General features: G+C 37.4%; 7 protein-coding genes across 14 annotated transcripts; 2 read left to right on the forward strand and 5 right to left on the reverse strand.

Moving 5' to 3' along the window:
* Nucleotides 1-6,245: 6,245 nt before the first annotated feature.
* Nucleotides 6,246-21,979, reverse strand: LOC121864610 (RING finger protein 145-like). Of its 2 annotated transcripts, none has more exons than XM_042363698.1 (5): nucleotides 21,853-21,979; nucleotides 18,939-19,109; nucleotides 18,129-18,304; nucleotides 13,686-13,844; nucleotides 6,246-8,890 (listed from the first exon to the last, which is right to left on the reverse strand). In XM_042363698.1, exons 1-5 carry the CDS (start codon nucleotides 21,881-21,883, stop codon nucleotides 7,199-7,201), a joined length of 2,229 nt encoding a protein of 742 aa, XP_042219632.1. In that variant the 5' UTR covers nucleotides 21,884-21,979; the 3' UTR covers nucleotides 6,246-7,198. The 2 variants fall into 2 exon arrangements, with proteins under 2 accessions (XP_042219632.1, XP_042219631.1); XM_042363697.1 differs by having other exon boundaries at nucleotides 21,847-21,972.
* A 7,443-nt stretch (nucleotides 21,980-29,422) lies between these two features.
* Nucleotides 29,423-55,909, reverse strand: LOC121864612 (UBX domain-containing protein 7-like). Of its 3 annotated transcripts, none has more exons than XM_042363700.1 (8): nucleotides 55,442-55,909; nucleotides 51,192-51,346; nucleotides 49,528-49,675; nucleotides 44,072-44,253; nucleotides 43,628-43,774; nucleotides 38,425-38,637; nucleotides 33,999-34,463; nucleotides 29,423-29,766 (listed from the first exon to the last, which is right to left on the reverse strand). In XM_042363700.1, the coding sequence occupies exons 1-8, from the start codon at nucleotides 55,503-55,505 to the stop codon at nucleotides 29,608-29,610; spliced, it is 1,533 nt and encodes a 510-aa protein (XP_042219634.1). In that variant the 5' UTR covers nucleotides 55,506-55,909; the 3' UTR covers nucleotides 29,423-29,607. The 3 variants fall into 3 exon arrangements, with proteins under 3 accessions (XP_042219634.1, XP_042219633.1, XP_042219635.1); XM_042363699.1 differs by lacking the exon at nucleotides 55,442-55,909 and adding an exon at nucleotides 55,226-55,371; XM_042363701.1 differs by lacking the exon at nucleotides 55,442-55,909 and adding an exon at nucleotides 55,209-55,369.
* A 4,826-nt stretch (nucleotides 55,910-60,735) lies between these two features.
* LOC121864613 (EEF1A lysine methyltransferase 2-like) lies at nucleotides 60,736-78,685 on the reverse strand. The gene is made up of 5 exons (XM_042363703.1): nucleotides 78,266-78,685; nucleotides 76,165-76,348; nucleotides 67,911-68,015; nucleotides 65,002-65,230; nucleotides 60,736-61,571 (listed from the first exon to the last, which is right to left on the reverse strand). Exons 1-5 carry the CDS (start codon nucleotides 78,316-78,318, stop codon nucleotides 61,471-61,473), a joined length of 672 nt encoding a protein of 223 aa, XP_042219637.1. The 5' UTR covers nucleotides 78,319-78,685; the 3' UTR covers nucleotides 60,736-61,470.
* A 290-nt stretch (nucleotides 78,686-78,975) lies between these two features.
* Nucleotides 78,976-88,216, forward strand: LOC121864614 (2-iminobutanoate/2-iminopropanoate deaminase-like). Its single transcript, XM_042363704.1, has 5 exons — nucleotides 78,976-79,145; nucleotides 80,142-80,302; nucleotides 83,387-83,455; nucleotides 86,324-86,379; nucleotides 87,616-88,216. The coding sequence occupies exons 1-5, from the start codon at nucleotides 79,078-79,080 to the stop codon at nucleotides 87,670-87,672; spliced, it is 411 nt and encodes a 136-aa protein (XP_042219638.1). The 5' UTR covers nucleotides 78,976-79,077; the 3' UTR covers nucleotides 87,673-88,216.
* Nucleotides 88,217-90,252: 2,036 nt separating this feature from the next.
* LOC121864616 (ADP-ribose glycohydrolase ARH3-like) lies at nucleotides 90,253-109,428 on the reverse strand. Of its 3 annotated transcripts, none has more exons than XM_042363709.1 (9): nucleotides 109,405-109,428; nucleotides 105,817-105,984; nucleotides 105,303-105,402; nucleotides 104,343-104,491; nucleotides 101,455-101,582; nucleotides 97,672-97,784; nucleotides 94,255-94,450; nucleotides 91,966-92,056; nucleotides 90,253-90,911 (listed from the first exon to the last, which is right to left on the reverse strand). In XM_042363709.1, exons 2-9 carry the CDS (start codon nucleotides 105,980-105,982, stop codon nucleotides 90,787-90,789), a joined length of 1,068 nt encoding a protein of 355 aa, XP_042219643.1. In that variant the 5' UTR covers nucleotides 105,983-105,984; nucleotides 109,405-109,428; the 3' UTR covers nucleotides 90,253-90,786. The 3 variants fall into 3 exon arrangements, with proteins under 3 accessions (XP_042219643.1, XP_042219642.1, XP_042219644.1); XM_042363708.1 differs by lacking the exon at nucleotides 109,405-109,428 and adding an exon at nucleotides 108,709-108,799; XM_042363710.1 differs by lacking the exon at nucleotides 109,405-109,428 and adding an exon at nucleotides 108,319-108,366.
* Nucleotides 108,916-111,773, forward strand: LOC121864615 (E3 ubiquitin-protein ligase E3D-like). 3 transcript variants are annotated; one of them, XM_042363707.1, is made up of 2 exons: nucleotides 108,916-108,956; nucleotides 110,525-111,773. In XM_042363707.1, exon 2 carries the CDS (start codon nucleotides 110,547-110,549, stop codon nucleotides 111,744-111,746), a length of 1,200 nt encoding a protein of 399 aa, XP_042219641.1. In that variant the 5' UTR covers nucleotides 108,916-108,956; nucleotides 110,525-110,546; the 3' UTR covers nucleotides 111,747-111,773. The 3 variants fall into 3 exon arrangements, with proteins under 3 accessions (XP_042219641.1, XP_042219639.1, XP_042219640.1); XM_042363705.1 differs by lacking the exon at nucleotides 108,916-108,956 and adding an exon at nucleotides 108,963-109,659; XM_042363706.1 differs by lacking the exon at nucleotides 108,916-108,956 and adding an exon at nucleotides 108,966-109,175.
* Nucleotides 111,774-114,799: 3,026 nt separating this feature from the next.
* On the reverse strand, nucleotides 114,800-143,336 carry LOC121864617 (N(G),N(G)-dimethylarginine dimethylaminohydrolase 1-like). Its single transcript, XM_042363712.1, has 7 exons — nucleotides 142,981-143,336; nucleotides 140,430-140,603; nucleotides 139,538-139,640; nucleotides 137,665-137,762; nucleotides 133,453-133,548; nucleotides 129,981-130,109; nucleotides 114,800-129,345 (listed from the first exon to the last, which is right to left on the reverse strand). Exons 1-7 carry the CDS (start codon nucleotides 143,119-143,121, stop codon nucleotides 129,214-129,216), a joined length of 873 nt encoding a protein of 290 aa, XP_042219646.1. The 5' UTR covers nucleotides 143,122-143,336; the 3' UTR covers nucleotides 114,800-129,213.
* Between the last annotated feature and the right edge of the window lie 843 nt (nucleotides 143,337-144,179).

Genomic DNA, 144,179 nt, shown 5'->3' on the forward strand with positions numbered 1-144,179 from the left:
AAGCGCACTAAACTGTTACTTGTGAGAATTTACAGATGGTTGAAGTTAAACGGGGAGCAGTACAAAATGTTTTGCCAAGAACTTAAACCCGAATTCAGAATGGTAGTTTGAGCTCGGCTCAGGCGTGCAAATCGGCATTTCTCGATCCGGCTTGAACCCTAGATCGGGTAATCTGTTGCATTTTCTTAAATTACGAGCAAGGATTTGAATACTGAAATTCCAGCCAATCACATTTCAGTTTCACCATTATGACAATCAATCACCATCGACAACATGGCTGCATTGTTATATTATAACAAAGAAATTCACAGAGGAAGAACTATTACATACAAAATGTAGATATAATCTGGGACAGGTGTCAATATTTATAACCAAAGCAAGATGAATCAATGCAGGGTGTAGTAACCTGGCTAGGTTCGGTTCGGTTTCTTTCTGTTCTTTTAACCTCACATAAGTTATTTCCCCTAATTAGTAATGTTAAGAAAAGACTTTCCTTTATTAATACATTAAAATCAAAATGCACTCAGCATTGATTCATATTGAAAATACTGTACATCAAAATAGTTTTCCTATAGAAGAATGCTCAAATTAAAGATGTGTCAGCATTCTTATTACATTTATCCGCTTGATCCTCATAGACCCTAATCATGAAAGTGTTGTAACACATTATCATAACTCATTCAGTAACCAGAATATTTCTTACCTGAAAACTATTCATTGCAAAGAATCTCAAAGCAATAATCAGCTGATGAACAGAAGGTACAGGTGAACCATAGCCAACAGGTCTGTCAAGTAGATGCTCCATATCGGAAAATATCAAGGAAATCTCCCTTGCTGAACCTATATCGTTGTCTGAAATGCGTGTCATCTTAAAAATGTATAGGATTCTGCCGATCTACCATCAGTCTTCTCTCTACAAAATTTCCAGTTTGACGATATCTTCGAAAACTGCGCTCTCTGTCCAAATTCATGTTGACTTGCTATCTTGAATAACGGATCGACCTCTAAATCTGCCTCAAAGCTGGATTAACGCGAGGATCGACAATTCCAATCTCAAACCCGGTTTGAATCTTTGTGTTGGCTTAAGTCAGTGTTCTGAATACCAACAATCTTCAATCGTCGCTCGATCCTTGGTTTAAACCTTCAGGGTTTCAAACCAGCGTTCTGAATCTGGGCCCAAAAGACTACAGTATAAGGTTAAGTTAGATTCAAGTTGAGTTAGGTTTATGTTGAGTTTGGTTCATATAGGTTAAGTTAAGACAGATTTAGGTTAAGATTGAGTAAGGTTAAGCTAGGTTCAGGTTGAGTAAGGTTAAGCTAGGCTCAGGTTGAGTAAGGTTAAGCTAGGTTCGGGTTGAGTAAGGTTAAGCTAGGTTCAGGTTGAGTAAGGTTAAGCTAGGTTCAGGTTGAGTAAGGTTAAGCTAGGTTCAGGTTGAGCAAGGTTAAGCTAGGTTCAGGTTGAGCAAGGTTAAGCTAGGTTCACACTGAGTTAAAAGGAAACAGAATTAGCAACTACTGCATGTTCTTAACACTGTGACTTACTATATCCAATGGCTCTTCATTATATCACTAACCCACATAAGAACTGGAAGGATTCTAAGTAATACGAATACAATATAAAGTTTAAACATCAAACCCATATATAAATTGTAACACACATTCTTTTCCACCTTTAAATGTGGACTTGATTTACAAACCTTCACATAAGATACTTGACTTTTAAAAAACATAATATAATCTCTGAGACACAATTGCTATGTAATACCCATACAGTACAGTAATATGTATGATTTTGACAACATCACCGAATGTAGTTCACAACACGAGACATTATTATTGAAAAAAATATTTACCCTCTTACTAGAAACACTGAATCATTTACCACTCTCAATACAGGTACATTAAAATCATTACAATACATCGCAAACGGTGTTTTTCGATACAATACAACCTACAGTACTTGTAACCTGAATATCTGTGTGTAACTAAAATTTATATCCTAATTTTCTGGATCAAACAGAAATGATCCCATTCTTGCTAAGTTTCCCTGCAAGCCATCTTACTCTGGATCACTGAGCTGAACTAACAAAATTGCCAATATACAGTATATTTACTTGAGTAATCAGTGGTCAAGTCCCTCAGAATGATTTTCTGAAGGGAACACTGTAAGGTAGTTTAATTTCAACTAATACAGGCAGTTAAAAAATCTTCATTCATGAATATACTGTATTTACAACTGGAGATACATACTAAACCTAATCCAAACATGGTGGTCACAACACAAACAGTATACACTGCATATTGACACTTATTTATACCCTAACCAAACTTCACTAAGGAGCTGCCCTTGATGAGCAACTGAAGTTTATTGACTTTGGGAACAAAAGGTAAAAGATAAAAATAATCTTCGGGGATGTTTGTGGGATTCTCCTCTCAGATATACTGTACAGTTTCTTCTGTAGCTTGAGTGTGGCCCAAAAGAAGAATAAATTGCAGTAAATTCTTAAAAACTTAATGAATTTATACCAATATACAGTACTGTATTTATGGCAATTAAGGATAATAAACATTTCTCAGGATAAATAAGATCTTGACTTTCCTAAAATTATCAGAATGACAATTAATACTACTAGAGCAATAACTCCTAGTTCACTGACTGTGTCATCACTGACATTCCAAGGTGTGGAAATGAGCAGGATCTGAAATGCTTTCAAAGATTCTACATTAATACCCACTTTAACTCAAACATAAATTTATATGAAATTTAACTGATGCTATAAATTATAATCACACATGGTACTAGCTAGAATCTTACAGGGAACTTCACTATACTCAACCAAGTTACAGTCTGCCAGGTTTCTAATACTGAACAGGGATGGAGTGAATACAAGAGTTCAGTACGTATTCGAATACGAATACAGTACAGTACAGTACGTATACAGTACTTCTAATTTCTAAGAATACAAATATGAATACAATACTGTAGTAATATCTCCATTAACCAGAATCCCTCAACACTGAAACTCTCCAATAGCCGGAACTGAAATTTGCTCGTAATTTTTCTAGAAAATTCCCTGAATTCCGGGTTTGGGAACAAATTCAGAGGTTGAAAATTAAAAAAAAAAAAAATCTGGAAAATCTGCCCAAATTTTTATTTCTGGGTCTGGGAGCAAAAGTTGATTATGAAATAATGCGCAATTACCGGAAAGTCTGAAAAAATTGCGAGAAATATCACCCCAAACCTTGTTGCTTAGGGCCTGGGGACAAGGCTTATTAATACTACTGTAGTACCCTTCATACAGTATACAGTAAAACACTTATTTTTACCTTATTATTCGGCTTGTCATTTAAGGATATCATATTGGAAACGTCTCATAGAGAATTTATTCAAGATCATTAGGTATCAAATTCATCTCTAACAAAATTTAAGTTTATAATGAATGCTAAAGGTGACAGGATCTGCTGGTGAGTACAATATATACAGTAGTACCTGTATACTGTACATTATTATGTTTACAGTATGAACAATGTTGTACTTGTACTGTACAGTGGTGATTGCGTAAATAACTATGGCTCCTACGAGCTTGGAACATACCACATTCCATGCTTTAACACAAAGTTCTATTCATGCCCATATCATTTAGATCTTTTGTTTTTTAAATATATTTATTTAACCAAACTTTTAGATGGAGTATTCAGGATTATTTTGATAAAAAAATATGATATGTCTAACGAAATTACAACTGATTTTATTGACTCCGATATCAAGATTTCTTCCTCTTTTTTTCTATAAAAGAATGGAATTCCCATCATTATATCACATCAAAATATTTCGTTTAAGGATATCTTATGGAAATGTCTCGAAGAGAATTTATTACGGATCATTATGGTATTAAATTCATCTCCCTATCACAACTGCCCACACTTGAATGAGGAAATGGGGGTTGAAGAATGACTGCACGACCCTCCCCCTTACCTTACACCCCAAAAAGGTACAACTCCCCCACTCTCAGCCCACATTACGCACGCACGCACGCACGCACGCACGCACGCACACACGCACCTGAGATCCCTACCCCGAGAATTTCTGTTCCACACCACAACCGCATCCAGCCCATACGTGCACGAACTGATCACTATAAGAACAGCCCAGTCCCAACCATTATAAAAATTATCAATAACTTGTAATAAACCAGTGTATTCACTCCCAGTAAACACGACTCCTTGCACTGTCACTATGTTGAAATGAACTGTAGTTTGAGCTTTTCCCCATCTAGTTATTATATATCTTATTTGTATCACTTAAGTTACTTGTATATTATTTGTAATTCGAAACCCATTCCCCAAATATGTAACTGCATATTTTCAGCCTTCTGGCTGCCAAGCTCTTTCAATAAACCGTTAATTATTATTATTATATTATTATTATTATTATTATTATTATTATTATTATTAATATTATTATTACACACACACCCCCAACATCTGTCCATCTGTGCAAGGTGTCTAGATTAAACACTTGGAAACTTTTCCCAGTAAGCTGAAAATATTCCAGGGATAAGGAATTTTTCCCAGTTTGAGAAACTTGTTTGGCTCGCCAGAAATCTCTCATCCCCGGAAGTGTTCTGCACTAATTGTTCCGGCTAACGGGGACATAACTGTACAACAGTGTCATTCCAATGCGAATATGAATACTTTATGAAAATATTCATAAATGCATTCATGGGTACTATTGGTTAAAAAACTAACTTTTTATTTCTATAAGTATGGTATGTACTGGTAGATGACTTTAAAATTGGTATTCAATACAGAATAGTATATCAAACCTATCCATTGTAAGAGCTCTATATAAGTCTTGGAGAAAAATTTGTTTATGTAACTTTATGAGCCAAGAGAAACTTTAAAGTCTACGTGCCTTCCCACTGACGGCAAAACACAAAATGTTGTTCTCACCATTAAGTTCTAGACAAGCTGCACAGGCAGTGTTGCTGTCATTTACCAATTAAAAAATAATAATTAAATGTACAGTACAACAGTAATACAGTATATGTTTGGCACACAAAATAATAATTTTCTTTCCAATTGTCTATAATAATGAATACAGCGGACCCTCCATTAACGAGTGGTTCAATTTACAAGATTTCAGTTAACGAGTTACCTCCTCAAGGACTTTCAGTTCTATTAACGAGCACAAATTCTATTAATATCAGCCTTACGAGAAACACATTTTGGTGCGTGCACCAGCTGATCGACTCGTCTGCCAATAATCGGTTCTATGTTTACCTTTGTTTCCAGTGGAGTAAACATCAAGAAAGTTGTGCTCATGAACATTTTTGCATTTTTACATTAAAATTATTGGTCATTCTGAAATTTAGGTAACATATTGATAATATATAGTGCAGTGTTGGTTTGAATACAACAAATCTGGAATTAGTTAAATAAATTGTTTTGAAATTAAAATTTTATTGGCGAAATTATCAAGCATGAGTCCGAAGAAATCTCGAGACGATTTCAATTCAAGTAAAACAAGAAATTATTAAGAAATACGAAGAAGGCATTAAAACCAATACACTCTGTAAAGAATATGGCATGTTGTCATCGACTGTGTCTACACTCAGCTGTTTGTGCTGCCGCTATGTAAACAAAGCTGCAGGGAATTCTACATACACACCTCAAATTAAGTGTTAAAAGACTTTGTTTTTTATTTATTATTGTACTGTATGCTGTACAATACAGTACTGTATTTTGTTTATATTTAATGTTTTGTTAATTCTATTGCTGGTATACAGTATACCTTGCAAGTACTTTTTAATTCATTTTAAGGAATTCTGTGAGTTGGAACCAATTACCCAATATCCCATTGAAATAATAGATTCAGTTAATGAGTGACTCTGTGGAACCAATTGTGCTCGTTAATGGAGGGATCACTGTATATACATGTACATATAACTTGAAAATGGAGTTAGAAATTATTGTTCAAAGAATAACTTTAACTTTAAGCTATAATATGGCATTACAGTGGGGTATGCTATAACGAATCTAATTGGTTCTAGAACCTTGTTCGTTATAGCATTCGTTCGTTATAGGATTAATCCGTTCCAGGCCCCCAAATACAATCACTTAACACTGAAAAATATAATATAAAATTGTAAAAAAGTGCATAAATATGCATCTAAACCCCTGAAATAAAGAATATCATTAATACTTGTAATAAAAAAACAATAAATTAGCAAAAAAAAAAATTAAATAATGTTCGTTGTAGGAGTTTCGTTCGTTATAGCATTCTCAATTTTATAGGTAAAACGGTTCGTTATAGGAATATTCGTAGTAGGATCCGTTCGTTATAGCATACCCCACTGTACATATGCATTCATCTCACACGATTCAAACGCATCACCAGTAGCCTACTCACCAAAGCGATGACCGTTGAGAGTTGTATGATATTTACCAACGGTTTGTTTAAATTTCTAATTTAAATGTATGATATATACCGGTAGCTTATCGGGTGACTCGGGTCACGGATTTAATAAGCCGAATGTACAGTCACTCAAAAATTTTTATATACAAAATTGTGTTGAAAAAATATGACACGGACAATGGAGTTCGGCAACCCTGCCGAGACCACCAGGAGTTGCAGTGTTCATTCTGAAATTCACCCCCCCTAGTAGATATAGTTTTTTGAGTGACTGTACATCCAAAAAACTCTCTCTCTCTCTGATACAAAGTAAATTCAGCAGCCAAGTGTATGGTTATTTCTATCAAGAAAATAATTATTATTCTTCAGATTATCCTACAAATATGAATACTTTGCCCGAGGATTCGAATAGGAATGCAAATACTTGGATTTCTAAGAATAATGCATTCGAATACAAATACCGAATACAGGTACTCCATCCCTGATACTGAAACCAGATTCTCAAAAGTTTCAAATGGTAATTCTTGCCATATGGTAGTCTCACAGCAGTAGCAGTATCATTATGGCTATTATCTCTATAGCAAGTGTTAAAGGAGGCAGCGGGATGCATACACATATCTCCATATTTATCTTAAACATTTCAAGTACAACCCTTTGAAAATTCAGACCTTAATGTATTAACATGTTCGATACTTCACTTAACATTACAGTACTCATCATCTGTACACATGACTATAAGACATTCGAGCTATTACAGGATACCTGCTTTATACTAAAACTTGACTAATACGTGTTCCCTCTACCTCCATCCATCTCTATTAGCTGTTCATTCAACATGGCCTCCCCTTCTTGTTCATCATCATCATCATCATCATCATCATCATCATCATCGTCATCATCAGTATTTAGAAGACTTAAATCATCATTTTCCCCATCATCAGGCAATGGAATGTTAGCACCCAGTTCTGTCTCTATAGATTCGGGTGGTGGTTGAAGGGCATCAGAGGAGTCAGGCTTGGCATTCCCAGTAATATCTGTATCCTTGAGAGTAATTGGAGCATGACACATGGGACATTTATCTTGCACGTAGAGCCACTTGCGTAGGCAGGGACCATGAAACAGGTGATTACAGTGAGTAGTTCTGGCTGAAGTCATTTCTGCATAACAAATGGCACAAACATCATTATGGGCTTCCAACTGTTCCTGGGAAGCTTCGGGTAGAGCCGATATCTTTTTGGCTGCCTCTAATCTTAGCAAAAAACTCTTCCACCCTTGTTGAAGACGTTGCCAAACATTAAAGTAACAGTGAATAAGCAATACAACTGCATTGATCCATGACCACTGGCCTGTTATAGACTCCTTGACTCCAGCACCTACAACAAACACAGCCACAATAAACTCAAAAACCCTTGTAGTTGCTCTAGTGTAATAAACCAAGTCATCTAAGCCTGGCCAAGGTTGAGCACAAACAGCATCCCATGTAAGTAGTATATAAGTGGCTAAGAGACCTAATACTTGTACAGAAGTCATGATGCTTGTAGATACAACAAGAAGCAACCAAAAGTCTTGCTCAAATATGAGAGTGAACATATATACCATGTACAATGGAAGCAGCAGCAAAAGTAAGCACGCAGTCACTGCCCGAGCGTGCCGAGATATGGATGCCACACCCTGAGCACTGAGGGCCAGAACTACTGGCTCAACAATTTCATACATACTCTGGACCAATGAGGATACAACAATTAGCAATATTATGGATAAAACTGCCAAACGCTCAGGCATAGCCATGTTTAATAGTGAAGTCTGTACAGCCAGGAGAGCCATGGTGACTCCCTCCGTCCAGCCGGAGTGTACCAGGTCATCCGGCAGTGGTGCAGCTCCGGGACCGGCCGTGTATGTTCTAGTGATAGACAAAATAATCCGTGAAGCATAAGAGACTGCCACACACGTGCCAGCCAACATAAGTGGTGTGTAACATACCTCAGCAGCGCTCTGCACTACTACCAAGTACCACATCTCACTCTGTGTTGTGCTTCCCATTGATGGTGTGCTGGCAGTCCCTACTGATGCCCCTTGACCAGTTACTGCTGAAGCTACACCAGCCATAGCACCACCAGATGATGTGATAACTGTCCCAGGCTTAGAAGCTACAGCTGTGTTATGAGAAGGCAAATAATGGTTGTACAGCTGTGTAGTAAAAAGCATCAACCAGAATATAAGTAACTGTATAGGAACAAATAGTCGACTCCAGAGCGTAATTATGACCCCCAGAGGCCCATACAGTTCAATCATCTCCATCAGAGTACCATATATGTGCTTCAAGAACCTGAACACATGAGGAACACACAGGAATATATACTGTACAGTCAAGAATATAACAAAACAAGAGGCAAAGTTGTGTGTCAAGTGAAGCTCCGTCACTGGGAAGCCAGCTAGCCGGGCAAACACAGGCACAAGATACACAAGCAGCAGGATCTGAAATGAAGACAAAACATATTTACAATATCTATTAATGAGAACAGAACAACAGCAAATCTCTCCAAAGCAAAATTAAATATTCCCTTTGTTACACTTCAAGGTAAATAACTTGTGGCAGGTGTAGTCAGCCACAGTATTTGGACAGTACTGTAACTGGTTTACACACAAATGGTTATACAAAACACATGTCACAATACTATTCTTAGTACAGGTAATCCCCGATTTAAGAAGGTTTGGTTTATGAAAATCTGACATTACAAAAAAAAAAATTTTGCCTCATGATTCGATTTATGAATGAAAAATCTAAAATTACACCCAAAAAATTAACCAGTTTCATATTTTTTTGTACATAATAATGAAAATATGCTAAAATAAGGCAGTTTTTGCTACCAGTATGATTACTTTACTAACTTACTTCACTATTCTCTAAAACTCACATTGTTATCAAGTCTACAAATAAACTTTCAGTGTGTCATCATTCTCCTACAATCACCAGATAAGTTACTCCTCAAACTCTCATAAGACAACTACAGGTAGACTCACCTACCATCAACTCAGTCAGTTGCCTCATTGTCCTCTTTCTTTTCATTTACTCTCATGTAATATGTGGCAAATTAGTTAAAGAATATTATTCTTTGTTTTTAATTTTATATGATAATTGTGTACAATAAAGGTGTTGAGTTATAAGGGAAAGTGCAAAATTTGGGAATGAAAAAAGCCAGCAGGGGTGGATACTGCCAGCAATGCTCGAGTGTGTGTAAATGTAGCGTCATCTAACTGACAGCAGTATTCGAAAAAAAAAAGCAGCAGGAATTTAGGATGATGCAATAACTCATCAGGGGTTCAGCATAGGATTTCTTTTTCATAGAGAAAGTATCTCCAATATAATTATAGAATGGAAATCAATACAGGAATACCTTGCTATTCGCAACCCCACTTATCTGCAATTGATATTTTAGCACCCCTATTCTATATTCACAAAGCATATCCCGCTTATTTGCAAATAAAATATTATGATACCCTACAGTAATATTACAAAACAGGCGGGCTAGCCGCAGCTCTCATATTCTGATGTAAGGCCTACTTAACAAGAGCATATTTTCTGGGCACATGGACCTAAGCGGTCTAAAAATTAATGAAGTTGAATTGCACCGTTCACACGGAGCACACATGTGAAAATTCACACACAGGAGACGCTCACCACACGCTTGTACCTGTACAGTACTTCCAAATAATGGCATGAAAAAATATGCCAAGCATTCTGAATTCTTCATATGGCAATGGTAAATGCTACTTTAAATGTTTACACTCTAAATTTACAAATGCCGTGTACACACATACTCGGTGTTCTCTTGTAATGTATTTATGTTGTTGTAGTTATTTTATTGCATTATATGGAGTGTACCTGTATACAAAAAAAATATGTTGCTACTGTATTAAATAAGAAATATGAAGAGCAAAGTCAGTCAGTCAGTCAGTCAGTGTGTGTGTGTGTGTGTGTGTGTGTGTGTGTGTGTGTGTGTGTGTGTGTGTGTGTGTGTGTGTGTGTGTGTGTGTGTGTGTGTGTGTGTGTGTGTGCATGTGTGTGTGTGTGCATGTGTGTGTGTGTGCATGTGTGTGTGTGTGTGTGTGTCAGGTCACCAATTAGATGTACCTATAGCTACATCCCCCTACCAGGTGAAGCTGTGTAATACAGTACATGTAATTATTTTTCAACTCATAATTTTGAACAGATAAACAGTATGCATTTTCATCTCATTTTTTTTTACTCTGTTACATGCACACACAAATGTTCATACAGAATGTGTGAAAAAAATAAAAATAAAAAAAGATTACCATCAGGTGAAAAACAAAGAGAACAAACATTTCTTATGTCTGCGGTAGTTCGTGTGCGATCAAGGGAAGGGGAGGAGGGGAGCTGTGTCGGGGTGAGGTAGTGGTGACGGGAGTGTGGTGGTGGTGTGAGGTAGTGGTGGCAGGCAAGGCCACATTAACAATGGTGCCGAAAGAGCCCGGGCCGGGGGCCCTTGGACTTTGTCAATATTTGTTATAAAAAAAAAAAAATAATGCAAATTTTGAAGCCCATTACATTGTAGCATAAAATAGTAAATATTTTTATGGTTTGGTAATAAAAGCCAAAACAATCACAGTTACTTTGTGATGAATTTATATTGATAACGGGAAAAAAGTTTTGTCAACTGTTTGCATAGACTCAGACTGCAAAATACTACTCCCAATGTCTAGATTCTACACTTCGCTGTAACACAGAGCTCCATTCACGAGGCGCCTCGCACACCCATATCATATAGATTTATAGATTTTTTGTTTCTCTTATTGGAAACATGTTGTGGAGAATTTATTCAGGATTTATTATGGTATTTCATCTCTCCAACACAATTACAACAGATGCTGTGAATAAAACTTTATCCAGTTTTTTTTTAGCCGTAAATATTTTCACTCCTACCCGCAGTCTAGAAATTATGGGCGAGTGTTTGTTGGTGCAAGATGAGCTGCATACTTTAGAGTCAAGATGAGAAGAGTAGTTTAGACTCTTGAAAACTTTCCCCAACACCCAGAAACATTCTGGAGATGTGAGTTAGTGCCTGTCTGTGCAAGACACGTAATTTAGACTCTTGGAAACTTTTCCCAATACCCGTAAAAATTACGGGGATGTGGGATTTTCCGTGTTTGAAAGTCGTCTCGTTACCCAGAAATCTCTCATGCCCAGAAGAACTCTGCACCAATTGTTCTGGCTAACGGAGATATCATTGTATAATTTTTATTAATCCTCACATTTACTGGTACTGTACTACAGTACTGTATACAAGCGACCTTGGTCCCTAATTGCCTTGGATAATGAGGAGTGTACATTGAAAAATATGTGATGAAAGCTGCCAACTGGGAACGCATCCCCTTACCCCCTATTTAAATTAATCCTTATGGGGAAAATTTACCCAATACAGTATTTGCAAATTCGTTGTTCACAATGACTTCAGGAATGCATTCCTTGCGATAACCGGGGTATTCCTGAATATTACTACAGTAATAGATTTATTATACATGTTGGCATCCGGCTACTTGTAAATTCAGGTATAAGATTATTATTGTAGATAGATAGATACAAGTAATAGAAGCTCCAAAAGTTGCTGGTAGCGAAAGTCAGAGCGGGGAAGATGACAGAAGATGAAGCAGGGGGTTAGGAAGGGTATTGTAGTGGGAGAGATAGAGCCATGGCTTTACACGACTGCGTTATATTTGATTTACTAGCGCAGAGCGCACAAATTTTTCTTTTTGTCTGTGTTGGGTGTGTGATCCTCGGGTCACCACTCCTCCGGATTGTGTTAGATACAAGTAATAGAAGCTCCAACAACTATCTCTGAATACGAATTCGCAACTTTTCGATTTACAACAGGTACCTACTTACTGCGAGGTGTACAGGGACCAAGGGGGCTAGGAAGAGTGTCCAAACAAATTTCCGCCGGCCCGGGAATCGAACCCGTGACATCTTGCTTGTGAAGCAAGAGCGGTACCGCTCTACCACCGGCGCCCCATTATTGTAGTATACTGTACTGTACTGCATATAAGTACGGGAGTCAATGAGACCACAGTATATGATCTCATTTACAAAAGGATTTTCAGGAATGGAACCTTTTCATAAATCGAGGAATGCCCGCAATTACAGAGGAAATTTATATAAAAGTACTGTATACGCACGCACATGTGCGTGCACATACACACAATTTACATCTTCCTAATCTTTTGGTCAGAGGATAAAAATCTATTTATAAAAATTTATAAGCCAGTAATAAGAAGTACTGTACAGTGATCCCTTGATTAACGAACGGTTCAATTAACAAAATTTCGGTTTACGAATTAGCTCCCATAAGGATTTTCAGTTCCATTAACAAACAAAACTTTGATTAGCGACAGCCTTACGAGAAACGCTCTTTGTTGTGCGCATCAGCTGATCAGCTAGTCTGCCAATACAGTAATTGGTAGAGTAAATATCAAGAAAGTTGTACTCTTGAATATTTTTGCATTTTTTTATATTAATATTATTAGTCATTCTGAAATTTAGTTAACATATTGATAATATATATACAGTACAGGGAACATTTTTGTGTGCCCTTCAGCTGATCGAATCACCCACCAACTCTTCGCAGTTTAACTTTGTTTACAGTGGAGTGAACATCGAGTTTGTTGGTCTCTTGAACATTTTTGCATTTTTACATTAAAATTATTGGTCATTCTGAAATTTAGTTAACATATTGATAATATACAGTGCAGAAATTATTATGAAACATGAAGAAGGCATTAGACCAACACACTCTGTAAAGAATATGACATGTCATCATCGACTGCCTCAACAATCAGCGGTTTGATATGTAAACAAAGCTGCCAGGAATACGACAAACACCTCAAAGTAAGTTAAAATACAGTATTCTATTGTTTTTTATTTATTATTGTACAGTATAATATATAGTACAGTAACGTATTTAGTTTATATTTAATGATTTATTAATTCTATTACTGGTATACAGTACTTTGTATGTATACTTTTTCTGTGAGTTGGAACCAATTACTCAATATCCCATTGAAATATTAGATTCAGTTAATGAATTTTCGGTTAACAACCGAATCTGTGGAACCAATTGTGTTCGTTAATGGATGGACCACTGTACTATAGAGGGCAGGTTTTATCTCCAACAATACTATCCATCAATAAAAGCAATCTCACAACATACTGTCAACAGGTGAACATCTACACTATCATTTGTAGCAGCCATCTTACCTTATCCTTGTTACACTCTAAGTCCAGGAAGAATGTTACAAACGTGGCCACCAGTGTGTGAAATACAATCGCTGCAACTTGTTGTCTCAGGTACAGTGTTTCCATATCATTATGAGGGTCAAACAAGGACTTCTGCAGCATCAGCATATTTGAGAATCCCTAAAAAGTTCATTAATTTATAAAGTAAGAGGAACATGGAAACAACCAACACCCAGACAGTAATAATCTTAAGAAAGAAAAAAACACACAGGACTTCATCAAATAGCTTGGCTAATTTGAACTGCTCAAAAAGTATAGCAAAGGCTGTAATTCCTATTCTCATTGAAGATGTCATTATTTTTCTATAACTCATCATTTCTACTACAGAATTAATATCGTACACAAACTATACTTTAAGTCCTGCGCAAAAATTTTCTGTGCCACAAATGATACAGTACAGTATATGGATAAACATATACAGTATTACCCCAGCCAGAATATAATTTACACTGCTGGAATTCTTACAATATGATGATCATTTTGAATATAAACATCATGGATTTTGCATTAGACATACAAATTTTAGATCTAATGTAATAATTTGGTTTACACAAAGCAAATAATTTATCTTTTGTGCAAAATATATGAAGTTTACATTCAAAATATTCCCTGACCTGCAAGGAATCCAGAAATGTCAATTATATTATCCTAACTTTAGTCGGAGGTATTATTTATTACTATACGTTAAAATCTAGTGTTTTCACCCAAACATTTCTCAGAGAGGTAGGAGCCAGTGAGCTGGGAAGACGGGGGGGGAGGGGAAGGGGGAGTTGGAGTCCATTATCTGAATGGACATTAACCTGGCGACTGTATTTCTCTTAAATATTAATTGTGTGTTCATACCATCATAAAATTAAGATGTTATTTTTACTACAACATAGGTATTGTGTCGGAAAAAGTGGAGTTTGGGGGTCGGGCCAATCTCTATTGGAATTAATCCCATATGTTCTGTTGTTCACTTTACGCGGTTTTCACTTTCCGCGGTACCCTGTGGGTTCAATTGACCGGTAAATCGGGGTACTACTATATATACTTTATCAAAATATAAGTCATCAAAAAATCTTCCCCTTGACTAAAAAATTTAAAACTACTAAATTTAAGAGCCATAAATGACTATGTACAGTAGTGTGGATCCTGAAGCCCAAGTTAGTGACTGGCTCTTGTACCAATGTGATTTGATGTGTGTGGAGGTGGGGTATTACTTTCTTAAGGCGGCAGAACACTGGACACTTTCCTCCGAACATGGTCCGGCCAGCAAAACAAAAAGATGTTTTGCGTCACACTGGCAGGTTTTGTTGGCACGTCTGCCCAATGCAACAAAACAACAATAAAGCATCAAGATGAGGTTCGCCATGGATCCCATTAATACAGTTGAGGCCTTCATGATAGTGCTATAGTTCTTCAATTGCTGAAGCAAGTGAGGCATCTGCAAATGCTAATAGAAGACAGTGGATGCATAGTGAAGTTTTTTAAAAGTAGTGGCAGCTGGCTGGTCAAAGAAGACCCTGAATAATGATTTAATAATACTAAAGAAGTTTTAAAGTGAAAATTAAATAGAAATATGTCACTGTTTACGTGTTACATTTTAAATTATTATTGCTTCATGATTTATTTCAATTTTTACTTGAAATTATATAAGCTCATTTGAGCACTAATTTGGCCAGCAAAGATCCCCACCAAACAGTTGTCCATTTCTAGCAAAAGCCGAAATCTTGCTGCTTGTTGGGCGTTTAGGCCAACGGCTAACAAAACGAGTAACATGTTTGGAGGAAAGTGCCCAATGCGCCACCACCTTTAGCCTAACTTTTTTTCTTTTCTCTTTTTTTAACGGGAAACAGCCCACCCGCGCACAGGTCATCAACCCACAACGGGGCCTAGGGGACAACAAAATAAGAGTAAAAAGAAATTAAAAATAGAAAAGAAAAAGATTATATAAATCTACACCACAAAAATGCTGGTAAATCAGCTTTTTAAATTGAGACATTGTATGAGTATGGAAACACAGAAGAAGGCAGAGCATTCCACAGTTTGGCTGTGTGAGGAAACAAGGATGTACTATAACGGGTTATTCTAGTGTACCCGACAACCACAGAGAAACTGTGGGCAACGCTGGCAAGATGAGTGTTACAAGCCCACGGCCTTGCCGGCAGTACACAGGATGCCTAATCCACAAAACATTGCCCGTTAAAGTATCTGTAAAAGAGAGAGAGTGAAGCAACATTGCAGCGAAGAGAAAGGGAAGAGAGATTATCAACTAGAGGAGAGTCAATAAGACGAAATGCCTTTGATTCCACCCTATCTAACAGTTGGACAGAAGAAAAGCCACCCCAGATATGAGAGCAGTACTCCAAGTTAGGGCGAATGAATCCCTTATAAACTTGAAGCAACTGCTCAGGAGTGAAGTAGCTACGGCATCTGTACAGCATTCCCAGCTTTCGGGAGGCAGCTTTAGCAATGTGTGGCTTCCATGACATATTAGAGGAAATGGTGAGGCCTAGCAAATCTATTTTAGAACTTGGCAGAATGATTGCATCCTGAAATGTGATTGGTGGGACATCTTATATTAATTCTGCTCTCATACATTTTTTACAGTCCAGTACAGTACAGGTATAAAGATTTTTTTAAAAGTCAACAAAGCATATGTATACAAATTTCTTTCACTCAAAATTCCCCAACCAAATATTGTATAGCTTTTGATAGGGTAAACACAATAAACTTCCATGTCTTGGAAAAAAATAGGCATTAATGAAGGAGATTTTAGAATTTAAAAAAAAATCTTTAGCAATGTTAGTAAAAAATGAACTTATAAATACAGTACTGTACTAGGTTCAAATTTTGACATGTAATAAGACACGGATGTGTTCTATTTCCAGCATTGTAAAATATATATAGTGTACAGGGGGAGTATTTAAAATATTTAATGAGAGAAATTCTATTCTCAGTAACAATGAAGGAATAAAAGTTAATGATAAAGTAATATCAATTATATATTAAGCAGATGATAATTCTCTATCACGGACAGTGAAGAGGCATTACAAAAACTGATGAACAAACTAGTGGAAAAGGGTGAAGAATATGGGTTCAAAGTTAATGCTGTAAAGACAAAAATAATGGATATTTCCAAATAAATCCTAAAATAAAATCTATGGTAAACAAAGGGAGACTGAAATAAGTGGAAAATTTTGTGTACGTATTTGTGAAGTAAAATTAGCTGTGATGGTAGATTGGGAGAGAAATCAAAACAAGAATAGGTCAAGCATAAACAGTAATTAATAATATACATGACCTAATAAACAAGGATATTACCTTCAATTTGAGAAAAAAGTTGTTGAAATGCTATATAAGGTCAGGATTGATGTATGGGTCAAAAGCGTGGACACTTCCAGCAGACACCAGAAAGAGGTTAGACGTAATTGGCTTTTGAAATGTGGTGTTATAAGTAAATGATAACAATAAATTACACAAACAGGAAACAAAGCGAAAAGTACTAAGATTGCCAAAAACTTCAAGAGAAATACTTTAAATTTATGGAACAAAGAAAATGAGACACTTTGGTCACGTTGGAAAAATTAAATTAAAAACTGGGTCCCCAAAAAGATGTTAAATCTTGAAGAAATGGTAAAAAAAAAAAAAGAGCCTAGTGGAGGATTGTGGTTGCCAACCCTGAGATATAAGGATGGCACTTTGATTGAGTGACATCATATGAAAATATACTTTTAAGCCTATAATGTATATGTAAAAGTAGGAGTCAATATAATTATGTCACAGCATTAACTCAGGACAATTTTTAATGTAAAAGCAGTGAGGGTGTGAGAGTACTGTGAACACGGCAACCAGAACTACGAGACGGCTGCCTAATTAAAGCTTTCCTGTGCTCACCATGGCTGCTCATCAATTTATCACACTCATTCTGAAATACTGTAAGAAAAGCCTTCAGCCTCAACACCTTTACTATAATGGAGTAGTTTGGGTTTACTGTTATATTCAAGGGCTGAGAGACAGAAATTTGAAGCCATAAATACTTCCCATTCTTTCCCAATATTATCAGCTTTAATGTCTGTAGGTCCACCATCTCCAGTTAGACAACCCTTGGTGAAAACATGAGTTTATTGTAGGTTTGGAACAGAGTAAAAAATATGGATTGAAATAATAAAAAAAATCTGCTTGGGTAGAGGTAATAAAAATACCTTGAAAGTCATATACAGTACTGGACTGAATTAAATTTCAATTTAAAAGGAAATGATTTACTGTATTTGAGTTTGTTTGTAAAGTCACAAACCAAACATCAAAAGCTAAAGTAGAAAGTGTACAACACAAAATGTAATTGACAGATGGCTGTAAGACCACAAGCATTCTTACACAGTACACCCTGTTGGGGGTATATAAAAAATAATGGTACAGTACCTGGAAACTGACAGTACCATAATCTGGCCACTGATTCACCAGATGCTTTTCACCTTCAATATAATAATTGGAGAAAGTATCGGCTGCAGCCAGGACAGCGATGGTGAGGTAATGCATGTATAAACTGACTAGTTGTTCTAGGGGTAACAACAGCACCAATACACCCTGGATCACCGCTGTGGAAGACAACAACACGTCAAAACTTTCCCCTTATGGAGGACGGGAAAGGTAGGGATGGCCATAGCCACTATATAACCTGCCAAAGTGAATATCTGTGGGACCTCATGAAGATTAGGAGCCCAGCTTATTTAACCTAATGATTAAATACCCTAATGCTAAATGGGGGGTTTAGGTTAGATAAAGTTAAGATTATGTTAGGTTACGTTAGCATTAGGGTGTTCAATTATCAGGTGATACAAATGGGAGCTCCTTGTCCTCTCTTCATGATATCCCATTTATAAGTCAATCACCACCAAAGGAAGTGAAATGACAATTAAACTGATAAATTCCTAACAGCTGTTCTTATAATTATGACAAAATACACATTACAACAGCAAATATATTTAATGCAGGGACATCCTACCTACCAAAACTGATCTGGTAATTACAATGACAGGACAAAACTCTTCCCTGTTTAGTATACAGTACAGTACAGTACAGTACAGTACTGTATGTATTTTAAAATGTCATTAACAGTCTGTACAATACTTTATCTTCCTTTACATTCAAAGTGAAGTATGTGTGTAATTTTCACATGGCTTGAGTGATGAACAAAGTACTGTTCTGTACTATACTACAAACTTGACTCACCAAATATTGCAAACCCAGACGATACAACGTCCGCCCAAGCCAAGGATCGAGGAATACAGTTGCGAATATCATTTTGATACCAATAATCGAGAATAAAATAGCCGGGGACTCTCAAGATTACAGTCGCTATGGCCTCAAACTGTTCACCCTTCAGCTTCCATCCTCGAGCCCCTGAAACACAAGGTATAGAATCACTATAGTATTACCTAAAAGTACAATGCATAGATGTATAAAAAACCAAAACATATACACTGTATCAGCATTATCATCTGTAATATAATAAGAACATTTCACCAATAGCCTTATTATACTACTGCCACTTTAATCATGAACCAGATCATGAAGATGAACGAAGATTATTTCATCCATGTTTTAATTTGTACAGTAGTTTCCAAATCTGGAACCTGTTGATACATTTTTTTTCTACCTGTGCCACTGCCCATGTGCCTCTGGTGCTCTGATGAAAAAAGCAAACCATCACTTAACTTTGTCTGACTTTAACAGGAACAAAAGATTCAGCTTTGTCAACTGCACCTAAACTCAAATATTATTGACTATAGTACAGTGATATCTCCGTTAGCCGGAACAATTTGTCCAGAGCACTTACAGGAATGAGAGATTTCCGGGTAACGAGACAGCCCTCTCAAAGCAGGAAAAAAATTCCTCATCCCCGGAATTTTACGAGTAATGAATTTTTTTTTCGGAAGTTGCAGAATGATGCATTATTTCATCTCTCAAAGCCAGAAATAAATCCCTAATCCCTGGAATTTTCCTGGTAACGGAAATATGTTCTCGTAAGTTCCAGAATGATGCATTACAGTAAATACAGGTACTGTACTTCACTTTAAAAAGTTTCAAAATAACGATTCATAACAATAACGAGTCTTAACGACAGTAATGAAAAGCCTGGTATGCCAACCAACCTAAATATCTTTGCTCACTTCATACCTGACTGTAACCTAACCATCGACAGTGACTTGTGATTTACCTCTGTATTATTTTTTACTTTTATCTTCTTCGCCACTGATCGGCTCATTAGCCGCTTGGGTGATCGGTCATGTCTCTGTTACACACTGTTGGCAAATACTAGACATGCACTGTCTCCTGAAAATATCTGAACCTGCTCCAGTGTTGGTCAAGTCTGGTCTTGAAAGAGCTCACACTCGGTGCCGTCACAACACTCTCTGGCAGGTTGTTCTAAGAGTTCACAACTTTCACTCCGGAAATGTTAGCCCTCACATTTTTCTGGACTTGCGGCTTCTTCAACCTTGAGTTGTGACCCCTTGTGGGGCAAGCGTTCACCAGCTCCAAGTAAGGACACTCAACTGAAATGTGCCCTTTGAGGGATTAGGGTCATCTCATACCCAACTCACGAGATAACTCATACCCAAGATTACTTGCAGCCAATTCAAGAGATAATCCATACCTATTAGTATATGTACCCTTCGCAAGTAGCTGCTGTCACAGCATTATTATTGCTTATTACGAACTATTCAGGGCCGGATTAAGGGAGGGGCACAGGCGGCAAATGCCCCGGGCCCCCTCAGACGGCAATGAAGGTTAAATTTGTATTTAACACGATGATTTACACTAGAAATACCTATTTTCAAAATTCAGCTGTGGGCAGAGATCACTGGGCCTAAGTCACCAAGGACCGACTTCACTGGCACCCTCTCAACTACTGCTTATTTCCAACAGCAAAGAAGGTCACATTTGCATTTAACATGATGATTTACACAATAAAAACCCATTTTCAAAAGTCAATTAGGTGGTGGCAACTTCTAAATTTTGACCCCATGAACTTCAGTTCATTGTGAACATACAACCCAAGGTCCTTTTTTGCGGTCCGAATAATTACCCAAATGTACCCAAATGTAGCCGCAATGAAGTCAAATAATGGTCCTACATGAATAAGTCGGGTTACCAATCACTTCTCGACTAGTATTTGGTGTCACACAGTCACAAAAAATTGGAAAACTTACTTTAATCTGAGTTAATACATCGCGCGCATGAACCGAGGGAGCGAGGAATTACCCAAATGTAGTCGCAATGAAGTCAAATGATGGTCGTGCAAGCGTAAATCGGGCTGTGAATCACTTCTTGATTATTATTTGGTGTCATAGTCACAAAAAATTGGTAAACTTAATTTAATCTGAGTTGTGTGGTGTTAGGATAGGTTATGTTAGATTAGGTACATGCACTTGATCTATTAACTCAGATTAAATTAAGTTTACCAATTTTTTGTGACTTCGTGACACCAAATACTAGTCGAGGTTAGGTTAGGTTAGATTAGGTTTGGTACATGCACTCGATCTATTAACTCAAATTAAATTACGTTTTCCAATTTTTTTTTACTTTGTGACACCAAATACTAGTCGAGAAGTGATTGGTAACCCGATTTATTCATGTAGGACCATTATTTGACTTCATTGCGGCTACATTTGGGTAATTAGTCGGACCCCCTTTTTTGCGTTCGGTCTCAATTTATGCAGTTTTTTAGTCTAGCTGGAACATATGATATGCCTCCTTACCATTGGTACGTCCTAAGTGCATCCTCTTACACTACATGACACTGAATCTTAGCAGCCATTTCTTTGACCATTCTTGAAGCTCACAGGATAAGGAATTAACGTACTATCATTTTGCACTGGCCTAAATGTCCCTTCTGTTTCATTTTCAGATACTATTGTAATGCTGTAGGACAGTTATAAGATGAATAAAGCCTCGTTAGTTTCTGGCTCACTCTATTTCATTACAAAGTCGTAAATAATTACCCAACTAAGACCATCCGTCTATCACCTACACTTAATTACTACCGTAGACAAATTCCACAATCATATACATCAACTGAGGTACAACTACCATTTATATTCATCTTATATGAATGATAAAGTAATCATTGACTCACATTTACCTCTTATACGCCGACGAATACTGTAGTCCATGATGAATCATTAAAAGTGAGTGTTACCCCATCACTGTGACCACCCATGACACTACACCAGATGGAGTCAGTCACGCCATAAAACAAAACATGGATAAAAACAATAATCTTATAAATTCGTCATTTAAGTTCATATTAGTTCATCGTATACATAGATAGTGAGAGCATGCAAAAACTCGTGAATATAATCACTCAATAAAACTGTTATAAGTTTAATTCCACTCGGATCCCAGTGCAAACACCAAAAGGGAAAAAAAAAACGTTTAGAATCTACCATTAACACAGAGTTACAAGTTTTCTAAATTCAAGAAATTTTATTAAAAAAAGTTCGCCTCTGAACAATCGTGTTATTTGCGTAATTGCCATTGTACTCGTTTTTACCTTGCTCCTCTGCTTATTTGCATTTAGACATCATAAGAAAACATCAGTAAATATTTCATAAATCTATTACTATTGTTACGTATGTTTTCGAGCACACATTAAAGCATGTACTATAATGATACGGAGTCAGTATCAGTATTATTGACCGATTCATGAGGGTCTCTCAGGCTCTCGTGACGCCAAGGAAAACAGCACCAATGTGCTATGACGTCCCTGCATGTTGTTGTCACGCAAACGTTTGAGTTTGATTGGGTAAAATAATGTTTAATTCCTGGGATCACGTGAAGAATCGTAACTCCAGAGTTTGGCAGAATGACAATTTTTCAGGTGGGACAACCTAGGGTGGCGGTTCTTCAGGTGGCAAAACCTGGGGTGACCATTCTACAGGTGGGATCAGGACCTTCCACGGACCAAGGTGGTCAATTTTCAGGTGAACCTCACCTCACCTTGGTGAAGCCAGAACATTGATACATTTGACTATGCAGGATAAGAAGAAGAGGGCTCGCAAATATATAGTCATAATCATCGTTTACTTTTATCCTCTTCACAGATTGGCTCGTTAGCCGCTTGGGCGAGCGGTCACGTCTCTGTTACGCACTGTTGGCAAGTACTGGCTCCTGATTGTATCTGAACCTGCTCCAGTGCTTGTCAAAACTGGTCTTGAAAGAGCTCACACTCGGTGCTTTTTCTTTTTCTTTTATTCTCTTCACCACTGATCGGCTCGTTAGCTGCTTGGGCGATCGGTCACACCTCAATTAGGTCGCCCCTTGCCCGTCTGTAGTGTAAGTTAGGCAAGTTCAGGCGCTCCAATCTCTCGGGGTAGTTGAGGTGCTGAAGTGCAGGCACCAGTCTGGTGGCCCTCCTTTGAACATTTTCAACCAACTGACAGTCCCTAGCATATCTCGGGGACCAGATGGGGAAGCACTTCACTCTTGAAGATTGTTACGAGGGACATAATAATTTAGTTGCCTGATTCACCTTCTCTCAATGGCCTGAGAACTTCAGCTTGTTGTCAACATACACACCCAGGTCCTTTTCACATTCAGTCTCAATAAATACAGTTTCTTCGTCCGTTGGGACATATGAAACGCCTCCTTACTGCTGGTATGCCTCTTACACTTCGTGACATTGAATCTTAGCAGCCCTTTATTCAACCATTCTTGAAGCTCACAGAGATCCTTCTGCAGCTCTTCACAGTCTGCTTGGTTCTTAATTTCCCAGTCCACAATGGCATGCAATACATTTCAGACTGTCATCCTACCACTGTTGTGATGGTGTAGCATACTGTATGTGGCCAGTTGTCAAGTTTGTCTATTTTCTCTTTGTTAGGCTCACATACATACGTACATGTAGGAGATCTCGTACTAAGGATGGAGGTGAGGGACCCAAATCCAGTTCGTAAGTCAGAATGGTCATAAGTCCGACATAGATATAAAAAAAAAAAAAAAAAAAAACTACAATGAAATACAGTACAGTGAAAGTAATAAATAATGAGGAATGGATACAGTGTGACTGAGCACTTACCTTTAATGTAGTCAGCTGAATGCACATGGGGCCCACATAATTTTCTAATTATACATGGAGACGACATTAACTGGAAGAAGCAGAGGAGGAGACAGGGCTGGGTGGGTCATCAATGTCGCTTTCTTCAGACAGGTTTATGTACTGTGGAAACTTGCTGGTTGAAGGTATTGGATCATCTTGAGGGAGTGAAGAGGCAGCACTGGTGGGGTGTGAGGAGACAGCACTGGGGGACTTCTTAAATTAGAAGTCCAATTTAGACTGAACAGTTTGTTTTTTCTTTTCATCCAAGTGCATCTTGGATCATTCTGTCAACTTTGGCATAATGCTCATAATTTTGATCCTTGCCATCAAACATTTGCATTCCTTTATTAATTGTAGCAAATGCCTCTGCCATTTGCTTCACTGAAAACTTTTTGGGGGGAGTGGAGGTCCTTCTTGTACATTTAGACTGGCTTCTTCCTCTGCATCTTTGTGTGCTTCCAGTTCGATGAGATCTTCGTTACTGAGCTCTTCTGCTACACTTCAACCAACTGTTCAACATCTTCATTATAAATTTCTAACTCCAGCTGTTTACCTAACATTCCCCCCCAACAGAAGTGTAATTCTGTCCTTGAATGCCTCGAATCCTGGCATTGTTTTCGCCTCTTTGTGGATGTATGTCCGCTCAGGCATGCACTTCCACAATAATCCAGTCTCATCCACATTGAATATTTGCTCAGGCAAATAATTCCCTTCCACAATCACATGATCTAACTCCTCCTTAAAAGCTTTGGCAGCACCAACATCAGCACTAGCTACCCCTCCACTCAGCTTAACATTGTGTAGACTGTAGCATTTTTTAAATCTATTAAACCACCCATGACTTGCTGTAAAGGTTTGCTCACATTCCTCTCCTGTCTGCTCCTTCAGACTTTGGAACAGGCTTCTTGCTTTAGCCTGTAAGGTTAGAAGGCTTAAGGGTACACGCTTCTGTTTCTGGTCTTCTATCCATATCACCAATAATTTTTCCATATGGTGAATAGGACCTTGTCTTTTCTTTGAAATTTTAGTTCCCTTTATAGGTGTTGTTCCTTTCACGACATCACGAATACGTTCCTTGTCTGTAAAAACATGATTACAGTGGTGTAGGCAAGCATCGCTGACATACACCGTACATCTACGAAATAACAGCTTACTCACTTCACGACGTCCTCACCTCAAGAGTGGCGGAATGAACGAGGCGAATGCAGACTGATGTCACTTCATAGGTGCACGGCATATGACTTGACTCTTGCCTACACCCATGCTGCTGCTCCTCCACCTCACTTACCACACCTATTACTACTGGTTTTATTACAGCTACTACAGAGCAGCTGTTATACAGCAATGACACCAGGGCTCTCATAGAACTGTTACATAAGCTTAAGTGTGCAGGGAAACTATGTAATGTATGGGTTACTTTATGCAAACAGTGTAATTAAAATGTTTATTATACAAGTACATTCATTACAAATCAAGTTGATAGAATACATGGAAATGCAAAATGAACAAAATAGTACTAATAAGTGTGGAAAGCATTCGCTCATGACTGTTGGTGACACAGTGTCTCAGGTTTGTTTATATTCTGTGAGCGCAATAATAGGTTAAGATAAAGTAGAAACTATTTTACATAAACTGATATTTATACTGATAGTATAGTCACGGATATACTGAAAACAAAATGAAGGAATGTGTATGATAAACGTCCGTGTTATATTTTTGACGTACAGTACCACCTATAGTCATTTTCCCTACCAACATTTTCAACAAAGTCTCCCACTCCCCCAAATTGAACCCCTGCCCCTCATTTCTATGTTGATTTATGACCCTGGCTGAAAGAGATGTTGAGTGAAACACTGAGTTCAATACTCTGTTAGTATTCTTCTGATGAGCACTTGCTGTGTTTTGTCCAAGGCCAAACCCACAACCAAGGGCAGATGCATCATTGCCTAGTTCAGCTTGCCTCAGTATTTCTTATTTTGTTTTTAATGTTAAAACAGTCCTCTTTCACTTCAGCAATGCATAAATAGTGAGGTTAGGAGATGAAATAGAAAGTGATTTTGACAACATTGCACTCGTCAACAGTATTGGCAATTCCACTACAAGATGAGGTGAGAGTTATGTAGGTCCACATTAAACAATGGACACTGAGTGAGGGAGCATGTGAGTTTTCTTGTGTGGCCATTCACTTTCCACATGGCCTCACACACACATACAGAGGGAGTCTTCACACACTTAAACTGGTCACATGTGCTTTGCATCTCCAACCCATTCAGCCAGCCACATGATGGTAAACTTTTCTCTCACAAATATAGAAAGTGGTAGAAATAGGGTCTTTGCACAACACCAAAATTGTATTAAGTCAAGTCACATAAAACAAACGACAAACTGTATTTCAAATAATTATTTGTATGGTTCATCGAAACAGGTTAGTAAATTTGCATTTATTTTATTTAAAAAAAAGTGTCTTGTATTTTACAAAAATAAAATGAACCTTTCTTAGACACAAGGATATACTGTAATCTGAATTTAATAGCCTCATGTAAAATAATTTAGGAAGGTATAAATAACTTTCTCAGCTAGTGATGTGGTTCTTCATGTTTTCTTTTTCTTTTAACTTTTTTAAAGTAAAATACAGTACAGTACTTATGGTAGGTGTTTTCATAGATAAGGAGGCCAACTGTGATTCTCAGTGGTTACATTTTTCTCAGCAATTTTTTTTTTACTGTTGATACAGTGGACAGGAAATTTTTCATTGTATGATTTCAGGATAAAGGAGGAAAAATCTTTAGGACAAAGAAAAACACGCACGCACGCATGCACACACACACACACACTACATCCTTGACCACTGAAGGGTCAAGACATACCTGGCACTCCTCTGGGAGCAGCCAGGTCAACTGATAAGTTGGCCCATACCAACTCCCTCCCCTGAACCCTCCTCCCCACCGGAATATCAACAAGTTCTCGCCAGAAGTTACAATTTCATTTAGGAAAGGAATGGAACCAGTGTTGAACAGAGGTGAACAGTGCTTAAGTCAGTGAGAACAACTCAACAGTAACAGCCTCACACAGTGAGGTCCCAGGTACCCAGTGATAACTGCCCGTGAGACCCAACAACAACCAGCGATGTGTTAATCCGTCTACGATAGGAAGGCCTGGGACCACACCTCACTCATATAACACCATCTGTGAGGGAATTACTACATCACGTGATGCCCCTCATAACACCATCTGTGAGGGAGTTACTACACCACGTCAGGTCCCTCATAACACCATCTGTGAGGGAATTACTACACCACATGAGGTCCCTCATAACACCATCTATGAGGGAACTACTACACCACGTGAGGTCCCTCCTAACACCATCTGGGAAGGAACTACTACACCACGTGTTTGCTGTTCAACACCTACATTAATCTGTATGTTCCTTTAACTTTCTCTAATGAAGGCTTTTGTTAAATCACCAATGTATGTAATAAGTCATTTCCAATGTATATTTTCAGCCTTCGGGCTGCAGAACTTTTTCAATAAACCGTTAATTATTATTATTATTATTAAATAATCACGAAAATATACTCATTACTTTGAGCCCCAAAATTTAGTTGTTGCCATTACTCTAGACAAAAAAAAAGGTGTGACATGAAATGACACCATTAAGAGAGATTTTCCTCTCTGTCTTCAAGTTGAATCTTATTCAGTGTACATGAAAATGAATGATAACAAACCAGCTTTGAATACTGTGTGTCTTTAGGTGTATCCCAGCATAATTTTTATTTTTTTAAAAGAGCTTCATTTCAAGTTCCTGTTGTAATGTTTGGAACACGTCATGATATTACAACTGCCTCGGAAGTTCTTTAACCCTTTCAAGCGAGTTTTCTCAGATCTTGTGTGCCCCCTGGAATGGCATTTTGGAGGAAATATAAAATAAGAAAGTTTAAGTAGATTTATTATGCTAGGCAGCCATCCTGAGTACCATATAACATGTTGCTCACCCACAGTTTATTTTAACAAAGGGTCTTAATCTTTTCTCCAAGCTCATCTTCCAGATTAGTTTCTTTGCCTTATTTCTAAGTTTGGTATTACTACAGACAAAACAGCCTCTGTGAGACCATGGATGATGAGCTGGATTTGTAAGTGCTTGGCAGTGAGTAAGTGAGGGTTAAGTGGGCAGAGCCAGGAATGAGAGAGAAAATCATATCAACTCCATCATATCAAATACTAAATATGGAGAAGAATATGATCATATACTTCTCCGGAGACAATACCAGTCTAGAGTATAGAAAAGTTAAGATTGGTTAACTGAGGATGTGAGAGTTTGGGATTTGGAAAATTCTCCTGTCAGAAAAACCCAAGTCCTAATGCTGGCCCACCTTGTTCCCATCTAAGAAATCTGACAATACAACTTTTCACATATCCGTTGAGACATTGTTACATAACTATTTGACAAATTTCATAACCGAATGACAGACAGAACACACATCGAATGACAATCTAAACTAACTGTTCGTTCATGCAAACGGAAGTGATTGACATAAGTTATGAAGTTGACAGACGTGAACAATAAACCGACAGTCTACATATAGTTTGAGAATGTAATAATTGGAGAATGCCATACCACCAACAGTTATTTTAGATTGTCATTCGATATGTGTTCTGTCTGTCATTCGGTTATGAAATTTGTCAAATACTGTAGTTATGTAACAATGTCTCAGCGGATATGTGAAAAGGTGTACTGTACTCGTGAAAGGGTTAAAACTACAGTCATAAATCCCCGCAAAAAATATATTTATAAATACTAACTTAATAATAAGTGAATTCATTAATCTCTTCAAAGATATATCTCCAGTGCCAATCTCAGGTATGACTTGTTGAAAAAATTTCAGTATTTGCCCAAAATACAAAAATGATTCAGATCATAAATACTTTCTTATGAATACTTTAGATACCAATTACTTTTATCTTGATTCAAACAATAATTCTCTCCATAAGCACACCTTGAGTACCAATACTATTTGTACCTGAAAATTAAAGAAAAATCCATAGAGCAGTTTTTTAAATATGACTCATCTCTCCTTCTACAGCTACCTACCACTACAGTACTGCACCAGTAATACAACAAAACAGATCTCCATACTGCTCTTAAGATTTTATCTAAGAGCTAATAAAATTTAAACTAAAACTGATGGTTCCTACTTTACAGATCACCAAAGAAAATTATTGGAATTAATCTGATGGAAAATACTGGGTGTTCAATAAGTAACACAGCTGACAGAACCATACACTATGTTTTAAATATATTAACATAACCCATTGTTTTTGTCTCAGTTATAATGAAGAGCAAGAATAGTGTTTACAGCTAAACAGAACTCTCATGATGGAGAGTTCCATCATGGTTATTCTAGTCCAAGGATTGTGTTACTCACCAAACACCCTAATATAACACCAATCCAAAGAATACAGCCCATTGCTCTTCCATTACTATATTGTACACTCCAGTTATCTTGACAGTGTTATGCCTTTACTCATCACGATCATTGTGTCAACTTTATTACTGTACTTGATTACAATACTATTACTACTCGCTTAAATGAATTACAGTTTACATCTTTTTTAAATCTTAAAAAATGATGCTCATTCATTGAACATCTTGAGTGAAATATTTCAACAAAGTACCATGTGGAAATTTTGAAACATACAGTATCACCATTTGGCCCCCTAATTTAGAGAATGGCCCACTTACTTAAACGATGGCAGTATATAAGAGTCTTGGAAAGTTGAGGATAGTCCAATTCACATAGGTTATCTGGCCTGGATAAATACTGTCTCTTGTGGAAATAACCCTGCTTCTTTTAAAGTTAAACTAAAGTCCAAGTAAGAAACTTCACGCCGGGGGAAATTTGTAACCAACTCGTATTGGTCATTGCTGTAGCCTTTACTGCCAACATACTTCACCAGAGCCTGTAAAGAGAAAACCACCTTGACATTCTAGCAAGTAATGATTGAAGGAGAGTAATATGTTATTAATGGGTGATGGGGTGTAACATGTTATTAATGGGTGATGGGGTGTAACATGTTATTAATGGGTGATGGGGTGTAACATGTTATTAATGGGTGATAGGGTGTAACATGTTATTAATGGGTGATGGGGTGTAACATGTTATTAATGGGTGATGGGGTGTAACATGTTATTAATGGGTGATCTCCCATTTTCTCCGTCACCTTGAACGCCATTCTCTTTTGTCGGGTCACCAGTATGGCTTTCGCCAGGCGAGATCTACTGGTGATCTACTCTCCTACTGCACCCATCTTTTGTCATCCTCTCTTAGGGATTATGGGGAAATTTTCGTAGTGGCCCTCGACATCTCCAAAGCATTTGACAGGGTATGGCACAAGTCTTCAATTTCATATGGAGAACCATCATTATGGGTGTAAACACTAATGAAAGCAATGCAGTCTCATACGTGCTTTGGCCATGCACAATCTGATTCACTTTTTTCTTTACCATCAGTGGTTACTGCTGCTGTACATTAAATATTAAAAATTAAAACATACAGTATAGTCTGGATTTACGCGGTTTTTGTTTACGCGTTTGGTCATTTACGGGGTGCCTTGCCAGAATGAAATGTTTTAATTACGAGGTAAATTTCATCATTTACGCGGGAAGCGGCGCGGACAGGGTGCGCACAAGGTAGCCCAGTCATCAAAACATTACCGAGTTCTTCACCCGCCACCCACCACAGCCGGCCCAAGTCAGTGATAGTGAGGGTATGGACTTTGAGGGGTTTGACAAAGAGGCCCTGCAAGCATCTGTGGTGGATAGTGATACAATTGATACAAGTGATACAGGTGAAGGCCAATAATCTGCCCTCTGCCTCGGAACCAACCCCCATCCCCGTGTGCCCAGCCATCTTTTCTACTAACGTAAGTGTTAAAAAACCTAATATTATTGATATTTCTCTTAAATATTAATTGTGTGTGCATACCATCATAAAATTAAGATGTTATTTTTACTACAACGTACGTATTGTGTCGGAAAAAGTGGAGTTTGAGGGTCGGCCCAGTCTCTATTTCAATTAATCCCATATGTTCTGTTATTTCGTTTACACGTTTCTGGTTTTACACGGACCTCCACAGGTTCAATTGACTGCGCAAATGCAGACTATACTGTATATTTTTTACATTAATTTTACTGCAGCAACAACCATAGTCTTATTTTCTTCAGTTTCAGACAGATAACTGTCATCAAGGGTGTAAACACTGAAGACAACAATGGTGCCCCGTCTCCTTTTGTAACCATATTATTATTGATTTATATTGCATATGGAGCACTTATAAACATTATTTAAAGAATATAATTTTAATTTTTTATTATTTTTTTTGTGGGGGGGGGGGTAAAAAGCCACACAAAAGATATGAAAAGGTCCACACTAGGGAATGCATCTCATTACTATTGCTTTATCTTAATGGTAATTAATGATTCACCTTACACTGCAATATTGGAGGACACATTACTGTCATTATTCGAGGCTTTACTGTACGCATAGTATTCACTCGAAATTACGAGTTGAAAAATATTTTATACCTTATGATAAATTTTTCCCCACTTTCTATATGTAAGATTGAGTCTTGATAAAATCACACAGGGAAAGGGGAAACAATGGAGAACCTTAGCTTTCGTCTTTATTCAAGACATCTTCAGAGGCAACTGAATTACAAAGACTAAGAGAGGCTTAACATGACTAGTTATGTCGCCCGTTCTTATAAGCTCTTCCTATGTTTGCGTTGTGTTGGTGTGTGGATTAGTGGATGTCATGATTTTGGCCTGACCTCATGTTTTGTAAGGTCACCCTGTGTACATAAGCCTATCTCAGTCTTTGTAATTCATTTGTCTCTGACGACGTCTTGAATAAAGACGAAAGCTAAGGTGCAACATTGTTTCCCTTTTCCCTGTGTGATTTTATCAAGATTTATCTTATCCATGATTCCATTGTGGATCTACATGAAGTAAGATTGAGTGTGTAACAAAGTAAATAAAATGAAGAAAATTACGTTCCTGTATATCTCCTTGAAATTACGAGTTGAAAAATAACCATAACATAGCAAATGGCTCACAGGTGGGGAATGGTTGGAAATACTGTACGTATCCTCGCCTGGCACGGAATTTTAATTTATTTATTTACTTATTTACTTATTGAGTTTTAAGGGGAATAGCCCACCCGGGTACAGGTCATCGACCGATAACAGGGCCTGGGGGCAAAAAAATAACACAAAAAAATATTAAAAGTAAAAGTAATAATACTAATAATAATAATAATAATAGTAAAATAGAGGAGAAAACTGTTAATCTACACCACAGAGATGGCAGAAAACCATTTTTTTTTTAAGTGAGACAGATTGTATGAATATGGAAACACAGAAGGCAGAGCATTCCACAGTTTGGCTGTGTGAGGAAAGAAGGATGCACTATAATGAGTTATTCTAGTGCAGCGGTTCTTAACCGTGGGCAGGGGGAACCCAGAGCAAAAATAAGGAATGGCTTTAACAGGTGTGTGTGTGTGTGTGTGTGTGTGTGTATGTCCTTACTTGGATTTCAAAAAGTCGTAAATGGTAACTACGTCAATCAAAATGTAAAATTCCACTAAAAGTGACTGAATTAAGGTAGTAATAATGTCGGGAACTGTAAATCAAGCTGTTGGGATTCCGACGATGTTTGGATCTACGTATCTTTGTGAGGCTGCATTTTCTGCACTGGTTTGCTGTCAAGACCAAATACAGAAACAAGCTGAACGTTGAACGGGGGCTTACGCTGCGATCTCTCTGGCACGTGGCACGTATTCAGGATCTGGTAGCTCAGAAGCAGTGTCAAAAATCTCACTAAATATGTTGTGTATTAACGAGTTGCTTATACAGACTCTTTTGAATAATTAAAGTTATTACAGTAACGAATGAAAAACTAGTCTCTCAATTTTCCTATTCAATTCACGAGGAAATCATTTTAGAATTTTTAGATTTAGAATTTTATATGAAGGAAGGAGAGGGGCGGGGGCATGGAGATGAGGACCAACTGCTATAGGGGGCGTGACCCTAAACAGGTTAAGAACCAATGTTCTAGTATGACCGACATCCACACAGAAACGGTGGGCACTACGGGCAAGACAAGTGTTACGAGCCCACGGCCTTGCTGTTGGTACACAGGACACCGAATCCACCGAACATTGCCTGTTAAAGTACCTGTAAAAGAGAGTGAAGCAACAATGCTGCTCATTTTAAATAGCTTGTTCCAGAAACCAGGACACCAGATAAATGGTCTCATACCTGTACTTACATCACAGTGCCATTGTTTAGTAGGAAAAGGAGATTAACCTTATATGTACAACAGCTTTCACTTTACCTAATTTATAATAACTAACAATATCTGTTTTGATATTTTTCTCAATCAGGTTGAGAGCACTTTTCTGTTATAGCACAAGTTTGTCTTAACCAAAAGAAACCTTCTCCCTCCCATTTGCTGCCACTCGTTCATTCTAGCTGATATGGCCTATGCTGATATGTACAGCATAGGTCTTATATCCACATTGTAGCAAGGGCATTTTCATAAATAACTCATCTCCAAACTGTTTGATTGTGTTGGAACACACTTGCTTCCTAGCTTACCATCCCTATCCTACCGCTGTACATTTTTTTTTTCATCAGTATTACGGTACCAATCTTTTGCATTCTCCCATAGCATGTATCTTGAAGACCTCTGGCCTACTGGTGTCTAAGGAAAGTGTCCACACTTCTGAGCCAAACAAAAATACTATACAGTACTGGCCATACATTCAATTTCAACAGCCTTTAATAATTACATTTAAACAAAAAATACAAGACCTAGCTTAATTCATGACACTGGCAAACTCTCAATAAAACAGATCCAGAGGTGACATATTATACTCTTGTAAGCAGTCAGGAAAAATAGATAGATTTAAGGGACACAACCATAAAATGTAAATTATCACAAGTGAACTTGATATAATTTCTTATAAGTACAATTCTTGAGAAATTTTAAAATAATCTGTTGAGTGAAATGGAAACCAATACATGGAACCAAAATGAGTTAACAGATAACAGATAATGGACATCGCCACACCACAATAAGATAGCATATACCGTACAGTACGGCTGTTTAAAGAATTTCAACATGAACCAACCATTAGTTTAGATGATGATGGCATGGACACAATATCTCTGGAACCATCTGGCAGTCTCAGCATCAACTTAGACTCTGGATCAGTTGGGGAGCCAAGATAAGATTTCCATCCCTCTTCACTGCTACTGCTCAAGTTTTCATTATCTGATGATTTTTCTTCATCGTGTACATTATTACTCTCGTTGTTTTTATCTTCGTCCACACTAGTGATGTTCTTATGTAAAACTTTATCACCATTGAATGTTCTCTTTGTAGTTTCCTTATTTGCAAGTTTATCTTCGACGGAATAATCGACTTCGTCAGTGTCAGAGTCGAATGTCTCCAGCGTATCCGAGTCTTCTTTCTCGTCCTCGTCAGCAGTTGTTGGAAGACTGGATTTACTACTCGTATCTTCAGCAAGTGAGGCTTTAATTGCGGCTTCTATCTGGGATGCCTCGTCAGCCTCCAAGATGCTGTCATTCATTTCCTGATAATATTGATTGTAATAATTATCGACAAGAAGGACTTACATACCATTACTCTCACATCAGTTTATTTATGTTAGAGGAAGAATCTATAAGCTTCTTGTTTATTCATTAATTTATACAAAATCTAATAGTGTGTTCATTTTTCTGTGAAGAAAAGTAATGCACACACCATACTCAAGCTTGATAAAGATAACAAGAAGTTTCTCATAAATTATTGTTCTTAAATTATTTTAGAATTTGAGCATAAACAAAATAAAATACTGTACGACTAGAGCATTCAAATTAAAAGCATGAAAAGACAGGGTTAAACCTATCCCTTCATAAATATTGTATGAATCTTAATCCCACTTCTGTCTTAACATATTTTACATATAATAACTATAGATTTAATAATACCGGTAATTGAAAATATGCTGTTGCTGACTTGGGGATTATTGGAGTGTTAGCAGATATTCTCAGTGTTCTACTGCAGGGAATATGGTAGTTTATAATTTGGAAGAGACTGGAACACCAGTGTGTAACATTTCCAGTACAGTTGTCCCATTAAATTATAAAGACTTCCAAGCCTCTAGCTTAAAAAGTCAAGGGTCCAACAAGTCTTCCCTTGTTAGTAAGTTTAACATTATTTTGTTATACATGTGTTTATAAAAAGATTTCAGTAATAGTTTTTACTACTAAAAGTTATTTTGTTATGCATGTGTTTATAAAAAGATTTCAGTAATAGTTTTTACTACTAAAAGTAACACTTGATTACTCAGAAGTTTTCAAAATGCTCAGACTCCTGACCTCAGAGTATCCATCAGCAAATTCTGTCTCTGCCTCATCATGTGAGTTTAACCACTGTGTGTAAGGGTTAAAATCTTGCACCACAGACCTGGGATCTCAAGTACTGTACCCAAAAGCCCTATGTAAGGGCGGTAACGAGCAGGATGATTGTTCGCCACCCGCTTGCTTGTTCGCGTCCCCCACTTGGGGGGATTAGACGGAGGTGAGAACGTCACTGCTGCCTCGCACACAGGCCAGATACTACCCAGCTGTCAGTACAGCTACACTACCCCGCTGTTCGTCAAATTCTGGTTGTGATCTCATCATAGGTCCTGGACTCGTGGGCTGTTTCCCCAGACCTTCACAAATCGACTGTCAATCTCCGGACACCTACCCCGACTACTACTGCGGCTGCCACATCATCGCCAGTTCCTCCATACCGTCCGTGCACCTGGCCATTTCTCCTGTGTAGCAAGACATCGCCCGCCAGCGCCGAGTGAGAGTGCTGACTTGACCTCCCACCCTGAGAGCGGATCACTTCTTTCCAGAGGACCGCCGCCGTAGGAAATAGCTGTTCATTGTTTGACTCCCTGAATTGTTTGACTCCATAATCGTTTGACTCCCGTAATTGTTATTTGATATTTGTTTGAGTGATGTCAGAGTTTTGTGTTATTTTTATAGTAAAGAGATGTCAATTTCGAACGGTTATTTGTTATCCCTCAGAAAACCATGGTTCTTGACTTTCCTTTTATAAGATCCTGATTAGGCTGGCAAGGGATTCATGTCCCTAAGTCCCAGGCCTTTACACTCTACATATAGAATTACCTTTTATACACTGTTTATATAACATGTAATGAATTCTTATGCTCCAGAGGTGATTTATTGTTTGCCTTGTGCATATTTCTTCTTTGGGAAGAATTAATACAAAAGACAGACATTATCTTAAAAGTCTGGCTTATAGCAATAGTTTTTAACCAGATTTTTTAAGGACAGAATCTTGAACACATGTCATATCATCAGGAATGTTCCATCAAGTAATAGAGTAGTGTATAATCCTCTTCTCAAAAGTTCAGGGGCCGCACACTCAAAACACCTCATCAGTTACGTAGAGTAGCAGAGATACAGTACTGTAACTTATGGACTCCTTACAGTCTCATAAATTTCTCATACTCAAAATTTAATTACAGTCCCATAAGCAGTCCGTAACTAATGTTTACCCTGTAAATTCAGTTCTCCTGTCTGAAGGTGTGGCAGTGCAGGAGCTAGTTGGCCAATCGTCACAATTAACAAAATCATCAACCAATCATAAGAGAAGGAGAAATCAGCTGAGATCGACGCACGTGATAGTTGCTAGACGTACTTCAAGATCCTTATGGTAGGTAATTCGTTAACCGAAATTTCGTTAATCGAACAGTTCGTTAACCGAGGAACCACTGTTTATACGGTACAGGGAACAGTTTTTGTGCGCCAATCAGCCAATTGAATCACCCACCAACGCTTCTCAGTTTAACTTTGTTTACAGTGGAGTGAACATCCAGTTTGTTGGTCTCTTGAATATTTTTGCATTTTTACATTAAAATTATTGGTCATTCTGAAATTTAATGAACATATTGATAATATACAGTGCAGAAATTATTATGAAACATGAAGAAGGCATTAGACCAACGCACTCTGTAAAGAATATGACATGTCATCATCGACTGCCTCAACAATCAGCTGTTTGATATGTAAACAAAGCTGCCAGGAATACGACAAACACCTCAAAGTAAGTTAAAATACAGTATTCTATTGTTTTTTATTTATTATTGTACAGTATAATATATAGTACAGTAACGTATTTAGTTTATATTTAATGATTTATTAATTCTATTACTGGTATACAGTACTTTGTATGTATACTTTTTCTGTGAGTTGGAACCAATTAGGGACCCAAATCCAGGTAGTAAATCGAAATGGTCGTAAGTTGGAAATGCTTAAATAATACTGTACATAGAAAATCGAAAATGGGTGTCTTTTTTTCTTCTCAGCACCACAAAACATTCACTTTTAAGCTTGCCAGCCATTTTAAAGTGAATTACAAAAGAAAATTTTGTTTGTGTACTGACTTTGGGACACGAAAATATGTAATTTAACCAAACTTTGGTACGACTGAGGCAGGTCGTAAGTGTGGGTGGTCGTCGTAAGTCAGGGTGGAGCTGTATTTAACTCTGATTCATGGGTACTTATTGGATACTTGGCAGAATAACTTGTTAAAACTTGGTCCTAACAAAGGCGGAGTCTAGGCAAAATGTTCACTTGACCTCATAATTGGCTTTCATTTAGATATTTACAGTTATACCACATTAATAAGGTCTATCTGCAAGTTTACTCAGTCAAAAATAAAAATTGTACCATAAATGTGGACAATAAAAATCTTCTATTTTGGTACAAATTACTTGAAAAATTGTAAGAAGACAAAAGCTGCGTCTCTTCCATTCAGCGAGAAACAGAAACACTCAAGCGTCTTCTTTTCGTAAAAAAAATTAACTACGGCAAACTGTAATATCGTATTTTAGTATGTTGATCTACAAAACATTTTCTTCATTATTCTATGATAAAACAAGTCTAACAAGCATTATTACAACATATATTATTAATTTTTCTTATGCAATCGGGAAATAGCAACTTACTATAAATGGGTTGAGCGTGTTACAGCACGTAAGGAGGTGCTGGGCTAGATTACGGGCTCACTTACGGAGTCCGCTGCCAACTATCTGTTTTGAGTACAGTATACCGATCAGAGACTGTAAGTCCAGTTACGGGGTAAACAAAGAGATACAGTCCCGTAAATGGTTTTGAGTATGCGGCCTCAGATGAATAAGTGTATGGTTGAACTGTTCCTTGATCAGATGAAAACACACAATACAAAAACTTTATGCTCATAGAGAAAGAAATAACTGGCATCCCATTGCATTTTGTAACAGAAGACTCCCCTAAAGCAAATAAAATTAAAAAATTGCACAGCAATTCGCATTTAAATTTTCTTAACTGTTTTACCCCTCGTTCCTTCAACTAGTGAAGATATGTATAAGATTAATACAATAATTCCTACTTAACTTATAGAACTTTTTAAATGAGTCAAAACACACCCACTGTACTTCTTTAATGTTTAAAACAGATTTTAAAGGTAACTATGGAAACAAAACAGCAACTAACCACTCTGGGTTTCTTGGGAGGTGGGGTACTCTCATCCAACCCCGGGTGAGCAGCTAAAAACTCTGTGACTAAGTCACAGAATGTAACAGCATCCAGCTTGTGCCACGTGATCAAACACTCTCCTGTCCTCGGGTCCAGTACTGCTACATGCGGCCACTCCGACACTTGGTAGAACATCATGTATCGCTGACCTTCTTCACTATCATGATAAACCTGGGACAAAAGACATTAAAATTGATCTGAACAATAAACAAATACATGGTAAAGTTCATTAACCTAAAGTGAATAATTGGGAATTGTATTGAAGAGGCAGTGGAGAAACTTGAGAAATGAAAGGAAGGAATAATCAAAGGGCCCGATAGTGAATGTGGCAAATACAAAAGTACTGATTAGTGGTGTGGGTGAGGGACCCTTGGCAGAAAGTGGAAAATGGCCAAGTGCTCTCTGTAAGAAATGTTGGCAGCTACCCAGTAATGTGCAAGAGGACCTCTCTGCATGATAGGAAAGGTGTAATGTATGCAACAGGAGTGAGAAGTGGGATGGACAGTTAAAAAGGATGTTATATGCAGGCTTAAGTGAGCTGACATGAGAATGGTGGGGTGGATGCTCAGAGCTATGAATGCAGCTGGGTACTGAGAGTATTGGTGAAGTTTTTGTAGAGGTTGACCGAGATGGTTACTGACATGAAAAAATGGATGAGACCAGCTGAGTCAAGAGGTTCAAGAGTCTAAATGTGGAAGGGAGGAGAGCTAGGAGTAGGCAAAGAATGCCAAGGGGAGAGGTTGTAATAAATTATATTAGTTAAGACCCTCACAAGAGAGCATGGAGAGCTGCTATCAGGTAATGCTGGCTAACCTACATAAACATGGAAAATGGCCATAAAACATTGATGATGATGGTGTGTTGGTGAGACAAGTCAAAGTAATAATGATGATAAAAGCTTAATTCTAGTTGAGAGGCGATTGAATGTAAAAACTGTACCTTCTTCAAGTGATTCTGCGAAAGATGAATGAACCATTTTGTAGTGATAGTGCCCAAGAGGAGTCAACCATTTTTAAGTGATATATCAAGTTATATCAGTTTCTGAGGCGTCAGCAATGCACAGGTACATGTTTAGGTATAAAGCACATGTGAAGTAACTCTCAAGTGGTGACAGTATCATAGATATTGTGTGGTGTTTTAAGAGAACCTGGAAATGTGTCTGTGTCTGTAATATACATACTGTATAAATAAGTGTATGTTCCACTGTATACATGTATATTTACCAGACATAGTGTAAATCTAGTTATTTGAATCATTAGCATATGCTTGAGGGTGAATGAACTAGATAACTTATCCTGTAAGAATGTAAGGTGGTTAGGTAGTTCGACGGTGCCATCCGCATGTGGCCCACACCATTGTGTCGTCACTCCTTCAAGTGTAGTTTTGATTGGCTGGTTCAGGGAAGGGAAACTCAGTCGGCCTTTTCACCATTCTGGGAACTGGCGCTTACTACAGCTACACCTGTCCCAGACTGATCATGTGTAATCACGAAGGTGGAAAGTTATTTGAAAAATAACTGTGAAAAGAACTAACCAACATTTAGTGCATGCCTATCAACCATCTTAGAAATATGAACGCATTGTTATTCACAATACAGGTCCACCACCGATTTTCTGGCACCCTTGGTTCCAAAGCCTCGCCAGATTATCCGTTTTGCCAGACCAACTGAGGTCAGGTTATAATAAATCAACAATACACCTCTGACCCACTACTGATACATCCCCCGTGTCTCTAAAGCACCAGGGGCTGCTAGAAACTTAAATTAAACAAATATTAAATGTAAATTAAATGTGAAAAAGCCATAATTTTGAGCAACATTACTGTACACACTATGTACTACACTGGACTAAAATTTTTATCTCTTGTGCAAACTAAGTGATGTTTATACTGTACTTGTTCAGCAATGCAAGTTATATTCCCCTAAGTCAAGTCAGTGCCATTTTATAAACAAAAAAATTTAAAACTTTCATAATCCTTGAGTAAGCATTAATCTCTCCTTCTGGCTGTTGACACTCCACCTCCCCCTCCTCCCAGCCAGACGGAGAAGGGTCTATGGGGGGTAAAAGTGACCATGACATCCCCCCCCCTCCAAATGGCTAATTCCAGTGTGGAGTGTGTGTGGATGTGCGTGTGTGTATGGTTGTGTGTGTGTGTGTATGGTTGTGTGTATGTATGTGGTTGTATGCATCTGTGTGGAGTGTGTGTGTCTGTGTGTGTGTGTGGGGGGGGTTCAAAATAAGTGGTTTACACTCAAATTAATCGCTCTCTTACAAGAATTTCAGCAATACAAGTTATATTCTCGTAAGTCAAGTCAGTGACATTTTATAAGTGTTAATGTATCCTCCGTGGGGGGGGGGGGTTAAAGTGACTGTGCCACCTCCCTCCCACAAGGGCCGTCTCACTGTTTGTCTACTGCACTGAACCATTCATGATACAATATTGCTTATTTGTTTTTCATTAATTAGTAGATACGTTACTGTAATAATCTGTGCTTATTAATACTTGTACCCTTCATATACAATACAGCACAGTATAGTTCTATGTATATACTGTACCTCATAGGTAAAAAATTATGTCATTCAAGACATATTCAGGTCATAAGACCCACTAATCCCCCACCCAACACTGGGTCGGGTTAGTAACGTGACCCAATAATCTCCCACCCAACCTTCATCGCAAGTGTTAAGACATGGTTAGTTATGTATTACAGTCAATTGAGTGAAGTGTGTAACAGAGACGTAACGATCGCCCAAGTGACTAACGAGCCGATCAGTGGTGAAGATAAAAGAAACAGTTCTGTTCACGCCCGTATCATAGTGCTTTTGTTTTTTTTAATATATTTATTTTACCAAACTTTTAAATAAAGTATTCGGGATTATAATAAAAAAAAAAAAGTTTTTGTGTCTAACGAAATTAGAACTGATTTTACTGACTCCGGTATCAACATTTCCTTTTTTTCATATAAAATAATGGGATTCCCATCACTATATCATATAGAAATATTTCGTTTAAGAATATCTTATTGGAAAAGTTTCATAGAGAATTTATTGAAGATCATTATGGTATCAAATTCATCTCCCTATCATGAGAACATAAGGAGTCTGCAATAGGCCGGTTGGCCTGCCGGGAATACAACATACACACCTCAAAGTAAGTTAAAATACAGTATTCTATTGTTTTTTATTTATATTGTACAGTTTACTGTACAGTACAGACCTGTATTTAGTTTATATTTAATGTTTTGTTAATTCTATTACTGGTATACAGTACCTTGTATGTATACTTGTTCTGTGAGTTGGAACCAATTACCCAATATCCCATTGATATAATAGATTCAGTTAATGAGTGACTCTGTGGAACGAATTGTGTTTGTTAACCGAGGACGGACGGACAGACGGACGCACGTACGCACACGGCAGTCCCTCGGTTAATGAACACAATTCGTTCCAGAAGGTCGTTCGTTAACTGAAAATTTCGTTAACCGGAACCATTGTTTCAATGGGATTTTGGGTAATTGGTTCCAGTTCACCGAAAATTACATACAAACTAAAAATAAATGAAGTAAAGTACACTTACTTTCAGGTGTGCATGTAGAAGGCTCCTGGTTGATGATGATGACGATGATGGGAATTAGAATGGGGGTGGAGGAGAAGAGAAGGCATTGGGGTGGATGAGAAGTCACCCCATGCTGCCATTTCACCCATAAAATTTTAGTTCACTTGGTGTAATTCAAGATTATTTTCTTTAAATCAACACTGCACTGCATAATATATTGTCAATATGTAAAATAAACTTCAGACTGACCAATAATTGTACTGTAAAAACGTAAAAATAGTTTATGTTCAAGAGAGTCTCAAGCAAGAAGCTTCCTCCACTGAGCAGGGACACACACTGACGCCATTTTGGGTGAGTCAAGTGGCTGTTTGGCGCGCTAAAAACTAGTTCCCTGTACTTCAATTATGTTAAATAATTGTTAAAATGACTAAAACTTTAATATAAGACTTAGAAATTATTGAATAGTACAACCTTCTTGATATTTACTCAAATGGTAACGAATTTCAGTCCTAAAACCGATTACTGTATTGGCGGACTAATACTACAGCTGGTGAGCAGGCGAAAACATGTTGGGAAAAATTCGTTAACCGAAATTTTTTTGTTAACCGAAGTGAAGAATCTTATGGAAGGTAATTCGTTAACCGAAATTTCGTTAACCGAGGGATCACTGTATAGTAAACCCTCACACTACTGGAGAGGTAGGGGGGAGAGGGTGTCTGGATGTGGCAATGTCCGGATGAACCAGGGGGTGAATACGAGTTAACGATAATCATAATATTGTACAAGGGTTTATTGATACAGGTAATAACAATAACAATAATACTGCAGTACAGTATTAATAATAATAGGTGGGGCCACCTGTCTGAAAAGGCCAAATATTCGTATCTTCCAGCGAATGTACAAAATAAAAAAGAAAAGATCAATAATGATATAAAAAGCACCAAACTGTATTTTACGGCATATAAGACACTACCCCTATTTTAGCAGTGAGTGTTTAGGGAAAAATTTGTGTGTATTTTCCTTCTGTAGCCATAGTTTTCTTAATAATATACTGTATTACTAACCTTTTGGTGAGAGATACTGGAGTTTGGGTTTTGGGTTTTTGTTCTCAAAATTATTAAAAAAAAGAAATACTGTACATATAAGAAACAGCGGTGATCAGTACATAAGATAATACAGACGGTATTGTGGATTGGAGATTACTGTACTGGGAGGGGGAAGGAGGGTTGCATTATCATCTGGGCCCATTTAAGCAGAGGGGAAGTAAACACAGCATACGGACTGAGAGAAAGACCGGATAAGAATTTGCCACGTCCATACGTCAGTCCAGACTGACCAAAATCCGGACTCAAAAGATCTGGAAGTGCGAAGGTTTACTGTACTGTATGTGTTGCGGGGACAATTTAGTCAGGAGCCGCATAAACACGAGTGGCCAACTGACTGCTGCCCATGAACAAGATCTACTGATGAATTTTTACAAGTCCTTCATTAATGTCTCTGTATTTAAAGAACAGAATGAATTTCACAAGCTTGCTTTAATAATCTCCAGGTAGATAAAAACAAATTTCTTTGAAACAGCTTGTCATATAACTAATAACAAATATACCTGCCAAAAAATGAAGTGTTCCTTAACGATGGTTTTAACTGCTGTATTGGACCAAACATCGCGGTTCAGGACTTGACACGGGAACTCGCTGGAATCTTGAACGTTAACCATCAACCAACGTTTCCTAGACACGCCTGCATCACGAGCCTGTGAAGGAGATCATGGTATTTCTATTACTGGATCATAATTATGTGGAGGGAAATGCTGAATGAACTACAAAAGATATCTGTTTTTATCTCTACTCCTCGCTTAATTTTGTGGATTGAATCAATTATTGTATATACTACAGGGGGGAGTGATAATAGTCAAGTGTAAAAAGTAACATGCTAAAATGAACAATAACCCACATACTGTATAGTACACTTGTCTATTACCTATAATAGTAATCATATAAGTATCCCATCATACTGAAGAATATTTCTGGGGACCCACAGAATTACTTACAGTCTGGAATGTGCCTCGATATATGAGATCAATAGGGGGTCTGAAGAGGTCCTCCAATGTCTTCATCTTCCGACGGTTACGATGTGCAGATACAACGGTGCTGCTGCTCGTGGAAGCCCCTGCTGCTGCTGCTGCCGCCTCGATAGCTGCTGCACCTGCTAGCAGCTCTTCTTCCTGACGCTCTACAGATTCAGACACTCTTCTCAGATACAGTATGTACGTACAAATAAAGATTCTGGCATAAAGGCAGAAAAATTCCCATATTGTAAGATATTAAGAAGTTGGTGCCTTACCTGGAATGACTTCATCAACTAGAGAGAAGAAAGACATACCTGTATGAGAAACAAATGATCTAAACAAGGCAGGTTCCAGCTTCCGTAATTTAGAATCAAGAAGACAGATAAGGACTTATCAGGATATGTTCTATTATCTGGCATGTTGCTCTAATTTAAATGCAAGAACCATTCATAACAACCACCTTTCAAAACATAATAAAGTTTTGAAAAATAAAAACTTCTTCATTTAAGAAAAAAATGACTAATATTTCTTAAATCTCCTTCCTTGAATTATTTTATGCATGTCTGATATTCAGACAATTAATATTATTTTTATCCTTAACCCCTAGTGTATGGGGTCACCTCTGAGGCGAATAAAATCGTCTGGTGTTAAGCTAATAAAATATTAAAAGTGGCATCCCCCATAGTGAAGGGGCTAAGAAAAATCATAAAGAAAATGCTACATACATATTCATACAATAATAGAGTTATGTAGATGCTGTACATTAAAATGTTAACAGATGTAAATGTGAAAAGAAAGTGGGTCTCATGTTTTTTATCTGACCTGTTGCTATGTCACCCATTTTTTTATAAGCTTTTCTTTCGTTTGCGGAGGAGGCAGAGCGTGAATTAGTGGATCCCATGTTATTGACCTGACCTGATGTTATGTAAGGTCACTCATTGTATATAAGCCTCTCTCAGTCCCTGTAAATTCAGTTGCCTCTGAAGATGTCTTGAATAAAGACGAAAGCTAAGGTGCTCCAGTGTAGTTAGTTGATCGGGAGGTAGCATTGCTCAACATACGTGGTGGCAGCAGGACACAGAGTGAGTGGGTGTAAACAAATCCAACGCGCCAAGTGACATGTGACGCATTTGCTGCAGAATATAATGAAATCACGCTCGATATTGTGAAATAATTTGGTAAATCGAGCATAAACAACGTAAATTCGATTTAGTGTAAATTTCAATTTAACGGAAATGGGGACTCGAATTAGTTCGTTAAATCGAGAAAATATTGTATTGTATTTGTAAATTTAAAAATAACTGTTGCAGGTATGACAATAATAGATAATAATGCTTGTACGGGTTCAGAAATGGTTACTGTTTACCTCTGAAGAGCTGGGTGCCTGCCATATGGATATTAATCATTTTGGGTTATCATCATCAGTACAGTAGTTATATATCGAGCTTTTATATTTACAATAATGATTTTTTTAATTAATTAAAAATGAAAAAAGCAAAACACATTTTTAATTCTGGAGTTGGATTAGGTCGAATTTAGCCTACTGGAGACAGCAACTGGGGGATTCATTAGCCTACGGGAGACCTCAACTTGACATAGGATGCAGGCCGATTCTTTTAGCCATTTTTCAGACAAAAAGTGCGTCTTATATGCCGTAAAATACTGCACAGGACTTCCACTCACGCCTCTCTCGGCCTAGTTGCCGGCTGCCAAGTGTACTGAGCAGGGGACGGAGTTTGGGTTGTGTGCCTCTGCCGACCGACCCTTAGCAACAGTTGCTAAGGGTCGGTCGGCAGAGGCAGCACATCCCCGCTCAGCTGTGGTGCAGTGTGTGCACTATCTTGTATAATTTTAGCTTTTTTATGCTTTCATTATTTTTCCTAAATATTCTCTGCTGAAATCACCTTGACAACCAGTGGCAAAGAGGATAAAAAAAACTTACAGCAGAGGTGGTTGTGTGGTGCACATTTAAACTGAAACAGGCCTAACCAGCCAAGTTGCCAGGAGCGCTACTGACAAACTGCTCACTGCTTCCACACTTACAATCACCTCCTACACAGAATTATTGTATATTCTCTTAATTTCTGAGTCACATTAGAGTTGTGAAATGATTTTTACACAACTTTTATAGTTTCAATACAGTGGGGTATGCTATAACGAACGGATCCTACTACAAATATTCCTATAATGAACGGTTTTACCTATAAAATTGAGAATACTATAACGAACGAAACTCCTACAACGAACATTATTTATTGCTTTTTTATTACAAGTATTAATGATATTGGTTATTTCAGGGGTTTAGATGCATATTTATTCACTTTTTTAAAATTTTTACAATTTTATATTATATTTTTCAGTGTTAAGTGGTTGTATTTGGGGGCCTGGAACGGATTAATCCTATAAAGAACGAATGCTATAACGCACAAGGTTCTAGAACCAATTAGATTCGTTATAGCATACCCCACTGTATATGTAACAATGGCAACATGCATTAAAATCTCTCCAGGCCCCAGCTGACTGGCATGTCAGTCAGCTGACTCCTGGTACAGCTCCCAGAAAAACGGAGTTTTTTAACAATTACTCTATTCTATACAAATGATGTGGCTTAGAAACAAAGAAAATATCAAATAAAACTGTTAAATAAGAAAAATGAAGAGCATGGGTGTGTAAGTGTGAGAAGTGAATGTGTCTGTAGAGGGTGGGCAGTAACTACGTCTCCTACTTACCAGCCTGGCTGCCACGTTTATTGTTGCTTTTAAAGAAACTATAAAAGTTGTCAAAAATCATTTCAATACTCTAATATGGCTTAGAAATATGGAAAATACAATATAAAACTATGAAATATGAAAAATATAATATAAAATTATATCATATGGAAATTATAACATAAAACTATAAAATATGAAAAAAAGAGCATATGTGGGAAGTAAATGTGTTAAGAGGTAATAGGTTACCGGGCTTTAAATATGTGATGTGATGTCACAGCATACACACCTACCACAGTGGCCGCCACACATCTGTGAGTCGGCTGAGCTGGGTAATTGCCTGAACTGTGTTGAGAGCTGGATGAGTGGGAGTTATGTGTGTGGAAGAACTTATTCTTTGTACACCAAATAATATACAGGTACTGTATACTGCTTCAATAAATGTGTGAAAAAAAAAAAAAAATAATAATATTAATAAAAAAAATAAAAAATAAAATAATGCGCTGCCATTTAGCAGGAGATGGTGAGTGAGTGGAGCAGTGAGTGACGAAACGTCAGCTGTAGCTCTCTCTCCCTCCCACCCTCAGCACTTGCTTCTAAACATAATGATTAATTCCCTTATGTTTTTGACCTTATGATAATTATTTATAATTTATTTTGGCACATACTGTGTGTGGTACACATTTTAACTGAAATAGGCCTAACCAGCCAAGTCGCCAGATGCGTTATTGACAGGTACATACATACTGTATAACCATGTACTTTATGGGTGATTTAAGGGATTTTCAAGGGTAATTTGGACTATACAGTGATCCCTCGGTGAACGAGATTTTGGTTAACGAATTACCTTCCATAAGATTCTTAACTTTGGTGAACGAGCAATCCCTCAATTAACGAGTTTTTAACGAGCGCCCCTCCACATGTTTTGGCTTACATTTGGCGATCCACCAGCTGTAGTATTAGTCTGCCAATACAGTAATCGGTTCTAGGGCAAATAAATTCCTTACTATTTTAGTAAATATCAAGAAGTTTGTACTATTCAATAATTTTAAAAGTTTAATATTATATTTTTTAGTCATTTTAACAATTATTGAACATAATTGAAGTATAGGAAGCTAGTTTTTTGCGCGCCAAACAGCCTGTCAACACACCATACAGGCGTCAGTCTCTGTGTCTTTTCAGTGGAGGTAACATCTTGCTTGAGACTCTCTTCAACTAAATGCTTTTTTCTGTGTTTCCAAGCAAATTATTGGTCAATTTGAAATTTATTTTACATATTGACAATAAATAATGCAGTGCAGTGTTGATTTAAAGAAAATAATCTTGAATTACACCAAGAGAACTAAAATTTTATGAGTGAAATGGCACCATGGGGTGACTTCTCTTCCACCCCAATGCCTTCTTTCCTCCCTTCTCCTCCACCCCTATTCTAATTCCCATCATCATCATCCAGGAGCCTTCTACATACACACCTCAAAGTAAGTGTACTTTTCTACCTTTTTTGTTGATTTTAGGCAATTTTCGGTGAGCTGGAACCAATTACCCAAAAAAACCCATTGAAATAGTGGTTTCGGTTTACGAGTTTTTCGGTTAACGAGCAACCTTCTGGAACGAATTGTGCTCGTTAACCGAGGGACCACTGTATGGAAAGTAGCCCCAGCATGAGATGCAACACAACTGTACAGGTATTTGGCCAACCTACAAATTCCACTGGTTGCATGTTATGAAATTATTTTGCATAGTACTAGTGATGATCCCTTATGCCTTGAGGATCCTAGAGCAGTATGAGAATGTTATTTTTTTGCCTGACCCTTTTCCTATACAGCACCCAGACTGTACAATTGGTTGCTGCATCCATGAAGCAGCTGATTTCTGTGGTGGGCTTCAAGAAACAACTTAAGACCTTTCTTGTTTTTTAAAGCTTATGATCCTGTAGAGAGTATGGTGATGGAGAATTACAGGGTATAAGAAGTGTTACAACTTAAGGATATACAATTGATACAAATCAAACTGTCACTTTTTGTATTTTTTGTAGTACTGTACAGTATTTATATTTATTCTCAGGTCCTTGACTTTATATTGTTTTGTGCATTAGTGAATTCTTTAGAAAAACTGGCACTTTTGAGAAACAAAAGACCAGCTACTATTATTATTATTATTATTATAATTATTATTATTATTGCAAAGAATAATAACACTTCTGCATGGTTCAAACGACCCCTAGTCCCAAGTGGCTCAAACTAACCTATATTAATCAATATGACTGAGGGCTGCTAGAACGTGGCCCAAAACCTAATACAGCCACTCCTCGACTTACGACGGGGTTAGGGACCAAAATCCAGGTCATAAGTCGAATTGGTGGTAAGTCGAAAATGCAAAAATAATACATAGAAAATCTAAAATGGAGGTCTCTTTTTCTTCTCAGCACCACAAAACTCTCACTTTTAAGCTTGCCAGCCATTTTAAATGGAATTACAAACGAAAATTTTGTCAGTACACAGCGCAATCACTAACGTCGGGACTCGAAAATACGTAATTTGAAAAATTTTTGGTACAACTGGGGCGGTCGTATGTCCGGGTGGTCGTAAGTCGAGGAGTGGCTGTATTTAGGCTTGATCAAAGCCCAGTTGTCTGCTGCAGCTCACAGTCAGCTGGACACTCCAGTGTTATACTGGAAACTGCACAATGGGGAAGCATTACAATAAAACAGATTAGTACAAGAACACTTACTTGTTTCTGCTTCAAAGTCACGAAATTTGTCAAAAACAGATCGTGCTACTCTACGTCTCCCTCGAAATGTAAAGGCAAGTTCATCTGGCCCCTCTACCAGTACTTCTTGCCTCTGTGGTATGGGAGCTCGCACCTCTTCCTCCTCATCCTTGACAGTGTTGAGAGAATATGAGAGAAAAAGTTATGTTTAGTTAAGGTATACAGGTACAGTATCCTCGTTTAGCTTTAATTCGCTTTACCAATAAATTTTTTTGCACCCTTTCTTACTTAACATTAGTTCAACATTCAGTTTGGTGATAGCTTGACTCACTGTGAAGGGTGAAAAACTGGGGATGAGGTGGCACGTGACTGCATGTTACCATTGTTACATGTAACGAAACTATAAAAGTTGTGGAAAAATTACAAAACTATACTCTAATGTGACTTGGAAATAATTAAAAAAAAAAATTATAAAACAAGAAAAATAAAGAGCATGGGTATGTAGCGCATCAGACACACAAACGTCTCGAGTCAGTTGGGCGACTGCCCAGCTGAACTGTGTTGCGTCGCCCAGAGGATAGTATGAGTGTGGAAGGAACTATTTTTTTTAACATAAAATATGTGCTATTGATAATATGATATGCTATGTATCAATTTTATTGTTTATCATAGCACATTTGGTCTTTTTTGACTTATGCAATTTGACATTTTTTGAAACAGGCCCACTTTGTGCTCACTAAATCTTTAACTCTGAATCTCATCGTTTAAACAGAAGTTGGGTGTTAATAAATCAATTGTTTAACTTCGAAACTGTTTTTAACAAACTTGTTTATTATAATTATTACTGATATTATTATTAGGGAGTACCCTATTCAGTGTTTACTGCCCTGCCGTTTGAACCTATTGTTTGTTCTCCGTGATTCGTTGTTATCCTTCGTTTAGTGATAATTTCGTTTAACATAAGGTTTTTCAGGAATGCAACCCCCATCATTAAATGAGGGACACCTGTATGTATCAGGTTTAATCATAATATAATTTCCTGTGAGATACAATGAAAATCCCTAAAGGGAAAGTGGGTTGTGACCTAGACACAAACCAGCAACCCTTAGGACAAAAGGTAAGTGATGTGCAGTACTGTACCCGGTCAGCTGCCACAGGAGATAATAGCTGTCATCACATCACACTAATATATTACTGTGATATTTTTGGATCACCCTAACACTGCAGTACATACAGACATGATAAAGAGATACAGTACTGTATATACTCTTCACAAAAGATGAGTACTGTACTGTACTACATAATTTCATTATTATCATATGGGTCTAAATGAAAATAATGTTCAAGATACATTTGCCTCATGGAAAGTGAGACAGTTTGTGGTCGATTGAGACATCTGGCATCTCCTCGGGGTAGCAGATAGCATCAGAATGTTCATTCACGAATAAATACTACCTATTATCTCAAGGATGTGCCAGATGTCTCATTTAGCAAAAAAAAAAATCACTTCCTATGATGCCAACTGTACAACTTGAAATACCTCTAATATAACTTGACCTGCTCAACTTTGCTGGCAGAAAGTTCAGAATAAATTTTTGTGTATTGTTTATAAAATTTCATGCCTTTAAAATAAATAAATAAAACTAATACTCATTTCAAATACATTGTTACAGTGGTTGACTCACAGGCATGCTAGAGGCTCCCCTTGCTCCATCAATCGCACTGTCAGAGTTGGATGAAGCAGAGGCACCGTGAATGCCTTCCATGTGCATGTTGATTGCCATTTCTAAATTGTTTCCACATGCTTCTAAGAGACTGGTGGCAAGTGATTTGTCAGCACCTAAAATAACATATAGATATAACATTTAATTATAAAGCTCTTAAAAAATTCAGTTTGGGAGTCATAAAAATTTTTCACTCTTCCAAGCTGTTTCCACATATAACACCATAGACACGCCTATCATTCTCTGCAACACATGTATTCTAGTATTGTGATGCTTTTAATCTTAACTCAATTACTGCTGCCCTATTATAGTCTACCACTCCTCCCTTATGGGACTTCTCTTTTTCTTAATTTCAAGGAAAAACACATTTTGAAAGTGGCATCAAACAGAATTATCTTCTCACAAGACAGCAGTAAGACACTCATTATCTCATATATATATACTGTATATCCGAAAACCGAAACACTCTGAAAACCCAAAGTTTTTTGTGGAGCTATTTTTTTTTACAGGGATTAGCCCACCCAGGCATAGATCACTGACCCACATCGGGGCCTGGGGGGCGAAAATGTAATAGTAATACTAATTATAATAATAATAATAATTATAATAATAATGCCTGTAATTATTCATAGTAAATAAAAATTTTAATTAAAAAATACACCAAAATAAAATAATAATGATAACAATAATACTGTATTAATAAAATAATAATAATAATAATAATAATAATAATAATAATAATAATAATAATAATAATAATAATACTGTAATAAAGAAATACAAGAATGAAAAAAAGATAAAAAGTGAGTAACACGACTTAGACCTATGAATTATTATTATTACCTGTATTATTATTATTATTATTATTATTATAATTATTATATTTTCGCCCCCCAGGCCCCACTGTGGGTCAGTGACTTGTGCCCGGATGGGCTAATACAAAAAAAAAATAAAAAATAACTAACCATTCTCAAAACCGAAAAATTCCGATATCCGAAATGCCTCTGGTCCCAAGGATTTCGGATAAGGGATTGTCAACCTTTAACACTATTTCACCATGAGTGCGTTCTGGTTGCATAATTGTCCAATATAGGCGAAGAATGCGAGAACTATATTTGACCATGACTCTGGCGACATTTGGCATTTATTTCGCCATGAGTCAATCATCGTGTAGCTATAGAGGTAATTATTGACAAATGACCCGCGGCCAATTTTTCATAGAAAACGATTATAAAAACGCTGCAATTTCACTGTTTTATAGTGGACACTATCGTAGTTTGTGCAAATGTGTTAAAAAGTTGTTATTTCTAAATTAAACCTACCCTTAGTTGATATGAAAAACAAGCAACAGAAACATTATTAGAAGACCTCACCAACCTAACCCAACAAACCTACCTAACTTCCTTGCCGGGGCTCTGCCCCCTGAACCCCCTGGTGTATTGTAGCCCCTCCAGACCACACCTGTATATTAAATAGAAAGAACTTACTATGATATGGTGTAATATTACGTTTTTGTGGATGTGAGAGCAGCCGCCCGTATGGAACGACTCGTAAGCATACACTGAGCAGCTGCATTGATCTGGCCCCCGGCGGTGGAGTGTTTTGAAATTCGTCAATATGATTGGCTGTTTACATCCTGGGATGAGACCTCACCACCGCATTACCACCAAGAAGTCAAAGTAGTGCCCACCAAGGCGCCCAATTATCAACCAAACAAAGCATTTGCACAAAAAATGATTATCATATCAGAACTCACTGATAAAATTATAGTAAGAAAATAAACATCAAAACAGTTAACACGTCTGCGGGTCTCAGTTGTCAATATTAACCGCTATAAACATACATAACCAGAAGGGGTTGTTCGATTTTAGTCATTTTTTCCAGAGATGTTCTTATCATTATAAAAGAGGAAACATTTACTTGAATGCAATAGAACTTAACCCAACCAACCAAAGAAACCTAACTAACTTCCTAACCGAAGGCAGACCCCCGTCATAATAAACAAAAAGTACTTTGCCAATCAGAGCGGACTCACAGTAAAATAACATCAGTAGGAATTTAGCAGGTCACAGCAAAATATCCACATGTAAATTTATTCAGGCTAAAATGGAGGACTTCACTGCCGCTTCCCCGTCTCAGTAACAGTAAGTTCGGTCAATTTATGATAGGAGCCAGGTTTCAATTTTTCCATAAAAAATACATTTTCCTGAAGTTCATGTTGTGATTCGAACAAATCCGACCTTCGTTACTGGTGCTAACACCCTAACCTAACCTACAATGCAAGACATTAAACATATACTGTATTTGTTTGGAAGAACAAATACTGTCAATGTATACAGACTTAACAACATCAACCTAGAGAAGTCGACTTGTGAAAGAGACTTAGGGGTACTTGTAAGCCCGGACCTATGGCCTAGAAAACAGTGTGTTAATGTTCAAAATAAGGCAGAGTACAGTATTAGGTTTTATATCTAGAAGTGTAAGTAATAAGAGTGCAGAGGTCTTCTTGCAACTATATCTTGCGCTAGTCAGATCACACCTCGATTATGCAGTTCAGTTCTGGCACCCTTATTATAGAATGGATATCAATTCACTGGAGTCGGTGCAGCGAAGAATGACGAAAATGATTCCGGGACTTAGAAACCTTCCATATCAAGATAGGTTAAAGAAGCTAAACTTGCATTCCCTAGAAAGACGAAGAGTGCGGGGAGACATGATAGAAGTACATATTTAAGTGGGTGAAAGGAATCAATAAAGGAGATATAGATAAAGTTCTTATAATATCCGAGCAGGATAGGACTCGTAGCAACGGATTTAAGTTGGATAAGTTTAGGTTTAGGATGGATAGGAAAGAACTGGTTCACAAATAGGGTGGTGGACGAGTGGAACAAGCTTAGCATCTTTGTAGTAAGTGCTGGAATGCTGGAAAGTTTTAAAAGGAGGCTAGATAGATTCATGGATGATAGAGAGTGGTAGTAACTCTCGACAGGAGCTGCCATGCACAGGCCAACCGGCTTATTGCAGACTCCTTATTTTCTTATGTTCTTATATTTCGAACATGCCCCACATTTCCCATAATGCATCCTTCTCATCAGTTCATTGTTTACCTATTACCGAGAACAGAGTTCAAGGGGATGTTGTGTTTTTTTTTTAACTCGCTATATGTTATTTCTTGTCAGCGCAGAAGTGTCATAGAAATAATTTCTTATTTTTGTTAGGTAATGTGGCTGCAAACAATAAAATAGTGGAATTCGAAACCTGGTTACTATCCTAAACTGACAGTAAATTTATGTTAAGTTAAGGTTAGGTTCGGTTAGGGTTAGATATATCTAGCTAGCTAGCTAGGATTCCATTCAAGCATTAGCGGTTGCATCAGTGCCAAAAATAGATCACATTAAAATGTACATGGTTGTTCCCATTGGCACAGTTGTGTTAGCGTTATGTGTTTGCAGTACATGTCAATCGCTCCCTGTAGCAATTGAAAATGCAAACGCACTGCAAACATGTGAATTGACTCCTAGCTTTATTCTTGTTAGCCCTTTTCAGTTCCTTAGTTCAATTACAGTAAATTATTTAGTGACCATCTTTGTGGAGTCCTTCCTGCTTTTATATTGACTTATCTATACTGTATATACACCAGTTGGCCAAAATTTTACCATGAGGTCTTATCAGTATAAACAATAAAATATTTCCACAGTGGTATTAAAAACTGGGGCCCTTTATGTGCGGTTGTTATAGCACGTCTGTAATATACAAGACCAGTGTAAGTCATGCTTTACCCTACCAAATTATATTCATAATAATGAGCAAATTACCTTATACAGAACCCAAACTTCGGCTATTTTAATACAATAAAACAATTAGAAAATTCACAAGAATTGGTTTATGATGAATAAATATCTGGACGTCATTTGGAACCTCTAAGTCTAGTGAAGAATCTCGTGCCAGTACTTCACTCTCACCACTTGTGTTAATCACCTCAGCTTCAGTAGTACCTGTGATGGTGCAGAACTCGTCTATGAGCGTCCTGTTGGACCTGGAGGCTTTATTAGGCGGCATTTCGTAATGTTGCTTCTGCCAGTTGTGTAGTAATCTCCTCCACCCGCCTCTTGTTCACTACCACAGAGTACAGGCTCACCGCCGCCATGAAGAATCTCGTGCCAGTACTTCACTCTCACCACTTGTGTTAATCACCTCAGCTTCAGTAGTACCTGTGATGGTGCAGAACTCGTCTATGAGCGTCCTGTTGGACCTGGAGGCTTTATTAGGCGGCATTTCGTAATGTTGCTTCTGCCAGTTGTGTAGTAATCTCCTCCACCCGCCTCTTGTTCACTACCACAGAGTACAGGCTCACCGCCGCCATCACCAGCACCACTGCCACCACACGCCTTCCTCCTCAGTTATTATACAGTTTAATCTTCAAGTTTATCTTTATTAAAGTCATTTGTTTAATATATTAACAAGCTAAAATATTCAGACATACAGCAGTAGGACTTATTATAGGAGTGATCACGTTCTGTGCCTCGTATTTTGTATTTTTGGGGGAGGCATTACTTTTTGTTTGTCCAAAATAATGCAGCTTTATATAGATTTCTTCTGCGTTATGGAACATGATATATATTTCGAATATTTTTTATCTTGAATTCATGCAAAGATAATGAGAGAAAGACAACCAAAGATTGCAGAATGACACAACTGGCACATTCTTATAACATTTACCGCGCCTAACACCAGAAGGCACTAAGATCACTGTTATGATGTTACCTTTGTCAATCAATTAGATTACCGTGCTCAAGATGAGGGATGACGACGACAATCCTCCACTCTGACGTATTCGGGCTCTTTTTTTTTTACCAATTCTCCAAGATTTTGTTTCTGGGGACGCCTTTAATTTCATTCATCCATCCATCCCAGTCTTTGCCTTCACCTACCAAACAGAGAGATACTGTAGTGGATTTCTCCCCTACAAACCCTGTTTGTCGCTGCATAGCCGACCCCGCGAATTCCCCAGTGTGTGCCTCGTGGTCTAGGTCAACCAGCTCCGCCCACGGATCGGGGGTCAACTACTAAGCCACGCCAACCCCCGCTATTTAAGACCTGACCTCGTGGTGATCTCTCTCTTTCTACCAACACCAACCAGCCAGCAACACCTACTCCTCCGCCGCTGCCACAGGCTGGTCCTCCTCCGAGCATCCTCACCAACCAACTCTCTTCTTCTAGCTACAGCCGCAGCAAGCTACACCTCCTCCGCCTGCCTGGCGGTCCTCGCTCCCGCCGGAGAGCATGGCGACCCACAAGCTGTCCTCCTCTGAGCACACTCAGTTAGTCACAGACAAAACTCAGTCACAGACAACACTCAGCTCGTTACAGACAACACTCAGTTAGTCACAGACAAAACTCAGCTAGTCACAGACAACACTCAGCTCGTCACAAACAACTCAGTCACTGACAACACTCAGCTCGTTACACACAACACTCAGTTAGTCAGACAAAACTCAGTTAGTCACAGACAACACTCAGTTAGTCACAGGCAACACTCAGCTAGTCACAAACAACACTCAGTTAGTCACTGACAACACTCAGCTCGTTACACACAACACTCAGTTAGTCAGACAAAACTCAGTTAGTCACAGACAACACTGTTAGTCACAGACAACACTCAGTTAGTCACAGACAACACTCAGTTAGTCACAGACAACACTCAGTTAGTCACAGACAACACTCAGTTAGTCACAGACAACACTCAGTTAGTCACAGACAACACTCAGTTAGTCACAGACAACACTCAGTTAGTCACAGACAACACTCAGTTAGTCACAGACAACACTGTTAGTCACAGACAACACTCAGTTAGTCAGACAAATGCTCAGCTAGTCACAGACAACACTGTTAGTCACAGACAACACTGTTAGTCACAGACAACACTCAGTTAGTCACAGACAACACTGTTAGTCACAGACAACACTGTTAGTCACAGACAACACTCAGTTAGTCACAGACAACACTCAGTTAGTCACAGACAACACTCAGTTAGTCACAGACAACACTCAGTTAGTCACAGACAACACTCGGTTAGTCAGACAACACTCAGCTAGTCACAGACAACACTCAGGTAGTTGAAGTGGATTTCTCCCCTACAAACGCCGTTTATCGCTGAGTAGCCGACCCCACCAATTCCCCAGTGTATGCCTGTGGTCGAGGTCAACCAGCGCCGCCATACATCACGGAGCGGGGGTCAACTACTCAACTACTAAGCCACGCCTACTCCGGCTATTTAAGACCTGACCTCGTGGTGACCTGTCTCTTTCTACCTACACCAACCAGCCAGCAATACACCTCCTCCTCCTCTTCCACTGCCTGGCGGCCCTCGCTCCTCCGCCTGCCTGGCGGTCCTCTCTCCCGCCGGCGAGCATGGCGACCCACAAGCTGTCCTTCCCTGAGCGTCCTCACCAACCAGCTCCACTTCCTGCCCCAAGCACCACGTCCTACCGACCCCAGCACACCCGTCCTGCCTCAGACGCCGACCCCGGCCCAGCAGTAACCCCTGCCGCCCCTGATGCGGTCTCTGTTCCTGAGTGCGGACCCACACACCCCTCTTTTCTCCCTCAGGTACTCCCTGCTAATGTCCTGCACCCTGCTGCTGTGGTGGACCCAGCTGCTGTCACGAGCCCTCATCCACTTCTGCTGACGCAGCCCCTGCTCTTGACCCAGGCCCACACACCCCAGCAGGCGCATCTGACGACTCTGTACCTGCCGTGAGGGAAGCACAACATTCATCGCCTCCACACACCCTTTTTCTCCCTCTCTTCTCCCACAGATAGTGTGTATCTAGACAGTTGTATCCAGCGACAGGCTCATCCACGCCATCGCCGTTGTCTCACATGAGGCACGCACCGCCCATTCTGCCTCACATGTGCTAAGCAACCCTGCAGACAACAAGTCTCCTACACCCCCTGGAGGGAAGGGGGAGTATTGTAGTGGATTTCTCCCCTACAAACACCGTTTGTTGCTGAGTAGCCGACCCCACCAATTCCCTAGTGTATGCCTCGTGGTCGAGGTCAACCAGCGCCGCCATACATCACGGAGCGGGGCTCAACTACTAAGCCACGCCTACCCCCCGCTATTTAAGACCTGACCTCGTGGTGACCTGTCTCTTTCTACCTACACCAACCAGCCAGCAACACACCTCCTCCTCCGCCGCTGCCTGGCGGTCCTCTCTCCCGCCGGCAAGCATGGCGACCCACAAGCTGCCCTTCCCTGAGCGTCCTCATCAACCGGCTCTCTCTACATCACGCTTGTAACCATGCTGCCTTCCCAACACCAAGCTGCATTGTACATCCAATACAACATGTATAGAGAGAGCACATTGTGAGTTTCCTTTCTCCATTCCATCCTGAGTGTGAACCAAACATCTTGAACCCCACATAGTCATAGACAACACTCAGTTTGTCACAGACAAATTTTCAGCTAGTCACAGACATATGCTCAGCTAGTTCCAGACAAATGCTCGCTAGTCACAGACATAAGCACAGCTAGTCACCAACGTTAATCCAAAACAACAATGTAAAGGAGTGCCAAAATGATTTTATGCCCTTGAGGCTTTTGCTTGTTGCAATTACTTATAGGAGCCAGTTGATGGGATATAAAAAAAATGAAAAACATTCTTTCAAATTCCTTTATTTCCTATTGAAGCTCATGACAATTAAAATAATAACAATATTAATGTAAAATTCTTAAAATAATAACTATAACAAACACTAACAATAAAATTAAAGCAATTTCTTGACTGGGAACACTAAAACAATAATATCACATATGGCTGAAAATATTTTCGGCATTAATCTCAATAAATTGCTAATTTCTTTATACTACAGTTTACCCTTCCATTTCTTACCTCAACCCACACTACTGTCATAAAATTTTTGTTGTTTAACATACAAGTACTGGCTGTTAAAAGCAGAATGTATTCCATCGCTTGTCAATTCTCTTTGAGTTTTATATAATACAAGATAAAATTTGAGCTACATTTCCCAAGCAAGTAGTTACAGTATTACCTCCTCTCAATAACGAAATATGCTATACAGGTACTGTATACAAAACTACTCCTCAGATTCCAGTATTACCTCTTTATACCAAACAAATTTGCTATACTGTACTGTACAGCTCCTCCCCGACTTACGACCACTCGCACTTATGACCTGCCTCAGTCGTACCAAAATTTTGTCAAATTGTGTATTTTCGAGTCCCAACGTCAGTACACAGAAAATTTTCGTTTGTAATTCACTTTAAAATGGCTGGCAAGCTTAAAAGTGAGAGTTTTGTGGTGCTGAGAAGAAAAAGAGACACCCATTTTAGATTTTCTATGTATTATTTAAGCATTTTCGACTTACGACCTGGATTTGGGTCCCTAACCTCATCGTAAGTCGGGGAGGAGCTGTATATAGAACCCTCTACTAAACCCCTCCTCAAATACTGCATTCAAATAAAATACAGTACAGTACTGTAATAATGATGAAATAAAAATAATAATTATAAAACAGTAATATTGCCGTTAGCCGGAATTCAAACAATAGTGATTGTAATCCTCCCAGGAAAAGCAGAAGACAAGCACATATTGCATCATCCATGTCACTCACACACACACCTGGTGCAGTCCATCTGTCGTCATTATTTTGAAGTCAAATTACAAAATATATGTCATGTTTGTTTCTATTATTTAATATTTTATATTATTAATACAGTAATGAAGCATACAGTGGTCCCTTGGTTAACGAGATTTCGGTTAACAAGTTACCTTCCCTTAGATTCTTAACTTCGGTTAACGAGCAATCCCTCGATTAACGAGTTTCTTACTAGCCGACCTCCACATGTTTTAGCTTGCATTTGGCGGTCCACCAGCTGTAGTATTAGTCCGCCAATACAGTAATCGGTTCTAGGGCTTAAATTCCTTACCCTTTTAGTAAATATCAAGAAGTTTATACTATTCAATAATTTTAAAAGTTTAATATTAAACTTTTTAGTCATTTTAACAATTATTGAACATAATTGAAGGTAATGCAACTAGTTTGTGGCACGCCATCCAGCCTGCCAACACAGCATACAGGAGACAGTCTTTTTGTCTTTTCAGTGGAGGTAACATCTTGCTTGAGACTCTCTTCAACTAAATGCTTTTTTCTGTGTTTACAAGCAAATTATTGGTCATTTTGAAGTTTATTTTACATATTGACAATATATAATGCAGTGCAGTGTTGATTTAAAGAAAATAATCTTGAATTACACCAAGAGAACTAAAATTTTATGGGTGAAATGGTGCCATGGGGTGACTTCTCTTCCACCCCAATGCCTTCTCTTCTCCCTTCTCCTCCACCCCCATTCTAATTCCCATCATCATCCAGGAGCCTTCTACATACACACCTCAAAGTAAGTGTAACCTTTCTACCTTTTTTGTTGAATTTAGGCAATTTTCAGTGAGCTGGAACCAATTACCCAAAACCCCATTGAAACAATGGTTTCGGTTAACGAGCAACCTTCTAGAACGGATTGAGCTCGTTAACCGAGAGACCACTGTACACCATAAGAGGCTGATTACACAAGAATATAATAAATAAATAAAAACAAACATGAGTGCAGCAACAAAAAGTCCCACCACCACATCAGCTCAGGAAAGAAATTACCTCTTTTTTTTCTTTTTTTTTTTGCCAGTTAATAGCTTATAGCCATTCAGGCGATTGGTATATCCAATGTTACTACAGGAGGAAACCGGAGACTGGGAAACCTATATGTAAGGATTGGTAGGGTCACACCGGATAGCACCCTTCTCATGTGTGTCTGGGCCGAGGATCAAACCCTTGACATATTGGTGAGAGTTACAAGCATTACTACTGTATCACCAACACCCCTGACATTTATTGCACATTAAAATACAAAGTCTGGACAATTGGAAAGTCGGACCCCCTTTTTCCCAAAATTGTCTGGACTTTGAAGGATATATATACTATATCTGGACTAAAAATACCTAACTTATTCATATATACTATACTGAGCAAAGTTCAGTACTGGATGAATTTTTGGAATTCATTTTATATGGAAAACCTCCCTATAATGGACTGGCTGCTCACTAATTATTTCAGCATTAAAAGGTAATACTATACTCAACACATAACAGTACTGCTTTGATATAACTTCCCTACAAATCCAGGTGTTGCATCTGCAAACTCTATCTCTTCTACGGGAATCACATTTATTTGGACACCTTCCTGAAGACGATACAGGTTACTTGAGTACCAACTTTACCTCCAAACTTAAATGTTGGAGTGGGGATGATGTGCTCTTTACTGAAGTCTGAAAGAAATACAAAATACATTAACATAATGATCATCATATTGAAGTAGTCTTCAGTACAGTACCGTGCTGAGAGCCAAGTGCTATACAATGTCTTCCAGATTATATGTACAGTATCTTCGTAATGTGTCTCACCCTGTGATTAAGCTATATACAGCCTCTTCCATTTCCAACTGGTACAATCTGCATTGTCAATGTACCCTCTCTGTGTGGTGTGAACCCTGGGAGTAACGACTCTTGAATCCGAAGCATTCACAAGCGAGGGAGAGAGGGAGCCCGGGGAGGACTGGAGCCGGTGTGTGAGTGGGTGGCGGGGTAATGCGGAGGTTGAGGAGGGTCAGAGTGTAGGGGGGCTAGAGGGCTGGGAGAGAGTTATGCAGTTACCTGTGCAAGATATATTAATCAAGGGTATAAATACATAAGACAAAACACAAAGTATGAGTAGAATGTGTTACCACACATTAGGGTGATATTCCCAGCTTGTGTTACAGGTCTGAACTATTTATGCATATTTACCGTCCAGAATTTACGAGATTATTGGCTACTGTGATAACACCACCCCCCCCCCCACACACACACACACACATCCATCCATCGGTCATGCTGTATTCCTCTATGTCCTTCTCTGTTCCTGCTGAAACCTAAGCTACTGTCACTTACTCAAGGGGTGACAGGGGGTTGGGCTGGGGCCTCTAAATATGGTGTCCATTTATGACGGGGTTGCATTTATGACCCAATGAATAGTGGATGCTTTGTAATCTAATTACATAACCATCATCATAGTAATAATTTAATGAACAATAAAAATATACTCAGGAAGTTGTCAAACACAATTATTTTAAATATCAATACAGTACCATGAAAGTAATACATAAGTGAGCAGAAGTTCCACCTGCATTTCGTGTTTTTATTTTTATTTTTTATTTCATTACAGATTACTATCTACAGTTATGTTGTCTACTGGACGGTGAGGTGAGGTGATGTCAGGAGAAGGAGGTAGAGTGGGTGTCAGCGCCTGGCACAGTTTAGGGCACAGGTGCACTGTTTTAGTAAGCAATCCTCATTACGTGAAGGCAGATACTTTATAATTTCTGGTGTTTGTTTATGTTGGGAAACGTCAATAGCACGTTGTATTATGTGGACATAAAATACCACTTGTTAACTTTTGGTAATACCCGAGGCATGACGATGTGTGCCGTTGTATGGGGAGAAACGTTCTTTATAAAAGTTTGTTGTGTGTTAGAATATAATATTATATCATGTGATAGATTAAATGATATGAGGGTATTGATAAAAGATTATGTAACAGCATCATGGAAGTCATATACTGTACATGTACTGTATATTAAAACGGTAAAGAGGTGAAGAAAAAAATCTGCTATGGACATTGTCTCAGATTTTGAGGCATTATACTAAATGTGATTAGGTGGGTATAATGACATAGGGTAGATTCCAAATGTTATGGCTAAGCCCACCAGGCAACCTCACTCAAACTACACTTACATCCCACTCATAATAAAACCTAGAACTATCCGCATTATTTTCAAATGTCTCTTATGCCTCGTATTTATTGAGTAGTTTTTGCATGATCTCACTAAAAAAGGGCCAATGATATTTACTTAATGTGTGTGTGTATATGTTGGGCTCAAAGACCGAATTTGCTCACTGAGTATAAAAAATGACCAAAACATGTTCTGGACACAATATTACTGTATTACCAGAAAGCGAAATTCAAGTTGTGGGCTCCTCCAAAACAGTCACAGCGTGTTATGAAAGGTCTTAACATGCCAGGACACGAAATATTTATCGTATCCTTTTGTGAGTGACAAGTTTATGTCTACAATGCAATGTGGCAATAGTTATGTTACCAGAACACGATGAAGGGGTTAGGTTAGGTTAGTTTAGATCACCATATAAATTGCTGACCAACACTTCAGCCATAGGGGAGGGTGTGGTCCCAATGCCATGTGAAGAGGATTGGCCCCTCCAATTCTACCATATTTTAGGTAGATGCATAGATTTCCAAAGACCAATTATTCCTTTACAAATGTCTTTTCATACGTGCTTATACAGATTATTTTATGGATGTTCTATAATCATTATGTGAATTTAAATGTTTCCCTGTAACTGAGTGCATGTGAAAGCCACTCAATAAATAAAAGGCACAAGAGACCGTAAAGAACATCAGAAATAATGTGGATAGTTTTAGGCTTTATCATGAGTGTGGTTTCTGGTGGTGGTGATCACTGCGGGAACAGTCACATTTTAGCTCAGAGCCGTCATGAGTCATTAATACAGCTATCGAACTCTTTAGCAGTTTTTAAAGTAACACATAACTAATGTTACATTGTCTTGAAGTTGAGTTTAGAAATAACACATGGAATCTACCTCAGTATAATTATACCCATCCTACTCATAATTACAATAATGCCATAAATTCTGAGACGATGTCCTTAGTCTGGCCAGCTGTATTGCTGCCATTTTCTCCATTTTACAAATTTAACCATATTTGACAATTGGGTCACTCCTGTCTTCAAACTTGCCGGCTTGGTGAATCTGTATGCAGCCAGACTGAAGCAACTTGGCACAGATGTAGCAGGGCACATACATCACACAAAGCTCATCTCTTATCAATTTCTCAATCACTCTACAACTTTCATAACCTGATCTAGCAGCTGCAGACCCCTGTATTTCCCAGTCAAGTGCATCACCTTTACCCTTGTAGTCTAAGTAGTCATGGTTACACTTTTCCTCCAGTCATCTAAAACAGTAAATTCCATCATGATTGCATAACACTTGACATTATTAGGGACCTGCCACGCTTTGCTATAAACAGATGAAATGTACCGGGAACTTTCCCCCCACACACTCATCATTCTCTCACTTTATGTAACTTGACAAAACCTATGACCCTTCAGGCTTTTACGCCCTTAATGTCCGAGTCATAAAGGCAAGTATGAACTTTGCATACTTCCCAGATGGGCGCTGTAAACTCTTCTGCGCTTCACCTTGCACAGGATGTAAGGGGGTGCCCAATAAACTAGCCCCCTCGGGGGCAAATCTGAATCTGATGATTGCATAAGTCAATTCAGTCACCAATGACACGCCTATATCACCTGATGCGTTCAGTACTGCATTTCTGCAACTATCCCAGAGCTTCCAGCCACCTTTTCATTTGCTTTTAAGTCTTGGGATGCTCCTGTCCCATCCATACTCCTCATTCAGTAACTCAACATAGTTGAGTATTTTCTCCAGGCATCCTTTATTTCTTCTTTTTCAACAACATTACTCACCAACAACTTCCTTGTTTCTACCCACTATTTGCATGGCTATTCTGAAAACCTCCTGCATTTCTTTAACATATCCACAAATTCTTAAAAGAAATGGAAATACTGTACTGTACCAACCTATACAGTAGTACTGCACTTACATTCACTAAAATGTTCAATCAATTCATGATGAACCCAGTTGCAAGATGTTATGATAAACAGACCATTTTCCTTTGTGATCCTGTGTACAGCCTTGATATAAGATAACCTCTTGCTCTTAGGGTCCTCCGGACAGAGAGAGACTGCATCATAAGTTCCCTTATCATGGGTCACATCAAACTCACTGGTCTTTATTTTTTCTTTGTCTTCATCATTTATCAAGTCAACTTGCTGAAGAAAAATGTAAAAAAGGTACAATTTTAGCATAATAATCACTAAAATCATCTAGTACTGTACAATTAATCATCAATATTATTCTACTCTTCTTACTGTAATTATTCTGAACTTCGCAGTACACCAAGCCCTTTATATTCGCGGGGTTAGGTTCTCAAAATGGCCGCGAATCGCCAAATCCGCAAATAATCTTTGGTGTGTGTGTGTGTGTGTGTGTGTGTGTGTGTAGACACACACACAAAACACATACACCTAACTAATAATGGGAAAATCTTCTCACAAATAATCAGAAACAAATGTGTTGAAAATGTTGAGTCTTCCCTCAAGTCCACTCCGTGTGTTGTTATTAATAACAACATACACACATACGTATATATATACAATACAGGTAGGGGAAATTACGGTCTCTAGAATCTAGATCGAATGGCTCCCTGTCCCGGTTGCAAAAATGCCAGCAACTTTAAAAATACCCTTAGACATTCTTGGGAACATCCAAGGTGTTATCTGCAAATATTCGAGGTCCGTGAAAAAAAGATCCGCAAATATGAAGGGCATGCTGTACTGTACTTAATGCCATGGTCACCGTTGCACTATAGACTACAATATTAACACTCACACATTCATATTACGTTCCATCATCCAAAAAACATCTCGTTTACATGAGTTATCTGTGGACACATTCTCTCCAAATACTGTCAGAGAGAAAAAAATTTGCTTGTTAATTCTTCAGGTAGGACTTACTCAAAACTCTGTATGTGTAGCATTAAGATATATACCAACTTATAAATGGGGATTTCAAGATCATGTGAGTTTATGTTGAACACCTTAATTGTTTGTAATTATTGTGTAAAGTGTACATATCTGAGATCCAATAGTATCAACCGGAAATGTTTCATTACTTTGAAATGAGACTGAATTACATTTAAGTAATCTGTAAATATCAGAGAATGTGAAAAATTGAGGAAGCTTGAAAAGTAATTAATCACTTGAAATTTTGTTTGAAAAGTGCAGAAATTCTGTGAGAGCTCAGATGAAGATAAGATTATAAAAAACAGACTTAAACAACGAAGGTTGACACTGTTACTTGTCATGGAACGATGTGTATCTGAGACAGATAAAATGTCTGAAATCTTGACTGTGTAACCTCTATTTGATATACACTGAGAAACAGAGTGAAAATATCACTTTCCTCTGTGTCTCCCTTGTGTATACCTGGTAGGTAAACCTGAGTCCAACATTGCTCCTCAAATTTGCACAAGACATTTATGTTATAAACATTTATATGTTAGTGTGTCATTTCATAACTGACTATGAATGTTTGTTTATGAATTTCCTCTGTGTCTCTCTTGTGTATACCAAGCACTGGGTGCAGATTGATACCGGCTGTGAATTGGTAGCCCAAGGTGTAGACAGGATGTCTGAAGTAAGGATGAATTTGTAAAGAAGGATTAAGATCAGGGAGGGTGTCACCCAAGTGGACCTGTGTGTGAGCTGTTGAACCCAGACGCTTGGCTTTACTGAATGTTTACCACAACGAATGGATGTTGCTACACTGACACCTGTAAAAGCCATTTTGTGGCTTTTACTTGACCTTTACTTGGTATTAGCCAAGTAAAATGTTAGAAGTGGCATCCCCATATTGAAGGGGTTACTGGAGATAGTTTACTAACTGCTTGTGTAAGGGGGTCTCTCTGTGTTGGATAAAATTGTCTAGTATTAGCCAAATAGTGTAAATATTTGAGGTGGCTTTCCCATAGCTTTTTTTTTTATTTTTTTTTGGTGTTAGCATGTACAGTTGCTAAAACAGCTATCTGAGCAGGTGGGGGTCGATATGCTCCGATATTTTACATGTGACAAGTGACAGCCCTCATATACCAAAATTTATTGCCCATGGTCACATATTGTTTCCTACAAAGTATGCACAGATATTTGTTTTAGCTACTGTACGTACAGTATGTGTAAACTGGCGGTTATCAGCCTAACTACTGTAATGTGAGAATCAAGAAAACACACTAAACTACAGTACGTATTCACCATAGCAATACCTTTGGAGACTACAGTACTGTACCCACTATAAAAGTGGATTTTTCCCTGTCTAGTACTTCAAAGAAGTGTAAATAGTGGCACGTTAAGGAGTGGTAAATGCTAATTCCTCTCCCCCCACCCAACCACACTTCCCTGCCAGAATGAAGGGTGAAGATGGTAAATACCGTAATAACCAAACATACTGTACAAGGACTAAGTGTTTAACCCTTTCAGTCTTGGTCTTATTAAGTACTGTTATTAAGTACTGTAATTCAAGATGATAACTTAGTGAAGCCAATCACCCTAAAATGGTCTTTCAGAATAGAAGCTTTGGGAACCTTGTTTAAAACAATATGTGTTTTATTCAGTAAACTGCACACTAGTTCAGATGACATTTAGAATAAGTTATTGTAAAACAGACAGTAAGGACAAAATATTATAAAATTACAGTGTGTTGCATTTGTAGAGTTAAACAAATTACTGTTTTGTAGACAGGAAATGCTGGGGTACAAAGTGACTGTTTACTATAGGACAGAAGAGTGTGTGAAACACAAAAGTGAAAAGTTGCAAGAATAAATCACAAAATCATTAAGAGTTTAGTTATGTTTATTTATGAATTTGCTTTCTAGTTTGACAACATAAACTCACTAACCTCATATTTGATGTTAACTTTCTTCTCAGCCGCAATAGTCCTTGCCAACTCTATTGCTTCTTGTGAGTAATCAATCCCAGTGAGGTTTGTGAAGCCTTCTGCATTCTGAAAAGTAAAGTAGTAAATACTGTACTGCATTATTATTTATCAAGATCACTTGAAAATTAACACCACCTTATTTCACCTGATGATTACACACCCTATGTTACATGATGGTGTTAAGTCAGGTTAGCATTAGGGTGTTTAGCCAGCAGGTGAAATAATGTGGGGGTGCTAATCTTCATGTGATTTTTTATCCTAAGCTGGAAAAATTTATTCCTCTGCTTAGTAAAAGTCAGCAATAGTTTCAATTAAGTTTGTAACATGGATTAAAATGTTTACAGTAATACTTATGTCAAAATTATCTAAGTCAACCTACAAAGTAAAGTGCCAGTTTAACTTAAATTTTTTTTTATAATTACTGTCTTCATAATTCTCTAGAATGCAGTAATCATTCCATATACGTAGTGGAATAAAGCGTGTTGGTCAATTCCACAAAAGAGAAGATTCCGCTAAATTGAATAGTTAATCTTTGGCAATGAAGTGGATATGTTCATGAAATCCACTGTCATTATTCTGTATTTTGCATTAACACAACATAAAATACTGTACAATACTGCACATTTTATGTACAAAAAATAGCTCTGGGTGATGACGAGAGTAAACCAAACAGTTCACCCAGCCAGCTAACTCAAACGTGCGTGGTTGCATCACTGTGCTGTGTGTATGCCATGATGTCACATCAGGCCCCGGGGGAGGGAGTGTGGTGTTGGCTGGGCTGGTGACATAGTTACAGCAGCCCACTGCCTCCACACAAATTCTCACTTCCATCCAAGCTCTTCATTTTTATTTTATAGTTTTATACAGTACTGTACAGTAAACCCTCCAGTTTGGCAAATTCGAAGTTGGCGGTCAAAGTGCAAAGTACCCGGCCCTCTATTTTGGCGACCAAACCCTCACTTTTGGCGAGAGTTTAAATTTAAATGCATTCACAACTAATAATTGTACAATAATAAGTGCAAGATAAATCTCGCTTAATACTACTGGTGAGTATTTACTGTGCGCAAAGCGCCAGTCAGCTGTTCAGGCAGCCATTTTGACTGCGTCAATCCACATTCCCGCTGTTTGTTTGAGTGACCTTGGCTTTTGTGTAAAAAAATTTTTATTCGCTCTCACTTGGAGCGGTGTTCTCGTGCGGATTAATGGCCTCAAAAGTACCTGGGGGTATTGGAGGGGATGATAGTGGTGGTGAAAGACTGTCTGAGCACCCAGACAGTTCAAATGATGGGGTAAAAACAAAGATGAAAAATTCTCGTGAGTATCGAGTTGGGAAGAAAGTAAAAAAGTACTCATTTGAGGATAAGAGAAAGACTGTGGATATGACTGAGCTTATCAAAGGACTTTTATTTTGAAGGCTTTGATCTAGTGGTGGCAGAGGCAGTGGTGGAGGCGATGGACGTTAACCTTCCTTCCCCAGCCTCAGATACCAGCTTAGTGTACAACCACTAAAAAATTATTCGGTACCCTTACGGCGTGATACAATATGACACGGGTGCCAAATAATTTTTTAGTGGGTTTACATTAAGCACCTCGACTTATAATTTTAAGGTTGGTTTTCTATGTTTATGTTGATTAACTAATTATTCATTCTCTTTCAGCAATAAAATATAGGCTATATGCGGGCAAAAGAGGAAAAAAATTAGACTGGCTGGCTCCTCGGTACCAATTAGGCTTTTTCCCATTGGATTAAGCTTTCTGGTTTGGCGATTCTGAGTTTGCCAAGGGTTTTTTGGTACCAATTAGTCGCCAAACTGGAGGGTTTACTGTACTGTACTACAGTATTATATTTTCTTTATTTCTAAGTCACATTAAAGTATTGAAATTATTTTTCCACAACTTTTATAGTCTCATTACCTGTAATACTGGCAGCGTGCATCACCATCTCACAGCTTCCACGAATTTCCTAAACTAACACCTCTTTTTCAATTAACAAGAACTTCCCTCACCTATACAAATTTGGGTCCCAGCAAATCCAAAATGCATGTTCCTGGGAGTCACCTAGTCATCTTAGAGAGATGGGCAGAGACGTATTCTTGCTCAATGATCATAACAACCCCCCATCCCCCTCCCCCCACATGTGTCTTTTGTTCCTCACCCCTTGTGGTGAGCCCTGACTGTCCTCCTTAAACCTTATGCCCCGGGCAACTTAAGACTCGCAGACCTCCCACGTGGGCATATTTTGGCAAAAAATAAAAAAACAAAAATAAATAAGATAAATACATAAACCCACAGTTAAAAACTGGTATTTCAGGCATAAAATTAGTGCAGTCACTCCGAACACACTGTTGTGGCTAACATGCACATGGTCCCCTACGTCCATGACCTCGCTGACGGGGTGGGGGAGTGAGCGCCATTTTCTGTATCACTGCCCTCACTGCTGGCTGCCTCAACAAAGTCAACATCATCGAGGACCGTTTCTTTCCCATCACTGTCTTCGTCACCCGATGCTATATCAATGCCACTCAAATCAAGCAACTCTTGATGAATAGCACTAATGTCAAGGGTGTGGAGGGGAGAGGTGGGTCAAGGACGTGCATCCATCATGATCGCTCCCACCATTTAGTTCATTTGTTTGAAATCACAGCTGGGGGTGGTGGTGGTGGTGTGCTTAGTGAAGTGTTACTTTTAACATCGTTGGTGGTATTGTTGCCAAGTTAGACTCGTCACTGTACTCGCATCCCCCGAGCCCTCTTGCTACCAAGCCTAGCTGTAAGCTATGCTATAGTTATTTTTCAACTCATTATTTCGGGGAGATAAACTTAACTTTCTTCATATTTTTTTACTCAGTAACATGCACACACACATTCCTACAAACAGAATGTGCAAAAAAAGAAATAAATAAAAATAAAAGAAATAATTATCATAAGGTCAAAAACATAAAGGTAATAATCATTTCTTTGTGTGCGAGCAAAGGCAGTGTCACAGCTGGGCTAAGTTGCTCTGGCAATTTTTGAGTCCACGCAGCTGCATCTTATGCAAATGATGGTTGTGTTAAATTTTAATTTTAAATTTTCCTTTATGGTTTAGCTGCATATTGTCATCTAGATAGTATTTTAATAATGTTTTCATGTATTATGTAGTAAATTACTGTACTGTATACAGTATACTGTATGGATAATATTTTTCATTAGTGCAGTACCTGTAGGTGTTTTTGTTGTTCATGAACTGATTTCATGTTTTTGGGGTATAATACAGTAATATCTCCATTAGCCGGAATCCCTCAAACCCGGAACTCTCCAATAGCCGGAATTGAAATTTTCTCGGAAAATCGTTCCCAAAGTTTCCGTAACCCGGGGGATGCCTGTACAGTATTGCCAAACTAAGAGTACTGGGCTTGGATGCCCCTAAGACACTTAAGTCTCTGCTGACACTCTAACTCTCTGCTGGTGCACTGAAGTCATCTGTCTTAGCTAAGACCATATGCACAAAGCAATTTATGTGCACTAGAGTTTGGGATCTTGGAAATTTAACTTAAGTCCACTCAGGAGTTGCCTAAAGTGAGCAAACTGTCCCTGCGTTCACGAAAGCAACACTGATTTAAGCGTAGCTTGTGGTCTTTAATGAATTTTGATCATGTAATACATCAGCAAGGTGTTTTAAATGCAATCAACAAAGAAAAACTATTAAATATCTTTTTAATAAAATTTGTATGGCTGGTGCTTCATACCTCCACCAACTTCTTTTGTTTACCTCTTTATACACCTCTCTCTAAGTACAAAGAAAGAAGGTAAGAGAAATAATAATTAATGAAAGATTAATTGAAACTAGACAAAGAAATAATAAATATAATTACAAAATAAAGCAAAGAAATTTAATAAATAAATATGAAATAAAGGAATAAGCAAACCTCAGTTGTGATTTTGTCGATTCACAGCGAATATTGTGTGGCTGTAGCATTGTGGTGAAAGTGGTCTCCCAAGTGTAGTGCTGTAGTGCTATTGCATCATAGCATCCATTCTGCGATTGGCTGAAGGGACCAGAAAAATATTTGTACAGTCACGTCGCATCTTTAATTTAAGCGCATTCTACTTTACGTGCTTTGCTTAGGAAAAATAAATAAAATAAATGATGCAGTGAGTGTAGGAGTATATGGCTGGGGGGGGAGAATGGGATGGTACTTGTGCTTTTCTTGGCCTCAGCTCCCAAGTGTACTATTCAGGGGAGAGGGTTTGGGTTGTGTGCCTCTGCCGGCTGACTCTTAGCAACAGTTGCTCTTAAAGATGCCTCCATCGTCAATATTTATAAGAATAAGGGAGACCCGTCAGACTGTAGTAACTACCGCGGTATCTCGCTGCTGTCCATAGCTGGCAAGGTTATTGCCCCGAGTCCTCCTGAACATACTTCTTCCTGAGGAGGAAAACTTCCTCCCAGAACCTCAGTGTGGCTTTAGACCATCACATGGCACCGCTGACATAATCTTTGCTGCCCGCCAGATACAGGAAAAGTGCAGAGAACAGCGTCGTGACCTGTACATGGCTTTCATCGACCTAACCAAGGCCTTCGACTCGGTCAACAGGGAAGCCCACTGGTGGACCCTCAGCCATTTTGGCTTCCCCCAAAAATTAATTGTCATTGTGAGGCAACTCCACGATGGCATGAACGGCAGTGTCCTGCACAATGGCACCCAGTCTGAGTTCTTCCCCATCCAAACGGGGGTAAAACAAGGGTGTGTACAGGCACCAACTCTCTTTTCCATTTTCTTGGCTGCCTTCCTTACTCGTGCCAGCGCCACTTTAGCCGGCGGGGTGGACATCGAGTATCGGATAAAGGGTCTTTTCAACATAAGACGACTCCAGGCAAGAACAAAGGTGTCGGCAGCTTCCATTACTGAAATTCACTATGCAGACAACATCACCCTTGTTGCTTCCTCTGAACGCGACCTACAGGAGATCCTGAACACCTACGCAGATGCGTATGCACACTTCGGCCTTGAGGTGAATGTACATAAGACTCGGATTCTCTTTCAACCTGCCCCTGGTTCAGACACACCTCCACCATCCATCCATCTTAATGGTACTACCCTCTCTAATGTTACCTACTTTCGGTATCTCGGTTCCCACCAGTCCACCACCACGGACATCGATGAAGAAATTCAGCATCGGATCAGATGTGCATCTCAAGCCTTTGGCAGACTCCGAAACCGTGTCTTCAGCTGTAGAGAGCTGAAATTATCTACAAAGTTACACGTATATCGATCAGTGATCTTCCTCACCTTGCTATATGGCAGCAAGACATGGGTCACACACAGGAGGCGCCTCAAGGCACTTGAAAATTTTCACCAACGTAGTCTATGTTCCATCCTCCGACTTTGCTGGGAAGACAAGAGAAGAAATGCCAGTATTCTCGCTGACACCAACTGTAGAAGCATCGAGGCTACCATTATCCATGAACAACTACATTAGACTGGCCATGATACCTGCATGGATGACAGTAGACTGCCAAAGCAGCTACTTTATAGTCACCTAACGAATACTAAACTTTTCATTCTTATTTAGGATCATGAGAAGTTTCAAAAAATTTGTATACATGTAGAAATTATATTAATGAATTGGCAACTTAACTTCAATGAGGAACGAGGACTGCCACAGATTCTCAGATCAAATTTTCTTCATTATTTAAGCAAATGGAAGAACATTTGGAAACTTCTCATGATCTTAAATAACAATGAATAGTTTATTATCATAAAAATGTTACCCTTGGATTGTTTAATATTTATCCTGACAAGAATGCAGCCAAAAATAGATCCACCAATCACAATCACCTTTACATACAGCCTTACTTTACCAAGTATTGCCAGGTAAAATTGCCAGTAGTACGAGACTCAGGGTGAGGTCGCTGGATCTTTGGCTGACTGTACTTCATGGGTGATTTAAGGGATTTTCAAGGGCAATTTGGACTACAGTGGTCCCTCGGTTAACGAGCACAATCCATTCTAGAAGGTTGCTCGTTAACCGAAAAACTCGTTAACCGAAACCATTGTTCAATGGGTTTTGAGGTAATTGGTTCCAGCTCACCGAAAATTGCCTAAATTCAACAAAAAAGGTAGAAAAGTAAACTTACTTTGAGGTGTGTATGATGTAGAAGGCTCCTGAATGATGATGATGATGATGGGAATTAGAATGGGGGTGGAGGAGAAGAGAAGGCATTGGGGTGGAAGAGAAGTCACCCCATGGCGCCATTTCACCCATAAAATTTTAGTTCTCTTGGTGTAATTCAAGATTATGTTCTTTAAATCAACACTGCACTGCATTATATATTGTCAATATGTAAAATAAATTTCAAAATGACCAATAATTTGCTTGGAAACACAATAAAAGCATTTAGTTGAAGAGAGTCTCAAGAAAGATGTTACCTCCACTGAAAAGACACAAAGACTGACGCCTGTATGGTGTCTTGGCAGGCTGGATGGAATGTTCAATAAATGTTAAAATTACTAAAAAATTTAATATTAAACTTTTAAAATTATTGAATAGTATAAACTTCTTCATATTTACTAAAATGGTAAGGAATTTAAACCCTAGAACCGATTGCTGTATTGGCGGACTAATACTACAGCTGGTGGATCGCCAAATGCAAGTGAAAACATGTTCAGGTCAGCTCGTAAGAAACTCGTTAATCGAGGGATTGCTCGTTAACCGAAGTTAAGAATCTTATGGAAGGTAACTCGTTAACCGAAATCTGTAATGTATACACGTTTTTGGCTTTACGCTCCCCCTTTGGAATGTAACCCCCATGCAAGATGTGACATGACTGTAACATACACTCTGGTTGGTTGAAAGATGTCAGCTGACTTGGCAAAATATAATTTTAGCTACGACTGTCTTGGCTCTGACAATCGTAAGCTCAGTTTCAGCATGCGAACCAAAGTTTTCACTTAGCCCTCACTTAAGATCTTGTGTAAGTGAGCTTTCATGATAGATTTAAGTCAGAAGTTAGTGCATCCAGGCCCTGTATAGCTGTACAATATGTAATATAATAGAAAGAAGGCCCTGTACAGTACATAATATAATAGAAAAATTGCAAATCTTACCTACTATTATTAATAATAAATATTGCCCTTTTGGTGAATATAATTACAGCTCATCCCCGACTTATGATGGGGTTAGGGACCCAAATCCAGGTCGTAAGTCGAAAATGCTTAAATAATACATATAAAATCTAAAGTGGGTGTCTCTTTTTCTTCTCAGCACCACAAAACTCTCACTTTTAAGCTTGCCAACCATTTTAAAGTGAATTACAAACGAAAATTTTGTCTGTGTACTGATGTTGGGACTCGAAAATACGTAATTTGACAAAATTTTGGTACGACTGAGGCACGTCGTAAGTGCGGGTGGTCGTAAGTCGGGGAGGTCGTAAGTTGGGGAGGAGCTGTACCTTTTTTTTTTATTATTAACAAGAAAATAATTTTTCATCATTGTGAAGTATACTGTATTGAAAAATTTTGTAAGGTTGCTGCTGCTGTTACTTACTATTGAATACAAAATGGAATAGCATTATTATTAATGTCTACAAAACATTTGGATGACTACGATGACAACTCCTGGTAAACAAAGATGATGGCCGACGGCAGGCACCTGCTGCAGTCATTTTTTTAAGAGGAGAAAAACTAGGGAAAAAAATCTGATTAGTAAAAGGGCTAGGTATTCCTCCATCCAATTTGCTTAGTTCTTGAGCTAAGAAATAATTTTTCTTTTACAGTAATATCTCCGTTAGCCGGAATCCCACAAACCCGGAACTCTCTGATAGTCGTAATTTAAATTTTCTCTGAAAATCGTTTCCAAAGCTGGAATTTTCTGGAAAATTCCAGGTTTGGGAATGATTTTCAGAGGGGCACATTTTCTGGAAAATTCCAAGAAAATTTTTCCATTACCCAGAAAATTCAGGGGATGAGGGATTTTTTCCGGCTTTGAGAGTCGTCTCGTTACCCGGTAATCTCTCATTCCCAGAAGTGCTCTGTACCAATTGTTCCGGCTAACGGGGATATCACTGTATAGATATTTTCATTGGGTGGCTGGTTAACCTGAGCGACTGGCCTTAAATATTACCAAGTTTTCTATAATTTTTCTTTAATTTATTCCTTCTAACTTGACAATGCTGTATATTATTACCTACCCTATTACCCTCCCACACATACACACACACCATTTTTTCTTACCAAATATAAGAGAAAAGCACCATTTCCACAGCCCAAATCAACCACAGAAGACTGTACGTTCACCAAAGCTGACTCCAGCATCCAAGTTACAACTCGTTCAATACTTTCTTCACCAAACCAGACATCCCCAATGTCTCCATTACGCTTGTAATTCGACAACTCATGATTATAAGCAGAATCCCAACTGAAAATGTAAACATTCATTATTACTTATTACTGCAATTATGGAGAGGATGAGTAATTTAAAGTATTAATTGATTTTATTTGAAGTACAGGTAGTTCTGCTATAACGCGATAATTGTGTTCTTGTAAAATATCGTGTTATAGAAAATCGCGTAATAGAAATAACAGGGCTTATGGAGAAAATAGGGTTAGGTGCAGATTACTCGAAATCGAAAAAATTTAGTAGTTAGCCTAACACAAAGGATAGCACAGTCTAAATAAATGTTACATTCATATCTAATAATGAAATCATACAGTAAATGTAACACTTTACTTGATGGGGGAGAAGGGTGATTTTGAGGTTGATAAAATCGAGCTTCTCTTCAAGTGTTATATCCTTTCTTTTACGATCATCACCGGGAATTCTATCACCAGAACGCTTCTTGTTGACATTCTTCTTTACTATATTCACAGTTAATACAGTGGGGTATGCTATAACGAACGGATCCTACTACGAATATTCCTATAACGAACGGTTTTACCTATAAAATTGAGAATGCTATAACGAACGAAACTCCTACAACGAACATAATTTAATTTTTTTTCTAATTTATTGTTTTATTATTACAAATATTAATGATATTCTTTATTTCAGGGGTTTAGATGCATATTTATGCACTTTTTTACAATTTTTACAATTATATATTATATTTTTCAGTGTTAAGTGGTTGTATTTGGGGGCCTGGAACGGATTAATCCTATAACAAACGAATGCTATAACGAACAAGGTTCTAGAACCAATTAGATTTGTTATAGCATACCCCACTGTACCACAAAATTGGAGAAATAGTAAGCAAAAATCGCGTTATAGCAAACAAGCGTTCGCGTTATACAAATATCGTTCCTAATTCATAAATCGCGTTAGAGCAAATTCGCGTTATCAAAACACGCGTTATAGCAGAACTCACTGAACCTGTATATCACATGTACAGTTGGCATCATAAGATGCAAGAAAATTGGTGGCCGATGGAGACATCTGGCATCTCCTCAAGGTAGCATGTAATATCTTTTCATGAATAAATCAGAATGATTTATTCATGAAAAAATGCTACTGTACTTGTTACCTCAAGGAGATGTCAAATGTCCCTAACGCCCACAAATTTTCTCACTTCCTCTAACGCCAGACAATAAAACCCACACTTGAGATATCATAAACATAACATAACTGCGAGGTTAACACAAGAAGTCAGTAAACTTATTTCAACATCTACTTTCTGAAAAATCAAGTAGAATGACAACTACCATGTTATAATAACTGGTAAAAATTAATTGATGCCAGAATGGGAATTCTATTACTAAAATACTGTAGTTTATTCTTATGTTTTTTATTGTGATTTGAAAGACTCTAACCTTTATTTTTGGCATTAAAGACAATTTTTTTTTATATATGACCATATGCACGCGATCTATTAACTCAGATTAAAGTAAGTTTTCCAATTTTTTGTGACTTTCTGACACCAAATACTAGTCGAGAAATGATTAGCAGTCCGGTTTATTCATGTAGGACCATTATTTGACTTCATTCCGGCTATATTTGGCTACATTTGGGTAATTAGTCGGACCGGGAGTAATCATTCCAGTCCTGTTGCTGCTATGGCAGAAAATGCAACTGCAAATGGAAACTGGGGTGTCTGTTTCCCAAGACAATTTACCACAAACCCATACTGTTAACACATACTGCAGAAGCATATATGGACTCCTAGCCTAAGGTCGGGTTCTTACAAATCACAATAAAAAACATAAGAATAAGCTATTTTAGTGAGATAATTCATATTAACAATATTTATTCCGTAAAGTTGTCATACAGGTTTACAATTGGATAAGTATGTTTATAAACTATGTACAGTAGTTACACAGTGGAGCACATTAGACTACTTACTATTCTTTTGTTCCCAATTTGGAGGACGGAAGTTCTTCAGTTTCTTCAGTCATTATTACTGTGTGTAAACGTGTCTTTAGATTCCTTAATTGTAATTATTTATTGTTTTAAAAGAACAACACCAAGGAAACTATATTCCTTGATCAACACACAGTGAGTAGTTGCCAGTTAATAAATATAGAGGAATAATGGTAAAGGGATCACGATAAAAGCAGATGACAATAGTTACTAGTATTTTTCCATCAATTCCCGTTAAAGTATGATAGAATAGTTAGCTTTTCCATAAATATTCATGTGTTTTTTCAAATGATAGTTGTGAGGGTCAGTCAACATTTCAGCAGACTTTTAAGATATTAGCTTCACTTATATATAAAAGAATAACATTTTCCGTAAAATTTTAGTATTTTCAATAAACAAAATTACTCTTGGGGATCTGAGAATATAATGTATGGCTATATACTCTATGTAGTGTAGTTTTAATATTATAATGAATACAGTATTTTGGGGATCTGAAGGTGTGTTACTAGGGGGTGAATAGATACCAACTACTCTATTATGAAAATTAATTAACCTGTGATCATTGAAATACTTTAACTAACACCAATATATTGACTTCAAAATATAGAATTTTATATCAAAATACACATATGATGGATGAGAATAAAGATGGAAGAGACATGATTACTGTGGGTGAATGACAAATGTAGTTGCCACTGCCAGTTTAGTTGTGTACGTTAATCACCCAGTTGCAAGGGACGGTTTAGCTAGTTTGGCTGTTCAGCAGTACCTTAGTAACTCATCATTACTGCAACATGGCATCTAAAATCCTTCGGAAGGTGATTTCCACACCCAAAGCACCTGCTGCAATTGGTCCTTACAGGTGAGATGGCACAATGAATTAACGTGTGAAATCAAGGTAGATTCTTGGCCTACAGCACCGGTGGTCAATATCATATGTATTTATATACGTAATCTATATGTCATCCTTTCTTTCCGTACTTGTTGTAATCGTCTGTAATGTTTCAATTGACCCAGGGAGCACCACACTTATTATTAGCTGTTGTCACGTGATATGTAGCTATTTGTTCAGTCAAGTCCAATAGGTTTACCTGGTTCTTCATGTACTGAACAGACAGTATCTCAATAAAAAAAATATCTGTCCACTCTGAGTGAACCATTATGAGACCACAGATACAATGTTGGTGTACAAGTTGATGACGCCAAAAATAGCACTTGAAAACCGTTACAAGGTAATTTACACTGGTGACCTTGGTGGTTTATTATCAAAGCTTAGTGTAAAGGTTAACATGGTTTTTACATAGAACTATGGCAAGTACAATACAGTAGTATGGCCCCGTGGCAGCCATCACAAGAACCTTCACATTATCCCCACCTTACTTCACCTGATGAATTAACACCCTAATATTACCTGCAGGGTTTATGGTTGATAAACACATTTAAGGACAAATTCTGTAAAAGGAAACATCTTTCGTATATAGCTCTTAAATATCAAAAAGAGGTTAGAGGAAATTGAATTTCGTTTTTGTTATTTTTTCATACCAAACATGAGCTATATATATATATATATATATATATATATATATATATATATATATATATATATATATATATATATATATATATATATATATATATATATATATATATATATATATATATATATATAATAATTACTGTAATTTAGTTTGGTTATGTAGGCGAGGTGGTTAGTTAGTTTTGTATGTCATCAATGGACTACTGTAGTTGGATCTGGCCCCAGGAACTGTCCCTTTACCCTCATTGTTTACAGAACCTGGGTCTGCTTAACACTTAAGTTTTTATTTTAATAGCTGTTCTGCTCTCCCCATTTGAACAGCCAAGCAGTGCAGGCAGGTAACACACTGTACGTCTCGGGGCAGCTGGGAATGGACCCCCAGACCATGAACTTGGTGAGCGGTGATGTTGTTGAACAGACTAAAACAGCCTTAACCAACATGGGTCACATTCTGGAGGCTGCAGGTTGTACTTACAAACATGGTAAGTTTACTAGTGTGGTAAGTTAAAGAATCAAATTTCCTCTTCTGGTGCAGTACTGTACGGGTACAGTTCCGTTCAGAAGTTTGTTATACACTCGTGGTGAAGGACACTTAACCTGTTGCACCCTTTCTGGACGTCAGGTCACTACGCCAAACCTCCCACCAACACACACAGTGGAACTGACAGCGGAACAGTTTGATTCAAACGAGGATGCCCCAAAAAGAGATGGAAGAATATTAACCCTTAAGCCCCAGGTTAGGGTGCCACTGGCAGTACCCCCCCGCCCCCAATGCTGGGGTAAATCGAGAAAAATCAAACTTTCCAAAAATAATTGTTAACCTTTTTAGATGATAAAACAATAAAAAATAAGTAAGAAAAACTCTTTATTGACCCTCTAGTAAGTTCCCTGGCAGTGCTGAAGGGGGAGGGATATAAGGGGACAGTGTTGTTTTGACAGCTGAGCTCGTGGTCTCCTATGCACTTACCAGCAATTTTTAGCTTGCCTATGTGTCCAAGATGGCCAATAATGCCTATATTTACTGATCATAATACTTATTTGCTATAAATAATTAATTTAGAATAATTAATTTGCATTATTTTTCATAAAATGTGCTTGGCAACACACGCAGTCGGTCGCCAAGCTGTCTGGCTGTCTTTGTGTTTGGTAGAGCAAGTAATGAATAAAATAATAATAATTCCACAAATAAACACATTTATAACATAATCAGAGCATTATTTTCCATTAATACTACACTACAATTCAATTACACTACTTTTAGCAATATTACTTCGATACAGCATGATAAAATGGATAAACGATGGAATTGAAACAAACAAAAGTAGGTACACGTAATTACATTCAGGAAGCTGTGGCCGAGCGTGTGGCATGACAGGCAAATAGTCACACTGGAACTTGATAACCCGCGCTGGGCATTTAAACACTGGCAGGAAACGGAGCACGTCTTAGTACGTCACCCGGGGCGCACTAGTACGGTGTAAGGGTTAATATGAATATCGGCCAACGTTACTGCTGATAGGTGGTGAAGATGCGTTAATATCCTGCTTACGAGAAAATCATAGTTATAGGAGTATCTATTCCAATATCAGAATACAATGGGGAAATCGGTTCTGAATGAACACTAGAAGATGTGGAGTTTAGCGCGGGTGTATAACGAACTTCTGAATGGAGCTGTACCTGTATTAGGTAAAGATAGCTTAGGTACTCCTCTGGGGATCAACTGAAGATTTCACATCCCAACATATTTCACCAAATGATTGAACTCCCTAATGCAATCTGGGGGTTTAGGTTAGGTTAGCATTAAGGTGATTAATTATCAGGTGAAATAAATGGGTGTCTCATCTTACATTGATCTTTCTTCTGTTACAATACAAATACAGGTAAAGTAGTGCAATTAGTACATGTAGCTACTTCCAGTACAGTACAGTACTGGATTCTCAATATTCATTCTGGTGTTGTGTGCCTTGACATTACTTTATATTTTAATTTAATTTTTATTTTATTTATTTTTTTTTTTGCGGGGATTAGTCCCACTCGGGCATAGGTCACTGGCCCACATCGGGGCCTGGGGGGCGAAAATGTAATAATAATAATAATAATAATAATAATAATAATAATAATAATAATAATAATAATAATAATAATTCATAGTAAATAAAATTTATAACAAAAAATAAAAATAAAATAATGATAATAATAATATAGTAATAATAATAATAATAACAACAACCAAAAAGAAATAAAAAATGAAAAAAGATCAAAGGCGAGAAACATTATAAATGTTGTGATGTCAATGGTAAGAGAAACAATTGAGATCCTGCAATTGTGTGTAATTGGGGCAGAAAGTCAGATCAACCTGGGACTTGGTCACAATTTTCGTGATGCCATATGGCAGCAGGGTCTACCATTAGACAATACATTATGCTTCCAGTATCTTCCCAGGCGGTAATACCTCCCTGTTTGGTAGCTGCCAGGTAGTAGGTGGAAGGTGTGGAACAATATACCAAGGTTAAAGTTTTGCCGGTATGCATACTGTGTATATATATATATATATATATATATATATATATATATATATATATATATATATATATATATTGAAAGAATATTCGATATACAGGCATACCCAGATAACTGACACATACAGGTATAGGCACCCGGAAAAGTCGTTTGTTAGTGAATCAACGGTTATTGAAGCAATTAATCCCATAAGAACATAACAAATTCAGGGGGTTAGGGACCAGCCACCCTCCAAAAACTCCCATTTATCCTTTATACATCTCTGTAGTGCACACTGCCAAGCAAGAAAATAAAGCTAGCATTATAAGCCTTAAATAAGCCATGTAAAGCATAAATTGTTACTTATTTACCTGTGTTGAGGATGTTAGAAATTGTCTAGGGTAACAAGATCAAGTTTCTTTCACTTATTGCTGTTCCATCACCACTTTTATTATGCCTTATCACATCACGTTAAGTAGCCCAGCACAAGAGAAACTATCATTGGGGTGTCTAGGCATGATTGAGTAACACACAGTCAGAAATAATGAAGAAAACTTGAAGTCAGAGACACATAGTAAGTGTAAACAAGAGTAAAGATGGTAGGAATGAGTCTTAAGGCAGTGAGCAGAGTCCTCTGGTGGCAAGAATTTGCACCACGCCAGCTCTGCCAATCATCAGATCTCTGGGGTATCAACAAAACTTGCGGGGTATTTCTCCTATATGTAATCATCGGTTATGCGAATCGGTGGTCAACGGGACATCGGTTATCAGGGTTCACCGGTACATGTATAGTTAAACATGTGGAGGCTAAGGATTTGGATTGTATACAGCATATACAGATTAGGGATATAAAGAAGTGTTAGTTATGTGTAAAATTTTATATGTACTGTACAGTATACTATCTTAACTATACTGGACTCTCTTGCTCTTCCTCCCTGATATTTTGGTTCCCCATTATCAGCCTTGCATGAGGGTAGGAGTAGAATGAAGTTTATAAATTGATAATTCTAGTGAGTTGAACATAAAGTACTTGATGTAGACTTCTAACTTACAATTGTGTTTTACAGTGGTGAAAACAACTGTGCTCCTTGCAGATATCAATGACTTTGTTAAAGTTAATGAAGTGTATTCCACATGTAAGTATGTACACCATATGATGTTGTGGGTCTTATTGATAAATTTAGCTGTGTAAAACATTTTATTTTATGATTTAATGCTCTCCACTCATTAACTCCTGCATTATACTGTATTACCCATTGAGTCTCTGGGTAAGAAAGCCAGGTAAACCCACAGCGATAATGACATAACATAGGGGAAAAATTAGTTACATCCCACGAGCCCAAAGATACATCCCCTAACTGATGAAATATGTCCCCAAAACTGTGTAGGTACACTGAAAGATATAATGCTAGTAACATAACTTGAATACCGTATTTTATGGCATTTAAGACACTTTTGTCTGAAAAATGGGGGAAAAATTGGTCTGTGTCCTATGTGTGAAGTTGCGGTCTCCCATAGGCTAATGAATCCCCCAGTTGTTAAATTCTACCTAACCCAACTCCAGAATTAAAAATTTTATTGGTTACTTAAACACATTATTTTGATTTTTAATTAATTAAAAAACAATTACTATTGTAAATATAAAAGCTGGATTTATAAGTACGTACTGTACTGATGATGATAACCTGAGATGATGAATGTCCATACGGTAGGCACCCAACTCTTCATAGGTAGCTTAGCAGTAGCCATTTCTGAACTCTTACAAGCATTACTACAGAGTATTTAATAATGTCATACCTGCAACGTTTATTTTTAACTGTACAAGTACCTGACACAAATGAAGATTTACAGATAACTTTCTTTTCACATTTGTGCCTGTTAACGTTGCTGGCGGTAATGTAGCCAAGTTAGACTTATCACTGTAACCACCAGGCTACTGGGCCAAGCTGTAAGGTCTTATGGTTGTTTTTCAACTCATATTTTTGGGTACATATACATGACTTTCTTAATTTATTTTTACTCAGTCACATGCACACACCATCCTACATATATATTGTGAAAAAAAATGTAAGAAAAAAATTGTCTTGAAGTCAAACACATAAATGGAACACATATACATTTCTTTGCACAAGAGTTAGCTAGCTCAGTGAGGGAGGGGAGGAGGACACAGAGTGTAGGTGGGGAGCATTGCTAGGGAGACGGCAGAGGTAGCATCCCTGCTGGACTGAGTTGCTATGGTGAACCAGGGAGTGTATGCAAATGGCGATTGTGTTTAACTTTCTTTTGGCTTTTATTTACTGGTTTGGGAATACAGGTGCAGTAGAATGTCGATTTAACACGAGATACGTTCCAAGAGAGGTTGCTTTAAATCGAATTTGCACTAAATGTAAGTGTTGTTTCAATGGAATGATTTAGTTTGGTACTTGAGAGAAACACAAAATACTAATAAGACTTTTAGTAACTAATAAATACGAGAAAAATACATGGCGATGGTTGATGCACGTGGTAGGAGGAGGTAGTGTCACACAGTACTGTATGTCTGTTCATTAGAATGTCGGCGCGACAACTGAGGATGAGGGAGGGTGGCGGGCAGCCTTGTAGCATGCCCAGAGAGGCGTCTGGCGGGAAACATTAGGCGCGAAACTTAAAATAATGTGTATTTCCATATGACGCACCAGATTTGACTCGCGTAAAATAGGAAATATACGCTTTAAATTGATACGTTGTCCTTAATTGTGGGTGTCACTTTAAATCAATAATTTTACATAGATTTGCGTTAAATCGACAATCTACTGTACAGTATTTTTAGTTGTAATTTATTTATTGGTATTATTTTTATTTATTCCTCACTTTTACTGGCATTGTACTGTAGTATATTATTTTAAGAAAACTATGGCTACTGGAGGAAAACAAACACAATTTATTACAATATTTTCCCATTGCTACTACCTTGTACTGTATAACAATTATTAGTGTATCCGAAGTAAATCACCACTTAACTAACTCATTTCAGTTAAGTCACGATAATTCGCGGGTCAGGTACCAGAATATATGCAGGTGTGTTGGGCCTCACACCTGTACTATGTTGTGTTGACCCAACATGTTTGTGTTTTGGGACCCACACCTGTACTGTGTTGTGTTGAGCTAACATGTAGGTGTGTTGGGCTCCACACCTGTACTGTGATGCTTCAGGGCAGTTTACAGTTTGTTCAGTAAAATAACTCTTTAGATCCCAGATCTTTAATTATAAGATTGAGAATTACATGTATTGAGGTTTTGAAGGAGAAAATGTTTGGTCGTGAAATTGGAAGTCAAGTTACTTTACTGATTTAATAGCTGGTATATACTGTATGTGTTAGAAATCAATGTCCAGAGCTTTATGGGCTGTGAGTAATTTGTCTTGAATTTACTTTGAAGGTCAGTAAGGCCAGTGTCCCGTACACTAAGAAAAACAAAACCAATCAAGGAAAGTGTTGTGACAAGTACATTACTGTCATAACTACCCAAGCAATTACATGAACATGACAAAACAGTGAAAAACAAAAAGGGTTAAGTTTTTGGATTGACCAAACTCAAAAGAAAAGTCACCTGGTTGGCCCTAGTTGAAGCACAGTAAAATAATATAACATCAGTAGCAACCAGTCAGTTGCACCTCTGTGGCTGCAAAGAACAGATGTGTGTCTTTCTCTTCCAAGTTCAGTCTGACCTAAGAACCGAACCCCCTTTTTTCCTCACTGAACCAAGTTATCTACATTCACAAGATTTTCCAAGATATGTGGAAGGCTTGTCTACCTCAAAATGCACCCAAAGACTTTATTAATACATCATCCATGAACCTTTATACAACACCACCTCCTCTGCATTAGATCAGTAGTACAGTATGTACCGGTAAATAAGTTGTGATATCATCCACTGTTAGTTGGAGTTTGTCGTACTCTACTGTCTTGTGAATGTATATTGTTACCATGGTTAGTATCATTTATTATTATTTTATTTCTTTACAGTCTTCTCAGAAGCAGTACCAGCACGAGCAGCTTACCAGGTTGCTAATTTGCCAAAGGTAGGCGTGTGTGTGTCAGTTGCATGCTTGTTCATGTGTGGATGTGTGTGAACCTTTACCGTAATTGGAAGAGTATAGATACGCTGGATAGTGCATTTTACTCTGTTGCCGGATACTAGCTTTGCCAGATAGTTTTAAAATCTGGCCCATATTACCCAGCTGGATAGTATAGTATGTGTTGGTGTAGTATGGATAAATAGGCGAGGCTAAACCTGCACTTCAGCAGTAGTCTAATATCTTGGGTAGCTTCCACTTACATGGCCATTCATGTCTCATTATTTATATTGTTGTCCATGACATATTCTTGTTCACATGAAATACAATTAACATAACCTCCTCTATCATCATCATCCACAAAAGTTATGTATCACAGCAGCCTTATATGTTACCCGTTTGACTTCACTCACTCTGTCCCTCCATAACTTATATAAATCCTACATTTGGTATTTTCCAACTCGGTAAATAAAATATTCAATACCAAAGATAAATGTTTTGGCATAAGTATCATAAGAATTGTTTTTATTTGGCTGGCCATAGGCTAATGAAGATGACAGTATCATTCCTGGCTTATTTGCTACAACAACTGTAAGTGTGTGGTGACTTCTTTTTTACTTAAGTGCCTCTAAAATATCTTTAAATAATAACACTATTATGTTATAAGAGAAAAAATTTAAACAATAAAGGACTAAATAATAAATAATCCAATTCTGTCTTGAGTGAATTCTTTTATTACTCACTTTCATTTATTCATTTATTTTTCTTTACTTAATGTATTTATATACTGTACAGTATATATAAAGTTGGAATTTTTCACTGGCCGGATAGTGGATATTATACTGGATAGTGAAAATATCCAAACAGATACAATAGTCTATCTGGTGCACACTTGAACAAAAGAGGCTGCTTTGTCCACACCGGGGGCTAAAGTTAACACTGTATCAGTTGGTCTTGTTGAAAGATAAAACATAGAGAAGGGTTTGTTGTTCCCTGTACAGGAACTGGAGGAGTAACTGTTTGCAGCAATATACACTGATCCAGTCTGATAGTGTCTTTGTCTCTAGAATGAAGTGCTCCCCTGTAGAAGGCTCTGCCTTAGAGTGGTTTCCAGCGTGAGAATATTGAAAGTCGATTGTTTCTTATTGATTTTAAAATGAAATTTCACATTTTAGTCCTTGATTTATAACTATTGCATACAGTATTCAGTGCACAAGTAAATAATAATGACCTCTTTTACAGGGAGGACGTGTGGAAATTGAAGCTATTGCTGTTGTGGGGGAGTTGGATCAGCAGTGACTGATTAAATCATTTGTGAATACAAGTCTTACATGAAAAAATTATGTTAATTTGAAGAGAGAAGAAGAGCATTGAATGTTAAGTGTGTGCATTCTGTAAATATATAAATGTTTGTTGTAAAACATAGTTTTAAACTGTGTTTGTGGCAGCAATACAATTGTTGCTCTCTTGCATTTAGGTATGTAATAGTTAACAAATGAAAACCATTGTGAAAACTGAATAATAAACAAGTGCACGTGGAGCCTGTTGGCATGTTATGTATTGAAGATTTCTGGACCAACAGAAACGCTTACTGGTACTGTACGGTACTAATAAAAGGGAAATACAGTAAACGGATGCTTTATATAATGGATTATAATGGACACCCTAAACCTATCGGACAAACCCTCAAGAAAACAGACATATGTCCGTTATCCCCAAGGAGTTCTCCAATAGTTTGTCATTGCATAAACACTAACCATACAGTAATATTGTACAGTATATAATAAAAAAGAACATTAGTTGAAATTTATAAAAAAAATGTGAGCAATAAACTATCACAAATTATGCATTTTTCTTTTCCTCACCACACTTGTTACATGCTCCTTAATCTTGGGAGCTATATGTTGTGGTTATTTTTTAACTTATAATTTCAAGTAGATAATAGGCAGCTGCTAAACAGGGAGGTACTACTGCCTGGGAAGATATTGGAAGCATAATGAGTTGTCTGATGGTAGACCCTGTGGCCATATGACCACAAAAAATTTTGAACAAGTCCCAGGTTGCTAACCTGACTGACTTTCTGCCTCATTTACACACAATTGCAGGATCTTGATATATATCTCTTACTTGGAGCACACATCATGCTTTATATGTTGTTTCTCACTCTTGATCGGTTTTATTTTTTCATATACAGCTCCTCCCCGACTTACGAAGGGGTTAGACCCCCAAATCCAGGTCGTAAGTCGAAAATGCTAAAATAATACATAGAAAATCTAAAATGGATGTCTCTTTTACTTCTCAGCACCACAAAACTCTCACTTTCAAGCTTGCCAGCCATTTTAAAGTGAATTACAAACGAAAATTTTGTCTGTGTGCACAAGTTGAGACTCGAAAATACGTAATTTGACAAAATTTTGGTATGACTGAGGCAGGTCATAAGTTGGGGAGGAGTTTTGTGTGTGTATATATATATATATATATATATATATATATATATATATATATGGAAAACAACAATAATATACCCATATATAACAAATAATGTAAATACTGTAAAGTGATGTTAAACAATATACAGTGGGGTATGCTATAACGAACGGATCCTACTACGAATATTCCTATAACGAACGGTTTTACCTATAAAATTGAGAATGCTATAACGAACGCAACTCCTACAAAGAACATAATTTAATTTTTTTTTTTTCTAATTTATTGTTTTATTATTACAAATATTAATGATATTCTTTATTTAAGGGGTTTAGATGCATATTTATGCACTTTTTTACAATTTTTACAATTATATATTATATTTTTCAGTGTTAAGTGGTTGTATTTGGGGGCCTGGAACGGATTAATCCTATAACAAACGAATGCTATAACGAACAAGGTTTTAGAACCAATTAGATTCGTTATAGCATACCCCACTGTATTGTGATGAAAATAATGTAAAAAATGGGATTTTAATTTAAAAAAAATTGTGGTGAATGTATTAGGATCCTGTTCGTAAGTCGGACGTTCGTAACTCGGGGACTGCCTGTATATATAAACAATACCTCACTAGTTGGGAATCGAACCCTAGTCCTTTATGTATGAACAGGGATCGCTACCACCGTGTCACAAGGACAACAAAAGCAATCCTAGGCTTTGTTTAATTTCAAACAAAGCCTGTTCATTCGTCTTATTTTTAAGGAACGTGAACCTCCATCGGGGATTGCCTGTACCAATTCTGTGGTCGTAGTAGCATTTTATCAAATCCAGCTTTGGAAGCACGAGGCTACATACATATCTCATCAGTCCATATAGCATGTGAACTTCCATATACAGTACAAACAATACCTCACTAGTCGGGAATCGAACCCTGGATCTGTGTGTGTGAACAGGGATCGCTACCACCGCGTTACAGTACACAAGGAGGCAGTATGGCCGGAACTGCATTTGTAAAATTAAAGCATAGTACAGTCCTCGTTTACAGCTGGGTGGACTGGGAGTAACCAAGCATTGAACCAGCTACCCCTAGAAGAGGAAACAAATGCTGTATCCAATCACATCTCATGAACTTATGCATACTGCACCCTGAACTTTAGCGTATAGAAGGGCCACAGATTTGCACAAAATGTAAATTTCATCAACATACGGTTTTTCTTCTGTTCCATTTATTGTTGTGAAGATGAATTCTTTAACAATCGCCAAGTGCTATTTCAGTCCTTAGCACCTGAAATTTTTTATAAGTGGCTATACTTTGGAAATCGTTACACGCGCAGTAATTCCCTCATGGTCTAGGAGAATAAGTAACACAAAAGGAGAGATGTTAACTAGTTTGGTTCATCAGTCCAACTAAGTTTTACCGGTAGTTAAAATTCGCAAAATGAAACCAAGTAATATGATTCTAGATAAACTACAGTATATTTACAAATTAGAATACAGTACAATATATACCTTTTTTAAAATGATAGCTAAAAACTTAATGTTCATAGTTTCTTGGTTGCTGCAAAATTGTGTAGGTCAAGAAGTTTACATTCTCATTAACTTGGTAACAGCCTTAAAAAATAAGTGTTTGTGTCTTACATCAAAGGTGTCGCATAAATATACACACTGCACTTAATAATATGTACTGTACAGACCTTAGATGAAAAATAGCTAGTGAATAAAACTACATTGAGCTCTCGTGAACTTAAAGCCTCGGAATATGGATGCCATAGAATGTTAGCATTATTTATGTAACTAATATAATGTTCTCATAGCATAAGGCAACTTATTTGAATTTATTACATAAAAAGAAACAGTTGTGAAAAATAGATCACTTGAGTAAAATATAATGCTATTTGTTGTTAATTTATATTAATGATCATATAAAGAGAAAGTCAGATAATTTTATATTATATGACCCACACCATCTGCTATAGTTTAATATATTCATGAAGCTGGTGGCTTGGGATCAGAGAGACTGAAAAGATCATCTGCTTGTTTTATAGCATCTGATGAAGCCTCACAATGCTTCTGAAGATTTCCTGGGATCTTTGTAACCCCATAGTAGGCACCTGGAAATGAAGTAATGTAGACAAGTGACAAAGGAAACAACAACAAAAAGTCAAAGTTTAGCCATTTTGAAATAAGTATGGGGTTCCCTAAATTATCTGACCTTTTGTTAAACTTAATGCAGTACTGTAACCATAAATATATTATGGATAGACAAGGCCATTTTTTTTTATACTGTACAATACTTCAAGAACAACCCAAGTTTTTTCTTGCCTTAGTAGACTTTTATGGCTAATAAGTTTTAACGTGGGTCATGAACACCCTGTATGATGGTATAGTACATACTGTCTGGTGGCAGTGACCTTAAAATTAAGAATAGAGTTAAGTTATCCCCTTAGAATTAGTGACCCCAGAATCTGGCAGTATAATACTGTACTGTCATAGCAAAATATACGATCTCTCTCTCTCTCTCTCTCTCTAACAAAACACCTGTTAGCTGCACAGGTTATCTCTCCCTTCCCTTCCTCCCATGCCACCCACCACCCTATTATGTGGTAATGTTTCTCTGTACATTCATGATAAGCAAACAAATATTATTTTGTACAGTACTGGTCTCATAACATTGTATTTTTAGTATAATTTAAGCTTGCCCTCACACTCATGGTTTGTGTTAAATTCGCCAGGCATAATCAGCTCCAACTGTTGGGAGACTCGGCAACTACGCTAGGCACTATGTTCAACTTGCACTGTAAGAAGCGCCATCGAAGGACTGAACATCAAAATTGATTAACAGGATTCGTGCTAGCGGTTCATTCTGATTGTCAAGGTCACAGACTTTTTGAAGTGACTGTACAAAAGCACTTGCACAATTATTTTTAGTAGCATTGAACTTTTCACCTCTACCATTTACCTAACATTCAAAAGTTTATCACATCAAGAACTGTGCATGTAGTACTGTACCAGCTCTGAAAATCGGGCATAACTAATTGATCTATTATTCTAAACACTTCTGGTATACAAAATAGACACAGATGAACAGAGAGAGGCAAACCATTACTCCCTCCTGCATACGGTCTGTAGTGGGTACCTAAGAAATTAATGTTAAGAATTACTCACCTGCAATACTTCCAGCCATGGATGCTATAGTGTCTGTATCTCCGCCCAGACTTATGGCAAAATGGAGTGTCCTCTGGTATTCATTTTCAGACTAAAAAATAAAGATGTTTCTATTGATAGGTTAGGATAGGCCGAGTATCTATAATAAACACATAAATGCATTATAAATACAGGCACTGTATCCCTCACTATCCAAATGTTGGGCGAACAAATATTGACTTATTCAAAAATGTCATTCTTACACCACTTTTTTACTACCTGAAGGTGATAGTATATTTGTCTCTCCAAAAGTTGGCCAAATCAATAACTGAAATCGTGTGCCAGGCATGGCCTGGGAGTCAGCTGGGGTGGCCATTTTGACCCTCAGATATGTAAGGTAATGTACCATACCAACTGTATACAGTACACATTTTATTTAGTTTGTCTTTTTGTAGACATAGTACTGTAATATTTTTTTTATTGTCCGTAAAATAATTAAATATTTTTTGTGATAGTTTTCCTAATCATTATGTTATTCACTATCAGGAAATTCAATAACCGAATGATTTTCAAGGAACCTAACCCATTTAGATAGCAAGGGATATCTGTATACCCAGTATACTTACAAAGTCATACACACAAACATACATTTACAATAAGCTAATTATTTAAAAATAATCACATGTAAACACAAAGTTAAGCAGCTTTACACTCAGGATGGACAAATTCCCTGCTGTCACACTACAAAGTGCTGTAATAGGACCCAACCAAAGCTGAATATCAATCTCATCACACGCCATGTTGTGTTACATCTAGAGAGTAAATATGGTTAAAAATCCATTATTTTCTTTTTTTAATTACAGTACTACAAACATGGAAAATGGCTGTAAAACATTGATGATGACGATGAAAACTTCTGGATGAACAGGACAGACAGAAAGCCTGTACTGTATTACTTAATCTCCCTCCCAGAATATCAAGGGACAGTTAATATGGGTATCTTAAATACTGCAGTTTAATCTATAAGGTCTAAAATACAATGCCTGAATCTCTGAGTGAAACATTAGAAGCATAATAATGAAAAGCCTCCTAGTGACCTAGGTAATCCAGATAACTTTCAGGGAGAAATTAAAAAAATAAAAGTTAAGGCAAACTGCAAACTTATTCAATACAAAACTTCAATAGGAACTAAATAGTATAAATGTATGGAATGAAAGTAACCATATAAAATAATAATTACATCTGGGATGGCAGGAAGGAAGAAGTTCTAGCTATAGTCAAAAATGAATAGCATTAAGCTATATGGAGGTAATCATGATCAATTAATGGATTTCAGGTAAACTTCATTGGGTATGCCAGTAAAGTTTTCATTCCTAAACAATTACCATCTAAATGTCAATTCTGTATCCCATGATTAACTGAAAAAATTCAGGATTGATCTTGAAATTCCCTTTAATAACAATACTCCTAGCTACAATACAAGTGGGAAGGGGTAGGATTTATCGTGGTGTGAGTGAGGTTGTGTGGAGGTAGTAAGACTGGTTTTGACATATGTACTGAGAGCCGTCATGAGTAACTCATAGTCACCAAACTTGGTATTAATTGATTAGAGGACAGATAAGTCAAATGTCAGTTCACCTTGGAGGCGAGCTTAGAAATAACTTTTGAAATTTTGGTAAACTTCATTATTCCGAGGTTAGATAAAAAAAGTTAGGATAGAGAGATTGAGTGTTGTCCACATAATAAGGAAAACTGGCTTCAATAACGTTTTATTGGTTTCTCCAAATATTACTTAAGTCCACATTTAAAATATCATCACTGTTCACAGATTGAGGGCACAGTACTAGACATACGGTAACAGTATATCAGTGCATCTCTTCCTCTACCTGGCAAAGAGAACCTCCCCCCTTCCCTCCCTGTCCTTACATCACAACACATTGCCACACTGCCAGCATCCAGCAGATAGAAGCCAATGACATTCTATTTTGTAACATGTATTAAAACTATAACCATTCATAGAAAAGGTGAAATGCTTATTTAATATCCTTAGTCTGGTTACACCAACCACTGTAACAGGTGGAACTGTGGGCGACTGTACCTGTAATGGTTAGTTGCCAGCTACTAGTGACACAGTATCCTATGTCCAGCCCATTGTACACATTACATGAGCTAACTAGCACAGGTCACTAAGGCATAAATTAATACTGTACTGTATATAATCACAACCAAAGTTTGTTTTCTAAAGATTATGCAAACTTTGTTTTCTGGTAGGAATATTGTACACACAAGACATATCTCAGGATGTCATACCTCAATATCAGCAACAGGGCTTGTAGCTCTAATAAATGAATAGATGGCTGTAGGAACAGACATATGGGCAGAGATATAGACTCCTAATTCATCCTCTACTTGTTCACGGCTGACTGAGTCACCACGCTCCATTAGTTCCAGAACTTTCTCCAACCTCTTGACATAGACATATGGGTCTTCTCCCTCGTATAGAATGCTGTGTGATAAAATAGAATTGAAATGTTTTACCTGAAAATGTTGCTTCATTATTTTCATGCGGCAAAATGCTTCAGGTTGAAAATCAACATGTTTTGCAATGTAAGTCCTCGGAGCGATGCAAGGCTAACCTGACAATCACATATACTGTATTGTATATGAGACCATAACTTTGTAAGTGCCAACTCTGCCAAAAACTTGTTTTTTATCCCATTGTTTACCCACACCTATTGCTTCTTGATTCCAAGGCTGAGGGAGCATGAAGCTGTAGTTTGTACGACCGAAAATCCCATTTCCGTAAAGGGATTGTCAGCCATAATTTCACAGTGCTGGCGTGGGGTGCGCTCCCACTCATTTCCCCACCTGCTGAGACGCTCCAACAATAGCGACATAGCGTGCGGTGAATAACGTCTAGGGAACTGTGTGTGTGTACATTATTTTGCATGCAACAATCTTTGTTTGTATTAACATATCTATATTACGAACATGTACACTCAGTAAAAAAAACTACCGTTACAATTCCTGCGTGAAACAAACTGACACTACAAACGAAGTGTTTCAAAAAGGCCCCCGAGGCATTCCTCTCATTGGTAGCCCTGCTTGTGTATGGGCTCGGCCACACAAGCTCGAAACAAGTAATCGGCACTCTGAAACAAAACCCAGTACTAGACTTTCCGGAATTATCGACCATACGGTAAAACGTCGTTGGGCCGGGTTCCATTATGACGGCATGCGAAACTGTGGAGCTATTCAGATGTTTAGGAACAGTATGGTATATTTTCCAATACGAATAATGAATGACATAATGTGGCATTAGCCCAAAGTGAAGTAGCAATACAAATACAGATTTGAAATTTGGTTGCCAAATAATCTTATACCTTTACTATATCCACTAATTCTGCCAAACATATAATGCATTCCGATATGGCAACTCATCCACTTCCATGGTTGCTGTAGTCCACGGTGTGTGGAAAATTTAATATAACATACAGTTTAAATTATCTAGATGTACTGACATTTTCCAGTCATATTGTAACAAAGTAATTCAATATCATCAATGAAATAGCTAATTTCGACCTACCAAATTAAGTACGAAATGTTTCACATTCAGGCCTACCAACCCTCGCGAGACAATGGGAATGTTCAGTTGGAAAATCATCAGATCCCATCTGTACGGTAGTTTTTTTTACAGAGTGTACATAAACATTTTGCCAGAAAACTTGGTGAAGGTGATTATTATGGTGATCACAATAATCTCTTGGACATTTTCAGTACAATGTACTGATATGATTAGTTATGAAGTACTGTACATCAGTAACCTACCTATATCAGAATATTCAAATTTCATCAAAATCTAATGACTAAATTACTAAGGTTAGGATAATTTTCATGATTACTAAAAATCATGACAAGATTGTTATTATCTAATGTCAAAATAATCCTGAGTATGTAAGGTTCAATTTGTTAGAAGAGTAATTGCACTATCACAATTAGCTCAAGAGATATAGCGAGTTCTATTTTCCAAAACTTTAATCACATATTCTGGTGTTTTTCTTTTTAAGCGCTTACGAAGTTATGGTCCACATAGCCTCATATGGTAAAGTGAGTCAACTTTAATTTTCAATCCTCAACATTAGTAAAAATATACTGTATACAAAAACCCTGTATACTGATTTAAGTTTGTATATACAGGTACCCCCTGTACAGTAATTCATAAATATGCAGCATTGGCTTCTTAGAAGAACAAAATTATCATATTTTTGTGTATTGTATTTTATACGGAAGAATTATTAAAAACAACGCAGGACTGATACCGAGATCCTCTTTCCTGGCTGTCACTCTCTACCCCGGCAGCTCATAATACCACTGCTGTTTACTGGGAACCTGTCAGTCTGCATGACTCATCCATTATATTATTCACAGATGATCTGTTAATTCATTTTGGATATACTGTACCGTACAGTACTATAACTCTACCCTTGGGTTCAAATGGAGGAGGACATGATGCAACAATTACTTGATAGGCTTGAAATCTTATTTGAGTCATGCCTGCTGAATCAACATTCATTAAGCCCGGGTCACTGTCAGAAACTATTGATTCCGGCTTAAATGAGCATTTTCCATGGGAGGAGGGAGGGTTTCTGAGCTGCCAAGCTATGGGCTCTTCCAGAAAAGGGGGTTAGAGGATCTATCCTCTATTTTTGGCTCTTATAATCATATGACAATATAAAACAAGAGGGAGATGATATCACAAAAATCTCCAGAACTAGATACTGTAGCATAAGTGTTGATGCACTATTCCAAAGGTCAGGAGGATATTTTCACCACCCAGATATCAAAAACTTAATGCAACAATTACAAAGTCATCCATTCCATTAGCATGTTTTTTGACTAACAGATAAGAACTGTACATGTCTTTGTATCATTAAAGTTATAACTAAAAAAATATAGGAAGTGCAGCGAACCATGCATCAAAACTTTTTGCGACCCTATATGCAAAAAATTTGCATGACCTTGCTGCACAGTAAAGTACAGTATACTGTACAAAATTTATTTTAGTCTTGCATATTAGCCAAATTGTATTATAAGTCATGTATGTTTTCAAGGGATTACTGTAAAGACACTTTTTTAACTTTGTAATTCTTTTTAGTATACAGTCTCTCCTCAACTTACAACATATTCGACTTACGACAACCCGGACATACGACGGCCATAACGTATAAAAATTTTTTCACATTACGTATTTTCGAGTCCTGTCTCCTCCTCTGCCTCATCCAATTAATGTAGTCTCCATGCTTAACTAAAAAATTATTGAGGCCCCGTGTGCTGACTACATTAAAGGTAAGTGCACAGTAACACTTTATTCATTTTTCATTATTAATTACTTTTACTGTACTGTATTTCATTTTAGAATTTCTATGTATTATTTTTGCCTTTTCAACTTACAACCTGGTCGTCGGGACAGAACCCCGTCATAAGTCGAGGAGAGACTGTACTGTACAGTACTGTAATTCAATCCGGAGATTTTTTCAATTATTTGTTTATAGATTTTCTCATAATTCCTGTCAGTAAAATTCAAATATTTCTTCAAGTTTAGTTAAACTGATAACTAAATATAACAAAACTGGAAACTGGTGAAGTAAAAGATTGATAAATGAGGTGAAGCTCGTAGTATAACTAATATATTTGTTAGGGTAAGTGTGATCAATGCTGGTCACATACTCATCTTCAGAAGGTTTTTCAATTTCCTTCATTTTTGTTATAAGACTCTCAATAAACTTCACAGAGTCCAATTTGTTCGTAGGGGTGTGGAGAGCTTCGTAGATTGCCAGGCACTGTTGAAAGGAAACACACACATAAAGTAGAAAGGGAAATAAATGGTTACTATATCTAATACATGCATCCTCATTAATCGCGGGGGTTAGGTTCCAGAAAACTACTGTGATAAGCAAAACCGTACAAATTGAAACACATAACATACGGGAAAAATTTGTTTCGTCCCATGACCCCAAAGATACATCCCCTAACTGACCAAAATATACCACAAAAATGCATAGGTACACTAAAAGATATAATACTATTAACATATCTTTACTAATTTATGAATAACAAATAAACAATGTACAGGTACAGTACAGTACTGTACAATACCGCATCATGAATGACAGTCATAGTAAAATGAGTGAGAGAGGCAGTGTTGGTGAGATGCAGTGGGTGGGTGGGAGGCAATGGATATCGTGCTGATCTGCTTTGTCTAAAGCAAATCCATCTCTGCATCAATGAAATAATGATTTAGGTGGTGATGGTGGCAGTGAACATGGACCTGGTGGTGGAGGGGGAGATTGTGGAAAGTGATGAGGAGATGATGCGACAATCAGTTTGTTTGGTAACACTGGCTACAGCACTACCAGACACAACTGAACAGCTGATGTCTACCCTCAAAACTGACTGTACGTATAAATGAACGTCATATTCCTTCCACATTACGTTACATAAATTTTAAATTATGGAGTGAGAAAGCAGAAAGGTGGGGGGTGATTTGAGAGGTGGAGTGGAAGGAAGTGGTAACACACAATGGGTATGTTGCCAAGCGCATGCTTATCCTTGTCGGGAACATGAGAACATTCAACCATAGAATACACATGTCTTCGTCACTTGGCTGGATTAGGAACCTTAACTCTTCTTGTTCACAGGTGAAGGGTAAGTAAAATTTTAAAAAATTGCACCAAAAACAAGCACAGAGCAGGAAACCATCTGAAACTCCAACTAAAACAGCGCGGGGAAACAAATGCTGTCATAGGAAGCTAGCGCCACGAGCCGTGCTGCCATCTTTTGGCAGTCACTGCTACAGCCGTTGCTCTCGCGGACCCACCGCTGTCCCATGATAATTCCGTGATAACCCAGATCAATCAGAGATAGCGTACACATGATGATACCATAATAAGCCATATCAGCAATTACCAGGTCCCGCAATTATCGAGGATACATGTACTACACTTGTTATGGATGGGGAACACCACAGCAGACCAAATTCATTACAATAACTAGAATGAATAAAGGACTATGTGCCTGTGTTGCTTTGGACTCTTGCCACACTGGACCAAAATCCAATAGGTGTTACAAGGCAGTTAATACAGGGGGCCCCCCCAAGTTCGCGGATTTTTATTTCGTGGTCCTCTATTATTAGCGGATGACACCCTAGATGTACCCAAGAATGTCTGTGGGTAGTTTTAAAGTAGCCGACATTTTCGCGGCTGGGACAGGGAGCCATTCGTTCTAGAGACAGTAATTTCCTTTACCTGTACAGTAAGTCCTTGCTTAACGTTGGGGTTACGTTCCTAAAAATGCGACTTTATACGCAACAACGTTAAGCGGATCAATTTTCCCCCATAAGAAATAGATAGTATACGGGAGTTACGTTCCTGAGCCTCCCTTTGCCCCATGAAATACATTACTTATACAGAAAATCATTGCCATTTCTATAGAAAATAATGCATACATATACAACTACTAAGTTTGTATTGGTACTCACTGATGGGCGGAGGTGGTACTGTAGAGCGAGTGTGTGGTGGGTAGTGAAGCAGAGGAGGCGGATGGCGGAAGGGGAGGAGTACGGCCGGAGCGGAGGAGGAGGGTGTGAACGGAGGAGGGCGGGAGAAGAGGAGGGTGGTGAGTCACTGACACTCTGCGCCAAGCCGAGAGAGCATAGCATGGCCAGACGAGAGCAGGTGATGCACTGTAAAATGTAGTCTGTGATGACGCAAAACAACGTAGTATCGGATCACCGGGACGTTAAAATTTTTTTTTATTTCTAAAGTTTAGCGACGTAGTACCAAAACAACGTTAAGCGGAACGATATTAAGCGCAGACTTACTGTATTGTTAAATATGTGTGAGTGTGTGTGTGTAGAAACAAATTTATTAAAACTGTAACAGTCTACCCTCAAGTCTGTGCTTTATTACGTTATTAATAGAGCACGGACTTGAAAGTAGATTGTCACATTTTTAATAAAAACAATTCTGATTATTTGTGAGAGTATTTTCCCATTATTATTTATTTGCATGTGTTTTGTGTGTGTGTCTAGACACACGCGCACACACACACACACACACATATACAATATAAGTAAAAGAAATAATTGTCCAAAAGGCAAACACATAAAGGGAATATACATTTTCTACATTTCTTTGTACACGAGTAAAAATGCACCCCCACCCCCCGTCCGCAAATGTTATTCACAGATTTGGCAATTCGTGGCCACTTTGAGAACCTAACCCCCACGAATTTAAGGGGCTCCCTGTACTAAGAGTTCATCCTGAGATCTCGTTTTAGAATCAAGCCAGGACTTCAACTTAGATAGACCGGAAAAGCAGGCTGTTTGGAGCTGAAAATTGTCCATTTATAAAATGAATCCCTCCCATTAAGCATTACAAACTTCCTAAACAATGGCATGTTCTGCTTTGGAATCCTTATTTGTAAAATGTTGTAGACAACTCATGAAGATTTTTAGGCCATAAAACTAAATGTTACTGTATATCAAGATCATTCTCCTGAGTCTACAGAGATTATACCAAAATGTTACATTTTATCAATGCAGATGTAAATGACAACTTTCCAAAAGTTACAAAGGACCAGTGGTGAACATCATACGAGGGTCATTCAATAAGAAATGAGACTTTGATGTAGATGACAAAGGGGAGGAGCAAGCACAGTGATTATATTAAGACATGTTTAGACATGCATAAGCTACATCTTCTTTTGTTTGTTTAGTCAGTTCGTTCGATTAGTCTCGCATAAGTGTTGCATTTAGAGAAAAGCTCAGCTTGAATGTCAATTCAATATGGAAACAATTGCATTAGTCAAGAGAACATTTACAAGTGGGTTGAACAATTCAAGAATGGTTAAACAGGCATTGAGGATGAAGAATGTACCGGACAAACTGTTGAAGTTTCAACACCCACATTGCATCAGAACTTTGAGATGAAAATTTTGGGCTCGGAGCTTTTGACGTACTGCGCATGCAGTCCAGATCTTGCACCATCAGACATTTTTCGAATAATGATAAGGTGAAGAAAAAATCCGAAATTGGTTTTGGAATAAGCCGAAAAAAATTTCCGCCAGAGGAATAAGAAAACTCATAAAGATGGGACACATGCATAGCAGTAGAGGGAAATTATGAGGAAAATTAGGTAGGTGATCATTAATAATAAATCATTACTTCTGCAGTTATATTCATTTGTCTCATTACTTATTGAATGACCCTTGCATAAAACAAAAAGACTACTGTACTGTATAAAAGTCTCTGGATCAGACTTTCAACTAAAAATGCTTTTGTCGGGTGATATTACTCATGATGTTCGTTTTAACCCTTAAATGGTAGCTAAGGAATCCCTACTCTGCCCCCATTTGTGCAAAAATGGAACTCAAGGAAGATGAAACTTTCACTGATGATGGCCATCATTTAAGTGTTAAAAGACAACATGGCCCAACTTGCCATCCATGTACCTGTAGGACTGCTCCATTATACCCCAGTCTGTTAGCATGTGTGATGAGTGCCGTGTCTCGTGATGTATCCACCAAACCTGCTTTTGTAGCATAACAAAAGAGAGCAACGGGTGCAACTCTCATAGCAGCTGTTGGTCAAACAAATGTCAAATACAGTATACAGTACTGTCAACAACCTCTTAAGTATTTTCCTAATGACATTTATGTATATACAGTATTTCTAACTCAAATGTTTACTTAAGTACAAGTAGCTATAACTTAAACAGTACACAAAACACTTTACAGTATTAATTTTACAAGACAAATATTAAGTGTTACAGTACTTCTGTATTATACCAAACAATTACAGTACAAGTACGTACTGTAAATAAATTTTGGCCAAAGTTATCTCACACGGATAAAGATACAGAGTAAAGTAAGCCTGGGAAAAACATGAGATCCTATAATAAGATACAAGAAGCACTGTGCAGCAATATTCAGTGCAATTTGGTATGACATATCAATAGTTATTTCGAATCATGTGAAGATAAGTCCCCATTAGCACACCAGAGGATCAAACACCCTAACCTAACCCCCCAGGTAATGTAAGGGTCTTTAATCATCACAGCAAATAAGCTGATGGAGCTAAACTTCATGTGATCCTTTATTTCTGCTTCCAATACTGACATTACCATTAATACTACGTCAGCAATCACATTAAAAACTTCATTACTTGGAATTATTTTGTGTGTGATAATGTCAACATAAATAAGCTTGATGACTAAATTTAACACATATACCCTACATTAAAATGACAGGAAATGTGTGTTGGTATTTCTACTGGTTGTTTCAGCTCTCTCTTGTTACATTTTAAACAACTTGCACACCTTTCCCTTATTACTATTATTCCCTTTCTCTTAGGTTCCTGTTCCCCTTGATCCACCCAACACAAGAATCAGAGGGCCAAATATGATAGGATAATTATTGAACAAACATACAATACTCGCAATACTTAACTGGTTATTATTACCCATCCTCAGCCAGTCAAATCTTTACCCAGCAATCCTTTCCTCTCTTTTACCTGCAGCTAATTCTACCCCACTACCACACAATTGCAGGGTCTCAATTGTTTCTCTAACTTTGACAACACAACATACATACTGTACTGTATATCGTTTCTCACTCTTGATTTATCTTTTCATTTTTGTATATATTTATGGTTATTATTTCAGTATTATTTTTATTTTTATTATTTTATTTTTTATTAATTATTATAGTAAAAATAAAAATAATAATTATTATTATTATTATATTTTGGCCCCCCCAGGCCCTGATGTGGATCAGTGACCGGTGCCAGGGTGGGCCAATCCCCATAAAAAATACAGTATATACTACAGTATATTAAAAAAAATAAATAAAAAAATAAATAAAATAATAATAATACAGTATAACATGGTATGCATCTTTATATTTAACATGAGGAGCAAAACCGATTCACCTTTTGTTTCTCTGTTTTCTGTTTGACTTTCAAATCATTTTCTGACTTCACAAAATAGTTTTAATTGAATTGAATTGAAACAGTTTATTTAGCCGGAAAAACACAGATACAGAGTGAATAATAATAACAATATTAACATGGCTGAGCCAGTTGAGAACCGCTTTCTTTTAGGCACTATACATTTATCTCAAGGAAGTATTATGTAAGTATTATGAGTAAATCAAGAAACTGGTGGGAGAGGGGGAGGGGTGACATCAACTTGTGGTCCCCCTAGGTCAGAGGTCGGGGAACAGGGGTAAATTATCCCAAATGTGTTAAATCTAAAAATTTGGGGGGTAATGCATGCGGTATGAAAGACACTTCCATCAGAGCCTCAGTTTACTCGCATTGTTTTTGGCTTGTTTTTGTTTACTGTAGTAGTGTACTTTGAAGTCTGGGGGTAATTTCATTTTACTCAAAAAATTTTTTTGGGTAATACCCAAAAAAGTTCCCCGACCCTTGCCCTAGGTGCACCCCTGAATGTGTCAACAACAGCATTATACAGTACTTATTTTGTTCTCTTGTTCCAACAATCCTCCTTCAAAAGCCATATTCATTTAGTGTCTACAAAAACTCAATACACTGTCTATACGAATTATAGTGTTTCTACAAAAAGAAGTAAGAAATTACTACAAGGGTAACCAAAAACTAAGATAAAAAAAAAACACAAAAATGTAGGCCACAGAGACCAACTTTTGGTGTAGTGATTCTGTAGTCAGGGTGTTTGTGAAATGTCATGACTTCAGTACAGGTATATGGTCAGTACTGTAGTGCTCGGGGGGACCACTTCAACTGACAATAGTATGACCCTTCCACATTTGTGCCAGAACATAAAAATAAACATTTCACTCTTATTTACACCAGTCCCAACAATTTCATCCATTATTTCACTACACCACTCACACAGAAAAGGGACCGTGGTACCAAGCTTACAAAAAAATGGAACTAAAGCTGAGAACATCATTCCAAGGATTGGTAGGTTGACAACTTAAACTGGGTGTTTACTCCTGGTCTCTTCTGTACATGGTGAAGCCCGAACAATTAACAGATAGGAGATGTACATGGCTAGTGTATTGCCACAGCACAGAGGCTTCCTGCTTTTAATGCTGACTTGTTTTCAACCTCCCGTTTGAGGTAATACTGGCAACAGGGAGGTGTAAAAATATCTAATCAGTCTGATTGGTCGGTCCAGCCACCAAAGTTTAGGTTCTCTCTGGGTCTCCATCTGAGGATATGAGGATGACATGTGAACCATCAGATGGACAGCACAACACTGTAAATTCCTGTTTTACTACTTGATTATTATACTTTCCATGGCAAAATTGCTCCTCTCTAATTTTCTAACAATCAGTACTGTATTTCTTTTACATACCTCCATTACCATATGAACCTCGACCATTAAATTGAAATGCTGCAGGACTATAGGGATCTCTGAACTTAGTGGCACGCAGGGCAGCAAACACATCAGTTACATTACTACCATACCCTCGTTTTGGTTCTGCATAGTACTCCTTTACAAACCTGTAAAACAATGTCTTGATTAGCTAACAACTGTATTGATTTAGATCACCTGAAGATTAGCCCACAGCTTATTTCACCTTAAGATTAACTCTTCTAATGTTAATCTAACTTAACATTAGCTAACCTAATATAACAAGAATAACCCAACTTATCCTAAAATGGAAAATAAAACAAAAGCCTTAATCTAACTTAACCTCGCTAGTGTTAAGTTGCTTTTTCATTAGGTAAAATTAACTTGGGGCTAATCTTCTAGTGACCCAATGATTCTTAAGTGCTTCTATACTTTCAATAGAAGGTAAATTTACTTCAACAAATCAAATCAATGTTAGAGAAGAGTGGTTAATGCAAAAAAAAGTTCCCCACACCATGACCTCAGTGCATTTCCGAATATTTTTGTTCACATTAAATGGTGTAAAGCTGTAATACACCATCTGTGTTACTGAAGAGCCAAAGGGAGTATATTCTCTTAAGTAGGCAAATAATTATCCTTTACTGCAAAATAATCACTGTATTGTTTTGGGAAATTACATATCACTAGATATTTTTATTTCAATAACTTACTGACTATATATAAATTGTTTTTACAGAATAATCTGGTGTTATCGCACAATATTGTTCCATCCTCCTCTAGTGCCAGAATCCTTGACTCGCTGCACAGGCCTCCACATAAACAACATGCCATAAAGTATTCAGCACATAGAGGTATGGTGATGATCAGTATGAAAATTGTTTACTCTACAACCTATTAATAAAGACATTAATCTGCATACATCTTATTTACAGGAGTACAGTACAAGCATTAATAATTTACCTTCTTGCCATATCTTTGGCGTCAAAACCTTTCTTTTCAATGAGGGACTGGGCTACACATCTTGTCATTGCAGTATCATCTGTATACTGCTTATAAGGTACTAGAGGATAGAAAACATACAAGGTTAGGAACATCAACATTATAATGAAAGCTATCAATTACTGTTTTTCTGGAATACAATACAGTGTATAATTGATTCTCTATATCACCTTATCAGTTTTACCACTGACAGAAGTACTGTACGGTACTGCACAGGATATATGAGGTGCTCTGAGCCAGAAGTAGAAAAGCAATGCAGGTAAAGTTTTGAAGGATGTTTGAAGAATATACTGTAGTAGTATAGCAGGCACATCTAACGTCACTTTGTCCTTTTTCTTGTTCTTGCCCAGAGTGCATCATAATTATACAGTAGGTACATATATAATACAGTATACCCAACTTTCATTTCACATTACCAACCAATGAACTTGTCACTGTAGTCAAGAGTATTTATTGGTACAATAATTTGTCATACCTTTAAGATCTGGATCACTAAGTCTTCTAAAATAAGACTGGAGAATAGAACGTGTGGCACGAGGTTCCCCCTCAAATGGTGCACCAAGACAGTCCCCCATCAGTGCTCCAACCATACACCCTCGGAACCTTCCTGCCATCATCTCAACTGCCTCAACCATCGCCATTTCTAAGTAGCAGAGAAATAATAATAATAATAAAATAATACAAATTAAAAATTTTCTCTCACAAAATAAATACTATACAGGTATCCCTCGTTTAACAATTGGGGTACGACTGTTAAGCGAAATGATCGCTAAATGAGGGATAACGAGAAATAATATCCTAAACGGCGGATAATCAGGAATAATTTCCATTAAGAAGGCATGTAACTGCGTAGCTGAGTTGCCAGCTCACCACCCAGTAGCGGGTGAGGCTGAGCTGGGAGCTATGTTATTGTTCAACTCAAAATTTCAGGTAGATATAAGTAATTTTTTTCATTTTTATTTACTCTGTTACATGCATACACAAATTACACAATCGTTCATACAGAATGTGAAAAAAAATAAAAATAAATACAACAATAATTATCATAATGTCATAAACAAAAAGGGAATAAACAATTTACATGGCCGACAACACAAAGAGTGAGGGTGGAGGAGCGAGCAGCAGCGTGAGGATTACTCGGCTGTTATCTGTCCCGTATCCCATGAAATGATTGCCAAATGGCAATGTAGTATTCTTTTTTTTATTATATTTATTATTCCTCACATGTACATGCAACACACTTCATCTGGACAGTCACTAAGCTGACTCAAGAGATGTGTGTGGCTGCTGACTGTATGCCGTGACATCACAAGAGGGGGAGAGAGTGCCACAGATACAGACTCAATACAAACATTCACTTCCCACACATACACACCCATGCTCTTCATTTTCTTATTTTATAGTTTATAGTATACAGCCACACCTCGACTCACGACGGGGTTAGGGACCCAAATCCAGGTCGTAAGTCGAATTGGTGGTAAGTCAAAAATGCGAAAATAATACATAGAAAATCTAAAATGGGTGTCTCTTTTTCTTCTTAGGGTAACCTCCCACTGTTAAAGGGTTAACCTTTCAACTTAGAAAAAATATGATGATTTTCCTTTTTTTTCCTCTCTTAAAGTATTCAAGAGCAAAAGAAATGCCGGTAAATTTTTACTTTAGGACATGAGTCTCTAGGGGTTGACCAATATGTTTTTCCAGTGTATTTCGGTGTGTTTTAAACAAATCTGACCTTCATTTTTGGCAGAAATTGCTAGTTTTTGTGCCCCCCCCTCAACAATAACAGGGGAGAGCCTGAGAAACTGGGGTTTTGGGCCACCCAAAAACGAGTCATCCAACCTAACAAAACCTAACTTAACTCCTAACCGGGGCTCCGCCCCCAGTAGGCCTAACCTGACTCCTAGCCGTGGGCACCTAGCTTAAACTAACCTAAATGTTTCAGTAGTTAAGAACTCTGGGGCAAGCCATGTCCGAAAGTACAATACCTTAGGAGTGGAAGGACCAGGGATACGTAAGAATTGGATAGAATAATCGTCTTTCTCATAAAACTCGGCAATAAGCTTAAAATAATCATAGGAGTACAAACGACAACCAACCTCCACCACGGCCATTGTGAAATTGGTCAATGAAATTAAAATCATACCCAGGCTGCTTCCTTTGAAAAAATAATCAAATGTGATTGGTCAAAAATTTTTTGCGTGATATCGATACCTTATTGGTCATGACTGGATGACATCAGTCAACACTGTGCATGTGTGATGCGCAAATAACTACTTAAAATCAATTAATTAAATTGTGTCGCTATTATCCATTTCCACCATGTATATATATGGGGGTTCAAAATGCTCAGAATAGCGAGATCTAAATGTTTCTGAGGTTTATGACTTTTGGGGGCGCTATGTCCGAAAGTAAAATAATACCGAAATGCCATAGAAGAAAAGTATCTTAGAATTGTCTATAAATTACTGATAATTTTACCATTTCTGGTGCTGTCTCCTCCACCTTTACCAAAACTAGTTTTAACCGAAATCACTTTTATCCAAATATGTTTTATATAATATTCGTTTCTTTTTTGTGAAAGTGCACAAATAGGGAACAGCTAATCTGGATGGATGTTTATATCGAATGTGACACAGGCGCAGTGGTCAAGAAGATGTTTTGGACTGGGGTAGTGGGAGAGCAGATAGTCCGTGAGTCACCAGTAAAGTACCCCGGCTAAGCTTAATGACCGGGAAAATATATACTGTATATTTCTTCTAACAGTTTGTTAACACTATGGAAACACCATATTCAATGAATTTCTTACTATTAATATCACATATAGGTTGTGACACTGGTGCCTGCACCTCGGCACCTCAGCTACCCTGAGAGATTGGAGAGCCTAAACTTGCCTAGCTTATACTACAGACGGGCAAGGGGTGACCTAGTTGAGGCGTATAAGCATCTCAGGGGGCACTACTCAGTCGAGTGTCCTTACTTGGAGCTGGCGGACGCTCGCCCCACAAGGGGTCACAGCTCAAGATTGAAGAAGCCGCAAGTCCAGAAAACCGTGAGGGCAAACTTTTTTGGAGTGAGAGTTGTAAACTCTTGGAACAATCTACCAGAGAGTGTTATGACGGCACCGAGTGCAAGCTCTTTCAAGACAAGACTTGACCAACACTGGAGCAGGTTCAGGTACATTCAGGAGCCGGTGCATGCCCAGTACTTGCCAACAGTGCGTGACAGAGACGTGACCGATCGCCCGGGTGGCTAGCGAGCCGACCTTTTAGTGAAAAAGATAAATGAAAAGGAAAAGTAATCAGAGACGTGACCGATCGCCCAAGCGGCTAACAAGCCGATCAGTGGTGAAGAGGATAAAGCTACCCACCGTCACCTGAGTCCACCTGCTCACTAGTAGCCACCAAGGCTGGTACAGTATTGGTACAAACTTTGAAGAAAACAACAACACTATGATCAGACATATCTCACCTGCTCTAAATAAATATCACACTTATGATATTCAAGTTCATATTAATAGTATCTAAGCCAATTTCTCAAAAACAACGAAATGATCGACAATGTATAATGTACTTAACCACCATAAGAATTAACTTGGTGTGAGTGTCAACAAACGAGGTGACGGGTTACATTTATTGTTAACATTATCTCATAGCTTTTAACTTTTATCTGATATATCATACACACATATATACCATATATATATTTAATGCTTTATCTATTCCTTAAAATGTCCCCAAAAAATCGTTTTAATCAATATAGTACTTTTTAAATGTTACCTTCCTAGACACCCGAACACCTGTAGTTAAGACAACCCAAACCCTCAGCTGTTTCTAGGTATGTTATTTCTACTTAATTATCTGGCTATCATTATTTTATCAAATTCTGAAAATGTTTCCCTGCTTTTATAACATATCACATAACAGAGACCCAATACACTGATTAAAGCTAGAAAATAAACATCACAAGGTTTGAGGGTAAAATTTCACGTGTTCTGAATCTAGCCTTAACTAACCAAACAAAACAACCAACCAATCCTAATCTAACCAACCAAATTTAACCTAACCTTGTTTAGAATTAGAAGACTGGGTAGGTTGTGAAGGGCTGTGGAGGGTATAGTCATCCTGCTTCGGCTGTGGAGGGTATAGTCGTCTTGCTTCAGCTGTGGAGGGTATAGTTGTCCTGCTTCAGCTGTGGAGGGTATAGTCCTGCTTCAGCTGTGGAGGGTATAGTTGTCCTGCATCAGCTGTGGAGGGTATAGCCGTCTTACTTCGAGGAAGAATCGGTGTAGCAAATGGTCACAGAGCTGGTGGATGAATAGGTAGAGTGCAAAATACTGCTTAAAATACTGTGGGCGATTTCCTGGTCTTTTCACGCACCTCTTCACATCCCTCCACAGCTGTTTGATGTTCTGGGTGTGTACTGTTGGATCTTGTCAGTCAATATTTATCCTGACAGTGATACAGCCAAAAACAGATCCTCCAATCACAATCACCTTTACATGCAGCCTTCCTTTACCAAATATTGCGAGCACGAGACCCAGGGTGAGGTCGGTGCATCTTTGGCTGACTGTACCTGTCTCCCAGTCTTATCACCATCTTCACTTTAACACAATAAAACATAGTCGAGTGTAACTATCAACTTGAATCATGAGCTTTTCCTCGTGGAAATAATAAGGAAAGTTGTCCTTTAATTTTTTTTATTTTTTATGTAATTTTTACTGAAATTCACAAACAGTATCAATGAGTAGCATCAAGTGTGGAAAGAAAGCAAAGGCAAATAGCATGTGAAGTCATAAAAATCACATTTAAGTTCTTAAAGAAGAGTTGTGGTGCCATCAATAGTAGCCAGCAAAGGAGGCTGCCACGCTACATCATTTGTGATGATGAATGACAAACCAAGTAAACCACAACCTTTATCATTGGGTTTTGTTACATCTGATTGGTTCTTCTTGTCTGTTCTTATACAGTAAAAGGTTTCATGTGGTAACCTCCATAACTGGCACTGTGACCCATCTCAAGTAGATTTAGATGTGATTATCAAAAGTACAGTACAGTATTGTACAGTACATTATTTTTTTTCTTCCACCTGGTTTCCATATTATATATTAAAACATATGATGTAATATTGATTATTATATTGTTAATACTTATCCTTTACTAACCGCTTCCTTTCTGTTGTTACAGGTCGTGGACTCATAAGTACAGAATGCCTCAAGTCCTATTTGAAGTATTGCCAAATATTCTGGCTTGCAATATGTACATCACCTTACCTCCTGGTGCTGGCTATTATCAGAAGATGCTTGTTAGTAAATCTGACTGTACCATTGAGCTTCAAGATGGAGAGACTTTTGTTATCAAGATACCAAAAGGGTCATATTTAGTGCCTAATTCAGCTACTGGCATTATTCAAAAAGAAAACATCATTACAGCCCGTGCTGCCATCAGTGAGATGACTTCTCTCATCAGTACACTTAGCGGGGATATTTTGAGCACTAACATTACCAGTTCCATGGACACAGAGTTGAGTAGTAGTATGTCAGACTCTTTGGTATCAGCCCATTGTAAACAGTGTCTAAAACATTTATGTACAAATATTAAATTTCGAAGGGTGCTGCCCCTGCCATCAGTTGACTGGGACCAGGCATCTGAAGGTTGGTTCTGTCACCTTCATGCTGAGGATGGCCATAAACTGAAACCAGCATCACTTCAACCTGAACATGATGAATGCTTTTATACAGAATTGTTCTTCCTTATCCACCCTAGGATGATGGATTTTATTAATGCTGAGCATAATGGTTGCACCATAAGTTGTTCAGGATGTAAAATGATCCTTGGTGAGAAGACCAGTCAGTCAATCAAGCTGTGGGCACAAAACCTTTCATGGTTACAGGATGATGGAAAAATAATTTATGATAGAAGTATTAGTGAGATATTACTCTCCCTGTTCCACAATATTGATAGGGATAATTTTGGAGTAAATTGTAGGCTTGTGCTGCAGCCACTGACAATGGCAAAAAAGTATCTGTATATGGTGACAATGAACACAAACCAGAAGTTACTTGTTTCAGATGTGCCACAATGTGTCTCAAGTGAAACAATACTGAAAAAGTCAAACAAGGAGAAAGAAGGATCCCAAGTAAATGGTGCACCAACAAAGAAATTACGTGTGGCAAGTGAAAAGGAGATCTGTCTTAAGAAGGTGTATGCAATCAAATTATTATACTTAGTGAAGGAAGATGAAGATGAGCAGACAGGGGAATGGGTTGATGATGTCAATGTACACATTATTCCTTGCAGTAATTCTTTCTTCCAAGAAGTAAAATGTATATTAGAGAATTCATCTCATTGTTTACCTGATAATATTAGAGCCATTGAGAACATGAGCCTAGGTTATATAATTAAATGATATTTTATAATTAAAGTTTTGACTTATTGCAGATTTTCATTTAAAACTTACACTCGTATATTGGTAATATACAGCATGCCCTTAAAATTTGCTGGGATAGGTTCTCAAAATGGCCGCAAATAGCCAAATCCGTGAATAACATTTGCTGACCAGGTGGGGGTACAATTTTACTCGCGTGCGAAGAAATGTATATTCTCTGTGTTTGCCCTAAGGACAATTATATATTTTATCTATTGTATATATGTGTGTGTGTGTAGACTGATGTGGTTTTCCCAGGTTAATCCACTGAACAGAATATAACGAAAGAAAGCTGAGAATGAAAGTAAGTTAGAGGAAATATACTAATAAATAAGAGTATTGAAAGGAATGAACAATCAGTAAGTAAAGAGTAGAAAGAAATATAGAAAATAAAGAAATTAAGATACATAGGTTGAAGAAAAGTATAGAATCGGAAATAAAATAAAAATCTCCAACAATTATAAAAGTACCTCTCACAAATGTTGTCAGCTGGTGGGATTATTTTCTTGCACTATTACAAGGTGATGGAGCAGAAAAAACCATTAGAGTGCTTTTGATTCAAACGTTATATTATTCAAGTTACTGTATTTTGGTTTTTCAATTTCACTTAACAAAACACAATTTGGGGGGTTTTAAGTTCACAGTAACAAGGCTGTGGGATACAGTTCATTGTTGACTTCTTACTCACTTCATTACTGTTATATGTCAAGCCAATCTGAAATCTTGTTGCCACATACTCCTGTGCATGCTTAATTTTTTGAGTTGGAATTTGTCAGCTGCAAGGTGGTTCTCTAGGCAGTGGATGCTCTTTCTCAGAATTACAAAACCAATAAACATGTTTATGTAAATAATTGAAAATTTTCAAGGCCCAAGGTGTTTGTAGTGGATTTCTCCCCTACAAACGCTGCTCCTCCTCCGCCGCTGCCTGGCGGTCCTCTCTCCCGCCGGCGAGCATGGCGACCCACAAGCTGTCCTTCTCTGAGCTTCCTCACCAACCAGCTCTCTCTACATCATGCTTGTAACCATGCTGCCTTCCCAGCACCAAGCTGCATTGTACATCCAATACAACATGTATATTAGAGGGCACATTGTGAGTTTCCTTTCTTCATTCCATCCTGAGTGTGAACACAAATATCCTGAACCCCACAATATATAAGGCAATTGTTGCCATTTTTCGTTTCTGCCACACTGCTGCCATTAATCACATGTAAGACAATTGTTGCCATTTTTCGTTTTCGCCACACTGCTGCCGTTAATCACATACAGTATAAGACAATTGTTGCCATTTTTCGTTTTCCCCCCACTGGTGCCGTTAATCACATGTAAGGCAATTGTTGCCATTTTTCGTTTTCGCCCCACTGCTGCAATTAATCACATTTAAGGCAATTGTTGCCATTTTTCGATTTCGCCCCACTGCTGCCATTAATCACATGTAAGGGAATTGTTGCCATTTTTCATTTTCGCCGCACTGCTGCCGTTAATCACATGTAAGGGATTTGTTGCCATTATTTGTTTTTGCCCCACTGCTGCCGTTAATTATGTAAGGCAATTGTTGCCATTTTTCGTTTTAGCCACACAGCTGCTGTTAATCACATGTAAGACATTTGTTGCCATTTTTCATTTTTGCCACACCTTATATAAGTACCTATACAATATTATATGATTACAAAATATTAGAAATTATATAGAACCAATATAATTTAAATCCAATGCAAAAAATAAACTAAATTTTACAAACTATATACAGCTTTCATATTTGTTTCATAGAAAACTGCTCTGACAACAGCGAATAGATCAGTGGCGGACTGGCCCACTGGGATACAGGGAAATTTTCCAGTGGGCCCCAAAGTGATGGTTCCTTTGACTACGTTTTGGGATTAAATGGGCCCTTTTACAAGTTTTCCCGGTAGAAATTTTTGACCAGTCCGCCACCGGACTAGATACAAAATAAATGTACAGCATACGTCTTGATACTGCACTATGTAAATACAGACATATAACAATGATTACTCTCTGAGACTGGCAAACTCCTCATTCTCATCCCAAACTCCTGTATCTCACAGACTTGAAGTTCACTGTTTTTTACTGGTTGCTAAGTTGAAAGTTAGACATACAAGTTAGCTCAAACATTTAATAAAAAAGTTAATGGGGTTAGCCTTCAATTCCTACCTCCTGCAGAGGTAATGCATAATTATTGTATTGCTTGCCCAACAGTTTATACGATGAGATGACTACAGCAGCAGAACGAGCTTGCACTTGGCAATAAAACAAAACACAATTAAAGCTCTTGAAATTTTTATAATACAGTATAGTATTGGCCATAAAAACATATAATAAAATAAAATAAAATAAATAAATAATTACCATCATGTTTTTTGTTCCTTAATCGTATTTACAATAAATACCCTGTGAAACAAACAAAACAATTACGGATCCCCGGACAGGTTGAAACACTGGGCAAATTTCTTTACACTATTTGCTTCTGTTTACCCAGCAGAAATTGGGGACCTGGATGTTAATCGATTTGTGGATCGTGTTCTGGGGTAATGGCTAGTCAGTGCAGTTGGCGAGTTGTCCGGTCTTCTTGGACTATTCCTTGACACTGGGTCATGCAACTCGTTAGCTCAGTGTGTGGTTGTTGTGTTGGCAACAGCCTCTACACCTTAAAAAAATTCACGCCTAGGTGTCCTTTGGGCCGGCCATCTTTGTACACAAGGGGCAACCATTATAATCCCTACAAAACAACATACAGTACTGTATACAAATTACCCCTTTGAAGCTTTTACCATTTTCTGTGGTGCAATACCACAGAAACTTAGATACAGTACTACCATGAGATTATTTTTTTTGTTATGCAGCTGTAATATAAATTACAAGAGATTATAGAGACCATGACCTGATGCAATGTTAGGTCACCCAATGTATGTATGTTCTCTCATTTGCGGTAGAGTTGGGGTGGGGGATCAGTGGGTCTCATAACCTGTAGATGTCTTGAATAAAGAATCTGATTATTTGTTCATAAATAAAAAAGAAAATAAGTTTTTAGCTTTATTGTATAATTACATAAATTACCTCAGGTCTATGTAACATACTTTTAATGAAAAATAATTATATTAAAAAGGTAAAAGAAATTTTTTCAGAGTCTTAGCAATTAATTAATTATGGCACTCTCATTTTGTGCTATCAAATAAGAGAAAATGATACACTGTTTACCTTACATAATCTCACAATAATATTAATATTAATAAAAAGATGGCATTCCTATGTTGATTTTGAAGTACCAAAGCAGATAAGGGTATGACCAAAACATATTACTGTACTGAATTATGATCATACAAATTTTTGAAGTATGAAAGCAGATAAGGGTATATGACCCAATATTTTATTCACAATAGTGCTATGCATAAAAGTGTCCTTTTTCACTTTCTGCACAGGTGAGTACAGCTGCTTTGGTTGGCAAGCTGAGGTGTGTTTCATCGTAATGTACAATAGCTGAATGGTAAGCACAAGGACCTTGATCAGTGCCAGTTTGTTGGCTACCGTCAGGATCTTTGCACTCGAGAGGGATTCTACGTCCACAACGAGATCCTTGATCCAATATCAAAAATCTTGAGACACACAAGAATCTTGGTCCACATTAAGTTAGTGCATATGTTATGTATTAATCCTAGAGGGTAAGTCACAGAAAATAGAAGTTAAAGAATTACCTACACAAAGTACAGCAGGGATGTTTAGTTGTTACCAACATCATGCAACAGTAAGATACTGTATACACCAAAGGTTCATCAAATATAATCATCAGCACAGTTCCTGGGCAATGTCATACACAAAACATTTGAAAGCAAATTTTGATCCACAAACAACTGTACCACCATCCTCCACAATACCTCAGATGCTCATATGAAGTAACCAGTTGAAAGTGACTCATTTGTAGGAAAAAAAAATAATATGGTGTGACAATTTGTTGAGTTACATTACACTCTGGCCAATTTCTGCCTTTTGGGGGGCATAAAATAAAGAATATATTTGTAGCACATCATTTTTGCTTTGGCCACCAAGATCAATTTCAGCTTCATATTATGCCTTCTGTACTCTTGCTACTTAAACTTCTATGAATTTAACCTTAAACCATAATACTGTATCTGATATTTTGATTTCAATAAAATGGATTATTTTGAATTATGCAAGAAATGATATGTAAAATGACAGAATGCAGTAAACCAATAACAATAAAACTAAATTCTTTAGTTATTCAAGATACTGTTGAAGGGATAGAGGGCACAGGCTGGTGCAGTATAATCTATCTACTGTAGATCTGGAGAACTGACGGATGATTTCACATTCTTGGCTAACACACCAACCCCAAGTTTAGTACAAGTATAAGCTCTGCAACATTTATATTCTAAATAGTGTTACAAAAATGTAATCAATAAGTGGGCATTGTGTTAAAGGCATATTGTTAAATCTGACCATGTGAATTTCCTAAATGTGGTTTAATGTGTTAGTGAAGAAAAATTTTTACTGAGTTTTCAATGAGACGACAAGATAATTTCCTTAAAAACTTCAAGTGAAAATCTCTCAAGTATGTATATGATTATCAAAAAGGCATTTACGTGTTATACAGCAATTTTTCATACTACAGTTCCATTCTCATTTACAGTATTTCTAACCATTCTGTATACAACAATACCAAATAAACCGTCTTGACTAATTTTTAAATGTACCACTACAGTATTATTTATGTCCGAATATGTAAAGAGAAGTCACACAATGAGTACTGTACTATAAAAAAAAAAATCATCAAATTTATTTATTTTTAAATACAACCACTCCTTGAGTTTTCTTGAAACTGTGGTATCTTTCATATATTTTTTACCTAGGTTTTAAAGAATAAATATTTATCAAATATTTTTTCCTTAATCCAACAAAAGCCCTATCCTTAGACATCAGCCGAGAGGAGCACCACTCAGTAATACACCCAATTTACTAAAACATGGTGGTATGGGTTGGTGTGCCGACTGGGTGGAACATATCACAGGAACTCGGGGGATGTCTAAGAATCTGACCGGAAGGCTACATTAAGGCAACAGTTGCAGGTTAGCCAAGTAAACTTTAACTGCAGGTCTATCTATACCTCACTACACTACACTACACTAATTATTTACTTCAAGATATAAAATTTAGAGATACGTACTGTAGTGATATCCTGTATCTCATGACAAATCCAGGATTAATTTTCAAGAGGTTAATGAGGATATCTGGCCTTCAAATAAAGTATACTGTGCTTACCTTTCAACATACAGGGTTAGGATAAAATGCAAGGTTTGTCAAGTACAGAAGCCAACTGACACAAAGAACCTTCAATACTTATTAATATCTGGTATGAAATAATTATTGGTAAAGAAGTGACAAAACTTTCCTATTATTCTTTAGTAAATGACAAATCAACCTTACAACTTTCTTGTATGGGCACATACTGTCCAATGAAGGTTTTTAATGCTCATTGCTTACTTCACTTACAGAGCACAATTAGCACACCAATGCTTCCTAATGACTGTGGGTAAGTTACATATTAGCCTCTTCAGTCCAACACTACAAGGATATAAACTTTTGGCCTGGGCAGAAATTGTTGCATCTTCTTACCTTATTGGGTACAAGAGTAACAATATCCCATCACAAGAAATTTAGGTACCACAAATTACAGTATTTTACCTTATGATTAAACACCCTAACGCTACTTGGAGAGGGGTCTGGGTTGGGTTAGCATTAGGGTATTTAATCATAAAGTTATGTAAGTGTGGCTGCCCAATCTTCATGTGTTCTAATGCTGCTTATGTCCACAACTGGTCCCACTGTATATTATAGAGAAAAGAAAAGCTAAAACTAAATTCCGTCTCTATGACTATTTTCTACCCAAGAGAAATATAATCAATAACAGTGAAGTACTACACTATCTTCAACAGTTTCACTTCTTAACTACTGAAAGATACAAAGACAAACACATAGGTCTTAAATCCAGCCTCAACATACACTGCTAAAACCATCCTTTACAGTATAACTAGTCAACTAAATAACAAAATTCCAAAATAGACAGATCATATCCGTGGTGTCTCAAATAAAGGTACACATACTGCCTAACAGATATGATTGCATTACAACAGCAATATTGTTCTAACTTGTGGCAGACCTCACATATAAAAAAAATAAGGGCAATGTTGCTGTTGTAAGAAAGCAGTCGTTCATATGGCAGTGTATAAATTTTTTTTAGACACCCCAATAGGTAAATGTTTCAATCAGATATGGTAAAACTGCAGAACATTTAAACAGTAGGGTAATCCATAAATGACAACTATCATCAGCAACATTTTCCACACCTACATGGGTCAGCACATAATTATAGGAAGCAAAAATTAATTTATAGTCAAGTCATAGTCAACAACTGGCTACTTACTGTATAGTCTGAAATTTTTTTTGAGGACTAATATTTCAGCAATGGAATTTAAAGTACTCCATGAAACAAAGCTGAATCAAAATCAGTGCCAAAGAGGAATGTTGCGGCATTGTGTGTGTATATACGAGAGAGAGAGCAATACTTTAGTACCAAGAGACCAGAATGGGAGGGTAGAGATAAGGTAACTATATGCCCAATACAATAATCTAAGAAACAATATGACAAGTTTTGTATATGATGTACTGTAGGTATCAAAAGCTGCAGGATGTTTTGCTACATAATCACATGATAACCCCATAAAGTAGATTTTATGCAATGTGACTCAATTTGGATTATAAGGCATTTTTTTCTGTCAATAGCAATGACTAGCTGGCTTAATCTCTACAATAGCACCTAATGAAATCCAGAATCCTTCTAAAAAGAACTGCAGTGTTTCATATACAGATTGAACTTTTGAACAGCCCTAGACCACTTTAGTATCTGTCTGACAATACCAGAGGGGGTAAGAGAACCAGTTCGGCTAAGATTGAAAACTAATCTCAGGCTCTGTGTTGTGAGTTCAAGACTACAACACCCTCTCCCCCACACACACAAAAAAGCTCTGTTGTTGGGAATTTAATGTGCTACCTTCAACACCATGATGACTCCATACCATGTAAAGATGGAGGTAAACCCCTGCACAAACATTTCGCCCACTTATAAACGGACCTCTTAAACCACCTCCCTCCAAAGCGGCCAGACTGCATCCCGAATAAGATACGACTTTAATCCACAAATTTAGTGAAACAGGAAATACACAGTAATCTTCATAACCACAACCACAGTGAAATCTATAGAGTAATCAAATTATTACTAGAATTAGGAGCACTGCTGGATATAAGGTGTACAACACACATCCTACAATATAATATCCCCTCATACTATGGAAGGGGCATAATTATACTGTTTTGCAGAGTCCAAGTTCCTCTCTTTACTTGTTTAATTCGTACCAGGAAATATCATCAAGTACGGCCCATACCACTAATCTTGCTGTAAGTATCATAACCTTATTTAAGATGTATTTAAAATCTTAAACATTATCAAATCTTTTGTAATAAAATTAGCAGAAAAATGTAACCATAAGGTAGAGGTTGAACTAAATCTATAACAAACCTTACCTATTAAAGCAGGAAAAGATTATTAGTGATTCAATTTTATCAAAATGTCTGAAATTTACATAATTAAATGCAGTGACAAAGAGAAATTTTTTTCATCATGGCTACTGCACATGGATCAGCAGTTAACTACCGTATACCCAACAAGTTAATAGTGTTAACTTGGCCTTTATGTTTAGTATTTACATATTTTTAACTTAACCACCAGCACTGTTATTCAAAACACTCTAAGAATAGTGAACTAATTCATCACAAGTTCAAATGATTGCTGGGCTTCTCTACTAAAAATTTATACTACTGAAAATACTCATTCAGTTAAAAACAATGATCTCTACTTACACCAACCAGTATGTTTATCCAAGACTTAAATACATTACAGTAAAATGGCACACTCAACTAATAAATTTTAATACTTCAAGCACAAACGCTTACGCCCGTATTATTAAACATCTTCCCTCTCTGATGAATAGTCTGCTTGAAGGGATTGTTCTTTCAAGCGGTATTTTTAATTGCTCGAACCTCTTCCCCTTCGTGTGGGACCAAGTAGGGTAGGTCTGGTAATACTATCCACTTCGCTGATGCATTATGTGTCATCTTTTTGCTGATGCATTATGGATCATCTTACTCGTGTGTGTTTGTTTACCTTCGTCGCCGCTAAAATTAAGAGTACTGCACTCTCATCATGAACATTTTTTATCTCCCAATCTTCAAGGGCAAGTCCTATATCCCAGAGAGCACGTGATTTATTCGTCCATCTGATTGGGGAGGAAAAGATACTTATGGAAAGCTTGTTGCTTTAAAGAAGTAAGCATGGTTGCGAATAGCAACATGTTTCAATGCTGAGGGATATGGGCCTCGGAGATCAGAAGAACAATTAAAGAAGATTTGGGAGCGCATGAAAATAAAGTATAAGTGAAAAAATTGCATTTTGTTGCGAAGTGGGTTACATTAAAGAGGGTGCAGATGACTACAATCTCCGAAACAACATACTTAATTCAGTTAATAGGAGGTAGAGGCTACTTATTTGGCTCCCATACAGAAACTCACTTAAAAAACTGCTAAAAAGTTGCAACAAGTAACTTAAATGAATTTACTTTATTAATATAAGCCACAAAAAGTTTGGTGAAGATTTTCTCTCAGTGAAATTTGCCTCTATCCATTTTAATATTTCTAGGCAAGAAAGTTGCCAGTTTATATTTTCCAGACAGAAACTCACATATAAAACTGCTAAAAAGTTTAATAAATAACCTTAAATGTGTTTACCTGATTAGTACCTGACAGGAAGCACAGCTTTAGCAAATGTCGTAATATGACAGGAAACACAGCTTTCACAAATGTCATAATATGGCCGTAAAAACAATAATGTAAAAAATTAAATACAGTAAATAGATTTATAAAATTATCAATACCGGGTATGCGTTTCTTTGTACATTAATCATATTGATTGTAAATATTAAATAAAACTAACAAAACAAATATGAAGAGGGTGACAAAAAACAGCTACTAGCTACCTCTTCAAATTTCAGTAATATTAGTTCATTTTCCCGCCACCACACACTTTCGTGCGCTGAATTTAAAAATACGGTTTTCGACACGAGGACGCTCTTCAAGGGAAGATGTTGTTTAATAATACGGGCGTTACACTCGTCGCTGCCTCTCCCGGGGAATAGAAGTAATAACACAAAAATATCCACACTCCTATGAAATAAAATCTCTCGAGCCTGTTCTGTTTCCTTCATGTAAATAAGACGTACAGTACCCCAACACGTACTCTCCTCGCACCTAACAAAACATCTGCATAATCTCTGACAGTCCTATTAGGTGATAACTTTACAAATTGAAGCTATCTATCTCCAGTTACTGCATTTAGCTCTCTGAACCTCTTACTGACTACATGCCTTAAGGTGGGAATTCTCAGGAATAACATGTCTGATATTTCACTTATGCTCAATCCCACTAGTTCCCTTCACAAGTTCATTTAACAAATACTGTATCATGTCCTAGAACTATATTCTCCATAGCAATGTGCACGATGATCATCAAGTACTTTAGTTAATAAAAGAAAATTTAATTAATTGTCTCATGTCATGGCAGTTTCCAAAGTACTGCATAGCATAAGATTTGCACCAAATCTAGTTTTGGTCACTATTTCCAAAAATAGTTTGTTTGTTTTCTTAACTAACACCTACCAAAGAAAAAAAAAATTCAATGCAAAACATAAACCAGTTTGTAAAAAACGGTAACATCAAATATAATTTTGGTCTTTCTGTTCCCAAATTTTTATTGGGGGGTTGCACATTTAAGTCATTAAAAAAAATATGCTTCAATGCTGAAACAAAAATCATGTTTAAGAAACAACTCAAGTTCTTGAATCAAAACAGAAAAATAAATAATCTAGCCTTGTAAAAAAGCACCACAATATTGTACCAAGAATTAAACAACTTCAACACAATCATACTCACAACAATCCAACTGAATAACTATATCTGCCACATATCTTAATTTTAAAGAAAAAAACTTAATTTTGAAGGGCATGAAATAAATGAAACTTGACATATGAGACGTAGCAAGAAGGAAGGGCGAACTTACCACCTTGTCAATTTTCTGTTTTCTCTTTCCCTCTCAGGCTGAAACTTGTAGAGTGAGGTGGTGGGGTGAGTTATGGCAAAATTAACCTTCATCCCAGGTAGTATAAGAGACAAAATTGATGCACAATTCCTAAGCATGGTGTGATGTCATGTCTAGCTTACTGAGTAGAAAGGGCTACAGCCAATAGCCTCCAAGCTACCATCCAGTCAGTGAGTGTCATATTAGCACATGCAGTCTCTTGCTTCACTCATGTATTGTTAACATGCCTGTTTCCACTCCATTATTGTAAAATTTAAAATAAATCAGCACATTGCTTAATATTTCTAAAGACAACAAAAGTTTTGTTCACACAATAAATAATAACACCAAAATCATGTAAATTTAGTGATATTTGAGTTAATTACGCATTTATTAACTTTAAATGCATTTTAAATCAAAATGAAACTTGGGCATTTTCACCCTTCCTTCTCATGAAGCCTCATATCATTGGCAGGGATGAAGAAACACACTTGTAAAACTGATAGATTAGAGAATCCTAATCATATAAAAAAATTTCTGCAGGTGCAAGATTCCTGCACATACTGTAGGACTCCAGATTTCCACATATGTAAGGCTTCACTGTAACACACACACTGTACTGTACACAATAGATCCTGTCCTATTCACCAATTACATTCCAATTGATACTGGGGAAATTGTAAATACAGTACACTAATGTGAACTGTAAATAAATTTTGTCTAGGGTGAAAATAGGATTCCATAACAGGGTTCCAAAATATTACCTTAAAATCTTCTTAAAAACCCCAAATAAATTAATGTACACGACTTAACATAATTTACATGGTTAAGCTGAGTCTGTACTTTTTACCATAACAAACAGTAACATAGACAAGAGGTTTAACATGCAGTGACAACATGATTCTTAGCCACTTTCCAATACTGCTCATAAGTGAAAGTTATATGATGATAAATGTAAAACCAAAAACCTTTCAGATAACTGTATGAATTATCTCTGCAGTACACAAACACTGAAACTAACTTGATTTTCTAAATGACTTATTCCAATATCACATCTAAACAATTACCTTCACAAACTGAACTTGTCAACCTCAGTAACAATGTTCTAGATTTATTAGAGGCCATCCTAAACAGTGTCAGCTTAACTACAACAGTAATTTCAATTCAGAAAGATTGGGAAACAATAGAACAAAGACACATTCAGCTGATAATTCTTCCATTAACAAGCATAAGTAAGTTGTGTGGTCATGCGTATGGTGCATTTTAACAACTGCCAATAATTCATGTGGAACAAGAATGTTGAAAATAATAAATTATTTTGCCTGTTAATTGCAGTACATAATGGTGAAGGATTATCATGTGTAGGGTGATAATGTATTTAAAAGCATAATAAAAAATCTACTGAGCAATGAAAAACTACAAACACAGCTGTCATATTTTAAACTTGCTTCACTAGCAGGGGAAATCACCGGCTGCAAAATGAGATGCAACACCAATTATTTTGCCCCATGTTAAATAAAGTCACAGCCTTATAACACTCACTCGTGATTATCCACCTTCAAGACGTTGTTTATCATACAACGAATACTGTAACAATAAAATATATTCCTTTGAAGTGAAATGCTCTCCTGAAATGCTATCACCTATGATGTGAAGTGTTAACAGCCTTTTTCAACATGTGTAAAACTGTGCATGACAAATATGAACATTTCACAATGCGAATTAATACAAAATGGAATTATAGTAATGTATGTATCAAATTTCTATTATTTAAAATTCCAAGAAAATAACCTGCACTTGAGTTCATACAAAATACACAGAATACAAACTACTTATCAAATTATTAAGGGGACAATTAAATTTTCATTCATATTTCAGACGAAATATGTAATCCTGCATTTTTACAAAGAAAGCGATAATGATAGTCAAAGAACCTTGCCAAAAAATATTCTTCTGGGACTTCGGGAACATTTACACACCAACACCTAACTTCCTGTCCATACACACAACACATAACTCAAATTACATAAACCTTCCACCTACAACATAAATCATTTACACTTTACAAGTGCAGTAATGTCCTTTCCACAGTTCTGCTTATACTGTACAATATCTTCCTAGGTGTTACTATATTATAGCGTAAGTGTGGCCATGGATAAGAGACCTGAATGATGTATTTCACCAAATGCTACTAATTCAATTTGCAATGAAAATTAAGAGCTATTAAATAATACCTTCACCTAAAAAATTACCTAGACAAGACAGAAATAAAACTGTGTGCATTTTCCTTATTAGTTTTGAAGAAAATACAATATACTGTAGAGGTCATTCTTTATGTTTTATTTTGTGTAACTGTTTGTGCGACCCAAATAGTGTTAAACTGTAATTGGATGTAAATATGTCTGCATTTACACCATATTTCCTTAACTTTATAACAAGTACCCAGTAGTATATTTGACACGGGCCTTTTTTTCACATTTAATGGTCTCATTTACTCACAGCCTGTACAATACTTATTTATTGAAGAGAAATTTTGGGTTGGCAGCATAAAAATAGTGTTGACTGACAAATTGGAGAAACACAATTCTTCTCATGGCCCAATACAGCATTTTCTCGATTTAACGAACTAATTCAAGCCACCCCTTTCCGTTAAATTTAGATTTCCGCAAAATTGAATTTCCGTTATTTTTGCACGATTTAGTGAACTAGTTCACTAAATCAAGCGAGATTCCATTAAATTCTGCACCAAATGCGTCACTTGGTACATGGAGTTTGTTTACATTCGCTCAGTTGGTGTCTACTGTCAACGTGTGTTGTTTCACTGCCACCTCTCGGTCAACTTACTACTGTGCTTAGACATCATGCCGAAAGTATCTCAGAAAGGAAGTGGTGTGGGGAAGAAAGTCAAAAGAGAATGGCTATTAACCGGGAAAAAGTTTGGAAATAAGACAAAATTTAAAACAATTACCGAACCCCATAGTTTAAGGTAAGTCATTAATAATGTTTCTATGTACCTATCATGTGTTTCTGAGGTGTCTCCGTAGGTGTGAGCATATTAACAGAATTAATCTCAATTTAGTGAACTAGTTCACTAAATTGAGCAAAAAACAACGGAAAAAGATCCTTCCGCTAAATCGTGAGTTTGATATATTGGATTCCGTTAAATCGAGAGTATATTGTATATATAAGATTATATGTATGTACTGTATCTAGAGAAATTCTTCCTCGACATAAATCCTGAGGCACTTTTCAAGATAAGAGGCTACTTCACATAACAATGAGGGATGAACCTCAACATGAACTGGTTACCACTCACACACACAGTAGATTATTCACTGTTGATACTGAGATATACACAAATACAGGACATGAGATTGGATATACACATGGAGGCAATTTTTTTATACATATCACGGCACTACGATGACAATGCCTAGACAAACGTGGCACTGGTGGCGTCTTTCATGCTTAACACTAATGGCATGACGTGCTTTGTTTCTACACGTGAGAGGTCTATGTGTCTGTGTCACTAACCTAACTCCTTGTATAGAAATATGTAGTAGTACTTACTTCAGAGTAACTTGGGATTGTTTTTGCTTTGTTTTTTTAATAAAAGACACAGTGAAGGATCAAGTACAACAATGTTAGAGCAACCTGGTGTCATTTAAGAAATTAGTTGATTTCCAAGTAGCAAAGTAATTGAACAGTAATGACTCTGATACAAAGAGTGGCTGGCTGTATTACCCCAGAGTATGGAAATCTCTGCCTAGTCCTATTAATTGAAGTCACTGTACCTGTACTTGAACCTAACCCTCACTGTACCTGTACTTGAACCTAACCCTCACTGTACCTGTACTTGAACCTAACCCGCACTGTACCTGTACTTGTATGATGTTTTTGAATAAATTTTCTCATTGAACTGAACTGACAGAGTGTGAGTCTAATGAGCTATAAGCCATATAGGAAAGTACCTTATTAATGTTATTATTTCACTAATACTGTACCTATAAAATACAAATTTCACCCAATGTATTTTGTTATTACAAAACAGATGATAATATTAGCCTTACTATGCAAAGCTCTGGGGAAGCTACTGCAATTATCATTCCCCTATGGTATATGGCATCAGAGTAATAGCAGATATATAAAAAAATTCCCAACTTTTTTTTTTGGGCATCCAATTCCTTATTTACAGTTTTACCAACTAAGGGTTCACAATGGTCTTAGTATATCATTCAAACAAATTTTTTTTTTTTCATATTAGAAATTGAAACCACTACTGTGAAAGGTATTTAATAAGTAAAGAAAAAAAAATACTCCAGACAAATCTGTAAAAATATTAAATTCTTAGATTCCTTAATTCCAGATAAAACTTGAGCTGACAAGTTAAAAAGCTAGAAGTACTGTACCTTTGTGTTAGATCCAACAGGCATGGTGACTTCCAATCATAATCATCAGATCCAATGTACAATGAACTGTCCAATAACAATGGCAATAAGAGGTCTTCATGACCCAATACTGTACAGCTAAGAGGCCACATGTGGTGTGTAAGATTCAAAGGGGAAATTAACCTCAAATGTAAAATGAAGAAACTATGATTCTTGTTGCAATAAAAAAAGTTGTATGGAAATATGCCTTGGATGTGATAAGCTTAAAATTAGCAGGAACAACACAGACCAACACTGGAAGTGACGTTGCCTCAAAAATATCTGTAATGATGACAGGTTGTCAAAGATCCCTGGATTTTACCAAGGGCAGTGTGGGGATGTTGTGGAGTGTGAGGGACACAATCATGGCAGTGTAGTGTGCATCTCTGGCAAGGTCAGGTCATGTTGGATTGTGGTGCACCGCAGCTCCAAGTCTACGAGACTCATCTCACCATTACCTAGCTGGCAGGTCTGAAGGATGTCACTGCTAGTGGACAACCAAAGGGACAACTATACATGTGCACACAGTTCATTTACCCTTTCTACTCTGGCATTGCAGCCTCTATCTGGTCATATCACTCATTTTAAGCAGACCACAAAATACATCATTGTGAGTCAAGACACATATCAACAGCTGTACAGTATATCTGAACCATTAAACAATAAGTCTGCATCATTATATCATCTGAGAATAATTTTTAACACTTCAAGAAAACACCTGGATCAAGCATATGCACTAAACAAACTCATTCCTGAGAACAGGACATGTATCACTTTGTGAAAATTGACAAGTTTGTAATTCCTATACTGTATTAATATTCAAATCAGCATGAAGCAGATACTGGTAAGTAGGTAGATACAAATGAATACACACAATAGGATATACCACATAAATTTCCTTTTTTCTCCCATTAAGCATTTTAAAATGGACAAAAAACAATTCAAGATAAATTTCACCTAAGGGATTGTGGCCACCATACAACAGAATAATATGTCGATATAATAACTTATTCCTCTACTAAGTCACACAAGCAGACACAGGGAGACAAGTATCCACAATCCTAACCGAGTTAACGTCATTATTTAATTAAACTTATATGCACGTAAAAGGACATGATTCTGAGAGATTCCCCTTTTTTTTATATCGACAACTTTCCCAGTTACTAAAGATTTGAAAGATAACAGACAATTTGTTAAAATCCTTGTACAAAATTATTACTCGTTTAGTACCATAAAACTTTAGACAAAAATACATCATGCAATAAATCATTACAAATAATCTATAATTCAAGGTATTGTACTATAGATGAAAATATTTTATAGTTCTGTGAATGTAGTAGCAATTATAGTCTTTCAGCTGCAAAAGCATCCAATAAATTTCATGAGCAACAATATATATCAATAAACTTAAATAATCTTACTATAAAAAGTACTATTCAAAGCGATGATAAAGCTTAGCACCTTAAAATAATTAAGAAAACTTCTAAAATTTTGCACCTTTAAACTAGAAGTCAGTAACTAAGAAAACTTGTAGGTAATTTCAGTGATTCTATATACTGTATACCTTTCCTAAACTATTAAGGACCCCCTACAAGCATCAGGGTATTTCACAGAATTCAGGATTTATCAAAACCTTATAATCTTGATTTCTGTGATCGCAAACTTTCTCACCGTTTGTCTAAATCCTATAGCTGCCAAATCCTGCGAGGGGCAAAATGGTTTTGAGAAAATGAATAACAAAATTAGCAGTGATGTGATATTGGTTAATTTGCCTCCTGGACTGAACCGTTACATGATCCTATACATACAGCAGAAGAATATATGGTACTACTGTACTCAAGTGATATGTGCAGCACATAATATCTACTCTTTGGTGCCTTCTAGAAAAAATCAGTTATAGTTATGTTGATAACTAACAGTTTTTCTTTAAAAATTACAAATACTTTGCCAAAACAAACACTGTAATAATACAGCTCACTAAAATGACAAGTTCTCTGTTCTTCTAAAATTAGTCACCTTTTGTTGAGTTGCAATACCTGTACTAGCATGCACATTTGGTATACATAAAAATAACTTCCAGACTCAGTAAGAAATTATCATCATCTTCTGAGTGCTAAAAATAACAAGCAATGCATGAGTAGGTAAACTAAACCTACAATGACTTCAGCACATCTTAATGCACCTCTTGTATTATCTTGGAAAATAAGAATGTGGACACAGACCAGCAATCAGTTGTAGAATTACAAAATAAACAAATCCATAAAAGGAAGTTAGTACATTGGAAACCCTATACAGTACCAATGGAAGTATTAACCAAAACACACATTGTAATTAATGACTTTTAAGAAAAACTAGATATGGTTGCCTTTATGACAGGACAGATAGTTTGAACCATTTACTGAATTTATTTTTCAATTTGAACTGACTTTAATAATCTCTGAAACAGTAATGAATAACTATGAAATAATTTTGCTGGTTTATAAGTTGAAAAATCATACATAACCAACAAAAAATAAATCTAGTGTTCGTGTTGTATATTAATATTCTTGTTAAAACTGTGAAATAATATTAGCCTGTTTTCCTACCTACCAAAGTAAATTTCTACCCTATAAGTATCCTGGATTATAGAAGGCATTGGAATGTTCTATGTTGTTAATGCAAGAGTTACTCACAGAGTACAGTACAGTATATGGCAGAGTTACAAGTTGTAAGTCACTTGTTCTTGTCAATAACGGGTTTTGTTTTCTATACATTACCTGTCCGTGTAACTTTCCGATGTGCTTAACAGTAATGTACGACTTCTGTCAATTTCACATGATGTTCTTGAGGTGTCGAGTCTTGCGTATGAGAATGGAACAACACGTGAGGTCACCTTGAGCCTTTCCTATCTCTGTCATTGTTATCGGTTTTAAGGTCCAGTGAGAAAGTTTCTCTTCAAACACCTGCAAGTAATAAAAGCACAAGAGATAAGACTGTGTGAGTGAAATCTCCCATCTGTGGCCAAGGCTCCATAACCCCAACTCCCTCCTCCCGACCGGAATATCAGCAAGTTCTTGCCATAAGTTACAATTTCATTCCATAAAGGAGTGGAACCAGTGTTGAAAGGTGCTTAAGTCAGCAAAAACGTTAAATAATAAGAGTAATAACTAAGAGTTGTACTCAAGTTAATTTTCACACAGTGAGGTCCCAGGTACCCAGTGATAACTGGCCATGCGACCCAACAACAAGCAGTGATGTGTTAATCCGTCCACGATAGGGAGGCCTGGGACCACACCTGATCGTACACCACCTCAGTGAGTGAGGTCCTGCGCCCCCATGACGCTACGACACCAAGTAGTGAATGAGTTCAACACCTCAGTGCATGTGACCTCCACTGTAAAAATTAATTTATATGTTCACTGTATGTTCCTTTTCCTTTCTCTAATGAAAGCTTTGGAAAAACAACCGCCCCTCCCCATTAATTATTATTATTAATACACACACACACACTCTTGCTATCTATTAAAACCTTATTGAGCAAAATGAAAAAGAGCAATTCTATACTGTACAGTACTAGTCTACTAAACCCTGTTTTTACCTTAGCTGCTGCTGGAAATTCTTCTGCTGAGTGATGAATTAGATAACCATTGGCAAATACAACATTTGAAGCTCTGTCATCAGGAACAGTTAATGTCTGGTACCGAAAAGTGGCTTCTCGCTCAATGCGCTGTAAAACAAAAACAAAGAAAAGTTATTACTGTACTGTATTCTAATAAAACATCACAAAAGGGAGTCTCAGAAAAATGTATACACTCTGCCTTACAGATTCTTCATGCAGATCAAGATAATGCTTGTATTATAACAGTAAAATAAGCACCTCACTTGTTGATGTGTGAGGTCTCCCACAAGTGAGGACAAACATTCAATCAATCTCCATAAAAATCTTAGCAATATCTAAAAAAAAAATTGGGGGGACACCCTGTATATAGGGAGTGTAAAATGAGAACAAGTAGTAGCTATTATTCCAAAATCTGTTTCTTAAAAATAAAGTAAAAGAATACAGGTTACATTTAAAAAATCTGTAAAGCTTAGGACCAGAGCCAATTTGGATAACTGAAGGTCATTATAAAACCTCTAATATTTCACTAATCATTAAATAAAATATAGAATGATAATTATAGAATAAATAAATATTTACGTTAACCAGAAATCTCGAATAAATGGAATTGAAATTGTTTCAGATTTTTTTCTCTAAATTTTCTCAATTCTGAGCCTGTGAATGAGTTTCCGAGGTTGAAAATCAGGTTAATTAACTTAGAAAACTCAGAGAAAACCTCTCAATTTGGGACCTGGGAATAACTTTTCCGAGAGTTCTGAGAGAGTGCGTCATGCTCCAGCGCATCCGCACAAGCCATATGTGTGGGTGACCTAGCTGTTGGGATTGCTTAGTTCATATTCTGCTGTGATTATAGAAGGTTGTTCCCTCACTAGCTGCTGTTTTTGCATTCACGTTGTGCAGTACCGTACATAACTGTACTAAAACAAAATCAACCAAGAATATAGTGTTAAAGTGACTACAGTTATGTATACTATACTGCACATTCAGTAAATGGGAAACACTTAGCTTTCATCTGTAGTCAAGACATCTTCAGATCATAAGATCCACTAATCCCCCACCCCTACACTGGGTGACCTGACACTGCATCAGGTCAGATCAGTAACATGACCCACAAATTCTCCACCCCACCTCCATCACAAGTGATAAGACGTGATTACAGTTACACATTACATTCTGCTGAGTGGACAGTGTCTGCCTACTCTAGGTTCAACATGACAGCATCTGCTGGTGAGTACAGTACAGTACTGTATATACAGTATTGTAGTAGTATACATTATATTTTGCTTACAGTATTAACAATATATTGCATGTGTACAATGGTGCTTGCGTAAACATATACAGCTCCGTGTGAGATGCATTGTTTAGACTAAGGAAAATTTCCCCAATGAAGAGTGGAAAATTTCAGTCTTCACTGTAATCCACAGCTCCATTCATGCCCCACATGCCCGTATCATACAGATTTTTTGTTTTTTTAAATATATTTATTTAAGCAAACTTTTAGATAAACTATTCAGGATTATTTGGGTAAAAAATGGTGCATCTAACTTAATTGGAACTGATGTTATTAACTCCGATATCAATATACTTATTTTTTATATATAAAAGAATGGAGACCCAATCATTATATCATGCAAAAACATTTTGTTTAAAGATCTCTTTTGGAAATGTCTCAGACAATTCAGCCAGGATCATTATGGCATGAAATTCATCTCTCTAACACATTAGAACAGATGCTGCGAATAAAAGTTTAAACAGTAAACCATTTCACTAGGGTATAGGAGTGGTGGAGTTAGTGAGGGAGGCGACCCTTTGGGGGAAAAACTGACCACCACGGTCAGTTCCCCCTCTCCCAAGGTCGCCTCCCACCCACTGTGTCTCACTGATTTGCTGCTTCTTACTTATTTTACTATGACTGTCATTCGTTATACAATATTGTACAGTACATTATATATTTTTCATTAACCAGTAAATATACTTTACTGTAATACTGCAGTTAATTTGTGTTTATTAACACCTGTACCCTTCATATACTATATGAGGCACTGAGTGCGATAAGAGGCCAAGCACCATCCCCCCAAAATTGAGTTATAGTATAATTATCTGTACTCCACAACCTTTCCTCTATCTGCAGAAAAACACAGAAAAAAAACTGTCCCGGTATCACAATATTTGTAAGGCTGAGAGCCATATTAGTGAAGGTGATCTGCGCCTCGAGGCGGACTGAGGGGGAGTAATGGACAGGCGCCCGTGGCCCCCGATCCTCTCTCGCTCGTAGCGACTCATTATTTTCTGGTTTCTTAGCTAATGGGAGTCCATGTTTCTACAAAATTGTCATAGTCATGTTATGTAATAACACTTGAACCTTTTTTATTGTTTTCCAACTGGCATAAAGGAGGGAGGGCAAGGAAGGTGGAAGTGTGGGCTGGTGGCGCGTGGCGTGTCATGTTCCGGCCTGTCCGAGAGATGTGTCTTATAGGAGGGAAACAGGGGGAGGAGGAGGAGGTGGCTAGGAGCAAGGATGGGTGGTAATTTTGGTAATACAAATCATTGTTTACTGTAATTTTTCTAATAAAAACTAAGACTTAAGTACTGTACCTGCATTTTTTTGTTTAATTATACCGTACTTTTTGGTGCTTGGCCCCCGGTCAAAATATTGGTAAAACCTAGTACAGTATTGATTGCCTTTATCCAAAAAGAACAATGACCTTTTACTTTCTGGTGGTGGTCTTAATACATTATTGCTTCCGTGTAATGAAAATTATACCTCAACAATTCATATGAATGAAACTGCAAACACTACCCATCAAAACCAATGCAACTTTTACTATAAATAACCATCATGACTTTAGTATCTGTGAAACCAGCATTAAGAGCTCTACACACTGCCACTTGAATGAACTCAATATCTTCATTGATTCAAAAGTTATGTCATTTTGAATTTGTTCAAACTTTAAGAGAGTTTTTCTTGATTGTGATTTTTGGCGTTTGGCCCCTAGTCGCACTCGGCAAATCATTTAGAGTCATAATACATGAGGATCTCATAGGTAAAAGTAACGTAATCCGGAATGCATTTCCATATATGCTATGGTACCAAATTCATCTCTCTTAACACAATTAGAACAGATTGTGTGAATAAGTTTATACAGTTTTCGTGAGCTGTAAATATTTTCGCTTGTGCTGGTGGTCTAGATGTAATGAGAGTGTTTATCCATTTGAGATAAGATGCATAGTATACAGTAGAGTAGAGATGAGATGTGTAGGTTACAGTCTCGGAAAACTTTCCTCAGCACCGATAAACATTCTGGGGATGTGGGCTAGTGTCTGTCTGTACAAGAGGCGTAGTTTAGACTCACGGAAACTTTTCCCAGTACCCGGAAAAAGGCCAGTGCAAATTACAGTATTACTTTTAAGATAACATCCTAAGAAGGCATATACGAAAAATTAAACATACTTTCAAAATGTCCTTAGCCTCAGGAGAGCTGCCAACACACATAACATCAGGTCCAGCCATGGTCACACAGCACTTGAGGTGTAAGTGATGGCCCACCTGTGACAGAACAACACCAAGTGATTATTAATATGGTGTTCTGTCCTGCTCAACATGACTGAGTGATAGGATGTCACTGAAAAGTAGATATAAATAAACCTAAGGATGAAATTAATAGAGGTATAAGAAAGAGTTTGGTTATATGAACAGCACTATACAAAACTATAAACAGCGGGGTCTCAGAGTACACGAGGGTTACGTTCCTGGGATCCGCATAAGTGCGAATTTGTGTATATTTGGGTCCCCTGTATATATATATACACATAACCTCTTTTTTATACTTTGGTAACCTCAACCAAGGTAAAAAGGCAACTGAGTTAACTCCCACAAACCAAGTGCAGTAACCTGTATAGAAACAGTTTATTTTACTCACTCTCACCACCTTGAGCACTGCTACTAATTTTCCTCTTAGGGGCCATGATTGTGGTAAAATTAACCGGTAAAGAAAACCTTACGAGCGCAAACACCTGGGCGAGGTTCAAGGAACCACTGTGAAGCGAGATTATTATTATGGTCATAATTTATTTAGGCTGCACCATCCAGCAATAAGCCCAACCAGCTGCACCAACCAAATGGATAAAAAAAGAAAAGAAAAAAGAGAACAAAAGTTCAATGATGAATAAATATATGATTATGAAATTATATGATAAATAAGAGTGAAGCTGAATTGGTAGACTCGGTTCTCACGCAAAAGACACTCGGCTAACGAGAGATGCTGGATGGGTTGGCTCGCAAGAAAGCAAGACCCAAGCTTAAGAAGGTGGTTCAGGGGTCAGACACATTTAAGTGGGGTTGCATACTATGAATACTTGTACAAGATGTACTCTGTGACCAGACTGTACGGTGCAATATTTTTTATTGCTAATACTGTACAGGCAGTCCTCAATTTACAAAAATCCAAAGTTATGGGGAAGGCCCCATGTCCAGGTTTTGAGTTGCATGAGAAATCCAAAGTAAAATTTTTTTTAATTAAATATTTTCTCCACGTCAGAAGATACTAAGGTTCTGAGACAGACATCTTAGGCTTCTCGTGCCTGATCTGGTCAGGAGGCATATAGTGAATACATAATCTTGTGGGGAAAATTAGAATATGTTCCACAACTACTAAAAGTCAACAGTAATGCTATAAAAGTTGAGGAAAAATCATTACAATTAACCCAACCTGTACTCAAATGCACTAGGTTAATTATTAAAAAATTTATGTCAGTGCAAACTATGGGATATTTCTATTCAAATTAATTGCTCTCTTGCAAGGATTCCAGCAATACAAGTTATATTCACCTAAGTCAAGTCAGTGCCATTTTTAGAGCAAAAAATTTAAACTGTCTTTGTTAATCCTGAGACACTGACCCCTTCCCCCTCCACTGATAACTATGCACCTGGTAATCTCACCTCCTGGCTGTCAACACCTCACCTCCTCAACCCCCCCCTCCCAACGAGAAGGCAATAAGGATTTTAGAGGGTGAAGGTGGTTTTAGGCATAAAGCTTTTCTCTTATAAAATGTCACTGACTTGACTTAGCAGAATATAACTTGTATTGCTGGAATCCTTGCAAGATAGTGATTAATTTGAATGTAGACATCTAATAGCTTGCACAAGAGATAAACTTTTTAGTCCTTTAGCTTAGTACATTTGAGTACAAAGTGAGTTCAGTAATATGTTGCTCAAAATTATGGCTTTTTCACAGGGAAAAGTCTGTATAACTAACCCCAGTGGTTAGGATATTATGACATTGAATGTTACAGAATACTGTATTTCAAATAAATCTTCGTTTAGTTCTGTACATACAGTACGTATATGCAAATTCTCATATAGTGAATGGCATAAAGCAAGGGTCCCGTGTACAGTAAAATTGTGCCATAGCACTAACACTGTCATAAAGAGGTCCAGCAAGCCTGGGCTACATTTATGCTGATTTAATTTGTATTGGTACCAGTAATACTACATTTTATGCTTTATACTTTTCCCCTTTTTATCCTCGGCTTCGATGGTTCAGAATTTTCGCTAATCCGGTACCAGTCTGGTCCTAAGCTTCCTGGAATAGCGAGGTCCAGCCTGTACAATATTACACTGTATTCAGAGTCTTAGTTATCATGGTTCACAGGATCACTCGGTGAAGCAGTGGCAAGACAGTGAAACAAGGTATTTTGACTGGGAACATTGATGTGTTTAGAGTCTCAAGAGTTTGTTGACTAGATAAGTTTATCATTTCTTCTTTAGAAAAGACCTCATCAAAAATCAAATCCAGTGAAAATAAAACGTCTCAAAATGTATATAAATAGAGTCAAGCTGAAGCACAAAATTTGTTAATAATTGATCAATCAATATCATTTTCCTCTCAGCAATTAAGGACACCAGATACATTGTTACTATATCCCTGAAACTGTTCTACCTAATCCCTAATATCTGATTTTCCCTTATATTCTAAAAAACTTTCAAAATCCTACTTCTCCATGACTTCTCGATAAATTACGTTGAAATTCATGTGGAATAAAGGTAATTTACTCTTCTTAAACGTAACATATAGATATTTTTTATGATTGCTTTCGTATTGGGTGCATGAATTTTTTTCCAACTTACCACTTTTCTTCCAAATATTTATAAAGATAAATCAACAAATAATAAACCAAGCCCAATACTGTACTGTATAAAGAAAATCTATATATTACGCCATGCACAATATGTTATTCTACTACCGTTATTAATTTTTGTTTCATTAGAATCGGCCCATAAATGGCTGAGCCTTAGGGATCTGAAGGTTAGAAAAACTAGTTCTGAGATGCTGGCCGATAAAGGTGGCGTGAGAGCAACTCACGATCGTATCTCACTCTCACATGTTTGATGGGTCAATGACTCAGGACGATGGTCTGCAGTGGTTAGCTCGCTGAGAAATGTGCCATATACCGATTTTACCAAGTGATTGGTATTACTTTGCACCAAAATATTATTATAAATACTTTTCTACAGCTTTTCCTATGTAAACAGAAGGGCCCTCAAAATAAGGGGGGGCGGGGGGGGTTAGAACAATGATGCATAGCTACATAAATATTACAAATTACGTAATAAAAATACGTCAGCAAAAAGCCATAGGCAACAGCTTTCCTCGGGAATTTTTCTGAATATTTTTGTAATTTTCCGATTTTTATCGTATTTTCAGCTGGACACTCCCCTTAATGTTGGCGTGTCACTTCCAAATTAAAATCATATATCTTGGCTGGGCCTCACATTCTCTCAGTATGGTCACACTTGTTTAAAACATGTGACATTTATTCTCTGCCCTGAACTCCAAAAGAATGGGTGAGTGAAGTGTTGGTGGAAAATATAGTGTGGAAAGCCTCAGAAAGCTAGATTTGGAATCTAAATTGAAAATCCTATGTAAATTTGATGAGAGTGAGACTCGGTGATACTGCCAAACAATTCTCATAAGCTTAGTGTGTAGCACTGGGTCCAGGAAGAAAACTCAGGCTACGATAGCAAGTTTGTTTGCGTGGCGAGGAGAACTGTGCTCAAGCACGGAGAGAGAGCGAGTGACTTCCGAGGCCACCACAAATATATATACCGGCTGACTGAATAAAGCTGTCTCGGCTCAAGTCTCGAACAAGTTCAACCACGTCAGCCGGCCGACTCAACAACAGTTACAACAACAATACTAGTTTACAATTTCATGGGCATATACAAAAATGTACTTAGGCATCTGTTCAGTTACATTTACATTAATCTAAAATTGCAAAACACGATTGTGTAATAACTATGGATAACGAATAACAGTTTAAATACAAGTAAAGAATACAATAAATGAAAACTGGTATAATATCTCAAGGCATATATCTGAATAGAGAATAATGTGTAGTTATTCTTGAGTTGCTACAAGTGTAAAATTATTACTGACTACATGCATTACTTAATACAGTATGTTTATTATTGACTTATAATCATTATGCATTTTGGGCTAAGGTTTTTTTATAGGAACATATCTCAGTTTATATAATGGGGGTTTATGTGAAAATGGGATCCAATTTACAAAAGATTTTTCGGAAATAGAACCCTTTTCTAAAGAGGGGATGGCCAGTATTTAAAAATTGGTTATTTGGGTACTTTAAGGCAAATTCAACTCACCCTAATTGGTGTGCATGGGAACTCTGGAAAGGCAGAGGCAAGAGCACAGGCACCAGACTGGTTGGTGCGGGATGATAATCCAACAAAAAATTCTTTGCCTGCAACACCAACATTGAAATTAATTCATGTAAATACTAATGGAAACTATGCTAAGTTAATATAATATAGTTCTTAGACATCTTTAACCTCATATCAATAATCAAGTACCTGTAGAAAGTTTCTAGATGACATTCCTGTATGTGTAGCAGGAATGACCTGGGCACTGTTTCTTATTTACTTTATGGTACCCTCTGACAACACACTTCATCCTTGACCACCGAAGGGTCAAGATGTACCTGACGCTGCTCTGGCAACAGCCACGTCAACTGTTATGTTGGCCCATACCAACTCCCTCTCCTGAACCCTCCTCCCCACAGGAATACCGACAAGTTCTCGCCAGAAGTTACTATTTCATTTAGGAAAGGAATGGAACTAGTGTTGAATAGTGGTGAACAGTAATTAAGTCAGTGAAAAACAACTCAACAGTAACAGCTGAGTCATACCCAAGCTAGCCTTCACACAGTGAGGTCCCAGGTACCCAATGATAACTGCCCCTGAGACTCAACAACACCAGCTATATGTTAATCCATCCACGATAGGGAGGCCTGGGACCACACCTCACTCACTTGAGTGAGTGAGGTCCTGAGACACCAGATCACGTGGTGCCCCCATGATGCTACGACACCACATAGTGAATGAGTTGCTACAGCATCATGTGAGGTTCCTCATAACACCATCTGTGAGGGAATTACTACACCACATGAGGCCCTTCATAACACCATCAGTGAGGGAATTACTACACCATGTGAGGCCCCTCATAACACCATCTGTGAGGGAATTACTACACCATGTGAGACCCCTCATAACACCATCAGTGAGGGAATTACTACACCACGTGATGCCCCTCATAACATCATCTGTGAGGGAGTTACGTGTCTGCTGTTCAACACCTCAGCGCACAAAATCTACGTGACCTCCACTGTAAACATTAATCTGTATGTTCACTGTATGTTCCTTTACCTATCTCTAATGAAGGCTTTTGTTAAACAACCAATGTCAATGTATGTAATAAGTCATTTATGTCCACTGCATATTTTCAGCCTTCAGGCTGACAGAACTTTTTCAATAAACCGTTAATTATTATTATTATTATTATGAAGACACAATACTACACATACTGTATTAATTAGTAATGTAGAATTAACAGAACATTTTATATAGTACAAGGGGTCCCCGACTTACGAACGCCCGCTGATACGAACAGGGTTAAACATTGCTCTGTAAGTACTGTATGCATATAGCATGTGTTCCGACTTATGTACAAATCTGACCTGCAAACGTCCTCAGGAACGGAACCTGTTTGTAACCCGGGGACGCTCTGTATATTAATGCAATCATGAAATATTAAATATTTTGGTCACTCTAGACAGCCCAAAAACATCACTGTTCAGTGCAATCCCATTTTATATTTAACATAAAACATTTCTACCAACCAAGTGGTATCAAAAGTGAATTAAAAGGAGAGGACTTATTGTGGTTGATTCATCCATAGACATTTGGATGACACTAGATGCATGTTTATCACAGGGTCTGACAATCCCAATTACAGTATTTATCATTTCACATCTTATCAGCTTACTAGTTGCTTGGTCTGTTCTTTGTTATGGCCTTGCAGTGTTAGTACAGGAGGAAACTGGAGTATCTAGAGAAGCCTGTCATGTTTTGTAAGGTCACACTGGATAACAACACCCTTTTCACATCTCTCCTGGGCCAGGGAATGAACCCTGGTGAGATGTACCTCTATTGTATCACCAACTCCCTTAATTTGTCTCACCTGTGAAGAGTACATCTCCTCCATCTAGTGTTGCTGTCTCATCAGATATTTCAATAACAGGAAGCTCAAGCTCATTCTTCAGTATTGTTCGCATGTACTCCACCTGCAGGCAACAAGAAGACTTTTATCAAATTTTGTTTCAAACTAATGAAACACACAAAGAAGAAACCCTTCCCAGTAACTGGGTCCAATAAATGGCATGCCACGTTGAAAACACCGCTTCTCGTCCGATCAGCAACATTGGGTTTGGAAATTTGGTTAGTCCAGTACAGTACTATAGCTGGATGGGTGACTGCCTGTGAACACCAGTTGCTGTTGGCTTTAAAACTATAAAGGACCCTACTGGAAATAAGCATCTGGTGGCTTTGTTGGCCATCCTTGGTCCAATTGACAAAATATAAATTTTTATTAATATCAGGTAGGTATTTTATGCTTAAAGAACACTGTGAGCTATAATACACTTTCCATTGAGAAATTCAATGTTAAAATATTTCAAAAAATTCGAGTGATGTTTAAAACGAAAGGATAATCAAATTAGAAAGATACACAGCACAGTACAGTAGTTGTTATAAAGTAGCAAAATGGAGTACTGTGATCTTCAAGCCTTAGCAGTACATCACAGGGTGGGGGAGGGGATTTACACAACAAATAATAACAAAACAAATAAACAAATTCAAAATCATTGGTTGGAAGCAAAAGCTCTTAACCTCTGACATGACCTAACATACATTAAAAAAGAAAAGCTACAAAATTTTTAAACAAACTTATAGAACTCAGTTGTCAATATACAGTACAGGTATGCAAAAAAAGCAATAATAAAATATATACAATATCATAATAAAAATAACAGTAAAAAAAAAAAAACCATTGGTGCTGGCTAACTGTACTGTACCTCATTTTTTCTGGAGGGATGGCCAGGCTTGGTTAAGAGTGCAGTTCCATTACACACAACTGCCACATCTTCTACAAACACACAGTCTGGATGGTTCTCATCAGCCGGCAGTTCAATAACATCCAAACCAATTTCTCGCAATGTTGCTACATACACTTCATGCTGTTTCCTGGCCTGAAATATACAAGTAATAGCTAAACAATTAAAATACAATATGAACAAGAGCACCTTACCACCAACCTAACCTTACCTAGCTTCCTGGCCGTAGGACTCCGCCGCCCGGACCCCCAGGCACATTAAACATAGAGAACTTATTATTGTATGGTGTAAATTTACCGTTTTTGTGAGTGAGAGCAGCGGCCCAATCCGAGTGACTTCTAAACATAAACTGGCATTGATCGGTGATGATTTGCTGTGTAATGCCACATCACGCCGAGAAAGACAAAGTAGTGAGCGCCAAGTCACCTAATTTTCTACCAAACGAAGCAATTTCCATAAAAATCGTCATTATTATATCAGAATTCACAGATGTAAATATAGTAATATAAACATAAAAACAAATAATGTGTCGGCGGGTCAGTCATCAATATTAGCCTAATATTGTACAGTATTGGATTAATATTTAGAAATTGCAACACTTACTTATATATTGAGTCAATAATATTCCATCAGAAAGTTATATTTTTTGAGTATTTTAATCAATAAAATTACCCACAATATTAGTTGTTCAAAATGGGCAGGGTTTAGAAGTAGAGGGAAAATGTGGGGTAAAATAATAAAAAAAAAATCATCAAATAAATCTTTCAAAACCTTACCTTACATTTCCTAACTTGTAAAAATGTTAAGAATCACTTTTGAGATTATGAATCCCTCCTTACCTGAACGCCGAAAACAACACCAACACATTCTAAAAACCGAAAACATAAATAAGGTAAACTTTTTAAAGTTTTAGGATTTTTAAAGGTGGGGAAACATTAGGTCAGGTTTTCAGAATTTTTTTTCTTCACATTTTCCCTCTGCTTCAAAGCCCTGCCCACGTTGAAAAAGTAATATTGAGTATTTTTACAGTTTCAGCCACAACTCGGTTAGAGCAATTTTGTGGTTTACCATTAGTTATGTCTTGTCAATAGGAACAACTTTTTCTAATACCCCTTCCGTTGCAAATGGATATTAACCGAGAAAGTAAATTCACGTAAGAAATTAACGTAAATCTGCTGTCACCTCACGTCATCTGTTTGTTTACAGCCGACCCGTCCGGTCTGAGTTTATTCTCACAACTACAAAACATGTAAAATTACATCATGATATTTCAACAACGTTGTTTTCATTGGTACCAGATATCAAAATTAGTACAGTACGTTCTGTTTAATATAGCAGAGACGGCTTGGAAGTTAGGTAAGGTTGGGTAGGTTTCTTTGGTTGGTTAAGTCAGGTTGTATGAGGGGTGGTAAGTCCAAAACGACTCATTTCCAAAAGAAATGAAGGTCAAATTCGAATGAATCACACCAAATACCGTGGGAAAAACAAAAATATGTGGTCAAACAGTAGTTGTGGCTGAAACTGTAAATTTACCTAATATTGTTGGTCATTTTATCAGTTAAAATACTCAAATATGAATTTCAAAAGTAAACAATACACTAAATCATTTTAGTTTTTTCTCTTTCTTCCTATAAAAGACTCTATATATAAGGTGTTGGTAACTTCTAAACAGTTGGTAAATTGGTAATATTGTAGTAAACAGCAACCAAAGAATTCCCGAGATTCACTACACTCAATCGATAGAACTATATTTTCTATGATCACAGGTTAGGTTAGGTTAGGTTGCTGTTATCTGTGATTTTACAGGTAAATTTTCACTTGTTGCCGCTATACGAAATCAAAGTGTAAAGTGTTTCTCCGATGGTTTTTGATGTTAAGAACGAATTTTACCTTCATTTCTGGAGCAAATCAATAGTTTCTGAGATTTGTTGTAAGACTCAAGGTTACAGGCATTGAAAACCACGGGTAAAAGTTTTAAATCCAACCTAACCTAACCTAACCGGGGGAGCTCCATAGTCGTTCCATATTCTGGGTGTGTACTGCCACGTATGAACATATATATAATAAAATGTTAAATATTTCACTTAAATGTAATTTGCACCAGAATTGCCATTGAAGAAAATTATCTTAGAATTGTCAAAACTACTGACTGCAATTATAAAATTCCCGAGATTAGTTTGTGGCAACAAGTGAAATAATACCAAATATTTACCTTGTACCGTACTATAGTTTTTAAATTACAGTTACAAAGATATCTTCCTCACAAGCTGTTGGACTCAGAATGCATTATTTAGTATTCCAAGTACTGTATATATTTAATTTTACCAAAAATAGCTTGTTTCATGTATTTTACTGACAATAAAGGTACTGTTATCATGTCTTAGTCAACATCACGTGCAATTTCAACTCCTGGACACGTAACTCTACTGTCCAGTCACACTACTCATTGCCTTAACGTACAGTTGCATTCCCACCCTTAAACCAGGAAAAAACATATAGTATTCAAACTCACCTTTGCCAAGTCAATTGATGCTGAGATTCCGACAGCATTATTCTTGAAGGAATCTGGAATCCTACAGACAACGGCGTGAGTGTACCTAAATGGGGACATTGTGAGAAATGTGCGAAACTGCACCGCCCAGCGTCCCAGCATCACCTCTCAGCAGCACCACCTCTCTCACACTGTTCACACAACCACTTCACCTATATACCTTACTCTTCTTATCTACAACACCTGACAAACTGGCTTAACCTCCCATATTTTATCTTAAAAAGATATAATTTTATATAAAAAATAACTCCCATTAGCTATTATTTAATATAGCACTTTGACACGATGAAAAATAAACTGTTGATTATAACATTTATATTACTGAGGGGTTTGTTCCCGGGATGGTACACCTGCTGACCGACGGATCATATGACTCCTGGTTTGTTTACGTTAACACCGCCATCTGTATATTTTTTAACCCAAATTTAAAAGTTTGGGCGAAATATTAAGTATGACATTAATGGTACATGTATACTATTAACAAGACCAGTGATTTATGTAATATGTGTCTTAGTTTTCATCAAGTTTGAGGATGTATCGTTGAGCAGACAGGACAGATTGCTGGGTTTATACTAGCTTTTTCTTAGGAAACTATTTCACCTACTGCACTGTATGTTATTCATTTATACGTTGGGCAAAGTTATCGGACAGGTATGCTAATCCTCATCCATCAGTGACAATAATCAACAGTACAGTGAAGGAGTTAGTAAGTTAATTATATACATAATATTCTCTCCAAACATATATGACATCTTTAACTTACCAATGCTTGTCCAGTCGTCTAAAAAAAGAACACCTTAAAAATTTAAAATTACTGCAGTGGCTACACTGTACACTTGTACAGTAGATTTGGTTGCGCCCAACGGCCGCTTCCCTGCGAGAGGAGGCGAGCGCCATGCAAACAATGCCATCTCTGACCACACCCCACAAACCACAAGGGAAACAGTAAACGAGGCAATTACAGAGAATGGAGGAGGGCCGGAGTCAATGCCAAGACCAGAAATATTACAGAGGACAATTTCCAGCTTGAAAGTCATGTACACTAATACTGACACGTTCCTCGACAAGCGGGAGGAGTTTGTAACACAACTGAGGGTACATCAACCCGATATCGTAGGTGTTGTAGAACTGTTGTACAAAAACAGGAGGATAGAACCGGA

Source organism: Homarus americanus, unplaced genomic scaffold (genome assembly GCF_018991925.1).
Source record: "Homarus americanus isolate GMGI-L3 unplaced genomic scaffold, GMGI_Hamer_2.0 scaffold57965, whole genome shotgun sequence".
NCBI lineage: Eukaryota > Metazoa > Arthropoda > Malacostraca > Decapoda > Nephropidae > Homarus > Homarus americanus.

What these genes read in the sequence shown, in the direction of transcription:
- LOC121864610 (XM_042363697.1), bottom strand. Translation starts at nt 21,883, where the DNA reads ATGGACTACAGTATTCGTCGGCGTATAAGAGGTAAAT. An exon ending in GTCTGGGTTTGCAATATTTG is followed by an intron (nt 18,305 to 18,938) that starts GTGAGTCAAGTT and finishes TGTCTTCCACAG; the next exon opens with CGGTGATCCAGGGTGTATTG. An exon ending in TAGAGTGTAACAAGGATAAG is followed by an intron (nt 8,891 to 13,685) that starts GTAAGATGGCTG and finishes TCTTCATTTCAG; the next exon opens with ATCCTGCTGCTTGTGTATCT.
- LOC121864612 (XM_042363700.1), bottom strand. Translation starts at nt 55,505, where the DNA reads ATGCCGCCTAATAAAGCCTCCAGGTCCAACAGGACGCTCATAGACGAG. An exon ending in CGAGTTCTGCACCATCACAG is followed by an intron (nt 51,347 to 55,441) that starts GTACTACTGAAG and finishes ATGTTATTTTAG; the next exon opens with GTGCTGACAAATCACTTGCC. An exon ending in TGACTTTGAAGCAGAAACAA is followed by an intron (nt 44,254 to 49,527) that starts GTAAGTGTTCTT and finishes CTGAATCTGTAG; the next exon opens with AGCGTCAGGAAGAAGAGCTG.
- LOC121864613 (XM_042363703.1), bottom strand. Translation starts at nt 78,318, where the DNA reads ATGACTGAAGAAACTGAAGAACTTCCGTCCTCCAAATTGGGAACAAAA. An exon ending in AAATTGGGAACAAAAGAATA is followed by an intron (nt 76,349 to 78,265) that starts GTAAGTAGTCTA and finishes TTACATTTTCAG; the next exon opens with TTGGGATTCTGCTTATAATC. An exon ending in AAGTTAACATCAAATATGAG is followed by an intron (nt 65,231 to 67,910) that starts GTTAGTGAGTTT and finishes ATTTTTCTTCAG; the next exon opens with CAAGTTGACTTGATAAATGA.
- LOC121864614 (XM_042363704.1), top strand. Translation starts at nt 79,078, where the DNA reads ATGGCATCTAAAATCCTTCGGAAGGTGATTTCCACACCCAAAGCACCT. An exon ending in AGGTTGTACTTACAAACATG is followed by an intron (nt 80,303 to 83,386) that starts GTAAGTTTACTA and finishes TGTGTTTTACAG; the next exon opens with TGGTGAAAACAACTGTGCTC. An exon ending in AGGTTGCTAATTTGCCAAAG is followed by an intron (nt 86,380 to 87,615) that starts GTAGGCGTGTGT and finishes CCTCTTTTACAG; the next exon opens with GGAGGACGTGTGGAAATTGA.
- LOC121864616 (XM_042363709.1), bottom strand. Translation starts at nt 105,982, where the DNA reads ATGGCGATGGTTGAGGCAGTTGAGATGATGGCAGGAAGGTTCCGAGGG. An exon ending in GCCAAAGATATGGCAAGAAG is followed by an intron (nt 104,492 to 105,302) that starts GTAAATTATTAA and finishes ATTGTTTTACAG; the next exon opens with GTTTGTAAAGGAGTACTATG. An exon ending in GAAAAACCTTCTGAAGATGA is followed by an intron (nt 94,451 to 97,671) that starts GTATGTGACCAG and finishes TTTATCACACAG; the next exon opens with CATTCTATACGAGGGAGAAG.
- LOC121864617 (XM_042363712.1), bottom strand. Translation starts at nt 143,121, where the DNA reads ATGCTGGGACGCTGGGCGGTGCAGTTTCGCACATTTCTCACAATGTCC. An exon ending in AGGAGATGTACTCTTCACAG is followed by an intron (nt 137,763 to 139,537) that starts GTGAGACAAATT and finishes TTGGTGTTGCAG; the next exon opens with GCAAAGAATTTTTTGTTGGA. An exon ending in AGGCTAAGGACATTTTGAAA is followed by an intron (nt 130,110 to 133,452) that starts GTATGTTTAATT and finishes TTTGTTTTACAG; the next exon opens with CGCATTGAGCGAGAAGCCAC.